General features: G+C 46.2%; 1 protein-coding gene and 1 pseudogene across 3 annotated transcripts; one reads left to right on the top strand and one right to left on the bottom strand.

The window, feature by feature from the left end:
• Window positions 1–8,576: 8,576 nt before the first annotated feature.
• PAMR1 (peptidase domain containing associated with muscle regeneration 1) lies at window positions 8,577–101,080 on the bottom strand. Of its 3 annotated transcripts, XM_062196303.1 has the most exons (13): window positions 100,826–101,080; window positions 73,789–73,965; window positions 61,369–61,497; window positions 45,617–45,731; window positions 42,030–42,247; window positions 38,535–38,642; window positions 25,882–25,905; window positions 21,819–21,869; window positions 18,863–19,075; window positions 17,016–17,082; window positions 13,577–13,809; window positions 11,912–12,204; window positions 8,577–9,693 (listed from the first exon to the last, which is right to left on the bottom strand). In XM_062196303.1, exons 1-13 carry the CDS (start codon window positions 100,896–100,898, stop codon window positions 9,157–9,159), a joined length of 2,238 nt encoding a protein of 745 aa, XP_062052287.1. In that variant the 5' UTR covers window positions 100,899–101,080; the 3' UTR covers window positions 8,577–9,156. The 3 variants fall into 3 exon arrangements, with proteins under 3 accessions (XP_062052287.1, XP_062052288.1, XP_062052289.1); XM_062196304.1 differs by lacking the exon at window positions 25,882–25,905 and having other exon boundaries at window positions 8,578–9,693; window positions 100,826–101,079; XM_062196305.1 differs by lacking the exons at window positions 21,819–21,869; window positions 25,882–25,905 and having other exon boundaries at window positions 8,578–9,693; window positions 100,826–101,079.
• Window positions 66,161–66,252, top strand: LOC133765032 (U2 spliceosomal RNA; annotated as a pseudogene).
• Window positions 101,081–121,896: the final 20,816 nt, after the last annotated feature.

The following is a 121,896-nucleotide window of genomic DNA, read 5'->3' as shown; positions in this document are numbered from 1 at the left end:
AGCTCCTGGGGAAGGACATTCAGGAAACAAATGAGTTTTCTCAGAGTTTCCGGGTGGCTGCTTTCTGGGAAAGCAAGTCTGGACTCAGGAATCAAGGGGCTGTGTTTGAACCCCAGATCCTGATACCTGACGTTGAGTGAAATCATCCAATGCTTTTGAACCTTAACTCCCTTCTCCATAAAATGGAGGCACTCCATGTAGCTGCAAAAATTATATATGTAGAACAGTTATCATAGGACTTGGCACACTGTGTGAACCCACTACATGCCTGTTGTGTGCATTCCTAACAACCAAGGAGGTATAAGCAATGTGTCTGCATCTCTCTTCAAAACTGACTCAATCACTGAAACTATGAGACTACACACATTAAAGCTCTGAAAATACAAAAAATACAAGGGACTTCAGAGGATCTCTCATAAGACGATTGATGGGAGTATGCCAATTTTTTAATGAGAACTATTTTTAGGAACAATGAAACACACGTTTTTTAAAGATTTACTTATTTATTTGAAAGGCAGAGTTAGTGAAAGGGAGAGATGGAAAGAGAGATCTTCCATTCACTGGTTCATTCTCCAAATGGCCACAATGGTCAGGGCTGGGCCAGGTCAAAGCCAGGTGCCTCCTATAGGGGTTGCAGGAGCCAAGCACTGTGGCCATCTTCTGCTTCTTTCCCAGGTGCATTAGCAGGGAGATGGATTGGAAGTGCAGCATCTGGGACTCCCACGGGTGCTCATATAGGATGCCGGCATCACAGGCAGCAGCTTAAACTGTTGCACTATGATGCCAGCCCATGAAAACTATTAGATAGTGTTCCTGTGTTAGAGGAGAGATACTAAACTATTCGCTGACACCACTTGCTCTGAAACCAGCAGCATGCAAGAGAGAAGCTAGAGAAGCCCACAACCACATTGAAAATAAGAACATTTGAGAAAGAGAAGGGTGTTCAGAGCAGTAAGTGGCAGGGGAATTTTCATGGTGGCAGCACCAGATCATTGTAGCAAGAATGCCAAGGTGGACACTGAAGTTATAATGCAGACTTCAGAATTAGACCAACCTGAGAAGCATCTTTCTCGATCAGATTTGGAGCTTCTACTTCAAATGACCTTGAGTTTGTCTCAGCTCTCTGGGCACCAGTGGGTATGGTCATGACCCTGTATGTGGGGTGATGCCACATAAATCACTTAGCACAGGCCCTGGCACACTGTGGTAATCTATTGTCTTTATTAGGTCAGCTTCCTGCCTGCCACTGCTCTCATAACTCAAAAGGGCAGAGCTAACACCTTGGACCCAACAGCACAGTACAGTTACTGTGGCCTGGCTTGTCTGGTTTTGGTCACTGAATAAAGGGAACCATCCAACTCACAGAGGATGGAGCCGCCAGGAGTCGTAAGGCACAAGCTGAGTTCATTCACTCTTTTCTTGTTAACACTCATTAGCAAAAGACAAGTGAGAGTTCTATTTTTACCTCACTCACCAAGCTGATGAGAAAAGAGATGTTACTTCATAGAAATCTTAATTCAGACTGAGAACTTGGTCTAAATATAATCCATTCTTCAGGCAGAAAGCATCTCATTAAATAGAGAGCTCTGAAAAGGTTGAAATGCCAGGTAGTTATGCTTCTTGCATGATAAATTCTACTGGAAGGAGTGCGGATTCACTCCATCTACTTAGCGTAGGTGAAGGAGGAAAGGAGACAATGGGAAAAGATGAATGGGGAGCTCTCGGCGCTGTCTATCATTCCCCACATCAGCATTTCTAGGATGAAATGACTTGAGGCTGAATGTCAAGGTTAGAACACATTCTTTATGCCCACCATAAAAATCATAACATTTTGAATTAGAACGACTGTCTCTTTTTTAGTAGCTTGATCCTGTATAGCGTGGAAATACTCTCTGAGAATGATTGCTGGTATTTTAATTTCTACCCCAGGTTTCTTGTAATCCTGGCAAAGACGGCCAGTTAGGCATCCATATTCCCAATTCCTTTATTCCTCTGGGACATTACAATATTCAGTTATGATATCCTCATTGGTTTTTTTTTTTTTTAATTTTTTTTGACAGGCAGAGTGGACAGTGAGAGAGAGACAGAGAGAAAGGTCTTCCTTTTTGCCGTTGGTTCACCCTCCAATGGCCGCCGCGGCCGGCGCATCATGCTGATCCGAAGCCAAGAGCCAGGTGCTTCTCCTGGTCTCCCATGGGGTGCAGGGCCCAAGCACTTGGGCCATCCTCCACTGCCTTCCCGGGCCACAGCAGAGAGCTGGCCTGGAAGAGGGACAACCGGGACAGAATCCGGCGCCCCGACCGGGACTAGAACCCCGGGTTTCGGTGCAGCAGGCGGAGGATTAGCCTATTGAGCCACGGCGCCGGCCTGTGATATCCTCATTGTGAACAGAAGGAGAGAGAGAAAATTTTTGCTCTTCAGGGGGATTTCTTTGCTTGGTGCTACCTTACTGTGGTTAACCGCTAAGCAATTTGGATCAAGGACTGAATCAAGGACACAGGCCAGGCTCTGGTGACCTCAGAAAACCCAAGGATAGACCCTTGTTCTACTCTCTCTATTCAGTTCTTTAAACAGTTACTGGGTAATTTCTGAGAGAAGTGGTGTGTCAAACACTAAAGGTATTTTTTATAAAGTTATTCTCTTTAATAAGACAGAGACAGCAACTATGCAATTTAATTCTGAATTTAGATTATCCACTCAGAGATTTGTTTTTAAATCCAAGGCTGAAGAACTAAATTATGTCTTTGTATATGCACAGTAAATTGAAAGGTTGCCCAGTTCACCTTGCGATTTTGTTTATTAGCACCTAGATCTTGGGTTTTTCTGTTGTTGTTGTTGTTTTGCAACTTTGTTTTTCTTCCCATTGACAATAAAACAACTTTTCCTGAATTGAGAATTAAGGATTAATAGGTTTTTTTTTTCTCTTTTGCATGGAATTATCTTTTCTTAGAAACCACAAGTTCAGAAATATGACTGTTGTTTTCCTTCCTCCAAGAATTCAATCTTGACTCTCGTTTTCACCTGCAGAAGCAATGCCCTAACTTTACCTACATTTTCTTTGTCAACAAAGCTCTCCATGGAACCCAGTCTGAGCGTCTGGATGAACACCCAGTGAATTGGAATACAAACGTGAAGTGAGCCCTAAAAGACTGATCCATTGAGAGGTCTTCTTAAAATGCTGGGCCTCAACAGCACATCCGGGCAGAGCCCTGCCAGCCCAAGCAAGTCCAGCTGCCAAGAAAAGCAAAGACAGGCCCCAAATTGCTCCCAAATCACTCCAAAATGTTCTCATCTTTCCAATGGCCCTGAAAAGATAAACTTCCCCCAGCCCTAGGGATCCCAAGTATTTCACTCCACATTTTCACAAGATATGAACAAAGGAAAAAAAATCAAGAAGCACCAAAGATATGTCTCAATTCCTTGCATCTTGCATGTCTTTCAGTTTTCTTCTTCTTACTCATCTCGCCCTAAGATGAACAATTGCATTAAGAAGTGGTTGTGTCAGTGCAATGAGTCTCTGGGTCTTTATTCAGGTCCAGGTTAGGACAAGAGAGAAACCCAGTGTTAGAGCCCCGATCTGCACTGCACTTGATATCATGATCACCACACCAATAATTCCCAGTGCACAGTGAGGAATTCAGAGGGTTTGATACACACCATGCACAGCATGGTCCTGCACGTGCCCTCCCATCTCGTGCTCCCAGGTTCCAAAGTGGCCCTGTATTAAGAGACATCATCTCCAGACTCACACCCCACCCTCTTCATTGTCCCCTGATACGACTCCAGCCTATTTTGTCCACATTTGCTGTTCCCAATACTTGGCATAAAGCAAGCACTCAATAAACTTGTGTTGATGAATGAATGAAAGACATGTGGAAAATCAATTAAATCACAAGTTTGAATTCAAGATTGAAGATGTTCTATTGACTAATAGCCTGATGTAGGAGGTGAATATGGACAGCCTATTATCTTTTTGAGCAAGTGATGAATTTGGCACCATAAAAATTCTTCAGTTCAGAAGAAGTGTGAATAGTTTCGATGCCTGGCTCCAGCTCCTGACTCCAGGTACCTACTGGTGCAGACCCTGGGAGATGGTAGTAATGTTTGAAGTGGTTGGGTTTCTAACACTGAAGTGGGAGACCTGGATTGGTTTCTCAGCTGCTGTCTTCAGCCTGACCATTGTAGGTACTTAGGTAGTGAACTAGGAGATAGGGTGCATCTCTCTCGCTCTCTCTTCCTCTCAAATGAAAAAAAAAAAAAATATATATATATATATATATATATATATATATATAATACATAAAATCACTGTATACTCTGGTACTTCATCTCAGACATTGGTCCAGATCATTACCACATATACAACAATATCTTACCCTTCTTGGTTCTTCTAACTCTTGGGTTCCATTTATTTCTACCCATACTTTCCTGCTGTGGACCCCACTTTTCCACCTGTTTGGACCTCACAGCATTCTAAAATCCCTATCCTCTCCACACTCTGCATAGTGCTTCTCCTGTCTGGTTTTCAGCCTCCCGGTCCTGAAGAACCACCACCCACCACCACCACCACCACCACCACCACCACCACGGCAGCCAACACCGAGACAGGGCTGTGGGCCAGACATTGTTCACACTGGGGAGATTTCAAGGAAATGGGGCTATGTTCTGGGCTGGATGCCGTGGAGAAGTGGGAGTAGTTGTGAAATTGGCATTGTAATAAACCCCATCTAGAAGGAAACAAGAGAAGATCAGGACTACTGCTGTCACTGGGAGGGAAGCAAGAGCCACTCATATTAACTAGGAGAGAGGGATGTTAAATATTTGCATGGTTTGCAGGGTTACCTCAGTTTTCTCTGATATTAGAAAAGATATGCAGCCATGTTGTTTCCATCTTTTTAAAATGTTTACTTATTCTGATTTATTTGAAAAGCAGAGCATATGTGTGTGTGTGGAAAGAGGAAGAGAGAGAGAGAGAGAGAGAGAACGAGAATGAATATGAATCTTCTATCTGCTAGTTCAATCCCTAAATGCCACAATGACCAGGGCTGGCCAGGGCACAGCCAGGAGCTAAGAGCTTCTTCCAGGACTCCACATGGGTATAGAGGCCCAAGGACTTGGGCCATCTTCCCCTGCTTTCCCAGGCACATTACCAGGGATCTGGATTGGAAGTGGCTCATCCAGGGCTCAAACCAGTGCCCATAGGGATGCTGGCATTGCAGGTGGTGGCTTTACCTGCTATGACACAACACCAGCCTAAAACGATTGTTTTTTTCAACAAAGAAATAAAAGACTAGCTTTAGGATGTCAGGTCAATAGCTAGGCACCAAGGCTGAGCTGACAGAATGTCAGATGTCAGGGACTATATATATGCATAAAGGCCAAATAACCACCACAGAAGACTTGGAAGCGATCTATTCTGGATGAAGCCGGAGCCTTCTCTGAGTCTTCCTCAGACGACAACTGCTTTCCCGGCACTAACATCCAGGACTTGTGATGGCTTTGTTCAGTTTAAGGAAACTGGAACCATGTTGCTGAATTCCCTCTCTTGTATGGCTCCAGATTTGAGAAACTCACACGTGACTTGGCAAAGAGACTAAAGCAACAGCTTCTTTCACACTCGGAGAGACAGACACGGTGGCAGGGCACACACAGTGTCGCAGACCTGCCTCCTCATTGTCCTGGATGGACAGTGCCCAGGCCCACAACTCCTCCAGCATTTATGGGAAATCATCTTCTGGCCTGTATCCTGGACCAGGACACCACACAGCTACATGCAAAGGGCACCAATTTTTCCTGCAGGTCTGAGACCACTGAGACCCCGCGTTGGGGTGGGGGGAGGGTAGGGGGGCTAGGCAAGAGACAAAGCTTGTCTTTGTGGGTTCCACTTTGCCCTTGTTCTGCCCATTTCACACCCCTCTTCCCTCCCTAGCTTCTGGCCTGGTTGATTTCAGCTTCCACATCAGTAGGAAAGTCAGTAACTTTGGGGCAGATTTAGTCAGGGCTTGCAATTGTGTGTGGTCATTATAATCCCTTTAAGAATTCTGGTTTCCTAAAAAGCCCCTGACAGACACCCACTCCAATCCTTGGGGTCCTAACCTTGGATGCAAGAGACATAGGGTCTTAAAAAGAGATGGAAAACATTCCAACGGTTGTCAGATGCAGCTAGCTGTGGTATAGGTCAGTCTGCTTGAATATTTTTAGTACGTGGCAGCAGTGCTGGGGTAGAAGCCCTAGTAGGTAGCAGGTAGCAAATGGCCTTGCACTATCAACCAAGCAGCCTGGGGTGATGGTTCCAGGATTTGGGGTCAGATTCACTTTCTTGGGGGCAGGAATCAACATCATAGCTGGAATGGCACTCATGCAAACCACGTCTGAGTGGTGAGGCAAGAATGGAAAATGACATGAAATAGGAGAGGGGCTGCCAAGAAAGTAGAGGACATGATGGTCCAAGTGGGGGTTGGGACAGAGCCAGGGGATGGAGAGTGAGTCCAGGTGCTCATGTGTGAGGTGCTCACAGGAGAGTCATGGAGGCTCTGTAGGATGGTCCTGGCCCTGCCTAGGATCGCTGGAACCGGAATATTCACCATGTACTACCGGCATTACATGATACCGCACCTAGTGGTCACAGCTATCACAATAGAATCCCAGGATCTTATTCTGCCAATTTAACAGGTGCTGAAGCTGACGTTGACAGCTGATTTGCCCAACATTGCTTAGAAAAGGTGAAAGAGAGAAATGCAAATCCAGATCTCTTTGATCCAACTTCCATCACACCTTTCAAGATTTAAGGTTTCTAGGCATAGTGGAAAGAAAAGAAAAGGAAAAAAAAAAAAAAAACTTTGAGTTTCCTGATAAGCATTTGTAGACTTAAATCCCTCAGCCTCAGTCAAGCGTTCAGTTGACTGGAACCTCACATAAGGCCGCTCTTCAACAGTCCGTGGAAGTTCTGAGAAAACACTTGCTTCAAGCCACTAAGCACTGGGTAATTTGTACTCGGTAAGGGTAACTAAGACATTCATCAAGATCAAACCATGAGGGTGGGGGTAGGGGTAGGTGATAGGAGGAGAATGAGACTTATGGAAAGCCCCAGGAAAGCCTGACAAAAAGAGAAAGCAAAAGATATTCCCTTTGACTCGAATGACATGGAGATGGAGAGGCAGGGTGGCAGGCAGACGTGTTCTTACCTCCTGCCTCGGGGCTACTATCTTTGAGATCCAAGTTCTCTGAGCCAGTAAAGTTTCTGCTTGGGTGGACAGGAGGCACATGGCTCCCAGGGTGCCCTGTAACAGGTCTGGGCTCTCCCATGCTCCGGGGGGGATGGAGAAGTTCCCATTATCTTCCAAGGGAGGAAAAGTGGGTCCCTGAGTGTCTGGCTGGCCATCAGGTCATCACAGTGGCCAGCAGGCTAAGTCACACAAACCAGCGTCACACTGGAGTCATCACCAGCTGTCAAGGAGACCAGTCCCTGCAGGAGCCAAAGAGGAGGAGCCGGTGCTGTGGCGTAGCGGGTAGAGCTGCCGCATTCAGTGCTGGCATCCCATATGGGCACCGGTTTGAGACATGGCTGCTCCACTTCCTATCCAGCTCTCTGCTATGGCCTGGGAAAGCAGTAGAGGACGGCCCAAGTCCTTGAGCCCCTGCACCCGCGTGGGAGACCCGGAAGAAGCTCCTGGCTCCTGGCTTCTTGCGGCCCTCTGGGGAGTGAACCAGCAGATGGAAGACTTCTCTCTCTCTCTCTCTCTCTCTCTCTCTCTCTCTCTCTCTCTCACCCCGCCTCTCCTTTTCTCTCTATGAAACTGTGACTTTCAAGTAAAACAAATAAATCTTTAAAAAAAAAAGAGCCAAAGGGGAATCAGGTCATTGGGAAGGACCACCAAACCCCAAGGAAGAACAGAGAAAACACAGCACAAGTTATCCTAGATACAGACCCCAGCACCAAACAACAGCAAAATACCCCAGAAGGGGAAAAAAAATCCACCACACACTTCCCAGAGCAGCAGGGACTCAGGCGTCCTCTGAATGTTCTCAAGACTCAAAGGCATACAGGCCTCCATGGCATCATCTTGGAGAAAATTGGTGAGGGGGAAGGAAGAAACGACATGAATCAAAAAAGATATTTCACCAACTTGAACTCATTTTTTCCTCCACTACCCAACGGAAGGTAGGGATAGGGCTTCAGAGGGCAGTCACAAAGCTATGGAAACCAGTGAAGCTACAATGTCTCGGCATATCTAAATCCAGCACAAGGACATACTTGCATGTGGCCCCAATACTGAGGCTATAAAATGTCATAAAGATTTATGGAGGTGCAAAGCTGGGGTCTGTGCTCGGTCTAGAACACGAGAACCAGTGGGGACATTAGAAATCATGGAATCCTTGGAATTTTGTCCTTCTTGTGCTTTATCTGATGTCACCCATGTCCTCTTCTCCCAGCCCATGACTCACCAAGCTCCCACAGGTGGTGTCAGCAGGGTGACATTGCCCTTGTCTTAAAATACCATTTGGAAACTACAACCCTCACTGTTACTTTAAAGAGCTGGCCCTGTGCAGGTAGCTCCGAGGTAGAGCATGCAGACATAAGAGTGTAGCACATTTGTTTTGTAGGTCAGAAGCTAACCCTTGTTTTATTAAAATGTGGACAGATTGGGAGAGAAAAGGGCCAGGTTGTACCATGGCAATGTACACAGAGGCACGTGCCATGTGCCAGCTCCACTCCCCTCGGCTGCTCTGCAGGCAGCTCTCTGGAACTAGGTTTGATCGCAGCCTTGACAGAGGCCTTCTGAAGCCACGATCTCCTCTCCTCGGGTCAGCTCTCCTTCAACCAAAGCTGATCGTGACCACATGACAGAAAGGTGGGGGAGGCCACCAGGTCAGTTGAATGGGGAGATTTTCTTTTTCTATTCATACGGTCTTCTTTGAACAAACTCAGTTCTTGCAAGCCCTGTTGTCTTCCAAATGGTTTCCCAAGCAGTCAGGAAGGCAATTTGCCTCCAGAAACCAAGCTCTGCTCATCCTCCAGTGAGTGAGGTCCCTCAGGCAGAAGCACTGGCAAAGCCAAGTTCACAGGCAAAATCACGCTTCAGATCCACCACGTGTCATGCAGCATACCTGCCACATGGCTACACGGCAAAGCTACTGCACAGGCCTGCAGCCGACTCATTTCAGGTTTCTCTCAATCCAGTCTTTGAAAGGCAGCACCTTGGTAAAGGCCGTGGAGAGGCTGTGGCTGCATGTTCTGTCGTAACTCCAGCTCACCAGCCCCATCAGATGCCAGCGTGGCTCAGGGGATGCCCGGCCCGGGAAGGACATGGCCGCAATGCCGCCCGTCTCTGCAGTGCAGATATCAGAAGGGGCAGAGGGGTCCCGGCTTGCACAGAACATGGTGTCAGTGACACTCACTGGGATGCCGTGTTCCTCGTGCTGCTCCTCACACAGCAGGGAGTCCACCACCCTGACCACCCCTGAGCGGAGTGTGTCATTCTTGAAGCCGGGGCTCCTCACGTCTGCCAGGATGTTCCAGCCAGCCACGGTGATGTGGGACTCCTGGAAGGCGGTGCTGAGATCTCGAGCGGCTGCGAGGCAGATGGGCTGGACGCGGGAGCTCACACGGGCCTTGTCCAGGAGCTTCAGGATGGCGATGTCAGCGTCCAGCAGGATGGGGTCATAGTTGGGATGCAGAATGATAGCGGAAATCTACAAATGCAAAGAATGGAGGCAGTGAACGTCCAACTCAGCGACAGACAGGAATAAGTGAGGCAGGAGAAAATGTCTAAGATATAGCTGCAATTATTTGGAAACACTTTGCTCAAGGAATCATACAAAACAGCTGCTCTGTTTCCAAGGCTGTAACCAATATGCCTACCAGGGCCTGGCAGGTGGTGCTGCATTAGATCAGAGAGTGCAGTGGCCAATTCTCTCCAGCCAACCATTGCCATGCAGAAACAGGGCTAGCATTTAATGTTGCTGGGAGTGGACTCCACATTTTTATCCAAAACATCCTAATGTTTAAATGTTGGCAAATAACTGATTCAGAAAAAATACCCAAGTGCCACCAAAGCTAAACCTCTACGGGCTACCAGTTTGCAACCTCTGTCCCACTGTGAACATTGTGTTTACCTTTAAGTCAGCATGATAGACAGCCCACCTGAAACGTTCCACAAGACTTTCCCACCAAATCTTCCCTGATTATGCGTTCTTTGCTGATTATTCTCTTTGATGCAGACATCCAGGAGCTCACATCTGTGACATCTTGTAATTGTTTAAATATATACAAGTATGTTTTACTACTTCAACTCCATTTGGGTATATTTCTTGGAACCCCTCTTGAGTCACACTAATCATGAAAAATTGGTCCATTACTCCCCAAACCCATGGATTTGTCAGAGAAGACTTCTGCTTTTCTGTTTCTATTTGCTTTGAATGACACATTGCAGGAGCTCAACAATGGATGGGCAGATGGGTAGAGAGATGGATCGGTAGATAGGCAGGTGAGTGGTGGATGGATGAATTGATGGATGTATAGGTGAGGGGATGGAAGGATGGATAGATTAGTGAGTCAATGATTGAAAGGCAGGGAGGCATGTAAAGAGAGGAATATATTGTATGGGCAGGCATTGCGGTGCAGCAGGTTCAGCTGCCACTTGGGAGCTTCCATCCAATATCAGAGTCTCTGTAACCAAGTCCAGCTCTCTATATTCACCCCAGCTTTCTGCTAATGCACACTCACTGAAGGTAGCAGATCCCTGCCATCTATGTGAGAGTTACAGGCTTGGCCCAGCCCTGACTGTTGCGAGAATCTGGGGAGTGAGTCAGTGGATAAGAGTTTTTTCTCTTTCTCTCTCTCTCTCCTCCACCCCACCCTACCCCATACTACCCCCTCTTCCTCTTCTTCTCCTTCCTCTATTGCTCTGCCTTTCAAATAAATAAAAATAAGCTTCTTTTAAAAAAGAAGTATATTGTAAATTGATTAGAAGGGTTTTAGATGAAACTTCTCTATGTCCCCAAAGTGTACCTAGGGCAAGACCCAAAGGTAGGGGCTGGTGCCGTGGCGCACTAGGTTAATCCTATGCCTGAGGCGCTGGCATCCCATATGGGCACTGGGTTCTAATCCCGGTTGTTCCACTTCCAGTACAGCTCTCTGCTGTGACCCAGGAAGGCAGTGGAGGATGGCCCAAGTGCTTGGGTGCCTGCACCTGCATGGGAGACCAAGAAGAAACTCCTGGATCCTGGCTTCGGATCAGTGCAGCTCCGGCCACTGCAGCCAATTGGAGAGTGAAACAACGGAAGGAAGACCTTTCTCTCTGTCTCTCTCTCACTGTCTGCAAACTACCTGTCAAATAAATAAAAAATAAAAATAAAAAAAAATTAAAAAGACCCAAACGTAGCAGGTGATTAAATTTTATTCCTCAAGAAATATTGACTAGTAAGCCACTTGGAACTAGACACTGTACTAGGCTACAAGGGTACAGTAACAACACACAACATCTGTGAGGCAAATGCATTCAGGCACAGCCAGCCATTAAGTGAATAATTTCCCAAGTCTTTGATTCATTATAATTTATAATCCATGGTACTAGGAGAGATACTTGTATATTTTACTTCTAGGTAATTAAGTTTTGATGACCACAATGACAGATGATCATTGCCTCTCTCTTACTTTTAAAGCAATTAAAGGAACAAATGCTTCATAGCGTGTCCAAAGACTGTGTTTTAAGATATGTCACAGATGTGAGCTCCCAGATGTCCCTTTGCCAGTATCTGTCAGTGTGAAACATGGAGCCCCTGGCACATGCTCTTCTCTGGGCTGGCTGCTGACAAGCTAAGGCCACAGGGCTGACACTGTCACTGCTCTCCTGTGCTCGGAGCTAATTGAGCCACAGCCCCAGTTTCCAGCTTGCTCCCGCTCTCTCACCCGAAGGTTCTGGATGGTTTTCTCATCCCGATCGTCATCCCGGTAGAATTTTCCCAAGACAACTTTGAGGTCTGCTGTCTTGATCATGTTGATCTTGCCCAGGTCAGTGACACAGTGGGCAGCCACTACGACTGTGCGCTCATTCACCAGGGCGCCACTGCAGACCAGAAACCAGGCACCCTTGTGCAGGCCGCCATCATGGACCCCACTGGTCCTCCTGTAAATGGCTGCCTGCCAAGGCCAGCGTGTCCCTTGGGTCTTCGGAGAAGTGACGTTCTCAATTTTCCCACAGACTGTGGAGAAAACACCAGCTCAGTAAGACAAACTCAGATCTTCCTACCCAAAGGGAAAAGTATCATTTAATCAGAACACAAGCCTGTACTACCATGGGTAGGATGGCCACAAAGCCATCTAACCTGGTTTTCTTCTTCTCCCTTTAAATACTAATCAACCACCATTGGCATGGTTGGCCATAAAAATCTAGTTAAAACTGGAGGTTTTTCCATGAAATGAAACCAGCTTTTGATTCCAGGTACTTATTATATCAGCAGGATTGCTGCCTAATATGTTATAGCCTCAGTTTCCTTACCAGTGAAATCAATGAATGGGGCCAGCGCTGTGGTGCAGTGAGTTAATGCCCTGGCCTGAAGTGCCGGCATCCCGTATGGGCGCCAGTTTGAAACACAGCTGCTTCACTTCCTGTCCAGCTCTCTGCTATGGCCTGGGAAAGCAGAAGATGGCCCCTGCACCCATGTGGGAGACCCAGAAGAAGCTCCTGGTTCCTGGCTTCGAATTGGCATAGCTCCAGCCATTGCAGCCATCTGGGGAGTGAATCATTAAATGGAAGACCTCTCTCTCTCTCTCTCTCTCTCTCTCTCTCTCTCTCTCTCTCTCTCTAACTCTCTGTAACTCTCACTTTCAAATAAATCTTAAAAAAAATCAATGGAGCCATAGTAATCATTTCCAAGAGTTTCTGAGGAGACTGAATGAGAAGATGCATGGATGTGGATCAAAGTACACAAGGCTCTCATGATGGACTTGACCACAACAAACTCAACTATTCTATTCTCTTTTCACAAACAGGATGCGGAAGGCAGCTTAGAATATGCAAGCCCCTACTCTAGATGCTTCCACATATGCATATTGTCTCGGGAATCATCACCATAACCTTATGGGATAATTAATAACAATCATGAAAGAAACCTAATGGGACGATGAGTGTGAAAATTGAGGCTCCAACAGGAGGTCCTGTGGCACCTTTAACCCTTCTCCCACTTGGTATTTAATAACTTCTCTTTTTCTTTTCTCCAAGTAAATATGGTAGAATTATCCACACAAAAGTATGGGGGTATTTTAAATACTTCACAGAAATGTGTGTTATTATTTAATTTCCATGTTTTCATTCCATTTTTTTTTTCATGAACTTTTGGAAGTCCTCATATATATCTCTAAGATATAGTAAGTCAGTTTCTCCAAGGTTGTAAGTTTAAGTCCAAGGGAGGAACCCCTAACTAAGCAGATATTATCAAACTAGAGAAGGCATGGGAGGACCCTTGCTTTGGACATGAAGTCTTTCCCAGGAAGTCCTCAGTGAGGTTAATGGTTGATCAACGATGGCCATGGAAGATGGAAAATACTCCAAGACCAAGGATGAATTCGACTCACTGGGGATGCAGGAAGGGGCCCGCCCACTCCATTTTCCAGTTCTCAGGCAAGTCCTCCGGCTGCTCCCCAGGCGACGATAGAAGGGTGAGATGCACTCATATTGGATCTGGGTGTGAAGATGTTGGTACCCAGTAGGCAGGTCTCCAAAGGGAAGAGCCGGCTTCTTGGTTGGGACACCTTGGAGTTTCTGCTTGCTGAAGGCCGCTGAGTAGAGTTGATGTAATGGTGTCTCCCTGGGGAAGGCACATGGCCCAGAGAAAAAGCAGGGCAAAAGATGGTCACTGTGGCTAACCCATGACAGTCCCCCTGTAGATATTTGGTTACAGAGAAAGAAAAGGTGTTTATCTCATTCTCTGACTCCTAAACACTTCATTTCTATCACTGAGAAAATTCCCTTGCCCATCTCAATCTTCATTTTTTACCTCCATTTCCATTCCTGGCATGCGTCCAGCTGCCAAGGATTTTAACCAAAGAGGATAATATCTAGCATAATAGCTGCTAGCCAAAGGTCCATTATCCATGCACACACACACATACATCAGAATAATTATAAAATTAAACCGAAAAGGGAGTCCATTTGCTTGAGAGAAATCCAGGCATATTTATTTCTCTAAACATTATCATAATGAGGCAATATTAGGAATTGACTTGAACTAAACTATCTTGATACAGTGGTTTGATTTAGCAATTAGCAGATGTAATTAGTTCACCTCAGAGAATAGAATTTTCTCTAGGGGAACAGTGATTGAGAGAAAGACAAGGTGTTGTGTATGAAATGTGAAAAGGAATATCAAATGAGCCCTGAACTTGAGGGCCCCAGAGGCCACTCCAAGAATCTTGGGGTATACGAGCACACAAGGTATGGTAGGTGTTCACCCTAGATTGGTGCATAATGACTGTCAGTGGCAAGCTGAAATTCCTTTAGGAACTGATGTGTTCATGTCTGTTTAATGAGTGGAGGGAGGAAGCCCAGAGAGGTAAGTGAGAGAGCTCAAGGCCACACAGTAAAAGAAGGTGGCACCCAAGACAGACACAGCAATCACAATTTCCACCCCATTGATTGATTATAATCAAAGAAATTTATTTCAGGTATCTGCACAGTGCTTGGTTCAAAGCAAAATATTCCATTCATATTATTTCATTCAGCAAATGTTGATCTCATGGAAAGAACAAGGTCTGTGGTTCAGGGAATTTCCAAACTTGCAAACAAACTCATCTCCTGGTCTATCCTGCCTTTGGAGGCTCCTGGGTGAGCCTTGGTAGCTGAGAATAGGCATACACCCCCACCTCTGACCCCTGTCTTGCAGAAGGACCCTTACAACCATGTTTTTGGCTTGCTTTCTCATTTACATGAGACACCTGGCACCTTGCCACCTAATCTCCCACAAAACTGCTTTAAAAGAGGAAGTCCAGAGGACTTTTTGAATAGCCCAGGGGATCTTCTATAGATCCTTGAGAAGAATAGATTGATCTCACTTAGGAGAGGGTTCACCCCAAGGCAATCACAAAGATGCGCAAAGGGGGAAGATTTGAATTCTGCTGCTAGGGTTCTTAAGGAAATGCCTCACGGGTAAAAGCAAAGACTAAAATGGAATGAAACAAGCAGAGAAAAGATGAGAGACTGGCAGATATCCTGACTTATCAAAGTTCCAGGTCACTTGGTTGGAGTCCATTCTGGCCACTGGGACTCACTGTTACTGTAAGCTACCATGGACAGGTGATTATATGTGCAAAATGCTTTGCTAAGTCCTTCAGGTAAGGCCTAAAGCCTAGTGCATACAGGAGTAGACCTTAAAGTCAGATACTGGATTTATGTCCTGACTTTGCCATTTCTTCAGGCAATGTGACCCTGGGCAAGTTACTCCACTTCTCTGGGTCTCAGTTTACCCATCAGTCATAAAATCTGTAAGAAAATCATCATTATAGTAACGTAATAAATTGGTAACAACACCCATCTCACAGGTTAATGTGAGAACAAGTTGAACTAATGAAGTACTCTGAAGAGCAAGCAGCACATAGCACCAGCAATAAATACTAGCTATAAGGGTACTTCAGAAAGGTTAATGGCAAAATGGAATTAAAATTGTAAGTTGATTTTGGTGCAAAAAAATTGAGCTCCATGCATAGTTTTTGTTTTAATATAATACACATTTTTAATGAACTTTTGTAAAAACTCTCACGTGTATGGATTTCAAAATCTTTCTGCACAAAAATTTTAATTCATTTTCCATGAGCTTTTTGAAGAACCCTCATATTCATGTTGCATTTAATCCTAACAACAATCCCTGGAGACATTATGAATATTGCTACTTATTTTTTCAAAAGAGAAAAGTAAGGCTTAGCAAGTTTATGAACTTGGCCAAGAATACTCAGGACTAAAGAGGCAAAACCAGATCTTGAACCCTTGTTTGTCAATCCAACTAATTCATTCAATAAATATGGAGTACCTACATGTAGCAGGCACCATTCCGGGTGCTAGAACTTCAGCATGAACAAAACAGATAACATTCCTGTACTTATAACTCTCACATTTTGAGGGAATGGAAAGGAAGAGAGAAATTAAGCAATAAACCAAAACGATGTATGTAAGAAAAGAGGTGGAGAGGGAAGCAAAGATAAAAAGAGAAACATGCTAAAGAATAGAGGACAGTGAGTAAAGGAGTCAGCTTGGCCCTCAAAATGGAGGTGAGGCTCCTATCTCACACAGAATGGTTGGGAAAAATCTCTGATAGGCAAACCCTGGAGCCGAGAACTAAAAGAAGGGAAGCAGTAGGCCTCACTGATTCCAGTGGAAGCCAGATACAAAGAGCCACGAGCACAGTTTTCAAAGTAGAATTATGCTTAGAGTGATGGTGGGAAACCCAAGAACACATATTACTGTAGTGGAGAGCGAGGAGAAGGTAGGGGAGATGAGAAGAAATGGAAATATTCTCTCCCCACCTCTTTCTCTCCCAGGAAAAGGCTGGGGATTCATGAAGGTTCCCACCCCTCAGCAGAGATGGTCATCCCTGTCTAAATCCTGGTCTCTGCCAGTCTGGCTCATCTAGTCATTACTACCAAAAACATCTTCCTCAATGATAGCTGGCCACATCCATATACATGTCCTCTCCCCAGAAGCCTCCATAATAAACACAGAGTAATTTCAGGAAGGTAAGTATTAAAACCAGGTTCCTCGAAGATCACCTGAAAGTCTTGCTCCCCATCAGCCACCTACTTTCCCATGATCCCATGAAATTGGCACATCTTCCAACAGCTGCTACCCCTTGGCTAAAGGCAGCTTCCTAGTGTGCATCTGAACAAACCCTATTCTTTCATAACCTGTTAGCACCAAATCTCCCTACAAGCCCCCAAGACTGTATTTGGCCAAACACAAGTAGGGAAAGGGAACAGGAGAGAAAACATTAGCCTTTGAAGCAGAGTTCAGGTGTTTCAACCTCACCTTGATTGAACCTGCATTGGAAGAACTCTCCTTCTCACCAGATCTGAGATCTTTGGTTCTCGGCAGGCTAGGAAAAACAGACAATGCTGTGTAATCCTTTTTCCATATTCACTGTTCACATCATCAAGTTCACATTCATACCTGACCACCTTATATGGACACCAGTTGCACAGTCCCCAGGTTTTAAATGTTTGACACGCCAGCCATGGTTGACAGCTCACTGAGCAAAAGAGTGTGCTACCTTTCACACACACAGACAACCCCTCCTAAGAACCCAGCTAGGGTCAGTGTTTTACCTAGGTGATTTGGGACAATGGCTGTTGGTAGCTCAGATTATCTCTTTCTGCGACTAGTATTAGCAAGCCTGAATCAAAATGTGATAAATGTCAAAGTGAATGTTATAAAATCAATGCCACAGAAGGAATTGGAAGGTTCTAATTTGAAACCACACAGCACTGTCAGCCGCACATAAGTCTTGGGTAACTGATTCTTCCATGTCCTTTCCCTGTAATAAACGCCCCTAACAATCATTTCAGGCAACTCAAAACCCAGTTGCATTGTTTTGAAGTCTTTCTTTCTTCAAAAGTGAAAAGGAAGCCGTTGCATCTCACTTTCCCAATCAAGCAGCCAACATTTGTCTAATTAGCAACCTAGAGAACTTTGCTTGTATTAATTTGTAAGGGAAGAGTTGACAAAAATCTCCAAGGACATACGTAACGCCATTCCCATACTTAATGAAATAAAAAATTAGAATCTGTGCTAGTGAGGACGAAGGTCACTTCTGACTAAAGTCTCAAGCGATTCATTCCTTTCACAAACCTTTCTCTTTCATTGCTTTTCCCATGCTTCAGTTTGTTGACAAACACCCAGAAGGGAGAGTAGAGGATTTGGGCAATTATCTGGATAATCTAGGACAAGAACATGCTTTTCTTTCCAGTAAACAGGCAGATCATTGTGGCTGCTCCCTGCCCCCAAAGAGAGGAGTAGTTAACCTGAGGGAACTCGTGCATGCCTGCAATAGGAACTCTGCACTCCAACTGCCAGTGTGCAAGGTCCCAGCTTCCTTGTACAACATTCCAGTCTTCTGGTTCCAACCTACAGTTTTAATTTACTTCCTAGATTTCCATATGGCCCCACCTTGATGATTTCACTGCTGTCTGCATCTCTTTTCCTCTGCCTTCCATCTACAACATCCTCCCATCTTCTCGTCCTATCTCCAAGTCCTTCCTAGCTCTCCAAGCTGGCCCCAGTGGTACTGGCTTTGTGCAATTATCCCTAACTCAGGAATGCCGATTCTTTTTTCTGAACATACACTGCTAACCTGTTCCTACAACTACCCCTTGAATGCTCAGGGAATTAGTGTCTGTCTGTATTTTTTAACATTTTAACATCTCAAACTTCCCCTCACATAGGCTGGCTTGTCTATTTTATTTCTTGCACTAGCTTGCTATTGCACTGATAGTATAGAAATAAATGTGGCTTAGAAATTGCTTCAATTCTATCATTGGATTTGTATACATAAAACCTTGGTACCATCATTTTTCCTAAATTCCTCTGATAACCACACCACTCTTCTTGACTTCCTCAAGATGCTGTGATTAGGGTAGGCAGGTCCTCTTGAAATCCTGTTTCTCCCCTCCCATCCCCCCACCCCCTACAAGCACCAAGAAAAGAAACTGTTTTTAGGGATAGTTTCCAACCTAAGAGTTATTCAGGGTTCCAGGGAGAACTTAAGGGAGAAAAATAATTTAATCATTTTCCAAGGACTTGAAATCATTCACGTAGCCTTTCAGAAAGTCCAGCAACCCCACCTCTATCTACCGATTTCAGAAGCATCCGTAGGCTACCTTTGATGCAGATGGGCTGTTTTCCTGACCACTCTCCATTCTGCTGGCAAGTCCTCTTCTCGGGGCCACTGAGAACATAGGAGTTGTTACAAAAGAAGGACACAACAGTGCCAACTCTTGCATGGCGCCCATCGATAAGCCCAGGGCCTCCTGTGACTTTCCTGTACCCATTCACTGGGCCTCCAGGAGCAGAGCAGTTTCTTTCTTCAAGGACTAAAAGTGAAAAGAGGAGAAAAGAAGAACTGTTGAAAGTCTGAGTCATCCAGAGTTAGAATAGAATCTTTTCATATTTCAATGAATTAAAAATATAGTGACATAGAGCCTGCTAACAGTGGTGCTGAAAAGAATTACCAAGATAAGTCTCCTAATAGAAAATACATGTATTAGACATGTCTTCCCTTGTTGTAAATGCTGTATTTTTAAATCGAGAAATAGTTCATTCTCTGTATAATTAAATTTGACACCAAATCTGGCTCTCATAGGATTGTGTTCATTTTTCCCCTTGAATTCAGGGAGCTGGGCAGGCCTGGACAAAACAAATATTTCATCTAGATTTTATAGTCAGTATCTATGGGTCATTGTTTTCCAGTGTTGGTGTATCATCTCCTTTGTTCCCTAAAGCCTGGACAATTAGAGTAGTTTGTTTCCTATTTGTGTGGTATCCAAGACCAAGAACCAATTAGAAATAAGAGTGCATATGTACAATGAACTTAGATTTTATATTTCCTCAGCAGGAATGAGATACATGTGGGTTGAGAGTTATAATTAAGAATTACTGGAGAACAATACAATTGAATAGATGCAACACATTTCTCTCTGATCACCAGATATAAGCGTGGGAATACTTAAACACTTAATTTTCCTTACAGAGACAGTTCTATTCTTTAACTCCTGTTGGACAACTACTTTAAAGTAGAAATGGCATCACCAGCTATTCTGAGGACTGAACAGGATTTTAAGTATAGTCTGGGAATACTCTATCAGATAGGGGAGACATTTTTCTCAAATCGATTATGACATAGTACTGAATATGACTTGCCTAAGGAAACAGAGAGAGGCTCCCAAAGAGTTCAGTCTTTAATTACTGAATTTGGGTACCAATTGCTGTGTCAGACTCCTTGATTCCTTTTTAATCATTTCTTCTAAGACACAGGTTCATCCCTATCAAACAGTCCCCATGCAATGCAATTATGCCCTTGACATGCTTTTATTCCTGTAACTGTCCCAATTACCTTCCACGCTACTTACTGGCTTGACTTCAGGCAAGAAAAGAATCTCCATTCAGATAACACGTCTACAATATTTGAGCATCAAAAATAAGTTAATAACTTTCCTACATGCTCCTTGGCAAAACTGCTACAATAAGCCGATTACTGGTTTGCACACTCGAAGATTGCCTATAGACCATGTGGCAGATGGTCTTGGTGATATTCTGTGTGCTCTTAGGTTGTGTATTACAAGCAGTTTCTCAAGTGTATGAATCAAAAACCCCTACCTTTGACAGTAAAAAGGGGACTTCACCAAAAAAGCTGTTTAAAACTATTGAGATGGTATAGGAAGGGCAGTGCATTTTTTGACACTCCAAGTGAACTCAGAAAACCCCAGTGGGAGGAAGAGGCAGAGAAATCAGTCTGTGTTGCTTTAGTGCTGGGGCTTCCTTCTTACAGTATGGACTCATTCAATTCTGAACGTGTAGTCCAGAAGGCACCCATGGAGAATCACAGACTGCTGCAATCACTTCAGAATCAAGGTGTGCTATACCTGCTAATTTTAAAAAGTGGAATACTTGAAAAGATGAAAATTAGGAGATTTTACATAAAATTTGTGTTAAATAGTTTCTAACACAATTTGTTTCTGGAAGTCCTGTGCCTGTATTCCTATATACCAACAATTGACTGGAGTTGAGAAGTAGCTCCCTACTTAGATAGGAGTGGTATCCCTAACTGGGCCTTAGCCCTTATTTATGGCTCAAGCAGGTATTTGAAACTATGACCAGGTAGTCTAACAGAGGGCTAGGATTCGTGTAATTCAAATGTAGTTCCTTATCCATTTTGAGCTTTGATAAAGCTCATGATTAAGAAAGATTGGGTGATTATCAAGATCAGTCCTAGAACACTGAGGGAAAATAAAGTCTACTCCAGCTACATCAACCATGGCAGAAAATAAGAAATGCTTTCTATTACAGGTTTGATGCTTAGTCTGAAAATTGCTTTTCTTCTCTTGGAAGGAAATGATTCTGTGTTCTGCCAGGCTACCACTTCATGACTGGTCATCCTAAGGTTCTTAGGGATCATGTTTCTGTTAAATCTAACGTGCGTTTAACTCACAGGAAATTTGGATGGTTCCTGAGCCCTTGGAGGTAACAAAGATTTACAGCAATCCAGGTCCTCTGTTTTTCTCACCACGGAGGCTTAAAGAAGACTTAAAGAGACAGTGACTTTTGGAGACGCAAACATCTCTGGCTAACGCAGAGGAATACTGCTATATTTATATAACTCTGAGATGTGTATGCTGACTTTTCTGAAATTAGGTCACATGTTTACTTTTATGTACTATTTCCTTGCTTTCCACCCCAGAAAAGGTACAATTAAATCAAGGGTCTCCGAGAACTTGATGAGATCTTAGACTGGACAACTCAGAGAACTACTATTTGCTTTTCAATTATTGCTTATGGAATGTCATTAGGGTACAGCCTAGTCAGGATCCAATGGAAAGTGCAGTCTTCCAAATTTTTGTTCCCCTCCCCCCAAACTCATTGAAGTCCTAAGCCCCTCAATATCATGGCTTTAGGGAGGTTGTACCTTTGAGAGGTGACTGAACCATGAGTGTGGTGCCCTCATGAATGGGATTAACACCCTTATCAGAGGGGACCCAGAGAGTGCTCTCGCCCTCCTTCCATCATGTGAAGATACAGCAAGAACGAAAGCCATCTAGGAACCAGGAAGTAGGCCCTCACCAGACAATGCATCTTCCGGTGCCTTGGTCTTGAACTTCTCAGCCTCCAGAACTGTGAGAAATAAATGTTGGTTGTTTAAGTCACCCAGTCTGTGGTATTCTGTTGTCACAGCCCTAACTGACTAAGACAGAAAGAAAGACTATGTGGCTGAAAATCAAGAAAAATAAAAGAAACAATAAATCTGATAATGTAGTTATCTGACACAACCTAAAATACTCACATTGAAGACATTCAAGAAAATAAAAGACAAGATTGAGAACTTCAACAGAAAACTGAAAACCCTAAAAATAACCAAAGGAAAAATCCCAAACTGAAAAATACAATGAAAGAAAATAAATCTCAGTGAACAAATTCAATGGAAAGTCAGATAGAGCTGAAGAACACTAGTACACTGAAAACTTGAAAATGCAGACCAAAGCATCAAAAAGTAAAAACTGTACAGGAAAATTTAAGAGGCATGGCATATGCAGTGAGAAAGTTAATAAATACAGGTAATTGAGATCCCAAAAGAAGAGGAGAGAAAGAATGGAGGAGAAACAAAATATACAGAGGTAATAGCTGGTCATTTTCCTATAGTGATGAAAGACATAATCCATAGATTCACAAAATCTCAAGTTGGATAAATATTAAAGAAGCTGCACATAAATATATTTTAACACAGCCAAGATGAGGAGGGGAAAGACAGAATAACATACTTCACAAAATTAATCTCTGCCTTGTGGCATTAGGGATGATTATTGCTTCTTTATACTCTCTTGAAGTAATCATAAAATGTATCCATTTATTATTTATTATTTTTGTTTATGCTCCTATTGTTTAAATATCCAGCAAAATAACTTGGGTCCCCCTTGCTTAGCAAATCAAACCTACAAATCTTTCATGACATTTTTTCATGTGCTCCTGTATACTCCCCCTGTGCAAATTACTTTCATATCTTGCATAATCATAGAATAATGTAACTTTTCATTAAGCTATTTAAAGAAATCTATTCACTAGTCTCTGTGGAAAAAGAATGGCTTCCAGCATCATAGAGACATGAGTTCAAATAACTATTTGTTTCCTTAGTATTCAGAAACTAGCACACAGTAAGTGCTCAGTTAATATTTTTTGGTGAGTGGAATGGATAAATGGTTAGCTTTATTCATTCTTCCACTTAATGAACTAGGCCCTAGCAAAATTATCTAATTACTTCAAGCCTTTCTCTCCTCATCTGTAAACAGGAATAACAACATTTACCTGGCTAGCTGCATTTTAAGAGTAATTGAAATAACACAGTTTCCTTTTCCCTTGTTTGCCTTTGTTTTCCAAAACATCCAACTACCTTTAAACACCACTTCCCCAAATTTAATACACCTTAAAGAAAATCCCACTGCGAAATCTAAAGGCCCCTTATTGGACTTAGTCAAGCATACGTAATGTTCCATTCTATTTTCTGGGCTCCCAGTAATGTGTGTCCATAATAGGCTCCCAGACCTGCATCCAGTATGTTGATTTAGACTACTGGGGACCAACCATGGTGTCTCTACATTTCTTTCTTTTAATCCTGCACAATGAAGCCTTAAAAATTATATCCCAGTATCAATCCCTGGGCATTATTCGCTCTTCTCTCATTTATTTTCAAGCATTTTCCAAAGCTGCACACTCTCCTATGATGCTTTTGAAGAAAATTCAAGGACTTTCTCCATCCATGCTTTTTGCTCCCAGTTTAGACATCTACCTAGTGGGTGTGCAGGCATCTGGATCTCATCAGAGCTCCTCCCCATGGTTAGATTTCAAAGTGATTGCTTTTCCCGCATGCGTTCTCGTTTTAGAACCCTTTATAGTCCCCCTACTGAACAGATTCATGATTCTTTTCTATCTGATTTTTCAAGGGCTTTATGTTTCACTTCTCCTCCATGGGACGGATGCTTTCATGCAATGCCAAATGAGAATTTAAAACATCTACATCTCTGGCGTGAAGCAGTGCTGGTTCTGGCCTTGCTATGTAAAGTATTTTGTGATTAATAATTAATAGCATGTTTCCCCGTTACTTTGGGGACTCTGCTTTGGGACATTAAGCACTCTGAGTTTAGCAATACCCTTACATGCTATCATGTGAACAAAAATAGTAACTGGAGAGGCATTTCTCTGGGGTGTTATTTAAACAACACTTCAAGAAAAATCTCATCCTTGTTTTCTCAGAGCAGCTAGATGAGATGGTTCATGGTGATGCCACTTCACCAAAGCACAGGTGGTGGCTCTTGCTAGGGATGCCACCAGTGTCCCCTCCATGTCCCCCGTATCCTTCAGCTCAGCCCACCCACTCCCCAACTTCTGCACGTGTGCTTGCTTGCCAGGAGCTGGCACCTGCACTCCTCAGAGGCTTGCCCCTGGGCATGGGCACAATCTTGACCAAATGGAAAGCTGAAAAATTCCTTGGAGAATTTTGAGTCTTTCTTCCCTCCACCATGCGCATCTCAGATGGCCTGTAGCCAATGACAGAAGAGTGTGCCAGTACAAAAGCCCAGCTCTTGTTGCTTGTGTTAATTCACGCTCCTCTAAACCCTCTTAGGATCAGACTGAGTCTCAGAGTTTGGCCCAAAGCACTCTTGCTCTGTTGCTTCCCCAGCTGCCTTACTGGCTCATCCTGGGAGTATTTCCTTTAATAAATCGGGGCCCTGCATGCCTTTCCTCATGGGTACACCTAGGAGTGACAGGACTCCAGGAAGGCAGTTTTCTTAGCTTAGCCATCCAGCCCTACATGTCCTTCAGCACTCGGGTGATGGTGAGATCTTAAGGAGGATGACTGGCCAGACAACCAAAGGCCAGATCATTCTGAGAGGGTCTCCAGCCCCCACACATACTCTCAGACCCCAGGCCAGCAATGCTGCAGCCGCGTTCCTTTACCTGGAGGAATCAGGTCATCTAAGACAAGGGGCTGCCTCAAGCCAGACAGTGTGGACCTGGAGTCTGCCGTTAGGGGACCCTCCCTGCTGACTTAGAGCTGTGTGTATGACAACGCAACCATGAGCAGAGGTTGGCCCAGCAATAACTGAAACTGAATTTCTCACAAGCCTGAATCACAAGTCTTAGATCCAGTGAGATTTAAGCTGACTTAAAGCAAATAAAGTTCCGTCTTGCTGTCTCCTATCTGACTGGTTCATCAAGAGTCAGACTCAGTATAAGCCTGCTGCGGTGACAAGGTTCAGCACTCTGTAAGAAGTGGGTCTAATGATGGCGACACAGGGAGTACATAGGGACATGATGGAGATATTGTTAGGAGAAGTGATTCTTTAATTCCCGCTAATGCCATTGCCTTTCTAGACCTCAAATCAATGATACTGCATGTGACAAAAAAAAATCCACACTCTCCATCCTTAACCTGGGGAGACTCACCTCTTCACTCTCTGTTAACCACAGACTCAGGCAGAGCCCTGGTATGAAACAGCAACAGAATCCTCCCCAGTGTATCACTGCCCACCACGACAGCCCTGTTCACAACAGTAATACCCTTGTGTGAGTGATTCTGCAGTTTTAACATGTTACATCATTCTCCCATGAATATTTGTCTTTTCCTTTTGCTTAGATCTCTACGTTGGAAGTTCACATTTGGAAACCAGAGCTATAAAAAGTCCCTGAGAACCAAGGAGCACAATTACTGCTTTGCCTTTCGGAAGTCCAGCGTGTCACCCTGTAGAGAAGGGTTGATGAAGTGCTGTAGGCTATTGCTTTGATTAATTAATTTCCTGTACCATCACATATTTAATGAGTGCCTCCTCTGTGCCCAGTTGAATAAGACATTAGCAAATGTATTTCTGTATCTTGAACATGCAGGTTTTTCACTTAAACCCAAAAATAGAAGTGATGTCAGTTCAGGCTTATTCTACGAAGGTATTTTAGACATCTCAAAGCTCTCCCCAGCCTCACTTAAATACTTATTTTAAAAAATGGTTTGAGGCCTTCCTTCCATTTATTTATTCCTCAGGTCAAATTCTAACCAGACAAAAAGTTTCTAAACCAAAAATGAGGGTTAATAGTTCAACTAATACTTTAAGGAATGTGACTGCAGGAAATTCAATCTTACCTCTGTGGACCTGCTCGGCTCTTTCTGACACAGAAAAAAAGAGAAAAACACGTAAAGAACACCAATACCTCCCAAAGGATCAATACCTTTACCAGATTTGCTTCAAAATCCCATCAGAAGATAGGCCTCTCCCCAAGGAATGAAGTCATGGTCACTGTGGAGGCCTTAAATGAATCGGAGTGGGGCATGGAGGTCCCAGCTAGCGCCAGCCAACCCTAGAAGCTGACTGTGGCCTGGATCACAACAAAGATTTCATCAGGTACAGTTGGCTGGACTGGGTTGATACCATTTAGCCCACCTGTTATCTGAAAGAAAACCTCTTAATCTACAAGTAGGAAGCTGGAACCAGATTCCCATTTAGATGTGTCTGCTTGGAATGGCCACTGGGGATGTGCTAGAATTGGCATTCTCAGTTTTGTCTCAGTTGTGTTCTCCCTGTGGTACCAGACAGAACTGTGGATCCTGAGATCGCCACTTCACCAGGGCACATGTGGCACGCGTGGCAAGTCAACAAAGGGGCATCATTACAAAAGAGGAGATGATCAGGAGGTGCTTCTTTATGATGGGAGCAGCTACTGTCCAGTCCACATCTGAAAAATGCCAGATAGCAGAGTTTGAGCAAATCTTTTATGAAAGTCCAAGTCCTTTGGGAGAAATAATTGGCTCTCTCCACAAACATCATTGTGGTCTCCACTCACTCCCATGACCCTATCCCATAAAGGACTAGGCTGGTTCTTACACACAGAGAAGCATGCAAGTGTGTGTGTGTGTGTGTGTGTGTGTGTGAGAGAGAGAGAGAGAGAGAGAGAGAGAGAGAGAGAATATTCTTGGGCCTAACCCAGTTTTAATTAATACAGATGGTTCATATTTTTAATGTCTTTCAGATAATATTACTCTAAACTGCTATTCAGCATTGATGAAAGGCTTATCTAACATTTTAGAGAAGAAGCTAAATGGTGATGTAATTGACTGTGATCATTGATTTTCTGGATCAGCCTCACTAGATCAGGGGATGCACTCTCTGGCTAAGCATTATGTCTGGGTGTATTTGTGAATGGGATAGAATAAACAAAGGGGAGTGCCCTCCCCAGTGTGAATGGTGACTAGGCATCATCAAGCCATTGAGGGCTGAATAGAACAAAAAGGCAGAGGAAGAGAAGATTCAGGTTCTCTCTGATGGACAGCCAGGCCTGTGACATTGACCTCTGTCCTCAGCACTCCTTGTTGTCAGGCTTTCACACCGAAGCAATAATCTACTCCCTTGGTTCTCTGGACTTCCAACTGTACCATTGGCCTTCACTGGGTCTCTACCATGTAAATGATAACTGTGGGACTTCCCAGCCTAGTCTTGTGAGCCTACGTCACATATCTAGAGATGACTACATGAACAATTGGTTCTGTTTCTCTGGGCAGCCTTGACTGATAACAAAGATCTGGACCTCAGGGGGTTAGCTTTTTAGACAAGTGCTTTCACAAAGTGCCTTACATTGGGTTCTCCCAGAAATAGCCTATCAGAAAAGGCTTCGAGGGCAAGTAACTTACTTAGGTGGCAATCTTAAGACAGGCCAGTCATGGAGTGGGGGAATAAGACAGGCAAGCTTGCACTGTCAAGCAAGTAACCAGTGGGGACGACTGAAGCTCCATGCCATTTAGCAGCTTTGGGAGTCAGTAGGGAACGTACCTCAGGACCATCCCACTCAAGGGGCAAGGGACGTGAGTCAGTACCTACCAACCGCCATCCATCAATTACTGAAGGATGATGAGATGAATTCTAACTCCTCCTACCCCAAGTCTGCCCACATACATGAGCCGGTGGGTCCTGAGAGCCAGAGGAAGTCCTGAGGCACAGATGAAGGAGCATGAGGTTGGAAGTCAGTTGGACTGACCCGCACAGGAATGGTGTCAACAAGATCAAGCCCAGCTACCATTCTTTTTTTCCCAAGAGAGGGAGAAGTATTTCATTTTTAGAAAGATCTGAAATTAAAAAATTAACACTTCTACAGCTTATAAAACTGAAGTGACCAACATTGCCTCAGCACCAATCCTTAGATAAGAAGAAAGGAATAGAATGAAAGCAACATTTTCATCTCCAAATGAACTTGTGTTACTTTGCTTTCATTTCCAGCTCATCTGCTACTCTTCTCTTTTTGATTGCTCTAGTTCTGCCTCTAAATTATTTTAATTTAATTATTATTTATGCCCTGCTTGCATTCAGATATTTACAGAATCATGCATAGAAATCATGTTTCCCTTTATAAATGTCATGTTAATGAAATGTTTAGGGCAGCAAAAAGAACTAAAGCAGGAGACTATTCTGTCTGTTCAATAAGAGCTGATTTCAGAGCCCTAAGATCAGCTGAGAGTTCCAGCAGATAAGCTGACCCCAAAATCAACAAAATGCATTGTATTATGCAGCTGGTGGAGGCGGTGGGGACACCAGGGTGGAGGGAAGGGAGGCTGGGCGCGATTCTTAACATACTCTTGGTATCCACGCAAACTCACTCATCACCAAACTCAAGGAAACAACTAATGGCAGAATTTTGACTCCATTTGGAAAAGGCATTAACTTGCTCACCAGTGTTTTGTTCATCCTGGAAACTTGATCCAACATGAGGCCAACGCTCAGAGACAACCATCAGATGGCCTCTCATTTCTTCCTCACTTTTTTTTTTTTGTCCTGTTTAGGTTTCAGTTTGGTGTCCCTGGACCAAACCCAATACGTTTATCTATTGTGGAAGTCTTCACCCACCAGGAGCAATGATAACAACTTGATGTAATCTCCATTGAAAACTTCCTATCCCTTTCCAGTCTACGGAATCCTGCTTCCCTGGGGTTCTCCAGCCCTGTGCAGAAATGAGTGAATGAGACAGTATCCCTGCAAAATTATGCATGGATTGCACACACTGCTATTTATTCATCCAGCAGCAATTTGGAGGCTGAGGCTTACAATTAGCTATTTGATCTTAATCAGTATTGTCTTTGGCCCTGGTACACTGTGTCTTTCCAATAACACTTTTCCGGTGTTTGGATGGCCTATTTTATTAAACCACTAAAACTCCCTCTGCCTAAGAGATAGGTCAACTTGGACAGTTTTTCAGAAAGTCCTGGTTCTTTAAGTTCTTGTTCAAAATCAACCTGACATATCTCTATTGGAGAGAGTGAATGAGTGTCCTATGTAGAAACTTAGCTGTCCTACTGGGTCAACTTAGTAATAAAGAGTCTCTTCATGGTTCCCTGAATTTCAGAATGTCTCTTAGTCAGGTCCTGGGTAGGTGGGTACTATGTCTAAACTACCAGGTGAGAAGAGTGAGAAGGTCCTCCAGTGGTACTCATAGTCAACTCTGCAAAATATAAGGAATGTTCACATGAAAATGACCAAGCTGGGCAATTCTGTTCTGGTTAGCCTGGGAGACAATGAGAATGATATTTCAGGAGGGTTCTGACCTGGCAAGCACATCTGAATCCTAGGCAATCCCAGCCAGAGATTGGCCTACAAGAATCACTTAATAATTCTCGCCCCCAGGTTACTGTTACCAAAGGTCTTATTAGAGGAGTCGTAGGCACGTGACATTGGCTCCTGCACCAGAAAAGGCTCAGATTGGGATTGTTCTATAGCTTTATCAGAAGAACTTTACACTGAATAGCCCTGACCTATTTCCAAAAAAATTTTCCCTCAGATGAGTCTGTGAAGTAGAGATGATCTAAGTAGCTGCCCGTGCAAGTGTGGAGGTATTTAAATGGACGGTGCCACACAAAAGCACCAAGCCTGGCCTACATCAGGAACAGTGAGAATAATAGCTATTGTTACTGCTTTTGGTACATGGATACCAACAAGAAAGCCTTGTGTTTTTGCAAAAAGGGAGCTTTCACCTTCTGAAGCAGGACAAGGGGCAGCTGGTGGATGCCCCCACGGCAGGAGTCTTTAAGGAAAAGCAGGGTCTGTAGCCTCTGCTCAGGAGCCAGCGGTCATCTCAGGGCCCACGACGGCAGGGACACTTGTTCCCATTAGAAGTTGATTCTGCTTTGCTCTCCTGGTTCTTCTGCTCCCTGCTTCCTCCTCCTTCAGCCCTCAACAGGCAGTTGCTCGTCCCAGCTCTAAAATGGCTTACCTCTCCACTGGAGCCCATCTGAACCCTGCTCGCTGCGTCAAGCCTGCCTTCATGACCTCATCTACCAAAGCAGAAGCCAAGAGGGTCTCGGCCAGGAGCAGGCAAATGGAAGCAAACCCTCAGCGAAACAGCCGTGGCTCTGAGCTTCCGCGCGACGGGGGCTTCATCTCTGGATGAACTGGAGAACTGTAGATGTGGGCTTCCTGTCTCCTTGCTATTTGTCTGGAATGCTGTCCATGCTGAAATAATTACTAACAAAATGCATCCCTTTGAGGACAATCCCCAAGCATCTACATCTGCATGAGACATGGAAATGCTTTGGTTAAGAGACTACGGGCACCCTGGAGCCCAACAGAGCCAATGTTAAGATGTCACTTAGTATAGCACTCAGGTTCACCCAACAAGAATTGATCTGAATTAAAAGACTTACAACTGGGGCTGGCACTGCGGAGCAGTGGGTTAATGCCCTGGCCTGGAGCGCCGGCATCCCATGTGGGCACCGGTTCGAGTCCTAGCTGCTCCACTTCCAATTCAGCTCTCTGCTATGGCCTGGGTAAGCAGCAGAAGATGGCCCAAATCCTTGGGCCCCTGCACCCATGTGGGAGACCCAGAAGAAGCTCCTGGCTCCTGACTTCAGATCGGCGCAGCTCCAGCCGTTGCAGCCAATTGGGGAGTGAACCAGCGGATAGAATACCTCCCTCTCTCTCTCTCTCTCTCTCTCTCTCTCTCTCTCTCTCTCTCTCTCTGCCTCTCTGTAACTCTGTCTTTCAAATAAATAAAATAATTTTTTTAAAAAATAAAATAAAAAGACTTACAACCCTGAATTAAAACACACACACACTCCTTAATAACTATACAAGGGTAGTTTCTACTTTTTTCAGCAGGTTTTGTTTTTTGGATTGCAATCCTCTAAATACACCAAGAAGGATGTCAGAGATCCCTTTCTATGTAAGGGAGGGTCAGTCAACGGGAGCATGAAGTTATCAGCCCACCAGCTAATGGTCCTCCTGTGGCTCCTCCAGTCTCTAAAGCTCTTAGTTACCTAAGGCTTATGGGAAATAACTATGGACTCCCTGGGACTGCCCTTCATGGAGTTATCTCCATACTCCTCATACCCACTCAAGGCAGATGACTCATTTTCTTTTTCTCTGTCCCTCTAGAAAACAATACTCCAAAGCCTTGACCTTCAAATTGGCCACCAAGCCCACTGCATGTTCAATGACTGACTACTGAAACTCATGAGGAAAAGGGAGGTTGAGAGGCCGGCGCTGTGGTGTAGTGGGTAAAGCCACCGCCTGCAGTGCCGGCATCCCATATGGGCACCGGTTTGAGTCCCAGCTGTTCCACTTCCCATCCAGCTCTCTCCTATGGCCTGGGAAAGCAGTGGAAGATGGCCCAAGTCCTTGGGCCCCTGTACCTTTGTGGGAGACCTGGAAGAAGCTCCTGGCCCCTGGCTTCAGATCGGCACAGCTCTGGCCATTGTGGCCAATTGGGGAGTGAACCAATGGATGGAAGACCTCTCTCTCTCTCTGCTTCTGTCTGTGTGTAACTCTTTCAGATAAATAAATAAATCTCTAGAAAAAAGAAATAAAAGAAAAGGGAGGTTGACCAAATAACCTGGTTCTCTAGGTAACCTGCTCTGGATGTCCTCCCTGATATTTCTGTTCATCATTTCCAATAGCCTCCTAGTTGCCCTGGTGGCACTCATCATATCCAATGTAAGTGTCTTCTCCTGGTACCCAGGATTTCTTTACAACAATGAAATTAGCAACATCTTCTTGTCATTTCAGAACTGCATCCTTCTTGCCTGTCTGGAAGTATGGTGGTAGCAAAACTTAGTGGCCAGCAATGACTTGGGAAGCCCAGTTTGCAAAGGACGCCTAGAGGAGGCCAGCGCTATAGTGCAGGCTAAAGCCATGGCCTGCAGCACTGGCATCCCATATGGGTGCTGGTTTGAGTCACAGCTGCTCCACTTTCGATCCAGCTCTCTGCTATGGCCTGGGAAAGCAGTGGTAGATGGCCCAAGTCCTTTGGCCCCTGCACAAATGTGGGAGACCTGGAAGAAGTTCCTGGCTCCTGGCTTCAGATCAGCTCAGCTCTGGCCATTGTGGTCATTTGGGGAGTGAACCAGTGGATGGAAGAAGACTTCTCTCTCTCTCTCTCTCTCTCTCTCTCTCTCTCTCTTTCTCTTTCTCTTTCTCTCTGGCTCTACCTCTCTCTGTAACTCTGTCTTACAAATAAATAAAATAAACCTTAAAAAAAAAAAGGACATCATTTAAGTCTTGGGAGAGCTTTCTTATACCCTAGGATCCTGAGATGTGATGTCAAAGTGACCTAGTTTGTAGAAACTAGTATTGCTATTGTAACCCCTTATCCCAAGAATCTCCAGATTTCTGCTGGGCTTTTAAATGGCGTAACATGGGGACAAAAGCAGCAATAGTGGTTCCTACTACTCAACTCAGTGCTTTATGTCAATCACCTCATTCTGTCCTGCAAAGCCCCCTGAGAGGTATTTGTTATTATTTTTCTGGACCTTATAAATGGGGGAACTGAAGCTCATAGGCTTCAGTTAAATGACTTGTTCAAGGTCAATGACTCATCCCGTGTCCATTTGTGGCCTTTCTGACCTCAGGATGCACCTGCTCACAATGGACAAAGATGTACCTGTTTCTTGTGTATTGAAAATATGTTTTTACAGTTGAAAAAAAAAGGCAATGACTAATTCCATTTTTCAAACGCCTCACCCCAGAGCTACCAGAACAATCAGCACTCATCCCACTGAACCTGTGGCACATTATTCATCTGTCTGTGATGGGAGAGATGGGTGCTACCCACTAGGGTTCTCGGCATATTCTCACTGCATCGGCGTCAACGCTTCCACGGAAACCCTGAGCTTCTTCGTCACTTACTCAGAAGAGAAACTCGGGTCGGCCCTTTGAAGCTGAAGTATAAAGTGTGCCTCTCATCCTGGGCTCTTTTCTTCCCAGTCCTTGGGACAGGCCAGTGGGAAACCGTCGGAGGCTCCAAAGCCCAAATGAATCCAGATTCCCCGTTTTTCTGTAATTGGTGGAGGCTACTTGTTTTGTTCAAAGGCGCGTCAGAATCCGCAGGGTGAGCTTTGTGCCCCAAGTTTGAGCTCGTTTCATCCTCCTTCATTAGAATGCAGGGTGCAGCCCCGGCTTCGTCAACTGGGCCAGCGGAACAAAGGCAACATGGAAACTGGAGCGGGCGGTGAATCCCTTGCTCTCCACTTTCTCAAAACAAGATTCCGACCATTGACTCAAGGACTTATTTAGTTGCTGTGTTCCATACAAAGAAACAGGAAACTTCAGAGGAAAGAAGGGGCGGGGCCCCGGTTTCTTGCATGGGGCCCAGGGAGGCTGGAGGTCGCGGAGGGTGTTGGCAGGAGGCTAGCTTGGCCCCAAGGCGAGGCATGGGGCCACTCCCCGTGTTATGCTTCCCAGGAGGCCACTCGGGAGCAAAGGAAAGTTTTTCTCCTTGTTGAACAATCTAGGGAGGGTGAGGCCTGGGGACAGCAGTGCTGGCTGACTGTCCCATCAGGGGCTCCCGCACCCTCTTGACCACTGGACGGAGCCCAGGCTTCCTTGATTGCTTCTCTTTCCGTATCTCCCACCTCACAAAATCTGAACAAGAAGTATCTCCCAGCCTGACAGATTTCCTTCGAAAATAAACGCATTTCCATCTTGACAAGAATAGACTCTAACTTCCGGTTGTTGCCTTGAGGACTGGTGTTTATAATGAATGGCTCATCTTATAATTTGGTAAAACTTCTCAGTGGTTTTTTTGGGGGGTTTTGTTTGTTTCTGCAATCATTCTCCATCGTTTAAAGGTGTAGATATTTGGAACCAACAGTTCAACACCTAAGAATTTATTTTACAAAATATCTCTGCAGATGAAGAAATACATGTGAGGATATTTGTTGTTATCCTCTCATATAACAAGACGTTAAAAGCAATTACCAACTTCCTCTTAAGGAATTAGATGAACATGTGGCTGCACACGGATCTACCCAAGGGAATACTCAACATTTTCTCAAAGGAGGCAGACTATATAGGCCTGCCTAAGAAAAAGCATCTAGGACATGAGCACAGAAAATAAGCTGCAAATGTGTAGGTAGACTTGAATTCATGCTTGTTTAATACAAGGTTTTTTAACTCGGGCCCTTGGGCCAGAGAGCCCTTAGTTGTGGGGGCCGTCCTGGGCATTGCACAGAGTTTAGCAGCATCTCTGGCCTCTACCCACTGGATGCCAGCAGGACCCCCCATGACAACCAACACTGCTGTCTCCAGATGTCTCCACACATCTCTGGGGTAGAGGGTAGGGTGTGTAGATAGAAGGTAGAATCACCCGTATCTGAGAACCACTGGTTTAAATAATGATTTATAGACAACGTAGGTGTGCACACTACAGAAAACATCTGGAAGGATCCACGCCAAGTTTCTAACAGTGGTTCCTTTGGGAAGCGGGATAGCCCAGGAAAAACACCCTTCCTTTTTTATTGCATTCACCTCTGTACTATCAGAATGTCTGAACAAGAACACACATTTTTTTTTCCTTCAATCAAGAACCAGCAGACATTCTTTGGAACACAGAAGCAGAGGAACCTGCCTGGGCAGCGATGTCCTTTGAGAGAACTCACTAACGGGAAATGCCAGTGACCCGAGCTCATCAATCCATCAGCGCGGTCTCATGAAGCCACGAGTCTCAGAACCATGTCCAGGATGCTGTGCACGTTGAGGGCAATGGGCAAGTCCGGCCACTGGCTCTGACTCTGCTGCAGACCAGCGTCTTGCACCTTCTGCTTCGAATCTTTTCAGCTGCAAAAAGCGAGCCATTTGCCTTTGTACTGAAGATGTCAAGTCTTTAGATCACTGAAAATCCCAGTGAAGTGGCTCCCCCTCCTCAGATAGGGGCCACACAAATAAAAAGCGGGACCCTCATCCCTAGGCTTGCCAGTGCTCCTACAGCCTTTATTTTTTTAAAAAAAATAATTGCCTAGTCAATGTGAGCACTTCTGAGTTTGGAGAATCGGAGACGTCTTGAGTTTCTCCCTAATTTTGAAAGGATTTCTTCCAGGGAGATTGTTCCAGCTGCCTGACAGCCTCCGGAGGAAAACAGCGTTCCTCATTTGTCTCTTTTTCACTTTCTGAGCTGACAGATTGCTCTGAAAAAAATGGGAGAGGGCTGTGGAGAAATTTCAGAAATCGCTAAGGCTGATTTTTTGTGATGCCTCCCTCTGAGTCTGCTGGAATTCACGCCAAATTTCCTAGCAGGAAAAAACGGTCCTGGGCCTTATGGAAAATAAGGAGCATTTAGCCTCCCCCTATTAGTGCTAGCAAATGCTATACCCGACACCTGCCACCAATATCACCGCTCCGCTGTACCTCCATGGGACTGAGGAGTTACAGTTTTTGAACAATACTTTGAAAATTGGCAAGCGAGACGTTCTCTTGGCCACCGATGCTGGTGGTTGAGGTGACTTGAGGCGATTTATGAATCAGTTCATCATGACTTCTTCTACATTCTTTTTTCATTATGGTCATTTTTTCTTGATAGAATAATGATCCCAAGCAATCCCATTTTGGACTCTCAAGCTACCCATGCATATTTCAGTCGAAACTTTTGGAATAACTTCTTTTACTCCCCTAATTTGACCCAGCTTCTGGAAGGCATCTTGGCTTATTTGGTGACATCTGACTCCATTCCCACTTTATCTCTGTTTATCAAAGCCCTAATATTGTAAAAATTCATTGAGAAATTAAGCCTTCCCTTTTTCTGTTCTCCCTTGAAGAGATTTGCCATTATCAAAAGTCTAGAGGCGCCGGCACACCGGGTTCTAGTCCCGGTCGGGGCACCGATCCTGTCCCGGTTGCCCCTCTTCCAGGCCAGCTCTCTGCTGTGGCCAGGGAGTGCAGTGGAGGATGGCCCAAGTGTTTGGGCTCTGCACCCCATGGGAGACCAGGAGAAGCACCTGGCTCCTGCCATCGGAACAGCGCGGTGCGCCAGCCGCAGCACGCTACCGCGGCGGCCATTGGAGGGTGAACCAACGGCAAAGGAAGACCTTTCTCTCTGTCTCTCTCTCTCTCTCACTGTCCACTCTGCCTGTCAAAAAATTAAAAAAAAAAAAAAAAAAGTCTAGAGTCTACAAGGGAACTTCGGTAAGTGCATAGAAAAACAGAATTAAAAGGTAAGTTGATGACGGTGCAAAAAAAAAAAAAAAAAAAAACACCTGAAATCTCAGCACAGTTTTTTCATACTACACATTTTGTCAAACTTTTCGAGGCTCATAGACAAGTGCCTGAAACAAAGAGAAGTCCACATTTGCCTGCTCTGCCTTACCCACAACGCAGCAGGCTCGCAACGCAGAACAGCACTGTGTCCGTCTCTCACACAGCTACGCTCAGCCAGCCGGGCCAAGACACAGAGTGATGCCTGTGGTAGGGCTCAGGGCACATGCAGGGAATCTCTGCTGAAACTACAGCTCCCGTCTGTGTTGTTTGCAAGGGAACAGCAAAAACGAATCCAAACAACGTGTGAACTTGGAGACTGCCGTCAGGCCAGGGCCATGGCCGTGACCACAGAGTACTTGTGTGCCCTGCTTAGAAGTGGCAGAGCACGCACTGTGGGCGTTCTGCCCTCCTCACTGTTTTGGAGGTCCCCTCCCCGCTTCCCCACTCTGTCCTGTTGCCTGTGCCCGCAGCCTCTTTCAGAGGCCAGCTCAGAGGCTGCAGGGGTCACTTTGCCCACTTGCACAGAGAGCTGGGCATGCCCAGGGTTTATGCCCTTCCACTCCCCCAGGGCTGGCGTGGCCAGTGACAGCTGCACTGGGTGGCTAGGAGAGCCCAGCCCCCTTGTCTGCAGCGCAGGACACACGCTGAGAAGGGATTCAAGGCCAGGTCTCACCACCAGCGAGCACTGGGCGGGGCCTTTGCTAAATCCACACCCTTACTCAGCTCCCTTCCTTTCCCAGGCCAGCCTCCCCACTCCCTTATAAACTTCTCCTAGGACTCTGTCCCTCATTCGTCACTTGCACACACATCCCCATCTCGGGATCTGCTCTGGGGAACCCTGCAGAGGACAATATCTGTCCTCTTTAGCTCTCTCTGAATGTGTGATTCTTCTGTTTCTGCACACCCCATTCCAGGCTGATGGCTGCTGTCAGTGACACCTGCTTTGGGCCTCAAACTTCTATTAGGACATGTGTCATACATAGAGCCTTGGTCACCAGATACCCTTGAGCAATGATTTCTGGTCATGAAAGCTGAGTTCCTATTTGCCAGTGGCATAATCTTTGGCACTGCACAACTCTTGTACCACCATGTAGAGTGACTGGCAGGTGCCAGGGAAGCACATAGGATTGGCTCCATCAGATAGATGCCAAGACTTGGCAAGTTCTAGTTTCTTTCTCCCCTGGCAAAAGTTTGAACCTAAAACCAGAGAAGGGTCATGTCCTTCCTTTTCAACATGCATTAGGAAGTCTTGCCTGCTGTAGACTGGGTCATTTGTTGGTTTCCCCTTGCTGCCACTGTGTGGATAACCCCAGGTTCCTGGGGGCTACTATTGTTCTGCTTTGGACTACTATCTAGGAGAGCTCGGGACAGCCAGGATATGGATCGTGGAAAAAGTTTGGGGATAGAGCTGGAGTGATCAGAGCAAAAGGAGCGCGTGCAAATGACAGTCAGCTGTGGAATTCCACAATGAAAGAGTTTCTTTCTGCCAGGACTTCTCATTGGGTCCCACCCCTGCAACGCTGTTTCTTCCCAGGCCTGCTCACGAACAACACGAGAAGCATGGAGCGGGTCTTGCCAACTCAGGATATGCACTTCCAGGGGCATCCTTTTGTCTTGCAAGGTATCCTTCTCTCCTGCATTTTCATAGATCCTGATACACAGTAGTCCTTTAGTCAATGTTTGCTGGTCAGCCTGTAGCTTACCTAACCTCGTCCCATACTTGCAGGATGATACTGTCATGTGTCCTCCAATTCAGGATAGTTTGAGCATGAAAGATGGTGTGACTGGTGGTTATGCCCAGACAAAACGCACACACTGTGATTACGGCTGGGAGAATGGTCACCCTACGTATTCGCCACCCTCAGTACAGAGTTTCAGACTGTGAGTCTGGAGTCTATGAAGGGTGCCCTGGAGCATAACTCTAAGATCCAGATCTCAGGATGGACAGGGAGATCAGGCCCTGAGCCACTGCACAGTGGACAGTCGCGGCATTCTACGATGCACCTTGACTCCCTCAGGGCTGCAAGCTCCTCATATCATCCAAGGCCACTGTCTTTTCAAGAGGCATCTCCGGCAGGTGAGGGCTAGAAATGTCAAGGGGCAAACCTGGGTAGTTTGTGACAACCTCAGAGGCAGCCCTGCCCTTCTGAGAGCTCCTCCGTGGGGATGTCCACATCGCATGACATCTTGGACAGATCGTCCCCAACACCAAGAACAGGCCCTGCAAGGGTCGAAACCCTCTCCACGCCAGCCCCCACGGACACCTCCACTCCCACACAGGAGGCACACTCACGGTTTTCACAGTGCTGCCCGGTGTAGCCTGCCAGGCAGGCACACCTGTAAGAGCCGGCTTTGTCTAGGAGGCAGGTGCCATCATGGAAACAAGGCGACGAGGAACACGCTGCAACACAAAAGGCATCACTCAGTGCCATTCAGCAGTGGACTGATTTCTCAAGCCTAGACTTAGTCTTAACCTGAGCCTTTTACTTGTCTATTAAAGTCTTCTTGCAATTGTTAAGAAAATTACTATGTATTTACTTTATGTAATTCAGAGGCATGTAGACAGACAGAGATAGTGAGTGAGCCCCCTTATGCTGGTTTCTTCCCCCACATAACTTCCACAGCCCAGCCTGGGCCAGGCCAAAGCCAGGAGCTCAATCCAGGTCTCGCCTGTGGGTGGCAAAGGCCCAGCTGAGTCATCTCCTGCTGGAATTGAAAGCAAAGCCTGGAAGCCAGGAATCTGATACAGAACCTGGGAGTCCCAACAGGCAGCTTAACCACTAAGCCAACTAGGCTCCTTCTTGCAAATTCTTATGCCTTTTGCTGAATCCACATTACCACCACTAGAGAATGCTTCAAACAGGTACCCTTGGAATGTCAGTTCTTGCAGACATTACTTGATATTTTGATAGATCCAAAAATATACTCAAGACACCTCTGGCATGAGGAGCATACAGCAGACACAAACAGCAGCACTAAAATGGTGAGGGCAGAGCCAGGCTGGTGGAGAGGTCATCTTAGGGTTGCTCTAGGTCATCTCTTTTCAAGGAAGCTCAGTATAGGCTGGCACTGTGGTATAGTGGATAAAGCCGCTGACCGCAGTGCTGGCATCCCATATGGGCATGGGTTCGAGTCCTGGCTGCTCCACTTCCCATCCGCTCTCTTCTATGGCCTGGGAAAGCAGTATAAAATGACCCAAGTCCTTAGGCCTCCGCACCCAAGTGGGAGACCTGGAAGAAGCTCCTGGCTCCTGGCTTCGGATAGGCACATCTCCGGCCATTGTGGCCATCTGGGGAGTGAACCAGCAGATGAAAGACCTCTTTCACTTTGCTTCTGCCTCTGCCTCTCTGTAACTCTGCCTTTCAAATAAATAAAAATAAATCTTTAAAAAAAAGCTCAACATCCCCAGCACTGGGAGAAACAACTGGAAGAACATCTTCATGACACTAAGTTGAGTGCAAGAATTTTCAAACAAGCACTCTGTAAACATTAGTCCCTTAGGACGTTGACAGGTGCTCAAGTAAATAAGGATTCTGGGTTCAAATATGTGATGGAAATGCTGCCGAAACTCAATGGTAATTAATTGGATTTCTTTACTAGAGAACCTCTCAATTTGGTGTTCTAAATTGCTTTGTGAATTTCCACCTAACATTCAGTCTTTCCCAAGCTTAGTTCACAGGGCATCTTGGGGACACTTTTCTCTATGGAAAACACATCGGGCAACACCATACTACATGTGATCCATCGCTCCTCTGTTCTTTTTTTCCAGATGTAGAAATATACACATATCCCTTGGCTCAGTTCAACAAAAATGCATTGAGTACTTCCCTGCGGAAGGTGCTGGAAAGATACAAAGGTGAATAGGACATCCTATTTACCAGATCAAAGCTATCTGAAAAACGAAGTTTACAACAACTGTAACCTGGATGGATTACAATGAAAGAAGAGAACGTGCAGCAAGAGATTCATGACAGCAAAGCCCAGCTCACCGGAGGAGCAGGAAACAATGCGATGTGGCCCCTGGAGGGTGGCTGCTGATGTGCAGGTCTGAGACAGGGGACTTCAGCCGTGGGTAAAAGCAGACGGAGATGGTGTTGGAGGAACAGGAGGTGCTGCTGTCTGACTGTGCATGAGTACAGGGCAGTGTTTCCCAGAATTCTCCAGGGGAGGCTCAGGGGCATATTTCAAAGGCTGGAGAGGTTCTCCCAGCTCTGCCTCAGACACAGGGTGACAGCTGGTGAACCTTCGCTGCCCCCAGCTGGCTTCCCTGACAGCTGGCTCTTGCTGACCGCCCTAAGTACCCTCCCATGAATCCTGTATGTGCTCCTGATCAGCCTGCATCTGCCGGGTATCACCCGGGCACCAAGAGTCAGCCACAGGCAACCACACCCACAGCAACAAAGCATCTACCTCCCAGGGGACTCCCAGGGGATGGGAGAGAGACAACACTCGGGCTGTGTGCTGCAAGAGACTGGAGCACCTGCAGGCATCCAGCTAAGGGAAGAGCAGATTGGGGCAGGTTCTGCCGGTTTTGCTGAATGGGCAGGACTGTGAAACTGACTCCACGTGGACTCCAAGGCCACCCAGCTCTTTTCCCGAGACTTCGATGTCACATCTTATACCTAAGGAAGCCTTGATCATCACAACGCCATACAAGTTGTGGGTTTTTTTTAAGATTCAGGATTTTAAAAATTTTAACTTCAAATTTGAGTTTACTTTGGAAAACCTGATGCAATCCAATCTTAGAATGACAAGAGCTGGGGTGACTCCTTAAAGTTACAGAATTTGCTCATCCGCAGAGTTAAGAATTTGCAGCAGGTGCTATGGCACTGTGGGTTGAGCCACCACCACTTGTGATGCCAGCATCCCATATGGGAACACCAGTTAGAGTCCCGATTCTGATCTGCTTCCAATCTGGCTTCCTGCTAATGTGATTGAAAAGCAGCAGAAGGGTTCCTGGCTCCTGGCTTCAGCCTGGCCCAGCCCTGGGTATTGTGGGCACTTGGGGAGTGAACTAGTAGGTGGGCAGAAGATTCTCATTCTCTCTCTCTCTTCCCCTCTCTGTCTCCCTTGTAATAAATAAAGTACATAAATCTTTTTTTTTTCTTTTAATTGTTCATTTTGGTCAAATCCTACTTCCTTTTATGACCAGAGAGAGCAGGAGTTAGAATTAGCCTTAGAGTTACTCATTACAAATTGGCATTTGCCGTTGATATTGAAGACTTTTATATCCATTTTCCAGATACACATGGAGGCTAAGGGTAGACCTGAGGTTGGGCAGTGGATGCACTGGATGCTATGCTAACCACTTCATTTGTTCTGTCTCCCAGAGCCTCCCTAATAGGGCAGGAGCTATCATTGCTCCCATAACACTGAAGCCCAGAGAGGTAGAAGAACTTTCCAAGGCCACACAGCTTTATCTGCCAGGGATCCAAAGCCTCTCTTAAGCATGAGAGGCCCTATGATGGGAGCTCCAGAGCCAAACTGCTTGGGTATAAATCCCTTGTTCCACCTCCATCGCTGTGTGACTTTAGACAAATTATCCCGCGTCTCTGTGTTCCTGCCTCCTCAGCTGAATCAGAGTTAATAACTCCTAGTTCTTGTTCTGGGCGAGCCTTCCCGGAGTAGGCCTTGCAGTTTCTCTCTTTTTCTCAATGTGTAGGTTGCTGCTGAGAACCCCACCTACTAGGTGTAATGAGGGCTGAGCTGGGAGGTGGGGAGCACACAGTAAGGAGAGACTTGTCTGGAGGAAGCCACACACCGCAACATGTGTCTCCATGGCCTTTACCTGTGATCTCCTCAAAGATGGCATGGAAGCCATCAAAATTCTTGGAGCCATCAGAATGGAAGAGGACATGCAGGGAGGGGCCCGAGCTCCGGATGGCAGCCGGCCGCTCGTTGCCACAGACACGCTTGATAATCGGGCCGTCACTATTGTCTCCGTCACGGACCTCAACATAGTCATACTGGCACATGTAGTCAAACTCCAGGCTCAACATGACAAACCTGCAAGTGGAGAAGGTGACAGAAGAAACAGGTGGGCCACAGGCAGTTCTGGGGGCTCCGGTCACGTTCAAGGCCACACGAGGAGCAGGTGGGGATGGATGGTGCATTGGCCTGATCGGATCAGAGGATGGTCCTAGACAACAGGCTGTACACGTATGTGGTACTATTTGCACATACATGTACATGCATGGGCTGTTGTCCATGCAAAGAATCTGCCCAAAGCTTTTTGGGGCTAGCAAGTCCTGTGAGCCACCCTGTGTGCTACAGGCTCTACCATCCAAGGTGATGCCCAACTTCACATCCTACCAGGTACTCACGCTGGGGCTCGAGGAACCTGCTCCCTCTCTGGGCTTCAGTGCCTTTGCCTGAACCCAAGAGAGCCCACAGCTGTCTCTCAAGCTCACATGAGACACCGCAGTCTGCCTTTGCATTTGTGCATCCATTCATATATTTTTTCATTTACTGAACATGGATTTCTGGAGGCTGGCTCTATGCCAGCATGTTCCAGGTGCCCCAGCACAGCAGTACCCCAACTGCCAACCAGACACAGTGCCTGCCCCCCCTAGAAATGAGTTCAAACAATAAGCAAGGAGACCAAAAGACAAGGTAAATCCAGAGAGGGCGGAGTACTATGAATGAAATAAACCTGCTAAGAGTGTACAGAGTGAAAAAAACAAATCTAAAATAAGGGGGTGGTGTTGAGGCGTAGTAGGTTTAATGCTGGCATCTGCAATTCTGGCATCCCATAGGGGTGCTGGTTCATGTCCCAACTCCTGCATTTCCAATCCAGCTCCCTACTCAAGGCCCGAGAAAGCAGCAGAAGATGGCCCAAGTGTTTGGGCCCCTGGCACCCAGCTGGATGAAGCTCCTGGCTGCTGGCTTTGGCCTGGCCCTGCGTTGGTCATTGCAGTCATCTGGGGAGTGAACCAGGCAGATGGAAGACCTCTCTCTCTTTCTCTACCTCTCCCTCTCTCTGTAACTCAGCCTTTCAAAAAAACAAATAAATCTTAAGAAAGAAAGAAAGGAAGGAAGGAAGGAAGGAAGGAAGGAAGAAAGAAAAAAGAAAGAAAGCAAGAAAGCCAGAGAGTGAAGTGATTGGCACAAGGTGGTCAAGAAAGACCTCTCTGAGATGGTGATACCTGATACCTGGGCAGAGATTTAAATGCCACAATGAGGCCAGCCCTGTGAAGATCCTGGGGAAGAGTAGTCAAGGCAGGGGAATCTGTAAGTGCAAAGGCCCTCAGGCTGTAATGTGCTTTGCATGTGGGAGGAACTGAGAGAAAGCTGGGGATGCTGCAAGATGGTGAGTGACGGGGAGATAGGTGTTAGCCACAGTCAGCAAGGGGAGCGGGAGCCAAACTTGGCATGGTTGAAGAGTTCATGCTGTAATCCAGACCCAGGAGGAAGCCATTGGGAGGACTCAATGAGAGATCCTGATTGGATTTAGACTTCTAAAGGATCACTCTGCAGAAAGGAGATGGCAGTACCGCGCCGGTGGGAGAAGGAAGCCACCAGAGTCCCAGTGGGAGATGGTGGTGGCCTGAGGTTGGATGGTGCCAAGGGAGCAGAGATGTGAGTGCCCTTGAGATTACTTTCCATGGATGAAACTAGGTGTTTCTGTAGCCTGACCGGTAGGTGGTGGAAAGGGGCATGAGGGATGGCTGACGAGCTTTGGGGCTGAACACTATGCACCTGATCCCAGAAGTTTCCAGCATTATCATTACCCCTGGGCAGGAGGTCCAGGTTTAACCAAACAGAATGAAATCCACACACTTCTCTGCCTCCCTGGGGCCCTTCTCTGGGCACGGGAGACACTTCTTGATCCTCCACTGGGCTGCTCTCATGGGATTTGCATCCCCATCTTGGAGGCTTGTCAGAGCTTCTGGGGGACATGCACAGTGTAACACCTGCTGTTAGCAGACCCTGAGCCCAGTAAGCAGAGCACTGTGACCCAGGCTTCCTCCAGAAAAGCCCAAAGGCTTCACAGAGTGGAGACACCAGCTACCAAGGACCAGTTGCTGAGGAGGACTAAGAAGGGGACCTGTTCTGGATTCTTCCAATCTGAGATACTGTGCTGTCTCTTCTGGAGGACAGAGAGCCATCCTAGGAGCCAGCTGGTCAGCGCCCACCACTGCATGCACTGATCCATCCAGAAAATTCTTACCATAAACTTGTGCCCCAGAGGATCAATCACCCCACCCCTCCCCCCAACCGGGGAGAAGAGGGCCAAGCTAAGTGGACAATGACCCTGGGAATGCCAGGAGTGGGTGGGCCACTCTGCTGTCCTGGAGAGAAAAGAAGGGGCGTGCTTTCCAGGAGAGAGGAGACACCACAGTTAGAAAGCCATTCTTTTCTTTCTTTCTTTTTTTTTTTTTTTTTTTGACAGGCAGAGTTAGACAGTGAGAGAGAGAGAGAGACAGAGAGAAAGGTCTTTCTTCCATTGGTTCACCTCCCAAATGGCCACTACGGCCGGCGCTGCGCCGATCTGAAGTCAGGAGCTTCTTCCTGGTCTCCCATGCAGGTGCAGGGGCCCAAGCACTTGGGCCATCCTCCACTGCCTTCCCGGGCCACAGCAGAGAGCTGGACTGGAAGAGGAGCAACCGGGACAGAACCGATGCCCCAACCGGGATTAGAACCCAGGATGCCGGTGCTGCAGGCAGAGGATTAGCCAAGTGAGCCACGGTGCCGGCCAAGAAAGCAGTTCTTTCAACATCTGTTTCAAGCATCTGTAGAATACCATGAACTCTTCCGTGCACCAGGACGCAATAACAAATGATTTTTATAAAACAGGTCTCTCCTGTAAGGTTTACCAACAGTTACAATAAAAGGGGTCTATACTTTGGACTACAGTGTGAATTAAACATTCGTGAGGATCTCAATGCTCCTTAAGAGAAAACAGCCTACCTCCCACGCAGGTGAGAGAATGAGCTTATTTCTTGTGAGTACTTCCTGTTTCCTGAGACAGCCGTGACCAGCATGAACCCCAATCCGGAGCATAAACTCCCTAGAGCTAAGACTGTGCCTTTATTTGTTCACGTCCCTCCCCTAGGACTCAGCCCAGCACTAGGTAACTAAGAAACCTCGTGAAAGATGTGAGGGTGGGTAGGTGGCACTCAGGAATTTGCTTCGTTGGTTCAAAATCCTCTGAACCCCATCATCCCAGAGCAGTGAACGACAAGAAGTTAATTGGTTGTAGTTCTGTGCAGGCCTTACCCCACAGAATCAAAGAGAAAGGCTCCAATACACATTTTATGCTTCTAAGAATTCTGTGCTTGTAGTTGGCCCTTGGTGCCCAGGGTTCAGGGCCCTCCATCCCATTACTGTTTCGTTATAACCTCAAACTCCTTAATTTTGGCCACAGCCCCTTACCTTAGTTGGATGATAAACCCAGGTTTGGCATGAATGGTCCATTCACAGTGAGCATTTAGAGGGTAGCTCTCCAACAAAATCTGACCCTTTGGGGCTCGGAGCACCTGGCCACATCCTGGGGAGAGAAGAAAAGATTGGAGTGAATATTGGATCAATGGGAAAGAGATAAAAGAAGTTTCAAAGGGTCTCTGAGCTCATCCCACATCCCTGAGAATAGAATAAGGAAAAGGAAGAAAGGAATTAGTATTTCTTAAGTACCTAGCAAGGGGCTAGGCAATTTGTAGGAATTAATTCTCTTAATCCACCCGGCAGCTTGAGTTAAACAAATAGCTCACCCAGCAAGGGGCAGAGTGGAGAGACTCATGCCTAGCTACGTCCAAGTTCACAGTCACATACCACCCTGCCTCTCTAGGATTGCTGTGGAAGAGCTGATCAACCCACTGGATTGTGCTCGTGGTTTTTATTTTTATTTTTTCTTGCTTCCAACCCTGTTAGTACAAATTCTTGTGAAGACCACTAACAAAAATTAAAAATTTTTGAAAACATGAATTAATGAGGGACTCATGATGGAAGTAGAAGCAAAGGCCCAAAGCTTTCCACCCTCACCCTCACCTGGTCCCCTGAATTACTTTCAAGGAATCTCCAAGATCTGAAAAATCACTGGACTGAATACTGCATACTTGCTAGTGTTAATAAAAATATGGATATGGAAGATGTATCTTATTTTTACAAAAAGTTTGAGGTAAATGTCTTGAAGTGATTTTATAGAAAAATATATTTGAGTTATTATTAATACATTAATACATTAATACATTAATATTATACAAGTAATGAAAGTCAACAGAGTGCCTTCCCCTAGGAGGTTCACACCTCCCTTAGGATATACCCCATGTGAAGAGATAGATAGGTCTGGGCCTCTGAATTTACAAGGCCTAAAGCCCACCAGATTATTATCAAGCCCCTTCTGTCAGGTTCTATTTGCCTCTCAATCAGAAAACTTAATTGTAGCTTAGACAGCACCTTTCTTAGCTCCTCTAATAATGACTCTGTCCTTTGTTCTAGGCCCTGTCTAGTGCACTTGGGCCTCATTCCTTTGTAATCATAACCTCTACTCTACCACCAATGGCTCTACTCCCAACATGTGTGTACTGATGGTCCTCTTCCCCACTTAATGCTGTATAATTGTTCAAACCTGGTAAATGCCACTCTTAGGATCATTGGTTACTATCCTCACTCTGTCTTTTATGACCTTGTCTAAATATGATCAGAGTCGGAAAACTTGGAAGGCTTCCATAGCCTTGGCAACTCATGACGACAGCCTAAGATGGTTACTGGCGCCATAAACTAGAGTGTCAATTTGTTGGGTCAACAACAGGAGCCACTGTGCACTTGCTCCTCATGTGGGATCTCTGTCCTTAATGTGCTGTACATTTTGATTTAATGCTATAACTAGTACTCAAACAGTATGTTTCACTTTGTGTTTCTATGTGGGTGCAAACTGTTGAAATCTTTATACTAAATTGATCTTCTGTATATAAAGAGAATTGAAAATGAATCTTGATGCAAATAGAAGGGGAGAGGGAGCGGGAGGGGGGAGGGTTGCGGGTGGGAGGGAAGTTATTGGGGGGGGGAAGCCATTGTAATCCATAAGCTGTACACTGGAAATTTATATTCATTAAATAAAAGTTAAAAAAAAAATACATGATATTTTCTATCCTGGGCTGGCAAACTATGATCCGTTGCCCAAAACTGTACCACCACCTGTATTTGGAAATAAAGTTTGATTGGAACACAGCCACACCCAATCATTGATGCATTCTCTAGAACTGTTTTGTACAAAAATGGCATGGTTGTGCAGTGCTGACAGAAGACAATAGGACCCACAAAAATGAAAATGCTTACTATCTGCCCATTTGCAGAAACTTTACCCCAGTTCTACACAGAAACCCAGATAATGGCATAAACTCCGGATAGGCAGTTTCATTCCCTAATTCGTGATAAAGCACAGAACCCCACGGCTCAAACAAAATATGAGTGTCAGCGGATGCAACTTCACGGCAAGGTGGCATTGGGAGTAATTGTACAGTGTTAGCAGAAAAAAGAGCCCAAACTCTGCTTCTGACCAGCAGTGTGCCCTGAGGCCCGTTACCATGCTGTGAGGTACTTGTCTCTTTTATAGTAAGATTTCTACTACAGCTGCCCCAGGGGAAGCACCTGCTGCTTTCCACTTGGGGCTCTTATGCAGCCCCAGCCTCCTCATCTCTATGTCTCCCCCACTACATCACACCCCTCTGGAATCCTGGCCTCCTCCCTCCCCTTGCAGGCACCCTTGCCCCCAACATTCTGTTGCATTAGCAGCCAAAGAGTAGCTCAGGGCAGCCAAGGCAGTGTTGACTTATTTATTCAAAATAAAGCAATCAGAGGGCATTCCTCTCTGATCCAAGCTGCCAGCAAGCTGCCCACGGTGAAACACCTTCCTGGACGTTCTCAGCGCCGCCTCATTGGCTCCTGAGGCCTAGCCCTGCCCAATCTTGCGTATCTTCACCGGCTCCCTCACACTGCCCCTGCATAATCAGCTTCCTTCTGCTCCCACTGCAGGCCCTGAGCCGCTGTTCTCTTACCTTAGAGGGCGTCTCCTTCCTTTGGGAATTAAACTCCACTGTGCCTTCCTCGGAGGCCTTCCTCGAGCGTCAGTTAGGTAGGCCCTCCCAGTTCTGCAGTCACCATCATTACCCAGTTTTTCCTTCCTCATCACAGACATCACTATTTACAGTTAGCTAACTGGAGACAGGCACTTGGCCTAGCAGTTAAGATGCCAGTTAACTAACCCATGTCCCACGTTGGAGTACCCGGGTTCAATACACAACTCCAGCTCCTGTGTCTAGCTCCCCAATAACACAGACGCTGGGAGGCAGTGGTGATGGATCAGAAAGTTGGGCTCCTGCCACCCATAGGGGAGGCCCCAATTGAGTTTCCAGCTCCTGGCTTTGACCTGGTCCAACTTTGGCTATTGTGGGCATTGGAGGAGTGAACCAGACAATAGAAACGTGTGTCCGTGTCTCTCTCTCTCTCTCTCTCTCTCTCTCTCTCTCTCATGTTTTCTGTCTGCCTCTCAAATGCATTTTTAAAAATGCAAAGAAAAAAACAGAAATGTATTTAACTACTTCATTTACTTACTCCCTCTGGTAGAGTGGTGACCTGCTACTTGCTAAATATTTATTGAACCAATGACCGATGATCTTAAAGGCCAGGCACTAGCTAAAACCTTCACAAATGTTACTTCCTTTAATCCTCCTAACAAACCCAGTACAGCAACATTCACCTCCACATTTCTGAGATACAGAAAGCTAAGGATGGAGAAACGAAGTGACTTCCCCAGGCTCCGATGGCCCAGAGGCCAGAAGGCTGCAAATTAATGTCCTCCTAGTAAAACAGGGGCTCAGAGCAGAACTGTAGAGCTCCACAGCCCTTGGCTGCGAACGCAGCTTGGTCTCCACTGGTTACGCAGCCTGGGGAGGCGATTCTGTCTCTCAGAACCTGGGTAAACCTGCACCGAATGTGAGTTAAAGTGCCACCAATTCACGCGGCTTGTCAGGCTTAAACCAGATTACGTGTGGAAGATCCTTAGCAGAAAAATCAGTCAGTGCTCCCTGTGGCTCTCTGAAGCAGCCAGCGGAGCAGGGGTTTCAACTCGGATTTGCCTGCTCCCGAGGCTGGCTCTTGTTTGGGAAGACCATTACGCTGTCTGATGAGGTTCCTGGCTCACTCCCCGACGAAGTGGCAGGAGTTTTCCGCTCCCAAAGGACAGACATGCCATCTCGCTCCAGTCTTGGAAAATGCACGTTCCTTCTTCCTGCACACCTCGCACTTTCGCATCGCCCACATCTGCCCATCTGCTGCGAGGTGGCGGAAGTGAAGCGCTGGGTGTGAGAGACGAGAAAAGAAGTCTTCCCGCACAGCCCCCAGCCCGCGGGGCCTGGCAGCTTCCCAGCCTGAAACGTGTTAAGTCCCAGCTCCCTCAAGCAAAGCTCCCGCTGGGAATCCCAAGTTAGAACCAGCAGCACGTGCTGCCAGCCTGCTTCCAGTTTCTTCCCTCCCCCTGGAAGCTGGAATCAGACATCCAGGCCCCTGGGCTCCTCCCCAAACCCAAGAGAAGCTGGTGCCCATGACCACACAGGTGTTTTTGCCCAGTGCACTGGGGCTTTGGCAAACCCTAGGGTTTCATGCGACCTCTGGAGGGCTTGGAGTCTCCTCTGCACCCCTGTGCAGCCTCCCAGGCACCAGCCTCTGGCCATGTGATGTGCTGGACCACTTGTTCCTACAGGCCCAGGGCCATCCTGCGGAAGTAGCCCAGATTCCAGGACCCACGGCTCTGCTCGGTCCTCCCTAACATTGTCCCTTCTCACTGTGAAGGGAACAGCCGAGCTGGCCTCAGGATGCAGACCAATTTCCAACCAACCAGAGACAAAGAGGCCGCTTCTTGGAAATGTGCTTGGAGGAAGGGGTATTGGGCAAAGAGGAAGAGGAGAAGGAGCCCCCAATCCCTCCCCACATCAAGGGACTCGTTCAGCTCCCTCCCCGCCCCTGCCCCGACTCAGGGAGTTGGCGGACCTGGGTGCGGGGGGCTGACTAACGACACCTCCCTGTCCAGGAGAGAACACTGAACACACTGGGTGTCCCTGCCAAGGAAGTGCCGCTAGCCAACCAAGCAGGTGGTCCCCAGCCTGAAAGAACAGAGCGGGGCAAAGGGCCCAGAAGATGTGCTCAGACTCCTCAACGCTGTCTGGCAGCAGGGGGAGTGGGCTGTATGTGTGCGTGCATGTGTGCGTGCAAGTGTGAGGACAAGCGTCCATCAGCAATGCTGTCAAACCCTGGAGGCATGCTTCCTTTCCCATTGCCAGAGGCCAAGGCAGGAAGGGTACCTGGAGAGGCTCCAGCACCACAAGGTTGAGAAAAGCAATCTTGATAGGAGGGCTGGGAGGCTCCTGATCGCAATGACCATCTGAACATTCACACAGGTGTCTCTAGCGCTGGGGTGTGAAGGGGTGGCAGGAAGGAAACACTAGGAACTTCTGAGAAGTGCTTGGCATCTGTTTTTCCTTTCATCTTTTCTCTTAGAAGGAAAAGAGGACTTTCTGTAAAAGCCCATTCAGACAGAAAGGGGCATTTGCATTTTCTTTCCTGCTTCAAAGGCAGCCCTCCAGAGGCAGGGCTCAGCCCATGATGCCAGCTTGGGTCCGCGTCGCCGTTCTCCCATTCCCAGCCATGTGACCTGAGACAAGTTCACTGTATTTTCTGAATCAGGGCTTTTCATTTGGAAATGAGAATAATTGGACTCGATTATGGACCCTGGGTTTTTCTTGTTTGTTTGTTTTAAGGATTAAATGACATATTGTATGCAATGCCTTTAATGCCTGGTACTTTAAAATGCTCAATGCATGGTAACAAGTATGGTTGTTTTTCTTGAATTTGGGCTGGGTTTGAACCCAGGAGCGACTCCACAGCTCCCCTTGTGATTTGGCCTAAACTTCAATCAGTTGGGAACTTTATAATGACTCCGTATATGAGAGAATGGACTCTGTCTTACTCACACCTTTGCATGCACTGAGTTGCTGCTCACCTAATTGTTAACTGAATGAAAGACCGTGGCAAGTAATTAAACATCGCCCTGCCCTAGCAAACCACTTAAACTCCCGCCACATCAGATATCCTGTCCACTTGGTTCAAACAGTTGTCCAGCAGGAAGAGTGTGTACCACTTTGCCACAGCAATTTTCGCTTTAAACTTGCCAGGGTCTTCACCAAAATTGCAAGGATAGCTCTACTATCAGAAGCCAGGAACTGGGCTAGCATGACACTAAGCATTCAAATTGCTGCCCACTGTCGGACTCTGTGTCTCAGTCGGCTTGATTTCTCCTCCTCTGGCTTAGTTTTCTTCTCTTGTGAGCAATAAGCTCTCAATTTCTCCCAATTAATTTTATTTTTGGGGAGTTCCTCATTTTTTTAAACTTTTATTTAATAAATATAAATTTCCAAAGTACAGCTCATGGATTACAATGGCATCCCCCCCCCCATAACTTCCATCCCCCCCGCAACCCTCCCATCTCCCGCTCTCTCTCCCATTCTATTCGCATCAAGATTCATTTTTCAATTCTCTTTATATACAGAAGATCGATTTAGTATATATTAAGTAAAGATTTCAACAGTTTGCACCCACACAGAAACATAAAGTGTAAAATACTATTTGAGTACTAGTTATAGCATTAATTCACATTGAACAACACATTAAGGACAGAGATCCTACATGAAAAGTAAGTGCACAGTGACTCCTGTTGTTGACTTAACAATTTGACACTCTTGTTTATGGTGTCAGTAATCTCCCTAGGCTCTTGTCATGAATTGCCAAGGCTATGGAAGCCTTTTGAGTTTGCCGACTTTGATCTTATTTAGACAAGGCCATAGTCAAAGTGGAAGTTCTCTCCTCCCTTCAGAGAAAGGTACCTCCTTCTTTGATGGCCCCGTTCTTTCCACTGGGATCTCATTCATGGAGATCTTTCATTTAGGTCCTCTTTTTTTATTTTGCCAGAGTGTCTTGGCTTTCCATGCCTAAAATACTCTCATGGGCTCTTCAGCCAGATCCAAATGCCTTAAGGGCTGATTCTGAGGCCAGAGTGCTGTTTAGGACATCTGCCATTCTATGAGTCTGCTGTGTATCCTGCTTCCCATGTTGGATCGTTCTCTCCCTTTTTTATTCTATCAGTTAGTATTAACAGACACTAGTCTTATTTATGTGATCTTATTTATGTGATCCCTTTGACCTATCGCTACGATCAACTGTGAACTGAAACTGATCACTTGGACTAGTGAGATGGCATTGGTACATGCCACCTTGATGGGATTGAATTGGAATCCCCTGTCACGTTTCTAACTCTACCATTTGGGGCAAGTCAGATTGAGTGTGTCCCAAATTGTACATCTCCTCCCTCTCTTATTTCCACTCTTATATTTAACAGAGATCACTTTTCAGTTAAATTTAAACACCTAAGAATAATTGTGTGTTAATTACAGAGTTCAACCAATAGTATTAAGCAGGACAAAAAAAAATACTAAAAGGGATAAAGTATTAAATTGTACATCAATAGTCAGGACAAGGGCTGATCAAGTCACTGTAATTTCGGGTGTTTTATTTTTCAGTTCTAGGATTTCCCCTTGGCTCTAGTGCTTTCCAAATTTCTCCTGACATGTCTCATATCTTTACCCATTGTATCCATGTTATCTTCTATATCCTTTCATTTGTTTATTTTAAAATCATTCAAAATTCTTGTCTGAACACTCCGGTATTTTGTCACTGATGGTCTAGTTCTTTTGTCTGATTATTCTCTTGACTATAGGTCATTACTCTCTATAGGTCATTACTCTTGCTTCTTCATGACAGGAAATGCATTATTTCCTTTGTTTGGGACTGTCCTTTTCTTTATTAGGTAGACAGGAAGAAGAACTCAGCAATTTGACCCAACGAGTAGTTAATCTGGCTTAGAACATGGCAGAGGTTGTAAACCCACCAGAAAGGCCTTAACGTTCAGACACCAGAACCTGAGGAAGTTTTTTTTTTTTTTTTTTTTTTTTTTTTTTTTTTTTTTTTTTTTTATTTTCAGCTCCTCCTTCACCTATGTCCTACATGGCTATGGCTACAAGACCAGCAGAATGTGGGTCTGTAAGACAGCAAGACCTGCAAGACTATGCAGTCCCAAGGTCTTCTACTTTGTCCCCATGCCCCAACCCCACCCTCACTTTCTTAGCAAAATCCCATTTAATCAAATACTTGGTGGCAGGGATTATCTTTGCTTTGGAAATTTTCTAGACTTCAGTTCCACAGGTCAGCCCACAGGTCAGCCCAAACCTGGTCTGCTCTTTCTTCTTCTCCATAGGCCTCTTCCTTCACCTGTCCTGTTCCCAACCTCAACAGCTCACCTGGGTAAGAAGCATCCTGAATCCCTGATGCCCCAGCACCCAGAAAGAACTCTTCCCTCTAGCATATAGTCTTATATTTTGTGTTCACAGACATTTGGTGGTCTTAAATAAAACTGGACTTTCCCTGGTTTACAGAGCGATTTCTTAGTGTTTCAATGGGGGGTGGGCTGGGGTGGGGGGCTTTCAAGTCCTTCTAGACCCTGTCCAGAAACTGGGCTACAATTGATGACTTCTTTGACAATATAAAATCCTCTACAAAGTCTCAAACATGAATTCACTTGAGTCAAAGGGCTTTTCAGACATAAAATGTAAAATATGTCTTCTGTGTAATACTTATCCTGGGAAAACTGCCTCTTCATGTCAGCAAATATTCTTTGTCCCCTTGACAAATTCTTTTTTTATTATCATTCCTTTCTGGCCCTAGATTGGCTTCTTCCCTTCTCCCCCCACATCAAAACACAACAAGCAAACAAACAAGAGTTCATTTCATGGCTCTGGTTTGGCACCAAGAACAACATGTACCATTTCTTAAGCCCTTACTAAGTGCCAGACCCCATTAAGGGATTTATATACCATACTTAATTTAACTCTCAGAAAACTCTCTGAAGGGTCACCATTACTTTTTAAAATTCGTTTGTAATTTATTTCTTGAAAGGCAGGGCAAGAGAGACAGTAAGATAGAGAGAGAGAGATAGAGACAGAGACACACACAGAGGGAGGGAGGGAAGGAGGGAGGAAGGAAAGGAGAGAAGGAGAGGGAGAGAGGGAGAGAGGGAGAGAGGGAGAGAGGGAGAGAGGGAGAGAGGGAGAGAGGGAGAGAGAGAGAGAGAGAGAGAGAGAGAGAGAGAGATATCTTTCTGGTTGATTCCCCAAATGCCTGCAACAGTCAGGCCTGGCAGGTCAAAGCTAGAACTCAATCTAGGTCTCCCACATGGGTGTCAGGGACCCAAATACTTGAGACATCATCTGTTGCCACAGGGTATACATTAGCAGGAAGCTGGAGTCGGAAGCAGAATGGGTACTCAAACCCATGGACTCGGGTGTGGGTAGCCCAAGCCGTATCTTAACTGCAGTGCCAAACACCTGTCCCATGGGGCTATGGTTATTATCCTCATTTTGTAAATGAGGTAACTGAGACTTCCAAAGATTGAGTAGCCTTATCCAACTTCAGGAAGGACATGCAAATCTAGTCCTACTGGGTCCAAGCCCAGGTTGCTAATCACCACATAATGTCATGTCCAGTCTGTACCTATCTGGGCATTGTTCTTTCCCTAGAAGTGTCAGAACACAAGGGGCTGGAGCAAAATGAAACAGTTATCAGTGATTTCACCCCCAGCAATTCCAGTTTCCCAGGAGGGTAACACCATGAATCAATTGCACAAAGCTTTGTATATTTCAACAATGATAAAAAATTGGGGTCAGTGCTGTGGTATAGCAGGTAAAACTGCTGCCTGCAGTGCCAGCATCCCATATAGGCATGGGTTCAAGCCCCGGCTGCTACACTTCCAACCCAGCTCTCTGCTATGGCCTGGGAAAGCAGTGGAGGACCACCAAGTGCTTGGGCCCCTGCACCCATGTGGGAGGCCCAGAGGAAGATCCTGCCTCCTGGCTTCAGATTGGCTCAGCTCCAGCCATTGCAGCCATTTAGAGAGTGAATCAGTGGATGGAAGACCTCGTCTTCCCTTCTCTCTGTCTGTAACTATGCATCTCAAATAAATAAAATAAATCTTAAAAAAAAAAATCAGGGTGAACTTCAAATCTTTCTGGGAAGCAAGAAATCAAGGAAGTGCAAGAATGGCCTGGTGAAGCCAGCTCGACCAGTGTTCCCAGGGAAAATCTGGTACAGGAAAACAAGAACATTATGAAATACAGGAAAAAATTTTAAATTCATACGTCCATAGTGCAGAAAACAGAAAGCCGCATGTGGGAAAATGACAATCATTGGTGAATCCAAGCAAGGATATGTGTCTATGTCATCATTTTGCCATTCTGAGGATTTGAAACTTATCAAAATTAACAGCTGGGAAAAGGAAGAGAGAATCAGTTCCTTGCCCATGCCTGTGTCTTTTGAGACTACTGAGCAAATGTCCTTGGGCAGGGAGATATAATCCAATCCTCTTCTAGGTTCAACAGCCCACAGCTCCTTCCTGGGGTCTCCCAGAGAACACAATCCCCGGATGGTGATGACTGGACTGATCTCATCATGACTGTTTTTTAAGACTATCATAGGCTGTGTTGATATTATCACAAACGTTGTCCAGAGTGGTGAGCAAACTAAGGTGCCACTGCAACTGTTCAGTGCTGAAGACTCTAGAATCCGAAGATAAAACAGTTATGATCTTCCCTGTTATTTGCCTGTCCCTCTTTCTAAGATTCTATATGGCACTCACCAGGAACCCCTTCTTCTACCATCTGAAAGGATTGCGTGGGCGCCATCTTCTGGGCAAATGCTTGCACTGTCACTGGGCTCCAGCACTGCGCCCAGCCATCCACAGGCGGCAGTGTTCAGCTCCCATTAACACAGGCAGGCAGGGTAGAGACCAGGCACAGGCAGGCACGTTACAGACTGCAAAATTAATGTCTTCCTCCTATGAATTCCCTCCATGGTTTAATGCCAATATGATATGGAGGTAGTAAGAATCAAATAGTATCACATTGATACCTGCTTACAATCAAGTCTTATTTCCATAGAAGAAATGCAGCTCATGGAGGGCTCATCGTGCTCCCTGGTGAGAAGCCCAGGGCTCTGTTAGACATGTTCTGTTAACACACGTGGCTGTGGTAACCTTCACCGTGTGGAACAAGGCTTTCAGACCAAGCACAGCTGGCTCAACAAGGAATCAGGAAGCATTCTGACCATCTATTCACTTCTTAGCATTGACCACATTCTAAATTGTTATTACATTTTTAGGGAGTCTCTCTTCTCTAAATTGCAAGCTTCCAGATGCCAAGGACCACATCTGTCTTACTTATCACTGTATGTCTAGTGCCTGGGGGCATCTATTCAGGTAAACAGATTCATGAAAAATATATGCACTCTCTGCTCTGCTTCCTAGCAAGGATGACTGCTTGCTCTAGGCCAGTTCTGCTGTCCTGGAGGACCTTAATCCTATAGATGGACACCAGCATTGACCCAGCTACATTAAACTCCTAACACAGCCAACTCTTCCACTGCTGCTCAACCCAAGACTCATCCAATAGGGGACATTTGGAAAGGCAGGTGTACAGGATATCTTTGGGCAGCTGCTATTCTTCTGTCTTGTTATCTGCTTTGTTGAACTTCTGCATGCAAATGTCCTTCTTCTCCCTTGTCCCCTAAACCAACCCACTTACTCATATGGAGTAACAGGAGCACTGTTAGGGAGGCTTGCGTCTCTTCCCATTGGGATGGAGTCCGCCTGCCTACTTCAATGGTCTGGGGCATTGCCACATGTGGCCACAGGCATGTGAGTGAACATGATGTGAGCAAAGGGACTGTGTTTGGCTTGGCCTCTCATTCTGCTGTAGCCCACCTGAGAAGAACACGCCCCAAGTGGCTACTGCTCTTTCTGCCTGATCGGCAGCCTGGAGTTCAACTTATTCCAGCCAGGTTGAAAACAGTGCAATCCCTGCCAGCTCACACACTCAAGATAGAGAAAAATAAACATTTGTTCTTTTAACACCGACTAATGTATATGAACATATTATCACCACCCCCTCTGAAAGCTTCAACATAGAGAGTCAATTCTCTGAACACAACAATACTCTTTGCATCTACATGTTAATTACTTTATGAGCACTGAGCCTGCTTTCCCACCTACCAAAGACCCCTAACCCCATTGTCTCTACCAGGCTCTTTCTGGAATCATTACCTTCCCAATCTGGATCTCCAATCACTCAGGTGTTAGACAACTCATGGACAGCCGAACAGCTGGTGTTCTGCTCCTCTGCCACTATGCTACTAGCCGGCATTGTCCACCTGTTCTGATTGCATCACCTACACAGGCGCTCCAGCTTCACAGCTCCTCCCTCTTGCTCGGGCATGTTTTAGCTGCTCCCTAACTGGTTCCTTTCTTTGATGCTCATGTGATTATCCCAAACCCCACCCTCCCTTCTTCTCTATACTCAGAACAGATTTTACTTCCTACCTCCCGGAGAAAACAGAGCTAACAGAAGAGAGTTCACCAGTGGGAGGCAGGATAGTACTGTGGTTAAGAATAAGAACAAGCAGTCTGGAATCACACAGACTGCATCACTGGGCTTGATCCCTAAGTGTTTGACCTTGGGCAAGCTGCTTTTACACCATCTACAAAATGGGAGTGCAGAGTTGATGGGATTAATTGTGTAGACAAAATAAGATACTGCACATAAGGTGTGTGATAAACAAAGTGTGCTTAGCACAGTTCCAATCATATAATAATTAGCAACTTGCTCTGTGTTAGCAGTAACAATTCTTTCCCCCATATCAACGTAGCGGAGAAACAGAGAACCCCCTCTCCTTTAATGCTTGCTTTTGTTCTGGAAAAAACTCTGTCTTGATTTCAATTATTCTCACCCCCATAGCTCCACTCGCTCCTTCTTCTGACACTTTCCTGGCATCAGTTTACAAATGCATCTATGTCATTTCCATATGTTACTATAAGGACAAGCCTGAGGTGGGTACTTCTAGAGAAGTAAAGGGAAGGGGTAAACTGAGCTCACAGTTCAGGAGGTTCAAGGGCACAACACTGGCCTCAGCTTGGCCTTGTGGTGAATGGTGTGAGCACACACAAGAGGGAGAGAAAATGTGGTGAGGTAGAAGGCAGAGAGACAGATCAGAGGGAGTCAGTCTGGCTCTTTTATACAAGCCCTCTCATGTGAACTAACCAGATCCCCCGAGAGCTCCATCAGTTCTGTTCCAGAGCAGCGCCTCAATAACTTCATGACTTCCCACTAAACCCTACCCCCTAAAGGTTCCACAACCTCCAACACTACCACACTGGGGACCAAGTTTCCAACATGAACCCCTGGAGAACACACAGAAAACGTATCCAAACCAAAGCACCTACTGAAGTATTTCCCATAATAATCACTTATTTTGACATAATCCTATTTACTCTAAGCAGCTGTCCCCTTTTTCAACCATGGTTGACCAAGTTTGTTTAAAACTACTCTTTGCTCCCATTTCCCCCATCACATCTTTCTTCTGCAGATGCATGGAACTGCCACCGCTAGCTGTCAGATACAGAGACCTCTTTACTACGCTTGTCCCACTTGACCTCTGCTTTACTGTCAAACCATTCTTTCCTAGCTTCCAAAACCCTACTCCCCTTCTTTCTTTTCCTATCTCTCTGCCTGGTCTTTTCTCATCTCTTTCCAGATTGTCTTTTGTTTTCCTTTTATGTTTTTGCTGTTTCCTCCACCCCTGGCTCTCTGCTCATCTCCCCAAGGGAGGGACTGAAGCTCACACCTGAATGTATGCCCCATGCTTCCAAGGTTCTACAGCATTGCAAACACCTGTTTCCAAATGGCTACAGGGTCTCTTATGGATGCTCAAATTCTAACATGTCTCAAAAGGAAGTGACTTCACATAAAAAACTTCTTCTGTCTTGTTCACTTAACAACATCAGCTTCTACAGAGTTGCCCACACTGGGAACTTGAACAGCTTCTCATCTCCATCTTGAGCATGTCACTGAGTCCTATCGGTCCCTCCTTTACACTTCTCTCACATCTTGTCCCTCTTCCATCCATGGCATTCCTAACTGCTCTCTTTGGATATGGTCTTGACTTCACTCTAGTGTATTCTCCACGCTGTTAAAATTATCTGTCAAGGATCACGCCACTAATGGATCTGTTGAATGCCCATCATCCATCACCCTCAGAGTGAAGCCCGAGCCTGAGTCCTGCACACCATGCCTTTCACAGTCTGATCTTACCTGCTTGCCCAGTCTCACCACTTACCATCACTCACAATACCATCACGTCGCTCTGATGATGCTTCCTGTCATATACATCACTGAACACACCTTGCATTTGCACACGCTGCCCCTTCTGTTCCCTCTCCTAGGAGTAGTGACCTGCTTTGGCCACATCTGAGCAAAGGCATATCTCAATAATCACCTCTTGTCTGAAACTTTCTCTAAGGCTGGCTCCCTGTGTTCTCAGAGTACCTGGTCCGTAGCCCAGACCACAAGTCTTCCATGGTTTACAATTGCACTTAGAATACCATCTAACTTCTTTACCTAACTTACTCACCTACAAGACATCACTGGACCCCTGTCTTCCCCTCTAACCTTTTCCATTCCCCTTGCCATTCATGCACACAGAGAAGGAACAACTTTCCATATGTCCCAAAGCAAGGGAATACCCTAAAGCCATCTTATAGCATCCAAAGGCCAACAGGAAATCCAAGGCTATGCCCTATAAGTCTGTGTCTTTCTTAACCTCTTATTGAAAGTGGATTTATCTCTGGACTACCTACCAACTCAACCATTAAGGGGCATATAAAATAGCAGTGATCTATTTACTGCCTCAATTGAGCTTTGACTATTGCCAAGTGCTTCAATGCGTTATCTCCTTCAATCCACACATCAGCCCCGTGAGGTGAGTAGCATTATTTAGCATTTCTAAAAAAAGAGAATAGTGATAGCAGCAAGTTTGGATGACTTGTCCAGCGTCACAGCGTGGTGACAGAAACTCTGCCTGTGCCATCCGAGAGCCTGTGCTCTGATGGCTGTGCTACACCGTCTTCATAGGATGGCTGTCAAAGGAAGCACAGGATGAAATCTTGCAATGAAACTACCAGGAACATACTCTGCCAAGTACCACATTACAGTGAGAGAAGACACCTAACACAGAAGTTTGAAATCTGCAGCCAAGAGCAGCCGTTTAAAAATTATCACTATTCTGGATCACTTAATTCCCAGGGTCTACCTTGCCTGGCCAGCAAGCCCCTTCCTTGTCCCTGGGCAGAGTTGAGGTCCTCAGCAGCAGATCTTATACCCCATCTTTTGTCTGAGAGTCTTGAAACCTGTGGCATATGGTTCCAGGTTGGACTGGGCAAAGAACAGCAATAGCACTCCATCTCTGTCTGCAAACTTGGAATGAGCGAAACTGCTCTGCCCATAAGACCATCCTCACTGCATCTGATTCAGGTAAGAAGCATAGAAAATAAGCTTAAGGAGATAATAGCAATCTGTACATGGCCGCATATACAGACTCCCCTGGGGAGACTCCCCTGTCAAAGCACAGCAGTGGGGGATTGTAGACCAAGGGAGAAGCTAGATTTCCACTCCATTTTCAAAGAATCATTGAAACTCACAGGGGAGTCCTAATAAAGGCTAAGTAATTCTTTGAGATCAAGTGGATCCCAGAAAGAAAAATCCCTTTCCTAGGACAAATGGCCCACGGGAGATCTGCTGTGGGTTCCAGGAATTTAGCTGAGGATTTCTGAAAGTACCAACAGAAATTCATAAGCGAAACGCCCTATAGACAACATGTATGAGTGCTACCATGCAGTTGGTTCCACAAGGAACACAAGGCATGCTGTGTGCAGAATGTCTTGGCTTCATTTAGGAGAAAGAGGAGATGGAGGCATAGACACAAATACAAACCCCTGGTGGTCAACCATTCCAAACAGATGTCCGCACTCCACACCCAGCAGATGGAAACCCTTCTGTGTTTTTTAGTTGTACCTTGAAAGCCCTCGGGCCACAAGCTGTGCACACAAGTCGGATTCCAAGGAGATTAAGCCCGAGTTCGCTGTGAGCTGAGACTTTAAAGCAGAGAGCTCTAGAGCTGGCGCTAGTGCAGGGTCTACTTACGCATGCAGTCGCCCCCGTACCAGCCTGCGTGGCACTCCGCACAGTAGAAGCCCTTCACGTAGAAGTCGTCCAGGGTGCCCCCCCATGAGCCATTCCTGCAGCTCTTGCAGTTTTCAAAGATGGTGCAACCTGAAACATTCCCAAGCAGAGAGGTGTAAGGCTGATTCTGCACGTTCTGTGGGTTCTGAATGGGCGTGTGAGGAGGCAGCTGTGGACAGTCTCAGAGCCCTGTCCCAGCCAGGGGCACCTGGGGTAGCAAAGTGCTGATGCCATTACAGAAAGCTGCTCACCGCTAGGGAAAATGCCGCAGCCACCAAGCCTCACGGTGGTGATCGGACCATCTTCCCAGTGCGTGAATAATATTCTCAGACAACATGAAATATCCTGTAGCAAACGTCAGGGTCTGACAATATAATGCGTTTTTTTTTATTTAGAAAATATTTGAAAAATTATGTTAATTATAGAATATTGAGAAAATTCAGGCAAGCAAATACAATTAAATAAGAACACCTAAAATCCTGTCACCCAAAGAATTTTATTGTTAAAACATTTACTCTGCAGTTTTTTTTTTAAGTTAGGCTTATACAATACTATACACTGTACATTCCGTTTTTGTAACTCATTAACTTAATAATAGATAATATCTCTTCTAAGTATAAGTTTTTTATTTCTTTTCATTTTATTTGATAGGCAGAGAGATAGAGACAGAGGAAGACAGACAGACAGAGAGAGAGAGATAGAGAGAGAGAGAGAGAGAGATGCAACAAACCAAGGCTGTGCCAGACTGAAGGCAGGAGCCAGGAACTCCATCTGAGTCTCCCGTGTGGGTGGCAGGGACCAAGTACTTGAGCTGCTCCCAGGATGTACATTAGCAGGAAGCTGGATGACACGCAGGGCAGGCAGAACTCAACCCAGGCACTCTGGTACGGGACGTGAGCATCCCATGCAGTGACTGAAGCTGCGCTGTGAAATGCCCACCCCATTCCTGGGCACTTTTGAAAAGCTGGGCTTAGACTCCACATGGTACATTCTGCTTCTGTAACTCACTCACTTTCTAATTTAATAATACAGAGCAAATATCTTCCTGGGGAATTAACTATTCTTCCATGTCGTATACTTCCATAATCAAAGGATGCCATTGGAAGCAACCCTGGTACCTCACAGTAGGCTCCCCCTGGAAGGTCCCAATAGCAGCCACTACAGAGGGAACTGGGCTATACTTGGGCATGGACCAATCTGAAAACATGGTCTCCTTAGGAGGCAGAGGACAATGAGAAAAGGTAGATAAACTTAATCTCATATATCAAAACATAGGCAAGTTTTGGCTCTGCCATTGTTCAGCTATGTGTCCTGGAACACATGTGCTGAGTTCTCTGCGCCTCCATGCCCTCCTATCAAACTGGGATGAAAAATTATACTTATCTAATAGGATTGCTTTAAAGATTAACAAATGTCAAATGCCTGGCACACAATGAGTACTCCCCAAATATAAACTCTCAGTATAGGGCCATTGCTGTGGTGTAGCAGGTAAAGCCATCCCCTGCAGTGCCAGCATCCCATATCCCATATGGATACCAGTTAGAGTCCTGGCTACTCTGCTTCAGACCCAACTCCCTGCTAATGAGCCTGGGAAAGCAGCAGAAGATGGCCCAAGTACTTGGGCCCCTGTACCCATGTGGGAGACCTAGATGAAGCTCCTGGCTCCTGGCTTTCGCTTTGTCCAGCCCTGGCCATTGTAGTGTGAACTAGCAGACGGAAGGTTCTCTCTCTCTGCCTCTCCTTCTCTCTAACTCTGACTTTCAAGTAAATCTTAAAAAAAAAACCTCAGTATTGGCCAGCGCCGTGGCTTAACAGGCTAATCCTCCGCCTTGCAGCGCCAGCACACCGGGTTCTAGTCCCGGTCGGGGCACCGATCCTGTCCCCATTGCCCCTCTTCCAGGCCAGCTCTCTGCTGTGGCCAGGGAGTGCAGTGGAGGATGGCCCAAGTTCTTGGGCCCTGCACCCCATGGGAGACCAGGATAAGCACCTGGCTCCTGCCATTGGAACAGCATGGTGCGCTGGCCGCAGCGCGCCTACCGCAGCGGCCATTGGAGGGTGAACCAACGGCAAAAAGGAAGACCTTTCTCTCTGTCTCCCTCTACTGTCCACTCTGCCTGTCAAAAAAAAAACAAAAAAAAAACAAAAAAAAAAAAACAAAAAAAAAAAACCTCAGTATCTATCATTCCACTTTCCCATATTTCACTTGCTCTTCCTACCATGGCATAGATTGTGATCCATTTTATATGTCTATTTCCTGTTTTCTTATGATGGACTCAAGTCAGGGCCTGTATCTTGTTTAATATTATATCCTCAGCACCTAATATGGTGGTTGGCACAGTCAGTGCTCAGTGCTTATAGAAATGAATGAATGAATGATCCAAGTTTCTGAGCTGCCTGAGATCACCAGTGTTCCTCTGAGCTGATGGCATGCTTCCTTGCTTTCAGCTGAAGTTCGGTTTTGGTTGGCCTGCAGGACACATATGTGTGGCTTCTGCAGGGGAGACTCTCTATACCACCCTGACTTTGCTTCCACTCTTCCTGTGCCCTCTTCTGCTGGAGAATATGGGCGGCTAATGTGACTCTGTCAACTTCCAGTAGATGGCAAACTTCATCTGGCATCCGGGTGGGGTCTTTGTAGATTGCAAGGGCCATCTTCACTCATGTGCCAATCCACATCCTCCCCACCCACAATTAATTCCCCATCTGCCATGTCACTGAGGAAGCACACGGACTCAGAGCATGGACTCAATGGCTTTACCAACTCCTTCTCCTGGCACAGTCACATCTGAGTCCCCAGGTGCAAGGCGCGAAATCCAAGCTGCTGATTAGGATAAACAAGGCTGTGTTACAAAGGCACCAGGGGGTTTCAAGAATTGCCAGAGAGGCCAAAGAACCAACTGAAGATCTATACAACCTAGAACTATGGGAAAGAATATTGACCGGTGAGGGCCCTGGTGACTGGAATTACCACTGACAACCTGCCTTTGGTCTAATGCCTGCACCTGGATTCTGCTTGTACCAGTACCCCTAGCAGAGAAGTGACTGTCATCTACGACAGTGACAGAAACACAAACTATTCCAAGATCCCCCTTTCCCACCTATAAGATTGGCAAAAATCCAAAATGACACATTCTGGGATGGACATTTGGTACAGCAGTTAAGATGTCACTTGCAATGCCATATCCCTTATTAGAGTACCCGGGTTCGAGTCCCAGCTCTATTTCTGATTTGTTTCCTGATAACACTTACCCTGAGAGGCAGCAGGTAATGGTTCATATACTTGGGTCCCTGTCAACCACCTGGGAGACCTAGAGTAAGTTTCTGGCTCCCACCACTACCTTGGCTCAGCTCTGGCTATAGTAGGCATATGGAAAATGAACTACCAGATAATACATTACTCACACACACATTCTCTCTCTCTCTCTCTCTCTCTCTCTCTCTCTCTCTCTCTTTCTCTCTCTCTCTCTATCTCTATCTCTGTGTGTGTGTGTCTGTGTGTGCACGCACGCACGCAAGGCTTTGGGAGAACAGTACTCTCATACAGTGGTGGAGTGAATGCCAAATTTAAAGGTTGGAAAATGACATAAACACTTCCTTTTGATCCAGCAATCCTTCTTCTAGAAATGTACCTAAAAATACACTATAAAAATATTATATGGTACATGTCTAAAGGTATTCATAGTAGTATTGTTCATGACAGGAACAAGCTGGAAATAATTCAAATGTTCATAAACCATGGTAATCCACACAATGACAATGCAGGTATATGAATGTGTAAAAACAAAAAATAAGATGGCTTTAAACTGACATGCAGTGATCTCTAGCATATATTGTTACATGGAAAAAGCAAGATAGTTTGTATTGTCTTTAGTATGTTATCTTCTGTATAAGAAAAAGCAAGATAAATGTCTGTGTGTATGTGTTTGCTTATACATTCAAACATAAGATCACTTCAAAAGTTTGCATGGACAATGTGTACTATCTTTTAATTCTTTTTATATAACTTTTTTAATGTACCCTAATACAAAAAAAACAAATGAAAATAACAAGCCTATATGTGTCCTGAATAGGTGCCCTAACACCACACATAAAGGAACTATATCAATGATTTTAAAACATAGCATTTTGATTGTCCAGATGCAGTGAGTGTTGGATTCTAAGGTCAACAGTCATCATTCAGTGGTCTTATTGTTAGTCCTAATAGTGCTTCTGATATTTCACAGAGTTATGCCATAAGAAAAAGCAAATAAATTAATAATAGGAAATAATAATAGAGAATAGAGAATGAAAGAAAAATACAGATAAAAAATCAAAGAAATTAAACAAGTAAACTTGTAGTATTAATTTGAAATTGAGTATCAGGAAAACTCATTGATTTCTTTTTTCCAAAATACTTATTTCCTGACTATCTAAAACACAAACACAAAAATCACCTAAAAACAAAAACAGTCCAATAGGCTGGTTAGATTATGGTGCCAGGTTCAGAGTTCCTTGGAAAAATGACTGATCCACATCTGTGGCAGAAAATGAACACAAAAAATTTGAAATGTCTTACAGAAAAAAGAATTAAAGAATCCTTCAAAACCTAGTGTGGTCATGTCAGCAGGACATGAAAGGGCTCCCAGTCTCCTCCCATGGGCTGATGCATGATTTAAAACGAATGATGATGGAAACAGATTAAATTACATACTAGAAAACTACACAAAGTTTATGGAAAATGAAATTAAAAAGTAAAAATTAAAACTATAAACTTATCGCTTCTCAGCCTTTTGGCTAAGATCAAGTGTAGTAAAACTATAAACTTTACTTCTCAACATAAGCCCTATCAAGATCAAGACACTTTTTATGTGATATCAGCCATATAGTCCATCCACTGAGGGTTCTTGGAATATAACCACGTCAGCATGTTCTTTTGCATTATTAACTGAAGAAGAGATTTTTTTTCTAAGATAAGATACAAAAGGAAGTCAGAAGTGGCTAAATTGGGTTTGTAAGGTAGATGCCTAATGATTTCTCACGGAGACTCTTGAAAATTATCCTTGGTTGACATGAGGAGTGAATAACAGCATTGTCATGGTTGGGAAAGACATCTTGGTGAAGCTTCCCTATGTATATTTTTTGCTAAAGCTTACTCCAAACACTCAAAATAAGCAGGTTTTATTGTTCTTTCATACTCCAGAAAGTCATGACCTCAAACCTGCTGTTATGCCTTTTGCTCTTGAGCAGTCTGCTTTTGTTTTAACTGGACCACTTCCATCACTTAGTAGCCACTGCTTTGTTTGTGCTTTGTCTTTAGGATCTTACAAGTAAAGCCATGTTTCATGTCCTTTCACAATTCATTGAAGAAATGCTTCAGGATCATGATCCACTTATGAAAAATTTCCATTGAAAGCTCTGCTTGCCTGCAGGTGATCTGGTGCAGCAGTTTCAGCAACTGTTGAGCATAAAGTTCTTTCTACTCTAAGTCTTTACTCAGAATTATCTAAGTTGAATCACATGAAGTAGCTATGATGTCAGCTGCTGTTTCTGGTATTAATTGTCCATCTTCTTCAGGTAAGAGATGAGTAAGATTATTTTTTTCCTTGCCAATCAATTTGGATAATCTGTTGTTGCAGGTTTCATCTTCAATATCATCTTACACCTCCTTAAAGTGAGTTATCCATTTGCAACCTGTTGATTTCTTTTGTAAAGCGCCAATGATTTTACCATTCTTCTTCCCAAGCCTCACCATAAATTTGACATTCATTTTCTTGAAATTTAACAGAATTCCTGTTGCTCTGATAGGAGCTCTTTTTAAGTTGAAACCCTTCTTATTGTCTCAAATTAGACCGTATTCAGACATGTTGTAACAAATTAGTACAAGTTTTTAAAATCCATGCATAGTGTTTTTCATAATATGCATTTTCCATGAACTCTTTGAAAACCCATCATTTATAAACAAATACAGCGGTTCACAATGGTACACAGAGAAGCCTCTTTGATCACCAATGATGGCTGCTGAGGCATCAATTCACTATTCTAAAAATCACAGACTCCCCTTTCCAGATAACCACTTAATTGACGTGGGATAGTTCTTTGCTAGTTACATGCAATGATGGCTCCTGAAGTCACTGCAGTGAGACTGCAGATGTGGGGTGCCTCCTGTGTGGGGTAACAGGAAGCATAAGGCACCACCTATAAACTTCTCTTGCCTATCAGATGACCCTATGCAATCTCAAAAACCCACAGCCCCATTCTGGTGATTACCCAACAATACCACTTGGCATTTGAAAATACCCAAAATTGTTCAAAAACTCCCATGCCACTGCCAAGGCCTCCTAGTAGAGAGCCTATGGTAGTATCTTCCACGTCATATACTGACAATTCAGTTTGTTTTTTTTTTAAGACATATTCTCAGCATTCCAAGTCAATGGTAGAAGCCAGACTATCTTTCACCTTCCAGGGTGAGCATATTTAGGCACAGGAGTTGAGAGATTCCAGGCAAAAAAGTATTATTCAATCATTTCCCTACAAACCATACATAACCATCATTGGGGCAATAGTTTTTTTTCCCCCAGAAACCTTTTATTTAAGGTATACAAACTTCATGCATTTCATAAGTACAACTTTTGGAACATAGTGATTCTTCCCACTATATCAACCTTCCCACCCACACTCCATCCTTCTACTCCTTCCTCTCCTATTTTCATTCTTATTTTTTACTAAGATCTATTTTCAATCAACTTCATACACATGAGATTAACTCTATACCAAATAAAGAGTTCAAAAATGAGTATGAAAAACAAAACTGTTCCACAACAGTCAAGACAAGGGCTGTTCAAAGTCATCACATCTCTAAGTGTCCAATTCACTTTTACACATTACCTTTTAGGTGTTCTATTAGCTACCACAGATCAGGGAGAACATATGGTATTTGTCCTTTAGGGACTGGCTTATTTTACTAAGTAAAATGTTTTCTAGTTACATCCATTTTGTCCCAAATGACAGGATTTCATTTATTTTTACTGCTGTGTAGTATTCAATGGTGTACATAACCCATAATTTCTTTATCCAGTCTTCAGTTGACAGGCATTTGGGTTGATTCCATGTCTTAGCTATTGTGACTTGAGCTGCAATAAACATGGAGGTACAGATAATTCTTTCATATGCTGATTTCATTTCCCTTGGGTAAATTCCCGGGAGTGGGATGGCTGGGTCATATAGTAGGCCTATATTCAGATTTCTGAGGTATCTTCATACTGTCTTACATAGTGGCTTTAACAGTTTACATTCTCACCAATAGTGGATTGGGGTACCTTTTTCCCCACATTCTCACCAGCATTTGTTGTTTGTTGATTTCTGTATGAAAGCCATTCCAACGGGAGTGAGGTGAAACCTCCTTGTGGTTTTGATTTTCATTTCCCTGATGGCTAGTGATCCTGAGAATTTTTTTCATGTGTCTGTTGGCCATTTGGATTTCTTCTTTTGAAAAATGCCTGTTTAAGTCTTTGACCATTTCTTAACTGGGTTGTTTGTTTTGTTGGAGTTTCTTGATCTCTTTATATATTCTGGTTATCATTTATTTGTTGCACAGTTTGCAAATAATGTCTCCCATTCTGTTGGTTGCCTCTTTACTTTGCTGAGTGTTTCTTTTGCAGTACAGAAGCTTCTCAATTTGATGTAATCCCATTTGTCAATTTTGGCTTTTGATTGTCTCTGTGGTCTTTTCTAAGAACTCTTAGCCTATGCCAATGTATTACACGGTTTCCCAAATGTTAATAATTTGATGATATCAGGTCATAGATTTAGGTCTTTTGTCCATTTTGAGTAGATTTGTGTGTAGGGTGTAAGGTAGGGATCTTGCTTCATACTTCTGCATGTGGAGATCCAGTTTTCCCAACACCATTTGTTGAAGAGACTGTCCTTGCTCCAGGGATTGATTTTAGCTCCCTTGTCAAAGATGAGTTGGTTGTAGATGCATGGATTGATTTCTGGCATTTCTACTCTGTTCTGTTGGTCTATCCATCTGCTTTTGTACCAGTACTAGGCTGTTTTGATTATAATTGCCCTATAGTATGTCTTGAAATCTAGTATGGTGATGCCTCCAGCTTTTTTGTTGTTGTATAAGATCGCTTTGGCTATTTGGGGTCTCCTGTGTTTCCATATGGATTTCATCATCATTTTTTCTATATCTGAGAAGAATGTCCTTGGCAATTCCATTGGTATCACACTGAATCTTTAAATTGCTTTAATTACTTTCGGTAGTTTGGACATTTTGATGATTTTGATTCTTCTAATCCATGAACATGAAAGATTTTTCCACTTTTTTGTTTCTTCTATTTCTTTAATGTTTTTAATTCTCATTGTAGAGATCTTTGACATCCTTGATTAAATTTATTCCAAGATATTTGAGTCTTTTGGTAGCTATTGTGAATCTGATCAGTCCCTTAACATATCTTTTAAATAGCCAGGTGCCCTGTAATTAGGTGCATATACATTTATTATAGTCACATCTTCCTGTTGAATTGATACCTTAATCAATTTTAACAGTTTTTGTGTTAAAGTCTAGTTTGTCTGATTTAGGATAGCTATTCCAGCTCTTTTTTGGTTTCTGTTAGCATGGAATATCTTTTCCCATATTTTCACTTTCAGTGTGCATGTATCTTTTTGGTGAGATGTGTTTCTTGTAGGCAGCAGACAGATGGGTTTTGTTTTTTAATCCATTCAGCTAGTCTGTATCTTTTACCTGGAGAGTTGAGGCCATTTACATTCAAGGTGACTACTGATAAGTAATAACTTGACCCTGCCATTTTTCCATCATGTATTCCTATTGCTTACTTTGGATTTCCATTGTACTTTTACTGGGAGATTTTCTGCCTTCACTTTCTTTCGTTGTGATAACCATGATTGTGTGTATAGCACATCCTTAAGCATCTTTTGTAAGGCTAGACAAGTGGTAACAAATTCTTTTAATTTCTGTTTATTATGGAAGGTCTTTATTTCACCCTCATTCATAAATGAAGGCTTTGCAGGGTACAGTATTCTGGGTTGACAGGTTTTTTTCTCTTAATACTTGGAATATATCTCGCCATTCTCTCCTAGCCTATAGGGTTTCTGATGAGAAGTCTACTGTTAGTCTAATTGGAGATCCTCTGAAAGTAATCTGGCATTTCTCTCATGCACATTTTACAATCTTTTCTTTATGTTGTACTGTGGAGAATTTAACCACAATGTGTCATGGTCAAGATCTTTTCTGGTCATATCTGTTAGGAGTTCTATGTGCTTCCTGTACTTGGATGTCCCTTTCTCCAAATTAGGGAAGTTTTCTATAAGTATTTCACTAAAAAGTTCTTCTCATCCTTTCTCTTTTTCCATGCCTTCAGGAACTCCTAAGACCCATATGTTGGATAATTTGATAGTATAACATAAATCCAACAGTGTTTTTTAGTTTTCTAATTTATTTTTTGATCATTTATTTATTTTTGGTCTGCCTAACTGTTGTAAAGTTTCCAGAGATTTGTCTTCTAACTCAGATATTATTTCTTCTTCCTTACTGAGTCTGTTGTTAAGGTTTTCTACCATATTTTTTACTTGATGTATTGAATTCTTCATTTCCAATATTTCATTTTGATTTCTTTTTAAAATCTCTATTTCGTGGGAAAAATTCATATCACATATGGATTTCTTTAATTCGTGGATTTGCTTCTGATTACTTCTAAATAATCCTACAATCAATTTTTTGAATTTCATCTCTGGCATTTCTTTAATCTCTTCATCTTCACATTTTACTATTTAAATGTTGTATTTTTTGAGGGTATCATGTTGCCTTCCATATTCTTGTTACTTGAATTTCTGCATTTGATTTTAGGCATATGTAGATATATTTGTTGTTGTTTTTTTCCCTCTCTAGTGGCTTTTATCTTCAGACTATGGTTCTATGGCTTAGTAGAGTGTCTGATCTTTCAATGAATACCCAGGGGCATGTGCTGGGTATGGCCAGGGAGCTCTGTTCAGTGCACCAGGGTGAGGGGAGTGTCCAAGGTGACACCCAAGTTGGGTATGGTAAATGTCCTCTTTTTTTTTTTTAAACCAGAAGGAGAGTTTGATTAGCTCCATTGGTGTAGTCTCACACTCACCCCTTCTCCAAGGAGACCAGTGCCTGATCACTAGCCCCTGTGGGTGCAATATTCATCCACTTTGCCACAAGAACCACATAAAGGACCTGTCCTCAGTGTGAGCATGGATCCTGCAGCAATGTCTCTCACCAGGCAATCAGGGAGCCCTGACCTTGTGGAGCTGCCCATGGTAACTGTTCAGAGACCCAGTCACGCCCTGTACCCTCCTACATAGCCACAGTGTTTTCACTGTCCATCCCAGCACACAAGGTTCCCACAGTCATGAGCACCCAGCCCCCTGTCAATTCTCCCAGCCAGACTCAGGCATTTCCTCTTGGCTGGTGCTGGGTGTGTGGATACAAGCTGATATGGTTGTTACATATGTCCAAAATGGCACCTGCCCTCTATCAGATAGTTATAGGACACCAGTGCCAGGTGGCCGGGGAGAGAGAAATGTGCCCCCCTCTTTTTTTCCCTCTAGTTGGTAGGTACACTGTCCCTCACTGGGCTCCAAGCTGGACTCACATCAGGCTCTTTTTGCAGCTTTATCATCAATGGCTTGGGCTGCTGCAGTCACCTAACTCCCCAAAGGTGGTGCCGAGGCTCTCAGCTGCGGGAGTCCTGAGTTGTGCATGTCCACACCTTCCACATAGATCCACGGTATCCCTCTAATTTGTGTGGAGCTTCCTCTGCAGTTTTCTCCTTTACTCTTTCCTGAGATTGCACTCTCTCTATTTTACTTTAGCTATCATTCCCTAGACTAGAGCAGCAAGCTCCCTCCCTATTCCATAATCAATGGTTTTCTTTTCTGGGATCAAATACACAAAGATTATTCTGAGATCTCACCTATTTTAAAGCTCAATGCACCAAGAAGGAAGGGTGGCTTAAAGGTATCACTTGTAGACTTGACCTCTATTTTCTTTCCTTTTCCGTCATTTTACAAAAGAAAGTACATTTTTCAGCAGTAATAGGCTTCATGCCCTGTGTTTTAGAAAGAAAGAGAGGGGGGTTGACCATGTGGCCTAGCAGTCGAGGTGCCACTTGGGACACCCACATCCCATATCAGAGAGCCTGGGTTCAAGTCCCAGCTCCACTCTGGATTCCAGCTTCCTGCTGATACAGATCCTGGGAGGCAGTAGTATCAGCTCAAGTAGTTGGGACACCCAGATTTTCATCTCCGTAGGAGACCCAGATTAGCTCCCAGCTCTGGCTTAGACCTGGCCCAGCCCCAGCTGTTGTAGGCATTTGGGGAGCAAGCCAGATGACGGGATTTCTCTCCGTCTCCAATTCCTCTGTCTCTGATCCTATACACTTTCTCTTGCCAGAATGAGCTATATAACAACTCCTGAAACCCCGTGACTTCACTTGCTACAGAGCCTTGGCCTATACTACCCCTGTGGTTTGAGCTCTCTACCAAATTCTCTTTACCCTTTTCGGTTTTCTGTCTCATCTTGAACACACACCTCATCTTCATTAACACATCTTCCCTGACCTGTTTTTGTTTTGTCTGCCCTCTCCCATTCCCATGTGGCCATGGTACTCTGAGCTTCTAGATCACAGCACTCATAACACTGCATTATGGCTGCCTGTTCTCCATCTCCCCCACCAGGTGGTAAGTCCTGGGAATTCTGGAAATGTGTCCTTTTCTTTTTTTGTAAATATCATGTATTTATTTGAAAGGCAGAGCAACAGAAAGACAAAGAGAGAAAGAGGCCAAGACAGAGAAATTTCTATCTGATGGTTTACTCCACAATTGGTTGCAACAGCCAGGGCTGGGCCAGGCTGAAGCCAGGAGCCAGAAACTCCATCCTGGTTTCCCACACTGATGGCAGGGGCACAAGTACCAGGTCCTTTTTCTACTGAATCCCAGGTGTGTTATCAGAAAGCTGGATTAGAAGCTGAGTAACTGGGACTCCAACCAGCCCTCTTGATGTGGGCTGCTGGTATTGCAAGCAGCAGTTTAACCTACTGTATCCATACCAGCCCCAGACTGTGCCTTCTTTATTTCTATCATTTTGTTCCCGGCAGTTGACAAGGCACACGGTCTTCTTGTTAAGGGGATGAATGAGTACACAGATCCACACCTTTACAACTTGAACACTGAAATGAGGACGTGCTCCTTTAATTCCTTTGCCTGTAGTTATAATGAGCTGAATTGTGTCACTTAGAACAATTGTAACCGCAGCTTCCCGATGGCTGCCTGCTATAGCATTCCAGCATTCAGCAGGTTCCCATTCATTATTTCAGACAACAGGAAGCATCCTGCGGTGTCCCATTTCACACTCACCTGGGTGAATGAGGCAGGAGTCACACTCATTCTCCTCATTCCTACAGCAAGGGATGGTATAACCCACCACCTCCTTCCTTCCAGGGCAAACACATTCAATCTGGTCATATTCACAGCACTCCCGACACATGATGTTCCACTCGGCTCCGGGGCAGCCTTCGTTAATGACCGTGTACTCTGCAATGGAAAACCAGCAGGCAGCTGAAGACGAGTCTTGGCAGGAGGCGGTAGGGACTTTAAATATTCTACTGCTAGCAGCCTTGGCCTATGAACAGGTGGCCCTGCCTGAATGAGAGATCTTTGTGTGAACGCCTCCTGGGCGGGAGGCACCTACCCTAAGGTTGGATCTAACACTGTCCACTGGGGCACAGATGCAATTTGCTATCACTGCTATTCGTTTTAATTTTTCTATTTTTCAAAAACAAGATCTTGTTTCTTCAATAGATAATCAAAGTAGACTGACAACAGAATATGTATGTGATTTGCAAACAAGAACACACTCTTAGGGATCTATACATGCCACTGCTTATAGCTGTGTACGTTGCACACTGCACAACTCCAGAGGGAACCATTTGACTGCACAACTGTGCAGCACAGCCATGAAGGCCATCAAAAAAACCTGGAGACCATGCTGTAAAGTAGGCCATTCAAATACAAGGCTGATTGCCAAGGAGAGACTATGTCATTTCTTCCAGACTCGGCTCCTCAATTTCACAGCATGCCATTTTCGTAGTATCTTCAAAGCTAAAACCAACAGGAAAAAACAAAAAGTACCTTAATTAGTATGTTTGGGAGAATTTCAATGTTTTACAAGGGTGAACTCATTAGCCCAACTTCATTCAGTCCCCAAGTACAACTGAGGGTTCTTTCCCATGAGAAAAAAAGTATTCCTTTCTCAATAGGGTTTTTTTTTTTTTTGTCCTTCCTTTCTTTTTTTTTATATACGCCTTGAGTAAAAAGAAAAACCATCTGGCAAAATCTATAAGAGGAATCAGTCGGGGGCTGCCCAGAGGAACTCAGGCTAAGCAATCACCCTGTTAGCTTTGATTTACTCATTTCCCAGTCTCCATTTCTAAAGGTTTAGCACAACACTGATGATTAAAGCAGAGACAGAGCAGATATTGGAGAAAGAAAGTGGAGCTGGACAGTGTCCCTGCGTGGACTGCCCTAGACACCCCGAGCAGGGGTCACCAGCAGGCTGTGCAGACCCACATAAGCCAACCCTAGCCCTGGTGAGGGTTTCTCAACTCTGGCAGCCCATAGTTTGATTTTCTATTCTCCTCACCCAAATTTAGCAGGCTGACACAGGCCCGATCACTCCTAACTTGCTAAGCAGAGCCATTTAAAGGAACTATCTCCATCTACCTGAAGCCTCAGGTAAGAAGCTTCTAGTGTCAGAAGGGAACCACTTACACAATAAGGGACAGCTCCTTAAATGGACTAAATATAGTCTTCTGAAAACTTTCCTTGGTTAAATTCATTTTTCTACAAACATTTGTGGATGGGCAAGTTCCTCACCCGGGTGTTAGATCACCACAGCACTGCCACCTCTGAGGTTCTGTTTCCCCCACTATTCTGTGGGCCCCTGCAGAGTGACCACCACGACTTACTGAGCTGAGTTCCCCCTGTTTCTGATGTCAGCTGATGATGGGAATGACTTTTGAACTCTATAGGGAAACTTAATGGTCAAAGGTGAGGGAAAGCAGAAGAAAACATAGAGCTACATCTCCAAATCTTCAATATGGCAATGGGTTCTTAGGAATAAGGCCACAAGCATGAGTACAAAAGAAAAATAAATAAGTCAGGCTTCCCCAAAATTTAAAACTTTTGTGTCAAATGACATTATCAAAATGGTATAAGCACAATCCACAAAATGAGGGAAAATATTTGCAAATCAAATAACTAGTGTTTAATATCCAAAACATATAAAAAAGTTCCTATAACTCAACTACAAAAAGAAAAACGACTTAATTTAAAAATGGGCAAATGATTTGAATAGGCACTTCTCCAGAGAAGATATGCAAATTGCTAAGAAACACATAAAAAGATGCACAACACCACAAGTCATTTGGGAAATGCAAATCAAAACCACAGTTAGATACCACTTACTAGAATGGCTAAAATCCAAACCACAGGGGGCGGGGGGCAGGAAGTGGAACAAGTGTTGGCAAAATGTCGAGAACTTGGAATCCTCATGCACTGTTGATAGGAATGTAATATGGCGCAGTCACTACAGGAGACAGTTTGGCAAATACTATGCCACCTTCTATAAGGGACTTAACATCTGGACTTGGTATCTGTGAGAGGTCCTTGAACCAATCTCCCAAGGTTTGGAGGGACACTTATACTTGCTTACTGTCTATTTCCCTTATGTGACGACAAGCTGATAGGAACTACATCTAATTTGTTCACAGGTGCAAGGGAAGGGCCTGGCACACAAGAGTATACCATTGACAAATCTGGCCTTACTTCTAGAGCTACTCTCCTTTCAACAGTCAAATATTTCCATCCAATGGGTCCATCTGGGAGCAGTAAGCCAAGAGGGTTGCCTTTGCCCCTCTTTTCTGATATCAGAAATACGGCATTTGACTTCCCCTGGGGAAATGTTCCTAGAACTATCGGTTCAGGTTACCAGCCATGGGCACCATATTCCTCGACTCCAGCCTCTGCCCTGTCCAACTTACATTAGCTCTACCCTGAAAGACAAATATGCCTGAGCACTGGCTATCTTACCCTCTCCCTGTCCCCACCATTAACCTGGGGGCGCACACTACATCCTTCTAGGATTTTAAAGCATTTGTGAACACTAGTAACTCCTGGGGGGACGGGGGTGGGCATTGACAGATACAACTCATTTACATCTTTTATGAGACTCTATCCTTCAACATGGAAAGCCAAGTATGCAGCTGACAAAGCCCCTTTCTCCCCGACTGCAGATTTGGTCACCTGCAACCTATCTGTGGAATACTGGTAGCCTCTCTTTTATCCAGGAATTAATTCCCTTAAATACCTTCACTAGCAATTCCCTTTACTTCAATACGCAAGCCAACTTATGCCCTCCTTATTCCACCATCTCAATGTAAAGGAACAATCCCATGGTTAAGAATCTTGAGAAAAGGGGCCAGTGCTAGGGCATACAGGTAAAGCTACTGCCTGCAACAGCAGCATCCCATATGGGCGCTGGCTTGAGTCCTGACTGCTCCACTTCCAATCCAGCTCCCTGCTTGTGGCCTGAGACAGCAGCAGGAGATGGTCCAAGTGCTCAGGTTCCTGCACTCAGAAGAGCTCCTAACTCCTGGCGTTCAGATTGTCCTCGTTCTGGAAGTTGTGGCCATTTGGAGAATGAACCAGCAGATAGAAGCATGCTCACTCGCGCGCTCTCTCTCTCTCTCTCAGACACACACACACACACACACTCACATTCTTTCAAATAAATAAATAAATCTTTAAAAAAAAGAATCCCGAGATGAGAGGAGATGCTGGATTATGCAACCACAAGGACTCAGACAAGAGGGAGGCAGGAGGCTCAGTATCAGAAGAGGAGATGTGAGGACAGAGTGGAGGTCGTAGTTATGAGTAATGAAGATGGCAGAAGGAGCCATGGGCATGAGCCAAGGGTTGCAGGCAGCATCTAGAAGCTGGGAAAAGGCAGTAAAACAGCCACTCCCTGGAGCATCCAGAGGGAACACAACCCTTCCAATACCTTGAATTGGATATTAGAAGTTAGAGGAGGGCCAGCACTGTGGAAAAGTGGGTATAGCCACCGCCTCCTGCGCCAGCATCCCATATGGGCGCCAGTTTGTGTCCTGGCTGCTCCACTTCCGATCCAGCTCTCTGCTATGGCCTGGGAAACAGTAGAAGATGGCCCAAGTCCTTGGGCTCCTGCACCCATGTGGGAGACCCAGAAGAAGCTCCTGGCTCCTGGCTTCGGATCGGCGCAGCTCCAGCCATTACAGCCAATTGGAGAGTGAACCAGCGGATGGAAGACTGACCTCTCTCTCTCTGCCTCTCCTTCTCTCTCTAACTCTGACTTTCAAATAAATAAATAAAACCTTTTTAAAAAGTTAGAGGCAAGATTCACTTGTGTTTTGTCTTCCAAAACCACAGGTAATAGACAGGCATCATTTTAAGTTACTAAGGTCACAGTAATTTGTCACAGCATCAATAGGGAACAAACACACCACGCCTTCGCAAGACAAAGGATACCCTGCAGCAAATCATCTTAGCAGTGTGTTCCCAGAGCACGGTGCCAAGAGCATGGGTGAATTGACAGATTCATTCTCCCATTCCATGAGTATTTACTGAGTGTCCACTGTACGCCAGGCCGGAGTCTGCATGCTGGAATACAATGGAGAGAAAAGCAGACACCATCCCTGACCCCAGGGAGCCCCCAGTTCCATAGAGGAGTCGGCATCAGTCAAATGACTCCATCAATGCATGCTCACAGCCTACAACAGAGACAGCATAGGACGTTATAAGAAGGAATCAATGGGCAGGAAGGGGCACTGGCACCAAACCTACAGACTCCACAGGGCTAAGGTTTGAAGAAACTCACAGGAAGAAATCGATCCATTTGCAAAAATAAGCCCACTTCCAGGAACAGGGAGGCGGCGGGTGGAGGCAGGGGTTTTGATGGTTTGATGACTTGGCCCTTTCCTCTCCAGGCTGACAAGACCCTGTTACTTCCTGAAACCAGATGTATAATAGATAGAGATATATGAATATCCTGTAAGAAATGCTCCAAGTTGCCAAGCCAAAAGATTTAAAATTTCAATAAGCAGACAAGAGCAATGTCCTGGATTTTTCTCAATTGATTAAAACTACATTTGTGGAAAGGGCACTTTGGCCATTTGGCTTCCACTGGGCAAATTTCGGGGAATTTCAATATGGTGCTCAGGCCAGTTCCAGAAACTAGGAGTCAGGGAAAGACCAATAGTGGGGGAAGTTACTGAAGGTTTTCTTATGTGTGTGGTAAAGTGCTTTGATGTCCTTTGTGCAATTTAACCTTTAAAATGCTCCAGTGAGGTTGGTAATCCTTTTTTTTAAGTTAAAATAATTTAGCCCACCCTCCCCATTCCTTTACCAGTGGAGAAACAGGTTAAGTAGGGCAGAGGTGGTTTTATGTATTGCAGCAAAGAGAAATGACCGAGAATCCTTTTTAAGGAATGAATTTGGAGGGAAAAACAGAGGCCCACAGAATTCCAGGGCTAGGAGTGAGGTGAACAAACCCGCCACTGAAGGAGAAACAGGCTGGGACCACCTCCGGGGTAGCCAGCTACTGGAGTCGAGCAAACCTTGCTTTGCTTGCCACGTTTAAAAGCAAAGTCTTACAAGCTGCAAATGAGGTCAGTGCTTCCCAGGAAATAAGCACAAGGGACCCCCACAGCATGGCTCTGGGATAAACAGGCATGGAGAGATCAAGCGCATGCCCATGTCAACTCACAGACTTCAAGTATCACTCATAACTTAACTCCACCATTGATAAAATAGTGATTTTTCTCTTTATCCAACACTTTTTAAGCCTACATTGTTTACAGCAGTTTTAGGTACACAGCAAAATTGAGTGGAAAGTTACAGATGTCCCATGTACTCCCTGCCTCCAAGGTACATAGCCTCCTCCATCATCCAAGTCCCCCACCAGAGTGATGCATATAGCACAAGAATGGACCCATGGAACCACAGAGAAGGCATCCTCCTTGACTTTTCATAGTTTCATTAACAAAAAGCAACTACTGATTTTGTGAATTACCTGTGACTGGTCTTGTGAATAACAATGTTTGCCTAAGAATTTCAGGAGATGCCTGGGAATGGCAGACCTCACACCCGGCTAGGGAGATAGTCTGGACCATCAGCTGCAGAACGCTGAGCTCCATTTTCCAGAAACCTCCACCTGGCTGCTGCCCTGGATTTCCCAGATACACCACTAACAGAGCAACGTCTGAAAATCTGCTTCATTATCCATTGGCCGGACTCACTGTTTTTACCGACTCCCACCTGTAGCTACTTCTTCCCTTTCGAAATCCTTTTTGCTGACTTTTTGGGCAGAAAAAGCTCATTTTGGATTCAGAAATCACTCTTCCCCGAGACCGCTGACTTGCTGAAATAAACCCCTTTCTTCTTACCAAAACTCGTCTCTGATGAACTGGCTGTCCAGTGGCCAGCAGCAAAGGCTTGGTCACTTGGCCGGATTACACCCACACTGGCACACTATTACCACCCAGAGTCCACAGTCCACATTAGAGCCCACTCTTCGTGTACATTCTATGGGTGTGGACAAAGGGGCATGCATGACCCTACTGCAATATACAGAGGATTTTCGCTGCCTCAACAGCTGTGCTCTCTCTACTCACCCCTCCCATCCTCCAGAAAGAGTATATACTTTTTTTAAGAGAAGAAATTGTCTTAAAGTTTATTTATTTTCACCTAATTGAAAGAGTTACAGAGAGAGGAAGACACACACACACACACACACACCCATACTCACAGAGAGAGAGAACCATCTTCCATCTACTGGTTTACTCCCCAAATGCCTACAGCAGCCAGGGCTGAGCCAGGCCAAAGCCACAAACCTGGAACACCATCCAGGTCTCCTACGTGGGTGACAGGGGCCCAAGTACTTCAGCCCCCAAGGGATGCCCTCCCAGGATGCATTAACAGGAAGCTGGAGCATCTGGGCTGGAACTGGCACTCTGATATGGGATGTGGGCACCTCAAGCCCTTCTCTCAGCTTCCATGCTTAGGGATAGCATCCCTGGTACCTCCTATCCAGAGTGCAAGCCCAGTTACATCAACCCATCAGCATGATCACCAAGGCATTGAAAGCACTGCTGATCCACTGGCACAGGCTCAGCTTTCAGATATTTGGTGAATGAGGAAGGAGAGAAACAAGTTGGCTGCCATCATCATCAGGGTCATTGTTCTGCACCCACTGTCACAGCCTATGGCAAACGGGTGGCTCTCTTCAAGGCTGTCCATTACTGACCCATTTCTATGGTTGCCCAGATGCAGAAGCACTGACCCCTCCGTCAGCGGGGCTTCCCCTAGACAGGCAGGCAGGAGAGGCAATTGCCTTAGCCTCATTTTCAACACCACATCTCAAGGAAATACATTGAAGATGGAGGCTGTGAAGATCAGTCTGAAAAGACTGAGGATTCTGTCTGAACACAAGGGTCAGCTTGTTCCACACCCAACTGAAACATCCGTTGTCAGACCAGAGGTCCAGGCCAAGACCACCCCAGGAGGTGGCGAAGAAAGACATTCTGACCAGGGGCAGATCTTAGAACCTGCCTTTGTGTCTCCACGAGCCCCACCACCCTCCCGCCTAACCACATTTAATTAAAATTTCTACTGAGGTTGGCTTTTTAAAACCCACCTAGCATTTTATAAGCCTTCCGAGACCAGAAGGAGAAAAAAGACATAGAATGAAGCAACTTGAGAGCCTCCCTCCTCCCCACCCTCTCCGCCCCTCCCGCAGGCTCTCCGAGCTCCCCATGTGGACGTCACAGCAGCACACACATTCCTGATGGCTCCATGGTGCAGATGCCAGAGGTGGCGGGAAGACAAGACCGTGACTCAGGGTGGTCGGACGCTTACTGGGTCCCTTGGTGACTCTGACCCTCCGCCTGAGGCTTTGACAGCCATCCTGTTGTGACAAGCCGATGGGCCAATAAACAGGTCAGGTCCCTATTGCAATGGGAAAAGGGACAGTCCCTTTAAGAGTGGACAAGATGCTTGCTTCTACCCAGAAGCTGCCTTGAGCAAGACAAAATACCAACCAATCACACTCCTCTGAGTTTCTAGTTTTATCATGAAAATAGCAAGATGGTTATGAGAATAGCAAGATGAAGTTACATGCCCCACCTTTCTGATGGCTTTTTTGCTTTATCATGAGCAGGTTAGGACAGCTCTGGCCTTCTGATGGGTTTTATCCTTGCCCTCTGGTTGACTGTTAGCTGTTATTCTGTTCCCTTGAATTGTGCTTAAGACACCACTTTGACAGATTTCTTGGGTCGGCCTCTCTTGGAGCCCCTCTCCTGACTGCTGCCGCAGGAGATTTCTAACTTAAATAAATCTTGCTTTACTCGCTGTCCTGTCAGATGGAAGCTCTTCTGCATGAGATAAGAATTACAGTCAGGGCTGGCGCTATAGTGTAGCAGGTAAAGCCACTGTCTGCAGTTCCAGCATCCCATGTGGGTGCTGGTTCATGTTCTGGCTGATCCTCTTCTGATCCAGCTCCTTGCTAATGTGCCTGGGAAAGCAGGAGAAGATGGCCCAAGTGCCTGGGCCCCTGCACCCACATGGAAGACCCAGAAGAAGCTCCTGGCTTCTGGTTTCAGATCAGCCCAGCCCTGGCCGTTGTAGCCATTTGGGGAGTAAACCAGCAGATGGAAGATATCTCTTTGTGTGTTTCTTTCTTTCTTTCTCTCTCTCTCTCTTTCTCTCTGCAATTCTGCCTTTCAAATAAATGTATAAATCTTAAAAAAAAAAAAAGAGAGAGCATGGATGTTGCCTTCCTTCGTCACCATTTTGCCTGTACCACTGTCATCAAGTGACTCTCAACCCCAGCCTGGCTGGGTCTCAACTCCAGTGACCTCAATCTTCTCCTCACAGCTCCTCTTGTTACAAGAGACTGATCTCTGGAAAGCTAAGGCCTGCATCACCACCTTTGGGGACCAGGAGTGATAAAACTTTCAAGGAGTCCCTAAAAATTAGATCCGTGATGAGGGGCGGAGGGAGGACAGAAATCGACTTGCTGATTCCTTTCTGTCTTCTTAAGTCTGATGCTCCACCCTGGAGGTCTTCCATCCTCTTCCTCTACTCCTTGGGCCCCAGCACCTCCTGCAGACATTTCTGGGCTCTTGACACATCTCGGTTCATTGAATCACCATAACTTCAAAGTAGAGATTATTTTATTCCTTCAACAGATGAGGTGTTTGAGATGACAAACAAATTCTCCCAGATCATCAAGTTTCCACATAAAAGGCCAGCATTCACTTAATGAAGAATGGGATGGGAGAGGGAGAGGGAGATGGGACGGATTGCGGGTGGAGGATGGTTATAGGGGGGAAAACTGCTATAATCCAAAAGTTGAACTCTCGATAATTTTATTTATTAATAAAATTTTTAAAAAGACCAGCATTCAACTCTTTTGAGAGCCACAATCTCCTTCTTTCCAACCCAATACATTGATCCTTGAGAGTTCACAACCTCTGCCTCTACAGTGTCAGGAGAGAGCAGTTTGGGCGAAGCATAAACACTTGGGAATCAGATTGCTTAGATGTGAGTCCTGACTGTAGCGGTTACTATGCACCCTTGGGTGACTCACTGAAATGCTTTGTGCCTGGATTCTCTCATCTGCGAAATCCAGATCCTAATGTTACTTTTTTCATGGTTGTGATGAGGAATGCAAGAGTTCATGAAAGGAAAGTGGCTGGCAGGGAGCTCAGATACTGGTGTCACTACTATGTTTGTGACTGATATTAACAATCATGAGGACGCTGTTGTGGCACAGAGGGGTGAGCAGCTGCCCATGATGCTGACATCCCATATGTAAGTTTCAGTTCAAGTCCTGGCTGCTCCGCTTCTGATCCAAGTCCCAGCTCATGTGCCTGGGAAACCAGTGGAAGAAGATCTAAGTGTTTGGGCCCCTGCCACTGCTGTGGGAGACCTGGATGGAGCTACATGCTCCTGGCTTCAGTGTGGCCCAGACTGGCTGTTGCAGTCATTTGGGGAGTGAACCAGCAGATAGAAGATCAATCTCTCTCTTCTCCCATCACACCCCACAGCCTGTAGCTGCCTTTAAAATAAATAATTTTTTGTTAAAAAAAAAAAAAAAGGTCAACCATCAGGCTGTGGGTAGTATCAGTAGTCCATGCAGAACAAGGTTCTGATTCTAATAGTGACACAAAGGATAAAGTTAGGGAAGATATTGTTGTACTCAAACTATCACATGGTGTTGATGAATAACCTGCTTTAGATAACAGTAACAAACACTCACAGCACTTTCCCTATGCAACACAGTTCACCTGTATTAGCTGATTTAATCTTTACAACAATTCTATAATATAGGGACAACTAACACCCCCCAATTCACAGTTGAGGAAACAGGCATGGAGAGATCGAACAATATATCCAAGATAACACAGGACATAAGTAGCACAGATAGGATTCAAATTCAGAGAGTCTGTTTCCCAGAGTCCAGTGCTTCACCAGCCTGCTGATCTGGCTCTGAGGTGCTGCCTTCATAATCCTGAAGGCAACAATAACCATGTGCGCTGAGCAAGGCAAAGTGCTAAGTTCTGTTCAGGTTATTTCATTTAGTCCTCAGGATGGCTGTCCAACCTTGCATTCGTACATGAAGAAATGGAGCACAAGAAGGTCACGTACTTTGATCAAGGGCACACAGTAGTGGTAGAGTCAGGATTCAGTGTGCATGCATCAGAGGCCCAGGTTCTGATCTCCTCTACACACTCCCCAGACCATCTGCATTGAAATCATCTGGAATGCTTGTTAATCTACAACCTGACACCAACAAATTACTAGAGGAAAACATCAGGAAAACTCTGCAAGACATTGGCATAAGCAAAGACTTCTTGGAAAAGACCCCAGAAGCACAGGCAATAAAAGTAAAAATAGACAAATAGGATTTTATCAAGCTAAGAAGATTCTGCAATGCAAAGAAAACACTCAACAAAAATGAAGATGCAACTGACACCATGGGAGAAAATATTTACAAACTATGCAACTGATAAAGGATTAATATCCAGGATCTATAAAGAGCTCAAGAAAAAAAAAAAAAAGGCTGGCGCCGCGGCTCACTAGGCTAATCCTCCGCCTGCGGCAACGGCACACCGGGTTCTAGTCCCGGTCGGGGCGCCAGATTCTGTCCCGGCTGCCCCTCTTCCAGGCCAGCTCTCTGCTGTGGCCCAGAAGTGCAGTGGAGGATGGACCAAGTTCTTGGGCCCTGCACCCCATGGGAGACCAGGAGAAGCACCTGGCTGCTGGTTTCGGATCAGTGCAGTACGCCAGCCGCAGCACGCTGGCCACAGCGGCCATTGAAGGGTGAACCAAAGGAAGACCTTTCTCTCTCTCTCTCTCTCACTGTCCACTCTGCCTGTCAAAAAAAAAAAAAAAAAGCTCAAGAAACTCATCAATAACTAAACAAATAGCCCAGTTAAGAAATCGGTAAAGGACATGAACAGGCATTTTTCAAAGGATGAAATTCAAATGGCCAACAGACACATGAAAAAAATACTCAGGATCACTAGCTATCAGGTAAATGCAAATCAAAACCACAATGAGGTTTTACCTCACCCCAGGCAGAATGGCAACCACCCAAAAATCGAAAAATAACAAATGCCAGTGAGGATGTAGGGGGAAAAAGTATGCTAATCCACTGTTGGTGGGCATGTTAAATGAGTACAATTATGGAAGAGAGTATGGAGATTGCTCAGAAATACGATAATAGATCTACCGTGTGACCCAACCATCCCACTCCTGGGAATTCACCCAAATGAAATGAAAGTAGCATATGAAAGAGTTATCTGTACCCACATGTTTATTTCAGTTCAATTCACAACAGATAAGATATGGAATCAACCCAGATGTCCATCAGCTGATGACTGGATAATGTGGTGTATATACACTATGGAGTACTACTCAGCCATTAAAAAGAATGAAATCCTGTCTTTTACAACAAAATGGATACAATTGGAAACCACTGTGCTAAGTGAAATAACCAGTCTCAAAAAGACAAACATATTTTCTCTGACATGTGGTAGTTAATATAGAATACAAATATATATATATATATATATATGAATGAAACAGACATCTTGTTATATGATTGTTGCTTTCAGCATTTGTTTATACTTCTGTGGAACTGTGGTCTTCCTCCATTTTACTTGTTGAATATTATGGTTGGTGGTGAACTGAGCCTGTGATTATAGAGTAGATTGAAAGTATGTCTTTGTAAAAGTTACAGAAAAAAAAGGAAGCGGGATTGAGGGAGAGAGAGGGGAAGGGAGGCAAGAATGGTTCTCATACCTATGAAATACATGAAATCTGTTCTGTTTATATTAATAAAATTTTAAAAAATAGTTAAATGTCATATTCCTGGATCCCAATCCAGACCTAGTCCTCACAATCTCTTGATGCAGAGCCTAGGTCTCTGCCCTTCAAACAAGTCTACTTCTTGAGAATCACAGGCCTATTATTCTGCTTTCACTATTTCTAGGGAAATGTGTTACAAAAAAATTCACCCTCCTCCAGTTGCTGGATCGGTTCTCACCCTGCTCTGGCCTAAAGTCAATATGATAGACCAAAGACATAAAGCCTCAGCCATTCTCACTCATTGCCCAAAAGATAGATCAACATTGGGATGTATTCCTTGTCCTGAATCTCAATTGAGTCTCATACCCTATAGCCTTCACACCCCACCCTGCATTCTTTTCCAGGTTCCCAAGTACCCCCCCCCAATTCCAGGAATTCACCTCTGCTTGCTGCCCCCTACCCCGCTCCCATCCCCAACCTTCCTAAAATATAAAAAGGCCTGGCCCCTGGGGGTCGCGGCCTTGTGCCCCGTGTTCCATCCGTGTGCACGCGGGCAGTTGGTCACCCACCTCTACAGATTTGTTTTCTCTGAATAAATTCGGTCTGGCTGTAAATTCATACACTGCCTCCTCTCTATTCTGTGCCTCTTTTCCTAACATTTTGGTGCCCCGTGTGAGGAGGCCCCAATCTATAACTCTCTTCCTAACACAGTAACCTTGACGTCTTAGTGACCTTGAATGGAACTCTGAACTCCTTGGCTACACTATGGGCCCAATACCGTGGAATCTGCCCCTCTCTTATGCTACCGAACAACCACAGAGAAGGCGCCTGCTACAGCATTTGCCCAAAGCCTCGAGAGGATGGAGGCTCAGAGACGACAGTGCCAATGTCACTGCAGTTGCAGAAGGTAATGTGAATGAAGGGCTTTGGAAAGAAAAAAAATGCATGTTTGTCAGACATTTTCATTTTTTTGCAGTGTCTTTGAAAAGCCTTTGGCTCAGACACAGATGGCAAAGGGAGCAAAGGAGGTGAGCGATGGTGTCTCCTCCCGAAGCCACACACACCCAGCCTTTGCAGGCAGGCTACTCATGCTGGTATCATGGCATTCTCGGTTCCTCCCACCTGCTTTTAGATTTCCTAGTCTCTTTTCTCTAAGGCCACCTGTCTTCATTTGCTTTCTGATGACAAAAAGTCTGATATCAGATAATATATAAAGAATAGACATTTGTTTGGCCCATGGGAGGCTGGGACATCCAGAAGCACGGAGTCAGCACCTGCTCAGCATCCCATGAGGGCCTTCTTGCTACAACGTATCATAGTACAGGGCATCACAGGACGAGGCAGGTCAAGTGTGCTCAAGAGAGCTCCCTTTTAGAACAGAGTCACTCCCTCAACAATGCATGAGTCCATCAGTGGATTAATCCAGTCTTCAGGGTGGAGTTCTCATGACCCAATCACCTCCCAAAGATCCTATCTCCAAATAGCATCAACATGAGTTTAGGGATTAAGCTTCCAACATATGAACTCTGGGGAACACATTCAGACTGTGGCACCTTCTCTTTGAACACCACTTTATAAGACATACCTCCCCTCCTGCTGCTTCTCTTTAGAGACACAAATTCCACATTAATAGCTAAAGGCAACAAAACACCAATTATAGCATCTTGGAGGAGCTCCCAGTTGCCGTTATCCTCAACAACTGTGATGCTGGGAATCCTTGAAGGACAGCTGCTTCTGAGTTATTTCAGACTTTAGAATATGAGTTGAATAGATCTTATTTTAATAGAAATAATGACTGAAAAATAACTGAATAATGCATACAAAACTACTTGGCAACAGAACTCAGTCAATATTGTATCAACCAAAGCATTAGCATGGCAACACTAAACTATTAAAGCTCAAGCTACACCCTAAAAATGCCATAGGGAGTTCCTCAAACCCAGGAATTCTACAGATTGTCCCACCTGTTCCTGCTTTTCCATATGTTAAAATCCTCTGAGTCAGAGTGCATTAGGGCCACACTGGTGATCTCCATCTACCGCAGCTGACCTCTTTGCCAAGAACTTCCAGTGTTACCGTTACTACCTTCACTTCCAAGTTCAATGATACCAGGCAAAAGCCAAATTTTCCTTCTCCTGTTGGCAGCTGGCCAGCAGCAGATGTCAAGTGCGGAGGGACATGCAGTGAGGGTGATGCATTTCTGATGGTATGTCCGATGGGTCCCTAGGCTCTGAGCTGGCAGCGACCCCAGGCAGGCTAGTCTTCATTATGGTTACCGTCCCAGCTCTGCAAGCTGTAATGAGCCCATCTTCATTAGAGCTAACTCCCCTAGGTCTGCAAGCTAGAACAAGAGGAAGGGAGCTTCTTTCCACTGAGAATTTCTGGCCAGCTTCACCCTTGAATCACAAGTGGATGGGCATGAATGACATTTCATCTTCATATCTCTAAGAGGCCTCAGTGTTTGGGGTGCAATGTTTTTTGCCCATAACCATCTACCCTGCAAGACATTGTCTCCTAATCCCTGCACGAATCTGCTACCCACAAGGCCCTTTTCTCTCTCTCTCTCTTTTTTTTTTACAGGCAGAGCTAGACAGAGAGAGAGACAGAGACAGAGAGACAGAGAGACAGAGAGAAAGGTCTTTCTTCCATTGGTTCACCCCCCCAATAGCCGCTACGGCCGGCACACTGTGCTGATCTGAAGCCAGGAGCCAGGTGCTTCCTCCTGGTCTCCCATGCAGGTGCAGGGCCCAAGCACTTGGGCCATCCTCCACTGCACTTCCGGGCCACAGCAGAGAGCTGGCCTGGAAGAGGAGCAACCAGGACAGAATCCGGCGCCCCAACCAGGACTAGAACCTGGGGTGCCAGTACCATATGCAGAGGATTAGCCTAGTGAGCCGTGGCGCCGGCACAAGGCCCTTTTCTAACAAAGATACAAAGGTGCAGCACAAAGAAAGCATTTTCTATAAGGCTGGAAGGTGGATGCACGATAAAACCAGAGGGAGTGAGCAAGTCACAATAAATCAATATATGGTGAATCCTTAGGTTTCCTCTTTTTCTCCAACAGGTAATTGGTAACGACTAGAATGAGACTGTGAACTGAGGAAGTGAGCCTCAACAGGACCATGTTGGTTCCATGCTACTATAGATGAAAACACCCCATCACTATTTCTCTATTCCTTGTGGATCTTTTTTTTTTCTTTTTTTTTTTTTTTTTTTTTTTGACAGGCAGAGTGGACAGTGAGAGAGAGACAGAGAGAAAGGTCTTCCTTTTGCCGTTGGTTCACCCTCCAATGGCCGCCGCGGCTGGCGCGCTGCGGCCGGCGCACCGCGCTGATCCGATGGCAGGAGCCAGGTGCTTCTCCTGGTCTCCCATGGGGTGCAGAGCCCAAACACTTGGGCCATCCTCCACTGCACTCCCTGGCCACAGCAGAGAGCTGGCCTGGAAGAGGGGCAACCGGGACAGGATCGGTGCCCCGACCGGGACTAGAACCCGGTGTGCCGGCGCCGCAAGGCGGAGGATTAGCCTGTTGAGCCACGGCGCCGGCCTCCTTGTGGATCTTATACTAGTGGGGAAAGGCAAGAGAAGTAGAAGAGAACTTTAACTTCCTGAGTGCTCTTTTTTGCCAGACACTATGCTAAGTATTTTAAATGGATTATCCCACTTAATACACCCAATAAACTTATTCTATAAACACAATGATAATGTATTACAGACTGAAAGGTGATAAGGACATATTAGAAAGATCAAGTAACTTACCAAAGAAAACCAGCCAGGATTCAGATCCTTGCCTGTGTAATACTCAATATTCCATGCCAATACACACTCATACACAGACACACAAATGTCTACAATCCACATCTGCACTTTTAGTCTTCCGTGTGTGTGTGTGTGTGTGCACATGTAAACTGGCATACAACCATACCAAGACAGCTAAAGATAATTCCATATATACGGTGTGCAGGGGATTAATCTTTGAGGAGATCATTGGTTCCTAAAGTCCATATAGGCAGAGCATTCTTTTTAAAATATTAATTTATTTATCTGAAAGTCAGAGTTACAGAGAGAGAGAGGGAGTGACAGAAAGAGAGAACTTCCATCCACTGGTTCACTCCCCAGATGGCTACAACGGCCAGTCCTGGGGCCAGGCTGAAGCCAAGAATATTCTTTAAAGGAACAACTGATTTTATTCCTTCCCCATTGCCACTATAGTCATCCCAAGCAAAACAAATCCAGCCAGAGAGAGAAGGCAGTGATGCTAGGGCCAGAAACCATGCTGCATGACAACAAGAACAATACTTAGCCAAGGAAGAAACAAAGTAGGGCCCAGAAACAGCAAACAAGTGATGGAGAACAACTCAAAATCATGTACAGACTCTATCGCATACAGCCCCGGTACAAACAGCCAGACCACTTACAGGTTGCACAAATCAGGTTCATGGGCAAACACAAGAGTAAGTACTGCGATACTGGAGACAAGCCTCCTTGGGGGAGGGAGAGGGTGAAAGGACAACTGGTGATGAATGGGCCTTAGATTCAATGCCCCTCGGGAATCAAAGGATGCCCAAATAGTCTCCTTATTTTAAAGGCGACTCGGTGTGGGGGACACCCAGGACACATCTCATAGGGAAGGCAAGGCACAGCTCTTACCACTCCCTAAAGCTGCCAGGTCACTGTGAATGGTCACTAATCGGACTTATGCTCAGTTTTCCCAAGGATCCCAGACAATACTCCAAGCAAGCTGAACACAGAAAATGAATTTTCTCCATGACACACAGAGGTCAGTGCTGGTGAGGACTCTATTCACAGCAATGAGGAAGTGCCACCATCTTCAACTCTCCAGGGAGTACTATATGATGAGGACATCCGTCTTCTAGCCCACATCTCAGCAAAAGCCTGACGAGGAGCCTTCTTAATCTTTCCTCTGCAATGATGAAATGGTCATCATGTCATTCATTATGGGCAAGAGATAAGAGTTCCATGAAGCACTGATTCCACTGGATGGCATAAGTTCTTATAAATAAAAGGCTCTGCGGTCAAACAACTTTGTAATATGCTAATTAAACGTTTCTTTATTGTGGGACTTTTCAGATTCTTTAATATTCTTTATGCATAGCCAGTTTCCACATCTCTTAGATTTATTTCATCATAGCATCTTCAGTTCTTTTTATTTTCATCGAGTCTCTCCCAGAACTAGTATTCCACGAAGCCTATTTTGGGAAATGGCAGACTGAACTGTGAGTTCTCTTAATAGATTACAAGTGTCTTTAGAATCATGATTTTGTCTTACTCCTCTGATAGCCTCAGCATCTAGAAATATGTCTGGCCCCCAAGAGATGCTTGATCAAGACTGCTGAATAAGTACATGGACACAAACAGATGAGGCATGTGTGATTCCCAGGGTGAAGGCTATTTGTGATGACTGGTGTTAGAATCCTTTATTGCTGTGACTTTTTGGAGTCTATTGTGCAGCATGCGGAAATCTATCGGGTCCATTACTGATGAATATTTTTGTTTATTGCAGTTTCTATCTCACCCACAAGGGCTTACCCATTTCATTCTTTTTAATTTTTTTTTTAATTTATTTGACAGGTAGAGTTATAGACAGTGAGAGAGACGGAGAGAAAGGTCTTCCTTCCATTGGTTCACCTCTCAAATGGCCAGTACAGCTGGCGCTGCGCCAATCCGAAGCCAGGAACCAGGTGCTTCCTCCTGGTCTTCAATGCGGGTGCAGGGGTCCAAGCATTTGGGCCATCCTCCACTGCCCTCCCGGACCACAGCAGAGAGCTGGACTGGAAGAGGAGCAACCGGGACTAGAACCTGGTACCCATATGGGATGCCAGCCCCGCAGGCGGAGGATTAACTAAGAGAGCCACAGCGCTGGCCCCTCCCATTTCATTCTGTAAGTGGATTGTCTTAGGGAGCCAGGTGTGCACAGATGGGAGTACTGAACACCATTTGGAAGCAAGCAGTCAACCCCCCTAAGAAGCAAAAAATCAGACCAAGAAGTTCTGCAACAAAGATTCTTCACTACTGGCCAATTCCTCCCTTCTGCTTGCAGCCAAGTGAGCCAAGGGAATGTTAGAAAATACAGGAGTAGCTATTACCAGCTATAAGCTAAGCTTAGGCAACTTGTCCTAGAACATTTCAGATGCCCCCCACCCCATCACTGTGAAGTCCTGTTGAATCCCAGGAAGCAAGAGACGAATGATTCCCTTCAGAGCAACTCTCTGAAACAGAAGAACTGAGCTTGAAAAACAATGACACTTTAGCTTCTTGGAGTCCTCAAACAATTCATTTCATTTGAAGCAAACCAGGCCAATATCCACTGTCTTCCAGTGGTTTTTCATTAAACTGGCTGAGATTTTTTTTTTTAACCAACCATAAATTTAGCTTAGCAGGACAACTGTTGCGTCTCCCCATGAGCTAAAGTTGACTGAACGCGTTCTTCAATAGGTCTGGCAGCAGCACCTCTGGTTTTCCAATCACCAAACTGACTGACCAGGCTTCAGCTAACACTGACACCTGCTGCCAAACCACTAAGTCAATCCCCGGAGCCAGCCAAGACCTCAGAGAAGGGCATGATACAAACAGCAAGGCTGCGGGAACAAAGGCCTTTATCCAAGAAGGGTGACTAAAATAGGTTTCTTCACCTGTAGCCCAGCCAAAAGGGACTCTTAACTACTCGGCATAAGATCCAGGACATTGCTGTCTGCTGGACAACAGATCTTCATTCAAGCACTGGATGAACTGGCTAAAACTCATCCTACCATTAATGGAAAGTGATGGAGCTGCCATCCCCTGTGATTTCCATCAACTATGTTATGCCAAAAAGGAAGAAAAAAGTGCTTCCTCTTACTTATTCCAGGCCTGCTCCTACCCAACTTATGGCTTAAGAGTTTAGGTATTGATGATCTTGACAGAACAAAGCCGTAAAGAAATGGAGACACATAGTGTCGGGGCTGGACTTGAAATATGCCTCACCCTCAATTCTGGTCTTCTGCATATGGACACATGATATGGATTTTAAAAAGTATGGGACAAAGAAATCCGCACATCCCACACCTTATCAGAGTAAGGGGTGTGACACTGGGGACAGCTAGCTCATAAGCTGGTTGGGTTTTTGGTCCTCTTAGCACCCCTGTTCTTCTTTAGGGATTGTCTCCTCTCAGGTTCCACGTGGCCCCACATTGATATCTTTGTTCCTTTTCTGCATCCACTCCACCCACCCTCATAAGGTAAGTACATGACCTTATTTGGGCCAGTCTGAGCTACTGAATGTTCCCTTGTCATTCAGCTAAAATACAGCCAGCTCATCTGTTCTAGTTGGACCTGCTCCTTACTGTGGCAATATTGGGTAGAGTTTTAGGGCACAACTTATGTAGGCAGACCAGCTGGTTTCAAAACATGGACATCCAGCATGTGACCTGGGCAAGAACTGAAACTCTGTGCCTAAGTTCCTTTGTGCAGGAACTGGGGATGATAACAACAGTACTGGCCTTCCAGGTCTGTTGTGAGGATTTCATAAATACACAGAAAGCCTAACAGAGAATGCCTGGCATCTTCCTCAAAGCCAATCACTTATCTGGGTGGTCAAGCTCAGCATTAGGACTCTTAGGATACGATGGAAGCCCTTTCAAAAAGGCTACCACCACTGATATTTCTATCACTAATGGTGAAACATTTGCTGAACAACTTCTATCTACTTCACTCTCAACCCTAAGAGTTGAAGTAGACTCTGAGTCTGTCTCACAAATAATTGCAACCTAGAAAGACAAAAGGAGAGTTTGGTGGGGTTAGCAGAAAATCACACTGAATCAGAAAACAGAATCTCTCCAGCCACTCTAATTCTCTGCTTTACTTACGAGGTTTTGCTTACAGGTATGAGGTCTGGTTTGTCCCATATATATCATTGTTTTCCCTAGACTGATTTACTGATTGATTTGTTTCTGTTTGAAAGAGCAACAGAGAAAGGAGGAAAGACAGAAAGAGAGGGATCTTCCATCTGCTGGTTCACTCCACACATGGCCACAACAGCCAGGGCCGGGCCAGGCTGAAGCTAGAGTCAGGAACTCCATCTGGGTCTCCCATATGGGTGCAGGGGCCCAAGTACTTAGTCCATCTTCCATTGCCCTCCTAGGCACAACTTCAGGAAGCTGCATGGGAAACAGAGTAGGCGGGACTCAAACTAGCATTCTAATATAGGATGCCAGTGTTCCAAGCCACAGCTGAACCCCGCTGCACCACCACGCTGGCTCCTCTCTGTGTTTTCTGCTTATTTCTCTCCATTATCAACCTGCAACTTTGGCCCCAATCTTGTGAAGACTGACAAACACAATGCCTTAGACACAGAGCAGGTCTGGACTCTGATAGACTCGCTGCCTCTGATCTGGTAGCTTTCCACACCCCAGCTGGCCTCTGTCGTCTGCCCTGGAGTTCAGGAACTGGAATGTATAAACATTGGATTCCCCTCCCCTTTAAAATAATCTAAGAGGGGAGGGAGGTCGGGCGCTTGTGATTTTCAAACATCTTACAGAGTGAAGGTGTGAGATCCTTCCTCGCAAGGAAGGAATGCAATATAACCTTCCCTCATTTAACCATGACATGGCACACTTCCCGATTTGAGCACACCCCACATCTACAGCTGCTCTCAGGGGAGGCAAGTAGAGACATTTTCTCTTATGGTATTGGATATCCCCAGTGGGGCAGATGGAATTAATTTTTGACTTAAGATCACCCATTAGGGGAAAGGTGTTGTGGTGTAATGGGTAAAGCTGCTGCCTGCAATACCAGCATCCCATATGGGTGCCAGTTTGAGTCTCAGCTGCTCCACTTCTGATCTAACTCTGCTGTGGCCTGGAAAAAGCAGTGGAAGATGGCCCAAGTGCTTGGGCACCTGCTACCCATGTGGGAGACTTGGAAGAAGCTCCTGGCCCAGCCTTAGCTGTTGTGGCCATCTGGGGAGTGAACCAGCAAATGGAAGATCGATCTCCCCCTGCCCCCATCTCCCTCTGTGTAATTCTGAGTTTCAAATAATAAATAAATCTTTAAAAAAATCAGTCATAAGCCCCTCCCCAGCCCCAACACCATTTGGCCATTTCTGTCTTACCAGTGTAACCCAAGGATAGATGTCCAGGCCTGCGGCATTCCAAAGCCCTCCCCAAGGTATCTGGGTATCCCTAAGGGACATGGATGCTTTAGGTTGCCTCTGGTCCTAGGTGTCCATGCCAAAAAGTTCTGTGCCCCCAGCTTATCAACTCAGACATAACACTCAGCCACATCTCATTACTTTTTTTTTTTGACAGGCAGAGTTAGATAGTGAGAGTTAGATAGTGAGAGAGCGAGACATTGGTTCACCCCCCAAATGGCTGCTATGGCTGGCACACTGTGCTGACCCGAAGCCAGGAGCCAGGTGCTTCCCCCAGGTCTCCCATGCAGGTGAGGGCCCAAGCACTTGGGCCATCCTCCACTGCCTTCCGGGCCACAACAGAAAGCTGGACTGGAAGAGGAGCAACCGGGACAGAACCGGTACCCCAACCAGGATTAGAACGCAGAGTGCTGGCGCCACAGGTGGAGGATTAGCCTAGTGAGCCACAGTGCCGGCCCATCTCATTTCCACCAAAAGCTCATGCTAAAGGGCATTCATGAGAAGAAAATATCTTACTAAAGAGTTGGAGGTCACAGAGGTGAGACTATGCACCAAGAAAAATGCGCATGACAGTATATTAGATGCTTATAAATTAGATGCTAATGCTGTGGATGCTTTTAAAAGTCCTGTTAGCCAATCAGTCCTTAGTACTTTGACCCACTGTACTTTTCCGCATTCAGCATGCACTCTCTCTCTCTCTCTTTTTCCTCTCCCTCTATCTTTTAGTCTCTGCCTAGTCCCACTCGGGAATGGAGAGCAAGTACTCAAATTCTGGCACAGCATGTGAAGCTGCAGCCTGCAGCGCCAGCATCTCATACGGGCACTGGTTCCAGTACCTGCTGCTTCACCTCCAGTCCAGCTCCCTGCTAATGCACCTGGGAAAGCAGTAGAAGATGACCCAAGTCCTAGGGTCCCTGCACCCACGTGGGAGACCTGGATGTAGCTCCTAGCTCCTGGCTCCTGGCTTTGGCCTGGCCCAGCCCTGGCCATTGCAGCTATTTGGGAAGTGAACCAACAGATAGAAGATGTGTGTGTGTGTGTGTGTCTCCCTCTTTCTCTATAACTCTTTCAAATAAAATAGATCTTCTTTTAAACAAAAAAGCTTCAAATACTTATACCAATACCATCAGCTACTCTCTCTCTCTCCTCTCTCCTCTCTCCCTCTATCTCTCCACTCAGGAATGCAGATCAAAAACTCAAATACTATAAAGAGAATTGAAAATGAATCTTGATGCAAATGGAAGGGGAGAGGGAGCGGGAGAGGGGAGGGTTGCGGGTGGGAGGGAAGCTATGGGAGGGAGAAGCCATTGTAATCCATGAGCTGTACACTGGAAATTTATATTCATTAAATAAAAGTTAAAAAAAAAAACTCAAATACTGGGACCAGCTTTGTGGTATAGCGGGGTAAGTCCCTGACTGCAAAGCTGGTATCCCATATTGGAGTGCTGGTTCCAGTTATGGCTGTACTAGTTCTGATCCAATTCCCTGCACCTGAAAAAGCAGTAGAAGATGGCCAAGTGTACCTGGGAGACCTAGATGGGAGTTCCTGGATCCTGGCTTTGGCCTGGCCCAGACTTGGCTGTTGCACCTATTTGGGAAGTGAACCAGCAGATAGAAGAACTCTCTCACACACACACAAAAACAAAAACAAAACAACAACAAAAAAAAAATACTTCAAATGCTGGTAAGTTCTCACAGATAGACCAAAAAGATGGAATGTCAGATCATAGAGAGGATCCAACCTCAAGATGTTCAAGTTCAAAATATTTCTGCACACTGCATCCTACTAAATACTCCTGTGGGACTTGTAGCCCAAAGGTTGCCCATTTTTGTCCTTAGCTCATAGTCTCCCTCTTTGGCACAGCCAACCAAGACAGAGCAACAGTGCTGCCAAAACAGGTCAGCCAGGGCTCTCTCAATCCTGCATCCTGTGTCTCCTGAAACCTTGCCAAGGTGAGATGGGCACCAGCACAATCAACCCACGTGTTGGATGTGAGCATACATCAGCCAGGTGACAGGTGAACTTGGGCTCAGAAACTACACAGTCTTGGCTCTCACAAGTCCCACGTAGCTGTGTCAATTTTTTTTTCTGTGAAAAACATGCATAGCAAATTACTCTTCCAAACATGTTTAAGTACACAGTTCTATGGCATTGAGTTACATTCTTTTTTATTATTATTATTAGTTATTTATTTTGACTTATTTGAAAGGCAGAGAGACACTGAGAAAGATCTTCCAGTTCACTTCCGAACTGCCCACAACAGCCAGGGTCAGGCCAGGCTGAAGCCAGGAGCCTGGAACTCAATCCAGGCCTCCCACATGGGTGAGCAGGACCCAAGTACTGGAGCCATCACCTCCTGCTTGCCAGAGTACACATGGACCAGAAGCTGGATTGGAAGCAGAGGCGGGACTTGAACCCAGGCACCCTGGTGTATGATGGAGTCCCACATAGAGTCTTTTTTTTTTTAAGACTTATTTATTTGAAAGGCAGAGGCAGAGAGAGAGAGGGATCCTCCATCAGTTGGTTCACTCCCCAAATGGCTTCAATGGCTGGAGCTGGGCCAATCCGAAGCCAGGAGCCAGGATCTTCTTCCAGGTCTCCCGCGCAGGTGCAGGGACCCAAGCACTTGGGCCATCTTCTAATGCTTGCCCAGGCCACAGCAGAGAGCTGGATCGGAAATGGAGCAGCCAGGACTTGAACCCCTGCCCATATGGGATGCCAGCACTGTGGGTAGGGGCTTAACCACAGCGCCAGCCCCACTACGTGAAGTCTTATCCACCATGCCAAATGCCTGCCTCTGAGCCACACTGTTTGGCAGCCATCACCATCACACATCCACACACTTTTTCCTCACCCCAAACTGCAACTCTGTACCCACTGAACAATAAATCCCCACTGCTTCCCCACCCACCCACCCTTTGCAACCACCTTTCTGTTTTCTGTCTCCACCAGTTTGACTACGCCAGGTGCCTTCCCCGGGTGGAATCCCACCACATTTGTCTTTTAGTTCCTAGTTTCTTTCACTTAGCCCACCACCTTCACATTGCACTCACGTGACAGCATGTATCAGAACTGCCTTCATTTTTAAGGCTAACGGATATTCCAGGGCATGTATAGATAGTTTGGTTTATCCATTAATGAACATTTTGGCTCTTGGGAACGATGCTGTTTTGAACACTGGTGTCCCAATATCTGTTCAAGTCCCCACTGTCAAGTCTTTTGTGTCAATAAGCGGAAGGGGAACTGCCCCATTGAAGTTTTTGAGAGACCATGCTGATGTGTGCCTGCACTGGTCCTAGACCTGCTTCCGAGCCTCGTGTGCAAAGCAGGGCCGACGACAGCGCGTAACTGAATGCCAGCAAAATGTTTACTTTCATTCTCCTCTGCAGTCAAGGACGAGTTAAAATGACCTCAATCGAAAAAAAACCTCTCAAGTCTCTCTCAGCTCCTAGAATCCATGATCCCACCATGAAATTATGCTCCTGTCGGGGAAGCCAGGAACTCCCAGAGTATATATTAGGGCAACACCCTCTTCATGAGCCCCACAAAAATCCTCCCGTGCCGCGAAGGCCCAATTTTCATAGCTCTCCGCGAGGAATTTGCTAGCCCATCCCATTATAAACTAACGTCTAATTTTTCTTGCCACTCCCTCGCCCCTGCTTGCTTTCCACACGCCCTGGCTCAGCCAGCTGCTCCTGCCCACTGAGTATCTGCGCTTCCACGGTTCTTCCCCTGCGGCGGCTGTGTCCCTGCCCCACAAGCCAATGCGGAGGCTGCATTCCCCAGAGACCCATCTCTTCCATGAGGCTCTCCTGTGAGGCAGAGTCACGCTGGCAGAGTTGGGTCCTCCCCCTGCCCACGCTGTTGATGTTAGTTTATCGCTTGGCCCACTCTCCAACTTTTGTCACATGCCCGTGAGCAACAGCCACCTCCCGGCGCATCCCAGCGGATGTTTACATGTCATCCAGTGCTCTTTTTTAGAAAACTAATTAGAGGGGTTGAGAGGCTTCCAGGCTTTCCCCGACAGGGCCAGCTTCGCAATTCCAACAGGGAGTGGACTTGTTCGCAAAGAGTTTCCTACCCTGTCCCTCTGCCTTCCCTGTCAAGGAGCCCGGGGACGCGCTACCACCACCACCTCCTTGCTGCACGCGAGAAGCGGCTCAGGGTTGACCAGCAAGTCAGACAGACAGACAGACACACAGGCACGCACGTGCGCGTGCGCACACACACACACACACACACACACACGACCAGCAAGCCACACCCACCCACCCCTCGCCAGAGCTTCTCCAGAGCTAAAGGTAAGAGAGCTCCTCAGGTCAGGGATAAATGGCTTTTTCAGATCCTGGACTAGGAAAAAAGCAGCAGTTGAGTGGTGCTTTTTCACTTGGATGGGTTTGAGCCGCCTCACCTGCCACGTTGGGAGCACGGATACATTCCTCAGGCGCTGACTCCGTGGAGCCCTGGCGCTCTAAGAACCAGGCCCCCTGGAGTTGGTCTAAGGCCACCCCGCCCCATCCTGGAGGTTTGGTTCCAAATGGCAGAGCCAGAACAACGGGAAGTCTGGGTGCAAAGTCGTCACTTAGCCCCCGGGGCCAGTGTCTAGCCAGTGAGTAGCAGCCCCTCCAGATGTCATGGAAGCAAAACTCGAATTCTTGGTAGGAGTCACTGAGGAAGGATTCAGTGGGGGCAGACGGGCTCTAGGCAGAGGGCAAGAATTAACCAGGGTGGGCCGTGGGGGTGGGGTCAGGGGTTTCCAGGTTTTCTTGGTCCTGAAGGCACGTGCCTCGGGCTGTGCCCCCCACCCCACCCTGTTGCATTCTCAGGCACGTGGCCGCCACCTGCAGCAGCCGCACACCCACCTCTCAGGAGAGCAGAGGGGACAGACAAGTGGCCAGTACAGAGGCAGGCAGAAAAAGCTAACACGGACCCTGCTCCCGTGCCAAATGCCCTGACTGCTCCCACCTGTGCATCCTAGCCCACCCACCCCCACCCCCCCATCTTGAAAGGCCTCTGCTCACCTGCTGATACCGCAACCCTAAAGCCACATAGGGATCGAGGCTCCTGAGAAGTCCCCCTGTGCTGCCTGCCAGCTGGTGACTACAATACAAGCCTGGGTGTCCCTGGCTCCTGCCCTCAGTTGTGTCAAAGGTCTCCTTGGGGTGGGGTGCTCTCTGGGTCATGCCCCAGCCTCATCTGCCCCACCCCCAACCCAGTCCATTTAACCTGGGGATTGCAGCTCAGAGAATCACCTGTTAAAGAAGCCAGACCAGATCCCAATCAATCACAGGGCATCGCCCCATCCACACACCCCACCTCCACCCCCAAGAACTTGCACTTTTAACCTCAGCCTTACAGGAAGGGGTGTGGATGTGCTGAGTGGGTCCCCAGGTTTCCCCCAGTGGGACGGGCCAGGACAGACGCCCCTGCCACCCCTGCCCTGCACCCTGCATTTGCTTTTTCATTCCCTTGCTCCTTTCTTGCTCACCTGGGGGGAGGGGGGCGTGTTTTAGGGGAAACTTTGCTTTCCCAAGTCAGAGCGGGGAACTCACAAGGACTTGATTCCCCAAGGAAATGTGGTACTTTCAAAAAAAGATAAAAGCAAAGAGCAAATAAAATTGGAGCTGGTCCCATCCCCAAGAGAGTGGAGTCCCACAGTTAGGGAGGAGAAAACCCAGCCCTATCTCGGAGCAACAGGCGTCCCAGCACCACCAGCCCAGCCCCCAAAGCTGGCACTGGAGAAAGCCACCCCCGACCCCCGGCCCCCGCCCCGCTTTGGGACCCTCGCACCCCATGGGAACCCGCCCCCTCCTGGGCCGTCCTGGACGCTGAACAGTACCTCTTGGTAAGGACGAGATGAGAAGGAGCTGCAGGAACGCGAGCCCCAGCTGCGGCCACCAGCCCAGCTCCATCCTCCCCGCGGCGGCGGTGGCGGCGGTGCCCGAGCGACTGCCAGGGAGGGACGCGAGCGGAGGGCGAGCGTGCTGCCGGCGGGCAGGCGGCTCTTACAGGGACCTCCCCGAGCCCCAGCTGAGCGGGAGCTCTGGTTTCAGCTCGCCAGGCTCTCCCATCCTCAGCGGCGGGGAGCCACCTTCAGCCAGAGCGACGACGTCAGCCAGAACCTCTGCTCGCCGCCGCTGCCTTAACCCTTGCGCGGCTCCGGAGGGGCGGCCGGACGTGCGCGGAGGCTGGGGCTGGAAGAGCAGCTGCGAGGCCTTCCCCGGGCAGGGAGGGCTCCCTCTGTCGGGGAGGGGGGTTTAGCCAGCAGCGCCCTAGGTGGGGCAGAGGAAGGCAGGGCCGTGGGGGCAGCACAGGTGAGGCTGGGAGTCCCCCATGGGAGCTGGTTGTGCCACCTCTGACTACCTGATCCAGTGTGGCCTGGGAGGAGGAGGTTTGGGGGATGGCAGGAGAAAGAGAGCCCCCTGAGCCCTGAGCCCCCACCCCAGTACTTCTCCATCCTCAAGCTCTGCTTGTCTCTTAGTTCCAAATGAACACAGGCTGGAATCGGGGTGCTTTGCAGATACAGGCTGCTGGCAAACTTCCCCCTCTTCCCATGAGGCTCAAGAAGGTGGGCCCCTGAGCACAGGATAGGCAGGCCACCAGGCCAAGGGCTAAAGGTCCCCAGCTCTGGGCCAGCGCTGTGGCATAGTGGGCTAACCCTCTGCCCATATGGGTGCCAGCTAGTGTCCTGGCTGCTCCACTTCCAATCCAACTCTCTGCTATGGCCTGGGAAAGCAGTGGAAGATAGCCCAAACTTGGGCCCCTGCACCAGCGTGGGAAACCCAGAAGAAGCTCCTGACTCCTGGCTTTGGATGAGCTTAGCTTCGGAGGTTGAAGCCATTTGGCGAGTGAACCAGCAAATGGGAGACCTTTCTCTCTGTAACGCTACCTCTTAAATAAATAAATAAATAAAATCTTTAAAAAAAAAAAAAAGGTCCCCAATTCCACTAGGCGGGGTCAGGACGAGGGTACAAGTCAGCAAATGACATCTTGAAGTGAGGAAGAAGAATGCTTTACAAGATGCTAGGAGACTGTTTAGGTTAACTTCTCTGTGCCAGGTGTCCAGGCATGTCCCCTGCAGTGTCCAGGCATCTTCCTGCATTAACTCATTTATTGCTCACAGTGAGCCTGTCCTCTCCAGAGAGATATGGAAATTGAGCCAGTGAGGGGTCAAAAGGTCAAGGACCACAGCCAGGGTTTGAAGTCAGGAGCCTTAGGTGCAGAGGCTGCGGCCACTGCCTACACGGCTTCTTAGGTTGCTGTGTATACAGTTTGTCATGAACCCTTACAGTCAGGGTGCACCAGGTGGTACCATCCACGTGTCCTGGATGCAGAGCTGAGGACTCAGATTAGGCGACTTGCTCAAGATCACTCGGCTGGAGGTGACACGGCAACACTCACACTCAGGTCCAACCCAGAGCTGGGGCGTGGGGCCACCGAGGGCCTCAGTTGGTCTTGTCAGATTAAGGACCAAAGTTGGGAAAAGCGAGTGACCGTTTGGGGACAGGGCTAGTGGGGAGGGATCCCGGAGCGGGACGTCTTGACCTGCACTCAGAGAGAGAAAGTTGCTCTGTCCGTGGAGAGTAGAGAGGTTTTTCTAGGAGACAGTGTCCAGAGCCACTGAGGAATAGTGGGTGCTTCTGTGTTTATATCGTAATTTATATCCAGACGTTCCCCTGTGCCATGTATGCCATGAAAATGCATTTTAAACAGTTTTGATAAATAGAAAGGCAGACGCAGATAAAGATGCAGATATGCAGGGCAAAGTCAAGTGAAGAAGGAAACCCAGGGGCCAGCGCTGTGGCGTAACATGTAGAGCCGCCGTCTGCGGTGCCAGCATCCCATTTGGGCGCCGGTTCGTGTCCCGGCTGCTCCACTTCCTATCCAGCTCTCTGCCGTGGCCTGGGAAAGCAGTAGAAGATGGCCCAAGTCCTTGGGCCCCTGCACCCACGTGGGAGACCTGGAAGAAGCTCCCAGTTCCTGACTTCTGATTGGCCTAGTCCTGGCTGTTGTGGCCATTTGGGAAGTGAACCAGTGGATGGAAGACCTCTCTCTCCCTGTCTCTCTCTCTGTCTCTGTCTCTCTCTGTAACTCTGCCTTTCAAGTAAATAAATAAACAAATCTTTAAAAGAAGAAGTGTGTGTGGGGGGGAACCAGCAAAGAGAATAGACAATGTGGATGTGTGATTTGGTCACGGCAGAGATCAGGGAAAGACTCTCCATGTGGCCCATGTTTGAATTCTATTCTCTATTTTGAGGAGGCTCCTAGTGGTTTAGGAGCAAGGAGTGCTGGGCCCAGAGCAAAGCCCCAGGAAGGCAAATCACCCTGGACCATTGTGAAGCCTGGAGGAAGGAGTGAGCAATGGATGCGAACCAGAACCCAATCACTTGAGCCCTCACTGCTGCCTCCCTGGGTCTGCATTGGCAGGGAGCTGGAGTCAGGAGCTGGAGTTCAAACCCAGACACTCCAACGTGAGCCACAGACATCTTAAGAACTAGGATACGTGCCTCCTCCGACGTTCGCTATTTCTGTTCAGCTTATCTCCCCCTCTTACTCATACTTATTGCAAACATATCAGGGAAAAACTAAATCACAAGGGAGACTGTGGGTGAAGAAGGCAAAGGGGCATGCGGAGAAGTGGGGAGTGATTCCTGGAATTAAGAATTATGTACTTACAATCAAAAATCAACAACTGGCTGTGGTCGATGGAGTCAGGCCACCCATTTAATTGCAAGTCCTAATACCCACTAATTTTCACAGGAAAGAATGAGTCACTAACAAAACCTGTACCTTTTCAGTGCCACCAGGGAGGCACAGTAGAGATGGCTTGTGAGTGCCAACAGCTCCTACATCTCCAGACTGTAACTCATGCAGATCAGCAGTTGAGCACAACCACACACTCAGGAAATCAAAGGAAAGAAGGCTGGAGGGAAACTGGTCTGAAAACCCAGAGAGGCATCCCAGACCTCTGGTAATTAAGCTTGGTTTTCAGCAGTTGCACAAAACACAAAGTTCAAGTCAAGCAGGGCCAGAGATGGAGAAGGGTAGCCTGTGGGAAAGACAAAGGGCCCTTCCATTGGAGCCTGCTGTAACTGGCCCCACCACGAACGTCGCTAGCCCTAATGAATCCCGGCTGTTCACCTACACACCAAGCAGTCGTGTTCTGCCTCCAGGTCTGGCTCAGCTCCACTGCCTTTCGACAGGGAGCCGGGCAAGGGGGTAGGTGCGTCTGTGGGTCTTTCTCTGGCCACATTCTTTCTGCTCTATGTCATTCTTCATGCAAATTGCTGAGAGCCAGCAAGCTTCCCTGCTCCATAGGCAAATGCTCCTGAATCACTCAGGGAAACCTGCTCTTGACTTCCATATGTATGTTTAGAAGCTTCAAGTTTTTGTGTAAAAAAGTTGTCTGCCAGGCAACTGAATTGTCAAGCTTTACAAAAGACACTCACAAAATGTTGACCACAGTCTGGGTGATTAGCTCAAGAGTTAAAAGGTAGGGAAGGAAACAAAACAAAACAAAAAGAGTAAGACAAGGGAACAGGGTACAGTGGCACAAGAAAGGTGCTACAGTCAACAGACCCCAGTAAGGATCAAGGCTCCTACTGGACATGGAACTTGTGCAATGTCACTGGCCCCTCAGGTCAAGTTGTGCAAGTTCATTGGTCCCAGTTTCCTCATCTCTAAAGAGGAGGTAGTGATTACCTTATAATTTTGGTGAGAAGATTCAAGTGAGGCTGGTGTACATAACAGCAGTCAGTGTTGACTATTACTGCAACTGCCTGTGAACACCCTACCTTGCAGTTTTCAAAAAATCCTGCCTTCAGGTAATCAACTAAAATTAAACTAAAATCAGTGCTGTTTTCCTCAGGTGCATAATGTAACTTAGTTTGCTATATTGATTGGCAGAAAAAGCATGTCTGAAAAATATATTGCATTATACTTGTGTGCTTCCACTTGGAGGTCTACAGGCGGTGTGTCTGTTTGCTTGCAGGTAAAACTCAGAGGCCTGTTCTAATTGGAACCAGCCCAGGACCCAGAAGAATCCCCTGGAGGGTCCTTGCATTAAATGTCTGCTTCAATCTTGCCACATTAGTCACTGGCTTGTGTATAAAACAAGCCGTCTCCTTCTGTGAAAAGAAATAGAAGAGAAATTTCAGATTCTTGTTAGGTAAACATCATTCATTCACTTCGTGAACTCAGTTTATTTAATGCTTTTGACATGTGTCATTTCAAGTCCTAGGAGTATGGCTATGTATAAAACTTGTGTGGTCCCCCATGTATGGACTCTCACACCAGAGAGCAATGAGACATTGAGCAAATGTGATGGGCAGGACTAGCAAAAACAGAATGTTCTGGAAGCTAGTAAGGGGGGGCTCAATCTTGTCTGGATCAGAAAAACTTCCTTGAGGAAGTGACATTGAACTTGAGACCTAAAAAAAAAAAGGAGGGTAGAGAGAGTAGAGGACAGAAGGGACCATCTAGATGGAGGTAGGTCTTGAAAACAAAGAATTGTAGAAGAGCAGCAGGAAGCAATCAGAGGGCAGACAGTGGCTGTTTGAAGTTTAAAGATGGCTCTATGATTGATGGCATGTGGAAGGTAACAGTGGGGCAGCAGTCAAGGTGACTCTCAGGACCCGAGTTGTGGAGGAGCAGGTAAAGCTGCCACCAGAGATGCCGGCATAGCATACGGATGCTGGTTCGAGTCCCAGCTGCTCTGCTTCCTATCCAGCTCCCTGCTAATGGCCTGGAAGAGGCAGCAGATGTGTGGGCCCCTGCACCCATGTGGGAAACCTGGATGAAGCTCCTGGCTCCTGGCTTTGGCCTGGCCCAGCTTTGGCTGTTGCACCATTTGGGGAGTGAACCATAAATGGAAGCTATCTCTCTCTCTCTCTCTCCCCCTCCCCTGGCCCCGACCACCCCCTTCTCTCTCCCTGTCTCTTTACCAAAGCCCTATGGAGAGGAGCTGAAGCTTCCTGACAACAGCTGTGTAAATCAGCTCGGAGCCGATGCTGCAGCCCTGGAGATCACTACAGCCCTAGGGAACCCTAACCTGCGGACCAGCCTGCTAAGGTGCTCTCAGATTCCCGCCTCTCCGAAACCGGGGGAGATAATAACAAACCATGTTGCTCTAAGGTGCCGAATTCCTGACACAGAGTCTTAGTGTACTTGCACTGCCATAGCAACAGACCATAAACTGGGTGGCTTCTAAACACCAGAAATACACTCACAGTTCCGCAGACTGGGAAGGCTGGGATCAAGGGGCCAGCAGGTTCCATTTCCGCTGAGTTGATCACTTCCTGGATCAGGATGGCGACTTCTGGCTGCGTGATCATGTGGTCGAAGGGAAGAAACTCTGATCCCTGCAGGTCCCTGCTGTGCTCTGAATGTCTGTGCCCACTGCGTCCACCCCCACCCCCGCAGAAACAAAATCCATGTATTGAAACCCAATCTCCAATGTGCTGATGTTAAGCTGTGGAACCTTTTGAGGATGGGTGGATCATGAGGGCAGAGCCCCCATGAGCGAGATTCAGGCCCTTACCAAGGAGCCCCGAGGGCATCACGTGAGGGCACAGCCAGAAGGCACCCTCCGGACACGGAATCTGCTTCTCCCTCCATCTTGGACTTCCCACTGATTGTTTATAAGTTACCCCGTCGCTGGCATTTTTGATATAGCAACCCAAGCACATTGAGACAGCCCTTTATAATGGAACTAATCCTGAATTCACAAGAGCTCCACTCTCCCAGCCTAATCACCTCCCCAAAGCCCCATCTCCTAACACCATCACTTTGTGTTGTTTCAACAAAAATGTGAGAGGTCCGCAAACCCTCAGACCATAGCACATGATAATAAATGACAAATGCAAAAGCAAATATGAGTTGGAGAAGAAACTAAAACTGCCTACACCCCAGGAAACCTGCAGCCAAATGGGACTGGGAAGCCCGTCCGCAGCTCAGGGACTCCACGGTGAGAAATGCCGAAGAGGGAGACTCAGTTAGCAGGCTTCCAGCTGCTCAGAACAACAGCCCAACTCATGTGGCTCACATAATGAGCAGCTTTATTATCTCCCGTGACAGTAAGTCCCCAGTGGGGTGGCTGCAGAGCTGTTCAATTCTGCGGCTGGAGAGCAATGTTAAATACCTCCACACAAACGACCAGAAGATACAAATAGATACAAACAGCATGCAAGCATTTACCCACCAACTCCAAACATAGAAAAATTAGGATATATTCTATGCGAATGCAAACATCTCATTCAACTATGAAAACACATAAAAGAAATAACTCTTTAACCTCAAGGCAGCAATTCCCACTGAAAAGAAGCTAGGACATCTCAGGTAAAATATGGAAGAGAAAAGGTGATGTCGGAAGTAATGGAAGCAAAATGTTAACATCTCATTCATCTTGGAGTCAAATACGTAGGTGTCTGGACTATTTTGCATGTTGGAGTTATTTATATCTTATAGTGCTGTAAGGATGACATAAGAGGGGGCATGTGGGAAATATTTCCTAATGTGTGGAGAAGCCAAGAATGTCTTAAAAAATTATTTTGTTGAAGAAAACATTTTGAGCGTCTGTGTGTCAGGCACCATTCTAGGCAGTAGGAACAGTGCGATGAGCAAGACAGAGGGTTCCTATTTCATGGACTTTACATAGTACTGGACAATGATGCTTCCTTATCTAATAAATAAGGAAGACAAGATGGTGAGAGTATTGTGTTAGAAACAGAGATGGGGGAGTCTTGTTGTACAGTGGATTAAGCCTCCACTTGGAATTCCCATATCAGAATGCCTGAGACTGAGTACCCCCTGAACTTCCTGCTAATGCTAATTAATGCTAATTAGCTTCCTGCTAATGCTGGGAAGCAGCAGCAGATGACCCAAGTACTTGAGCCCCTGCCACACATGGGAGACCCAGAGTTCCACTCTCCTGTCTGTCTTAGCCCAGCCCTGGCTGCTGCAGGCATTTGGAGACTGGATCAGCAGATGGAAGATGTGTATCTCTCCATGTCTCTCCCCTTCCCTCTATGTCATCCTGCCTTCCTTCCCTCTATGTCATCCTACCTTTTCAATAAATTAATTAAAAACTTTAAAACTAACTTTGATGTATTACTTGAAAAGAAATGAAATGGGACTATGCTACAAAGTGACTCATTATTGTGGTTTGTAGAATCAGAATAGGCCTCTCTGAGTAGGGACTACTTAAATGGGAATCTGAGATTAAGAAAACAACACCAAATAAAACAGCCATGTGAGCACCTATGAGAAGCTAATACAAAGGCCCTGAGCTGGGTATGCATTTATTGAGTTTTAGGATAACAAAGAAGGCAAATGTCATTGGTCCAAAAGAATTAAGATACTTCTCAAGTTAGTGGGAAATGGAATTAAAAGATATTTTTAATTTTATGCAAAAAAATTTTTGAAATGCATGTGAAGTTTCTTCATAATACAAATTTTCCATGAACTTCTAAATTACTATTGCACCTAAACAACTCTTTAAACAAGACAGAATATGAAGAGGATCAGGGAAAATCATTAGGACAATCTAGTGAAGCTTTATATCATTGGCGTATTGCTTTTCAGGCATCAGAGACTCCTTTGAGAATTCAATAGAAAACTATAGATCCTAGAGAAATATACAACTATATCAATTTTTGCTAGCAAATTTCAGGATATGTGAAGTCTATCCAAAAATGACCTGGATTTGAGTCAAATCTGCCTTCTTCCCAGGCAGCCCAGTCAATGAAGGTTCAGGGTAAAAGCCTCTGAAACTGTCATCCCCACCCCCAACCCCTGCAAGACAGTGAATGAAAACCAATTCACATTCCAGGGGGCTGGTGGAGTTGGAGGATCTAGTGAGGCAGTGCTGGTCATCTTTTCCGTCTCTCCCTATCTCGGTTCAGTTACCAGTCTGACCCTGCAGTGTGTATGACCGTAGACTACCACGTACTCAACCAAGCAGTAGTTTCTATTATGGCTGCCTACAGAAGGCATGTGGTATGCATCTGTTAAGAATAAGAATCATGGGGCCGCATCATGGTATAGCTGGTAAAGCCATTCCTGCAATGGCAGCATCCCTTATGGCCTCTGTTCAAGTTCTGGCTGCTCTATTTCCAATCCAGCTCCCTGATAATGTGCCTGGTAAAGCAATGGAAGATGGTCCAAGTCCTTGGAACCTTGCAGCCATGTGGGAGACAGGGAAGAATCTCCTAGCTCTTGGCTTCAGTCTGGCCCAACCCTGGCCATTTTGACCATTTGGGAAGTGAACCAGCAGATGAAAGATATATATATATATATATATATATATATATATATATATATATATATATATATATATCTGTAACTCTGCATTTCAAATAAGTAAAATGAATCTTTTTTTAAAAAGATTTTATTTATTTGAGTGTTAGAGTTACAGACAGTGAGAGGGAGAGACAGAGAGAAAGGTCTTCCATCTGCTGGTTCACTCCCCAAATGACCTCAAGGGTTGGAGCTGAGCCAATCCAAAGCCAGGAGCCAGGAACTTCTGGGTCTCCCATGCAGGTACAGGTTCCCAAGTACTTGGAACATCTTCCACTGTTTTCTCGCACCATAGCAGAGAGCTGGATTGGAAGAGAAGCAGCCAGGATTAGAACCAGAGCCCATATGGGATACAGGCAAAGTATTAACCTACTGTGCCAGAGCACTGGCCTCAAAATAAGTCTTTTTTAAAAAAATAAGAATCAAAAATAATTTATGCTTGTGTGCAATGGCCAATAACATACATGCCCTGAACTGTCCTAGGTCTATGTCCTGTGTTCTTGTCACAACAGAGTCCAAAGAAACCTAGACCATGTGGACATCCTTTCAAATATCACACTGATCCACCCCATTCATGACAAAGCAGGAAGAAGCAGAGGTGGCCAGCACACTGGAGATCTTGGTAAAGCAACTCATACCAGATGGGGAGAGAGAAACCCTCTGAGGCTACAGAACAAGGCACGTGGATAAGATGATTATGGATCCACTGAGGAGGGGCATGCTGAGAGAGCCTGTTGAAAGTAAACATTAAATCAGTGCCTCCTACATCCCCTGCCTCAAAGACTGATGTTCCATGTCTGTCAGGCCCTTTGGGTTGAGTTCTGTAGGCAGCATATTCTCTGGCCAGTCATGTTTCTCCAGCCCATACCCTGGAAGCCCTGGAAGGTAGCCAACTTTGCTCGGCGCCTGGTATAAGAAAAGCATCTGCAGCAAATCCAGACTCCAGTTCAGGCAGCTCTGCCACTTGGAGCATAAGCTCCGGCAGACAGACCACCTGGGATTGGAGGTGTCAGTGATGGGGAAAGATGTGATATGGATCTTATGCCAACCCCCAGAAGCAACACAGAGCCCAGAGTTTCCGGACCAAAGTCATGCCATCTGCAGCACACGGTTAAATGCTTTCCAAGGAACAAACCCTGAAGTGTTGTTGTACTCCGGTGAACACACAGAACACTTGGCTCTGAAGAATCAAATGACCAGGAATATGGAACTTCCCCTTAAAAGCTGAGACCCAGCAGACCCTCTGAGTGCCAAAGATGCATAGGCCCTCAGTAGTCCTTCCAAAGATGGGAACAGTCCATCCGAAACTGAGGCCAAGCACGGCCAGAGGGCACAGTGTGAGCAGAAACTCCAGCCTCCCGTGCCGTCCTCTGTGATGTTCCAGGCCCCTCTCACCTTGCACATATGGCCCTGTGGTTAGGGGGATTCCCATGCAGGTTGCTTTGTGGATGAAACAGCGTGGTATGTGAGTGTAGGCTGAGATGCATCCCGGCCACATCCAGGAGTGGACTTGGAAGACACTGTTAAGGGTTCATCTTTCCAACGATTAGAGCTTTGAGTGGTGCCCCTGGGTCATCTGCCTTGTGGGAATATGAGTCGATTCAAAGAAGCCAGTGAAGGACTTTGCTGGCTGCTCATGATCCTGAAATGAAATGGACCAAACAATTGCAGGCAAGGTGTAGAGTAGAAGCATGTTGATAGGTGTATGGGGGTAGGCAGCAAGTGTAACCAGAAAGTGTGCTACAGGTGGACAAGAGAGCATCCACGCTGGATGAGACATTGAACAACTGAGTTGACGTTAGTGCATGTTTATCATCAGCCACCCAAAGCTGGCATGATGGCCATGAATGCAATGGTCAAGGTAGCTGAGATAAAGTTACCCATGGCACAGCAGCCTCTGCCCATGGCCAGTCTGACTACTGTAACCTCTGAACATCCAACCTGAAGGCAACAGGGCCCTTGTTGAGCTCCTGATAAGACACGACTTTGACCTAATGGGACTGAGACAAGGACCAGATTCCTTACAAGGTCTCAAGTAATGCCAATGATGCTGGTCTACTGGCTAAAGTTTGAGCAGTTTGGATCTAAAGGAGCAGAAGTTACCTCCTTCTGGGTTAGAGGCTGGATAGTGATTGAAGAGAAAGTTCTTTCAACAGGCTATAAGGGAGAGGCATGGAGATATTTAGCAGGCAACAATATTTCCTTTAAGCAGCATCGAGAGATGGCTGTGCCTTGGAAGCTGGCATCCATGCACTTGGCCTGACTTGACTAGGCAGTCTCTCGAGGAGGGCTCCCTGGGAAGGAAGGGGTTACTCTCTGACAGGCACCTTCAAGACGAGTAGCATGAATCGTGTTGCCTCTTGAGATTTAGGATTTGCAGCAAAGTCTTGTCTCTTCCCCCTGTACCGCTGGCTTGACCATGAACCTTAAACTTTCCGTCTTGAGTCTCCATGAGAGCTACAGTAGAATTGTTATCAGGGGAAGTGTGCTGCTCTCCAAAGAAATTAGAAGGCAGGAGGGATATGACAAGGGCCCCCATAAATCCACATCCACGCGTGCTTCCCTTGGGCTCTGCAAGCCTCCTTCAGCCCGTGTCCCTCACAGTGGGCCCCCGAGAGCCTCAGGACAGCCATAAGTTAGACTGGACTGGGGCTGTGTTGACACCCAGCCCCTGGCCAATGTCTCTCTGGTGGACTGGGCCCTTTTACCTGTGACTTGGCTCTGGACTCTTTCTCTTATCATGTTTCATTGGAAAATCTGATCTCATTCCCGGTGTACGCTTCCCCTTCTGTTTCTGGGCAGTAAAATGCAGCCGAGGGAAAGTAAACAGTTCACGACCCGGAGCAGCGTCCTCACGTTCCCATATTGCATGCCTCCCACAAGTCTGTCTTGTGTATTTCCTCTGCTAGGCGCTTCCTCTTGGACAGAGTCTGGGTCTGTTCTCCATCATCATGGCAAGTGCTTCAGGGAAGCACAGGTGCCTGCCCTCATTAGAAATTCAAATCCACCTGCTGGACCACGTGCACGGAGGAGGGCACTGCAGGGTCAGCCTGTATGTGGTGGGTGGGAGTGGCCGTCTGGCCGGGAGCCCAGAGGGACTCGTAAATCATGCCGCTTTCCAGAGGCAAGGAGCTCTCGTGGGAGTCAGGTGAGAGGTCCACCTTCCAGGCAGCTGGATGCTGTTGAACAGTGGTCTCCGAAGGTCTAGAAAGTGGGCGTTTCAGTCCCTTACACCCTGGAAGCAATTTGCTGCCCTTGTCTGTTCTTTCTTCTTGTGTGTCTCTCTGTGTATGTGCACGTGTGTTTCTCATTCTCTTCCATATGTTTGTCTCTCTTTCCTCCTCCCCCCCCTTCTCCCCTCCTGCATTCTCTCTTCTTCCTTTCTTTCCCTTTTGTTTCCCCCTCCTGTCCTTAACCCCATTCCATAATTGCAGGGAAGACCCAAGAACCTAAATGTGGATCAGGCTGGAACATCACTCAAACAGAGATAGGAGATGTTAGGACACATGGCCGATGCACCTCAGACCACCTGAAACCATGGAGTCCTGCCTGGAGGAAGCCAGGGAGCCAGGCTGGAGGCCTCCAAGTAAAATCAGGAAGTGGTGTTTTGTCCGTGACCTCTACTTGCACTTCTTCCCCATTTTAGCATCTGTTACCCTTGCCAGGTGGTCTGGGGCTGCCCCTCCCAGGCTCAGGCAGCTCTGCTGTCACTCATGGCAGCTGCCCACTCTGCCAGGGCTACGGACTTCAGCCCCCTGTCTCCACTCCCTCTTCCATGCCTGCTTGGGAAGCCCTGTCCCTCAGGAACTGTACGTCTTTGTCAGGGCACTTGTTCCTCTTTGCTGAGTTCACAGCTCTGGACCAACAGAACAACCACTATGGAGGATGGCCCTGAACCCAGTTGTGCCATCAAGGGACACAACTCGGGCAGGCTGGCTTTCTTCTGCCCTCATTGTCACAACATCTGGAGTCAGCCAACCCGGTAGCCTGCCGTTGTCTACGCATCAGCCCACCCCTCCAAGTGCAAGTGGTGCTCGGGAAATACTGGCGATCTATGGAGTTCCACAAACTCTCTTAGAAGCAAGGCTACAACCGATACCCGTTTCTGCCCTCTGCCCTGGGAAAACCAGCCCTTCACCTGGGGCTTCAGCTTCCTCCACTGGCAAGCCCAGCGACAGACCGCGTGATCTCTTCAATGCGTTTATCTACATGGGCGCTTGAGTTTCTCGGGTCTCTCCCATCTATGGGTAAGAACACGTCACAGCCTGGCACAGCCTTCCCCGCCCTTCACTGGCTTTTCTCCTACAGGACAGTGGAGAACATCAGTGCCCAGGGAGTCTCTTGCTTTCCTGGCATCCCCTGGGGGTGTCTCTTGGTGTGCACACACCGGTCACTCACCACAGACCCCAGGCATCCAGCGGCAGCCCCTGGCTCGTTCTCGTCTCCCTCCCACCCTGCCTGCGTCGCCTGCATCTAAAGCCCCTTGGGGAGCTCCCAGTGTGTGCCTCCCAGCTGCTGCTGATGCCACTCTGCCGCAGTGCCAAGGTCTCCCATGAAGGGGCTGCCTGCTGCTGCTCCCATCCCGGCTGGGTCCCTAGGTGCCAGCAGGATGTGCTGGGCCATTCAGAGACCGCCGCTCCTCCGCATTCAGCGGAATGTGCGGTCCCCCAGGCCTCCAAAAGGCTCTGCACTGAGTCCATCACACAAAGGGTTTCTCCTTCTCACCCTCAGGGTGCCCTTTCTGCAGGACTCAAAAGCCGGCTGTGGTGGATCCCATGGGCTGCTCCATCCCATCATTCCTCTCAGTTAGGGGTAGGACCGCCTTCCCACAAATCACCTCCTGGTGATCTCTCACCACTCCCACTGCCATGAAGTCCATTGCAGCTGAGACCTTATCGTCCCAACACACACACACACACACACATGCATGTGCAATAGGGATACACTTACGTGGATACGCAAGTCTATGACTTACGTCATCATAGCAAATGCAAGTGGAGTGTGTTGTGCACATGCATGTGTGTGTGTGTGTTGACCGACAGAAGACTGGATTAAGCCCTTCCAAGCAGCTCGCTCAGTATGCCAAGCCACACCACCAAGAGAAACGAGGAATTCTCTTCTCCAACACTTCCCCACAGTGTTTTCTAGAATCAGGACTCAACCTCCAAAGAAAGCCCTGACAAATAGTGTTGCTGGTGACTTTAACACTGTACTTCTGGCAAAGAATAATCATATGGGCCAGGGAATGAGAGAAAATGTGCAAAAAGTGCTTTCTGGTGATCAATGTCGGGGCCCTGGAAGCCGAAAGAGTCTAGAGGTTCAGTGTGGAAAATCTGCGTGGTCCTATGTTTAGAGCTAACGAGAAGAGCCTTACATAAGAACAAGGCACAGGAATAGCTATTTTCTTTAGGAATGAGGATTTCAAAATGGTTATTAAGAGTCTGGACCCAGGATTCTCAGGGAAGGAGCCTAAATGTGAACCTGACTTTATTATCTCTTCCCCCTGCAGGTGGCCCAGAAAGAACAAGTGAAAAGTGCATTTCTGTGAAGGAGATAGCTATGCAATAATCAATAACTTGATTATTGCCAATATGGTGCATGTGATCAGAAGATGAGACTTAGTCCAGGGGATCTTGGAAGGCTTCCTGGAGGAAGTGTGGGTGGCGCTGAGCTTTAAAGGATGAAGAGGAGTGTAGGAGATTAACAGAGTGATGCATTCATGTTTCAGGAGAGGAAGCATCCATGGCAAAGTGGCAAATCACTCGCAAACGCGGCTGCGAGGGAACATGGTGTGTGTGAGGAATTGAAAAAATGCCCAGAGCACAAGAAGGAGAACTGCTGGAGTGGAGGCTGCTGGGGGAGCAGCTCTCTGTGGGCACGCTAAGAACGTGGTCTTTAGCTTAAGAAGTCCTGATCATCAGCCTCCGAGAAGGTGTCCGATGACCTCTGACTACTGGCAGTGGTAAACGTGCAGGGTCCCTGTCGACGGCATGACCCATGACAGGACACAGATGTGACTGCACAGCCATCTGAGAGCAGGTCCTGAAAGACGCTGCAGCCTCCATCGGCGCTGTCTTGGATCACACACTCCAGGCCCCAAGCAACCCAGTAGAGAGGCTCATGGGCAAGACCCCAAAGCCCCAGACAGCAACCCTGAGAATAGCCAGAGGGGAGAAGAGCTGTCTCCCTCGACCCATGCCGAGGTCATGGCTGAGGCCCTGCAAATTCGACTGATAAAACGCAGATTAAGCAGAGGAAAACAAACAAGTTTACTATGCTGTGCGTGACGCATACTCACGGGAGCACCCAGGGATGAGTAACTCCAAAGGGTGGTTAGAGTTTGGGCTTACATCGCATTTTTCACGAAAGAACAATGCATGTGGAGAGCCGTGACAAAGCTAAGTCGTAGGGTCAACAGGGGATGGGATGGCAAATATATGGAGGAACCAATGGAAAGCTAATTAATAAGGTTTGTTTCGTTATACAGATTCCTCTGGGGGAACTTCATTCCTCAGGCTACTAGGAGTGCAGAATTGTCTCCAGAGATTAACTTCTGTCCTTCTAGGTAAAAAGGAGAGGGGAGACACTTGCACATTTACATCCTGTTGTTAAGCGAAGAGGGGGTGGACAGAGAGCTCTTCTTGTTTCTGCTTCTTCTCATTTGTTGCCGGCTCAAAATAATCCCCACGCCAAAACAGCATATTTTGGGGTGACATATTTTGCTACTCGTCGGAGTCTTCTTGGAAATGGGTGTTCCAGCCACAGTCAATCCTCCAGAAACCACAGCCCCGGCTGACAACTTGACTGCAACCTCATGGGAGACTCTGAGCCAGAACCGCAAATGTGAGCCGCTTCTAGATCCCCGAAACCTGACACCCCCAGAATCCATGGGAGATGATCCATGCTCCTTGGCTTTTGAGGTTTTGCTTGTTTGTTTGTTTTTGAGAGGCAGAGAGACAGACATTCCAACAGACTGATAAAGAGACCTCCTGTTGCTGGTTCACAGGTGAAAAGCCCGCCCACAAGAGCCCAGGCTGCAGCCAGGAGCTGGGAATTCAATTCAGGTCTCCCTGGGGTGCCAGGGACTCCATTACTCAAGCCATCACATGTTGCCTCTTAGGGCCTTTATCAGCATAAACTTGGAGTCCGAGCTAGGAATTGAACCCGGATATTCAGTATGGGAAGTGGGTATCCTTACAAGTGTCTTAACTACTAGGCCAAATGCCCACCCTATGTCTATTGCTTTAAGTGTCTCTATTTTAGAGTAATTTGTTATGTTACACACAGCAACAGATAACTGATATAAAAGATAGCAACAGAATTAAATTTGCTAACGTGTGACTTTGAACAAGTCACTTAATCATTTTGGGCTTCAGTTTTATGGACTCAGATAATAGAATGTTAGCCCAGGAAGGGATTTGGAGATAATCCAGGTAGGCTATAAGCCCCCTGAGGGCAGGCCCATGGCCATACATGGTGGATTAGTCAGCTTTTGTCACTATAAGGAATAGCACAGTTTTGGAGGCTCAAGAACATGGCTCAGTTCTGGTGAGGGCATATGGCAAGGGTGTGAGCTCAGGCAGGTACAAGTGACTGATCCCATCTTGACACAGGAAGCCAAAGAAAGAGGTAGGTCAGGCTTTTACAGTAATCATCACGAGAGCAATACCAAGCGGTCCCATGAAAAATACCTCAATCGTCTCCAAGGTATGGCTGCTGGGTGACTCAAGGACCTCCCACTAGTCCCACCTCTTAAAGGTCCTACCGCCTCAGCATTGTCACCTGGAGGATCAGGCTTCCAGCACATGGGCCTCAAAGACAGGGACAAACAACATTCAAGCCGTAGCCTGCAGCCCTGGGATGATTCAGCTTGGACACAGCTGGGAGTAGCGTAACGATAATAGTAGAATATCAGTTCTTGGCCACTTACCCTGTGCCAAGCACTGTGGCTGCTTCATCTGAAGTTGTGCTCCCATCCAGCCGAGTTAGGAAAGAGATCGCCTCCATTCTGCAGGGTGGAGGATATGAGGATATGAGGCACAGAGACATTAAGTCAATTCCAATATCCTCCTTCCACGCTCCTGAGACTTGTGGAAAAGGTAGTTCTTGTCAGAAATAACTGCTTTAAAAGGCCCAGCAGGGTCGGCACCGCAGCCCAACAGGCTAATCCTCTGCCTGCAGCTCCAGCACCCCGGGTTCTAGTCCCGGTCGGGGCACCGAATTCTGTCCCGGTTGCTCCTCTTCCTGTCCAGCTCTCTACTGTGGCCCGGGAGTGCAGTGGAGGATGGCCCAAGTGCTTGGGCCCTGCACCCGCATGGGAGACCAGGAGAAGCACCTGGCTCCTGCCTTCGGATCAGCACGGTATGCCGGCCACAGTGCCCCAGCCATGGCGGCCATTGAAGGGTGAACCAACGGCAAAGGAAGACCTTTCTCTGTCTCTCTCTCTCACTGTCCACTCTGCCTGTAAAAAAAAAAAAAAAAAAAAGGCACAGAAAAAGCATTTCTTCCTCAGCCATCTTCTTGATTACCCCCTACCCCACCTCCATCAGCAGCCTCTGAAAATTCATCCCTGCCAGAGCTCTCAAACCCAATCTACTTCCTGGGTACAAATTCCAAATTTCTATCCCACTTGACCTAGGAGTTCGGGGGTGGGGGGTCGTAAATGCCGGTGGAGGAGGCCAAACAGCAGCCACCGAATTGCCTTCCAATCATTTGCTTTCTGACAAAGACCACAAAATACAGCCGCTGAAAGGTTCCCCAGTTCAGTGTAATTCGGGGTCTTTGTTCGCAGGGCTGGAAGTGGATCAACCTGCCCATTCTGGTAACAGGGTCTCTGACGGCACTCTTGGCTTTCATGCTTATTTTTGGCACGCACACTACTAAGTGCTTCTTTATTTTTTGGTCTTTTAAGTCTCACTTTTCAGAGAGGATAAATCAACTGTAAAAGTATGTTATGAAAACCAACTTGGCAAGCAAGGTCTCCCGGAGAGGAGCACGGGTAGCTTTATTTTCCATTATCTCAGTGTAAAACAAATAGATTTATCCTTTTAAGATGTTCTTGTAAGGTCATCAGGAGCCTAGTGATTTAAACGATGGCCCTTGGCCGGCTCAAGGCCAGAGCATGATCTAACCAGGCCTGGAATTCTCAAAAAAAAAAAAAAAAAGAAGAAGAAGACGACGGGGGGGGGGGGGGGGGGGGAGGGACGGGCCTAGACACGAGTATTTCAAAGTTATCTTTGTATAGGGAAGTTTTCTCTTTCTGTTGAAACCTCCTGGGAACCCTCCAAAGGAAGAATAATTCTCAGCCTCTTTTAAAGTTTCTTTTGTTCTGTTACCTGGGCAGACCAAAGCCTTTTTCTTCATCCTTCTCCCAACAGGCCTCGACCTTTCTGGGCCTGACGGCTTAGGGCAGAATGTTAGCAGCTGAGCAATCTTGCACAGAGCGTTTAACCCACCCGAGCCCCTGTTTCCTCGTCTGTAGTGCTGCCCTCAGAACCCTTACTGAAATGTGATCCTTTTTATGCAAATTAGATGAGGCAATGGACATATGGTGATGAGCACACTGCCAGGCACACCACCGTGGAGTCATTGGAAAGAAAGGTGGTTGGGTGAGGGAGGGTGTGAGGGCCACAGTTGGAGATGCTGCTTTGAATCTTGAGCCTCCTATCGCTTACTATAACACTAGTGAGTTGTTTGATCTTTCTAAATCACAGTTTCTTCATCTTCAACAGGCAAGAGGTGAGGGGAAGAGAAGGGTATATGTCTGCTGCTAATAGAGTTCTTAGGAAGATACAATGAGATAATACTTAAAATATCCCCAGAGCATAATAAATGGAGTCTACATAGCACATACAGTAGCTAATACTAGTGTAGCTTCAACACTGATGACAATACAACTATTATTAATGCTACTTACCTTTTTGGCTCTTTGATTGCTAAGCATTCTCTGATTACTAAGCAAAGCAAGTCACCTGTGGCGAACTTATAAAAAAGGAAAAGCAAATCTAGTGGTTGACTATGAGATGGCTGACAGAATCAAAGGATCCATTAAGTGGTCAAGCATTGGAAAGGACCAGGGGACAGGAACGCCCCAGGAGGACAAGTCACAGAAACTAATGATAGTGTCCTCAGGGGCTGACACCATGGCTCACTTGGTTAATCCTCCGCCTGCGGCGCCAGCATCCCATATGGGCACCGGGTTCTAGTCCCGGTTGCTCCTCTTCCAGTCCAGCTCTCTGCTGTGGCCCAGGAGTGCAGTGGAGGATGGCCCAAGTGCTTGGGCCCCTGCACCTGCATGGGAGACCAGGAGGAAGCACCTGGCTCTTGGCTTCAGATCCGCATAGCTCCAGCCGCAGTGGCCATTTGGGGAGTGGAGCAACAGAAGGAAGACCTTTCTCTCTGTCTCTCTCTCTCTCACTGTCTATCTGTCAAATAAATTTTTTTAAAGAATGACAGTGTCTTCAAGTGCTGCTGCCAGTCACCATCTCTGAGTCACTCTCTAAGGGAAGGTGAACATTTGATACCCCAACCAAGACCAGATCCAAGGGGGTGGAGCCCTAGGCAAACAGAAACAACAGATGGGAGCTATAATTATGGCATGCCTAGCATTATCACTATGAATATTAATATTTGTAATAGTGATAGTTGTAATAGTTGCTACTGATGATATTATTCATTCAAGAAAGGGCTAAACCAATCAAAAACAACTGTGTCAATGAATAGCTAAACCTGAGGTTCAGGGATATGATGATTCCTTAATAAGCATACTGACAATTAAGTTAGCACATTGTTACTCCTCCTCTTATGGAAAAAATAAAATTTTCCCAAGGTGCTTTAGTCTTTTGGGAAAATCACAACTTTCCTGTGATAAAATGAGAATCATTATTTCTTGTCTGCTTACTAAATATCTGACAGTGTGCTTAGCACTGGACAAGTTTTATCTCACTCACTGTGTTGCCAGGTTGCCTTAGGATAAATGTTAATAAATGTTAAATAAAGTTTAATGGGACCAATAAAAATTGATGTTTAAGTCATAATAATTTTATAATTATTAATAATTAATGCCAAGTCATGGTAGTTTTAAGTTTTGTTTAAAAAGCTTCTTTGCATAGTGAACTGGAGATGCAACTCATCAGGACACACACACACACAAATCTGTGAATTAAATTAAATCTTTGAAGCTACTTGCCCCAGGTCATGCACACAAGGTTGCCTGTGTGAGGATCAGTGCAATCACCCATCAGTGAGTGCCATTCAGACAGTCTGCCCTTGCCCTGAATGGGTGTGAAACAGGAGAAGCCGATGCTTATGAGAACAGCCAATGTTTGCTGAATTATTAAGTGATTCAACACACAGGACTCCCAGGTACTATAAAAGCATTTTAGAAATTCTTTGGGATAATTGTACTTCTTGAAACAGTACTTTCAGGAATTGAATTGCTGTTCGTCATTAGTTTAATCCTTCTAGGGCGCCTATTTGAAAATGTCATTGGCTTTCCATCTTCATGGAGAGCCAGCCTCTATGGAAAGGCAAGGTGGTGTCCTTTGGGCTGGAAATTCCATTACTCCTGACACGCAGGCTTGGGCTTTGCCCATCAGCCATCACTTGGTTCTCTGGGCCTCTCTCCAGCACTTAGCTTCAGCAGTCCCAGAGCGGTGTAGCCTAATCCTTAGAGTCCCAAACTGTTGAGAGAGACACATTGCCATTTTTGTTACGAAGAGGGTATTTTGAGGTAATATTTCTTGAGTGGGGATGAGTTTGCTCAACCTTTCTCTTTTCCACTGACAGTTCTGCTGTGCCCAGCAGGAGCCATTTGAGATTAGGAATAGGGGACAGAGTTCTTTGCAGAGCCAACAGTGACGGAGAGGGCTCACTCATCCCCTTCCCTGCTAGATATTATTAGCCCTCTTCAATCTGATGTGGGCGAGGGGGGAATTAACTTTTTTTACGCCAGACTCTTCATGCACAAGGACAAACATGCTAAGTGCTGACATGTATAAGCTGCACAAAGTGATAACATGTATTCGGAAGGTGAGAAAGGGAGCACACACACACACACACACAGAGCATGGGTTGCCTCACACAGAGAAATGCCCATCATGAGTAGGCAGAGGTCTAATGAGTTCCTGGAAGGAGAAGGAGTGGGGGAAGGGAAGAGAGAGATAGAGAGCTCATGGCAGTCCCTCCAGCCATGGTCTACAGCGGTTGAGAGGGAAAGAGAGCCCCTCTCCTCATTGTTAGACTCTTTTATGAGGTTGGGGTGGTGCCTGCAGGAGCCACGCCACCTGGGAATTACACAGCACCTCCACAAGCTCCATGTAGAGCTCAATATCCAGATTTTCATGGTGTTTCCCTTAGGACCCGGATGAAGCTGATATATCCCGGGAAAGGGGCCTCTTTGATTGACAGGTAGGAGGATAGAATTACATGAGTGCTTATGACTTCCAGCTTGGCAGACCCATCTAGCTGCCTGTCTATTGCATATCAAATCCACCCAAGGGAGCCGGAAGAAAAGCAGAAGGTGACTCGGAATTGATGGGACATCCTTAGCAGGAAAGCCATGGGCAGTCTTTTCTCATTTGAAACTACTTAGTTAAGGGAAAATTCCCAGAATTC

Source organism: Lepus europaeus, chromosome 7, assembly GCF_033115175.1.
Source record: "Lepus europaeus isolate LE1 chromosome 7, mLepTim1.pri, whole genome shotgun sequence".
Classification (NCBI taxonomy): Eukaryota; Metazoa; Chordata; class Mammalia; order Lagomorpha; family Leporidae; genus Lepus; species Lepus europaeus.
The sequence above is the reverse complement of the archived record's forward strand: the minus strand, read 5'-3'. Positions and strand labels throughout refer to the sequence as shown.

Coding starts and splice junctions, on each gene's coding strand:
- PAMR1 (XM_062196303.1), bottom strand. CDS start 100,898: ATGGAGCTGGGCTGGTGGCCGCAGCTGGGGCTCGCGTTCCTGCAGCTC. Junction 61,498..73,788: donor CTCCTGCCTCATTCACCCAG/GTGAGTGTGAAA, acceptor GGAATGTTTCAG/GTTGCACCATCTTTGAAAAC. Junction 25,906..38,534: donor CGGGCAGCACTGTGAAAACC/GTGAGTGTGCCT, acceptor TTTCTGTGTCAG/AAAGAGCCGAGCAGGTCCAC.